Here is a 144,179-nt window from a genome sequence, read left to right on the forward strand (position 1 = left end):
TGTTTATTGATTATCTGCAGACTGCAGAGTTATGCCACTATAAGGGGCTGCGCTACTTTTTTGTTTGTTTGCATGTTTTTGTTTGTTCATTTTTTTTTCAAAGTGAGGGCCAATGGAAACAGGGACGATGATTCGCTGTTATGATTGGATTGGGGCATTTTGTCTACCAAAATCAGCTGAGGTACAAACAACAACAACAACAACAACAACAACAACAACAACAACAACAGCAACAACAACAGCAACAAGTCTTCACACTTTTTAATTCATGGCTGCCACTTCTATGCCAAAATCGGATGACAACCATTCTACCATGAGCTGCAGAATATCATCACTGAAGCTCATCGGTTGGTTCCACTGTGTGCAATGATTATGTGATTATCATTTTTCTGTCACCGACTGTAAACACAGGAAAATATTCCACTCCCCCTCTCATAGATGTACCGTGCAAGCGTCCGTCCAAGTTTAGCCATCAGAAGAGTGGCAGTTTGATTAAAAACGTGTAGCTTAAAAAAAAAGAAGAAGAAGAAAACAGAGGAGAGAAAAAATATGATATAAATGGACTGCTTAAATTTACTTTTTTTTTTCATGAATGAGAAGGACTAAATACGATACCACTGTGTGCACAGTAAAAGAATATTATTGAGGTGATGTCATCACTTTGTATACATGATAAGTTGTTGTTATTTTTTTGGAACTTATTGACAAAGATATGTTGTATGATATACCAATTACAGCTCTCAGTTTTATACACTCACGTATATTGTTACAATCATATTAAAGAACAGTGTATAAGCCTACTGACAGGAGAGATGGAAAATGTATGCCTGCGATAGGAAAAAAAAAGCAGGACAAATAAGTGAAGATGGGTATCCAAGCATTTATAGAAAAACAGTTGACATTCCAGAAAAAAAGGTCGTTACAGAATAACGCTGGTAAATGGGGAAATTCCACGATTCATGTCGAATTACATAAATGTATGGTTCACAATCTACAAGCTTGCTTTTTAGTGGACCTCTCAGTTCTCCTTTTTTTCCAACTGAAACATAGACTTAACCGCGTATACATGCATATGGGTCAGAATTTTGAACGATGTACAATTGATCCAAAACAAGGCAAAATTTAAAAAGTAGGAAATTCTCCAAATCATTCATCTTACCTGAAAGAGTATAACTCAAGCTTTAATATGAACCCAATTATACTAGGATTTTCCCAGAGGAACACGTTTTTATTCACCGCTGAAGTTTACCATGTCCAGAGCAGCGAACGTCCGTGAGGAATAGTACTGCACGTACATTTGAATACCATTTAACATAGTTTCCGAAGATCTGATTCAATTCAAAATCCTAACGAAATGGCTTAAGGGACATGTGTACGTGATTGCAGAATATTAAGCCTGTACTCTTAACCTGTACGTAATGGCAGACAACTGATGATTTAACTAAATTCGTCATTTCTGTGGAAATAATCTCATTGCTCTTCCGCTAAACACTTTCTCCACTTTACGCGCATTTTACAGAAACTCAATATTTTCACCTCTTATTTCACTATCCCATACTTTAATCCTCACTCCCAAATAATAATATACCTTTTTAAGATGTATCTCATCTGGGCAGTCTCTATAACCCAACAAACATAGCATAGTTTTCATCACGGAGGTTCGCATGTAGCTCACGGACGTTCGGAACAAACAAGATATTGAACAATGCAGCTCTCTTGAGTTGGAAACGCATTCTACTCACAACAAACAGCAATTTCATGTCGAGAACAAACTCCGCTGCAAAATCCTGAATAGATATTACCAATTCTCAATCATATAAGCTTGATTATCTTCTCATACTGAGGATTCAAAGAAAACAATTTTTCCATCTCTCGTAAATGAACGTACAAACGTACGTGTAATCTCAGTGACGTAGTCCATCCTTGAGAACGAATATATTTATCAAAATTTCGTTATCATGAAGTAAATATTCAGGTGCTATACTTGTTATATAAAGTCTACAATGCAAAATTTGCTTTTTATATAACGAACATGGTCACAGATAAAATTATGACAAATAATTGATATAGAAAAACAACAGAAATGTGCTCCGTTATAGAAATACGAAGCTTAGCTGGGGAGGACAAACGAATACGTTAGGAAGAAATCCCTCTGTGTTTGCTCCTTGTGTTACACACTGTTACCGAGGAGAATTTGTGTTATTGTATTAGTCAGAGATGATAATAGGTTCGATACTGCGAAGTTTCGTCATAACAAGACACAATAAGTCCATATAACTTGGATGGATGTTTGTGACTTCGATATTATACAATATGGTTTGTACAAACCTTTTGTAGCGCGTCATTTCGGAGGCTCGCTATTCATACAGTTTGTCAATACGAAAATTGATATAGTTCGTATAATTATGAAGCTTTTTTATTCGGTAAATGATAGGAATCTCCAAAGGTTAACCGAAAGGCTTATTAATTGGAACATGAAAAATTATGTTCGCTTATCCAAATGTGGAGAAACAAGTTAACAACTAAAATCCTCCAATTTCAAAACCTCCTAATAACCGTTTTCACCTAAACGAATATCAGGCCCATTTCACTTTTAGAAGAACGGACCTAGAAATAATGATCCTTGATATCTATTTTTCGAAGAACATTTCTAATAACAAACCTCCTGAATTAACTACAATTTTTTTCATTTTGGAATAACAAACCTTTGGACATCGGAGTAACGAATCTTTGGAAGAGCGAACGTATCAAAGTGCAACCTTAAACCTATTCTTAATCAGTACTTTTTAACATGTGTTTTCAAAGTAAGCACACAAGCACAAACAAATTGACGATCTCCCTGTCTCTTAAATGTAAAATGAAAAAAAAAAAAAATCTTGGAAAAAATTACAAATGATTATTGCTTTTCATTGATGAGTATAAAACAACACCATGTGATGATAAGCGGAGGATTTGTGTGTTTTCATCAGACAATAATTGTATACTGCATGATTTTTGTTCGCTTGTGACGGCATTTCGATGAATAAAAAACATAAACAAACAAACAAAAACTTCTCCAGAGGAATTTGGTATAACGAGAGTGCACTGGCAATTCTTTTCTCTGTGTGTTGGAGCTCGATCCCTTCTCTGTTTCTCAGTCATTTTCATTCAACTGCTTCCACGTCCTTTTGAAACTTTTCCGGTTCTTATTCAACACATGCTCATTACAGACTTCTTCCGTCATTATCCTGAATGTGATTGCGTAGCACTTTTCTGATTTGTTTTGGTTTGTTTTGTTTTGTTTTTGTTTTCTGTTTGGTCGCAGCATGTTCAGGCTATTGAGGGAATGAGAGAAAAATCGTCATGAAGAGAAAAATAAGAATGAATTTAGGCATTTAATATCATGACAATTACAGCGAACGTCCGTTATGGAGACCAAAACTGGATGTGTTCTGTTTGAGACGGCAGCTACCATACTCAAAAGATAAACATTTCGAGCACCTGTCACTAAAAAGTGGCACTGATCCTCTTTCTCCTACTATGTAATCCATTGACTTATTCAACCAACGAACATCCGTGAAAAAAACGTTTTCCGTTTGTTATTGCAGGCAAATTGAGTGCTGAACGCTAATTACTTTCGGGCATTCGGGTATGAGCGGCTCGGTGATTTGGTAATATTTTCAATTAACATTAATCTTATGTGCAGTGATATATTTGTAAAGGTCAGAAATTTCCTTTCTCGGACAGAACGTCCGTGAGCGAAACTTTCAGAACCTGTAACAGTACAGATTGTCTCCAGAACCTCATTAGAAAGAAATTTAAACGCAAAGAAATTACAGATTACGCAAAGTTCCATTTTCCTATAACTTTGTTTTAAGTGTTTAGCTGTTCTTGTATAATTAGAAGGAAAACAAGCGTAAAATTGCGAGTAAATTTTGAGCTGTTTGTTCATCATAATCATATACCGCCTTAGAAATTCTGAAACTACTGCTCTAAACTCCTTGTTTACTTTGTAAAACTTTATTTGTCGCTATTCGAGCCAAAAGTTTTAAAGAATACAGGACACTTTCGGGACAAGTTATCCCTATCGGAGGGATTGCATACGTCACGGACGTTCGCTAGAATTGTCACGGACGTTCGTTCTACTACTAGGGTCATGTTCCAGGACGGATAACTAATCGGCAGAGAGTACCTAGCCTTCCTAACTCTTTCAAAAATTTGAAAAGGTATTGTCAATGCAAATTATAAGAAATTTGACGTCCTTACAACATATGTATTGCTCAGAGGGGGATCAGGAGGTGATTTTTCAGAGAAAATATTAATTATTTGCCTGGTTTTTGGTGAATTGCATGGTCCAAAAACTGCGGACGAACCTCAGTCCGCTCCAAAAATGGCATGCAGCTCCTCGGCTAGAGAGCCCAAGGTAAAATGCACCTTCGCCATCAAAGCAAGATGGTGTCCCACTCGAAAACGTTTTAATCATCACGGACGTTCTTTTTTTTCTTGGAGGTTCGTCTAAAAATATAATTTCGGTTCCTATTTGACAAAGGATGGACAGAAACTCAAAACAAACATATTATCGTGTTGCTAGATCTTAGTTGATTACGACTCAGAACAATATCGCCAATAACGTTTCATGGGCTACGATCTTTATTAGAAAATAGCGGAAGCACGTCCGTGACGAAAACTTAGTATAATTTTGCATAAAAGAATATTACGTCCCATGTACAGCCAGCAGACGTACAATTTTTGCAGGATAATTATTATGTTCATTAGGTGGAACACCAAATTTTCGTATACGTTACAGTTGGGACAACAAAGTAGAATTTGCAGCAGCGATAGAAATAAAAGTATCACGGACGTTCGTCATGTTTAGGACTTTGATATTTTAATCGTTCTCTGTAATTTTATACGTGCTCATAAAGTTCTTATAATTTTGAGGTACATACCCATGATATGTCAGATCCAGAACATGGTCAGATATTAGATGCCACGTACCATTAAAAATGCACATCATTAGTTTGAAAAACAAAAATTATTGTGAAAATAGCGTTTTTACCGTATTTTTACGCTTTAAGTCCTTGTGAAATGAAAAATATCGGGCATAAGTCAACTAAACCATATATTTCCTGAAAGGAAATTTACCAATCTTTGAGATGACATGAAAAAATCTGGTTTCTTAGATCATCCTAGCGTGTTCTAAGGGAAAGAATGTCATAAGGTACGAAAATTGGCAATTGTACATCGTTCAAAATTCTCACCCATATATATATGTAACTTTATTATTGTATCATTTGATATAATTTCCAAGTTGTGTGTATATCTACGATTGTGATAATAACCTAAGTGTTGTGTTCTGTTGGATAAAGGAGAATGAAATAAAATGAAATGAAATGAAATGAAATGTATGATGCCAAACGAATAAAAGATTGGGCTACTCAAAAATAGATCCCATATTAGGCCTATTAAAATGTTGTACCTCTAAAAATTCCGCCATGATGGGACACTCCCTTTATACGACATGATAGTTTTCAGTGCAGAGATCCCCACTACAGGGTACTCCTAGTAGCCTACTGAATTTGAAAACACCCATAAAACTATTCCCTTCGTTCTTTTTTTTTACATCTCAATAAACCCTGTTATTCACTGTACATTCTAGCTTATTTTCTATATGTTTATCTTTGATACTGGATATTTGTGACCCTGCATCCCAAAACCAACAAAAAGTTGCCATACATGGATTTTTAGCCCTAAGGACAGATTCTGAAAGAGCATGAATCTATCAGCTTTAAAATGATGTATAACTCCACTGAAATGGACTCTCCTAACCTATCTAAATATTGAAAAGAAAACACACACGCTGGAAAAGTTCGAACCGAGAAAAGAGGCTCTGAAGTGCAGGATCTATCCAAGCGCCTCACCAAACGGCACTATAAAAACAAAACAAAACAAAAAATACACAAAAACAGGGTGGGAACCAAGGCAGCAACATCAATGAAGGGATTATCATGTCAGGCCGAAAGTATAAGATGCTCCATTAACAATGTCATTCTGTCCATGATCCATGTCCATGATGTCCAAAGCATATTTTTAGAAGACTATTTTAGTAAAGAATACCCTTCTTTGCAAATATGTTTAAACAATACTATTTGCATGGTTCTTGCCTGCTGTCTTACCCCAGGTTCACAGGTTTATTTTGTCATACGTACACTATGTACATAGATTATATAATAGCAGCGAGTCTTTCTATGTTAGTTGTTACCAGAATTGTCAATCTTGTATACCTTTAACTACCATGATGTAGAGTATCCCTCTCACTTTTCTTTCTTTTTCTCTCCTTCTCTCATCTTCCTATATATGAACAATTTGAACGCGCATAATACATTATTTTTTTTATGATGTTTATGTATACATAATGTGTGTACGTTATCCATAACTGGACGTCCCAGTCAAGCTTTTCATAGCTTATGACGATCCAGACAAAATGTGTAATATGTTTCATGTACAAACTATGTGCATATTTGTGAATAATGTATGTATAATTATGCATTTTGTGAATAAATAAAATCAAATCAAATTAACGAAAACTTACAAAGCAGTAGCGTTATACCTTCAAAAATTACTAGAGATTTAAATTAGAAGAGTGTGCAAAGGGTTATCAAGAAATGAAAAGGGCCTCTAAGACATACTTATTGATCTCACTATCTGTACTCTCCCAAAAAGGTTGTAGGAAAACTGCTAAAAATGCCCTTTAACATGGATTTTCTGCTCCCAAACTTAGAAGAAGGGTATTGCTCTTTCAGAAAAGAGTTGACGCATTTCACTTTCTTTTTTCCTTTAGTCCTCACGTAAAATCAAGGAGTGGGACTTTTGTTCGTTTTGCCATGCAAGGTCATTATTTGTTTGCCTTCACTGGATTATTTTTTTGACATTACTTGTTAGAGAGTAAAGAGATGATAACATTATTGGTAGAGATGAGCAATCAGCATATGACTTTTTTTTTTGCAAGATACTTATAATGGAATGAGCATCTTTATTCTAAGTGGAAAAAAAAACGTTTTATTTGATAAAAATTGGTCAGTGAGTGCATGGCTGAGATATCAGAAAATAAAGTAAAACGAAGAGATCCTAAAAAAAGAAGGGTCCAACTTTTTATTTAGGATCGCTTTGCTTTGGATCTTGGCCAGTTTAGAAGTGATTTTTCTCAAATTATTAAACATTTGATTCTTCCGAGAATTATGCGTTATTTTATATTTCACATAATAAAATAGTTTCTAATAATCATCTCGCAAATGTTAAAACTTGCATCCTCACCTCAACCAAACCCTTTAAGCTCACTGATTTCTTTGTAGATATTATAGGGCCGGAATATTCCCCCTTGAAAAAACAAACAAACTACGAAAAAAAAAAAAACCCAGCAATATACGATGCTAAGGGATTCCAGCGATATGTAATATTGAATAATATCTCACCTCCCCTTTGACATCTTTAACATCCTCTTAAACATCTTCGCATATTCTTGCAATATTTGTTGAATAGTTGGTGTTTTTTTTTTTGGGGGGGGGGGGCTTGCTTGTTCTTAAAGGACAAGTCCACCTTCATATACATGTGGATTGAGTGAATGCAGCAATATTAGTAGAACACATCAGTGAAAGTTTGGGGAAAATCGGACAATCCGTTCAAAAGTTATGAATTTTTAAAGTATCTGCGTAGTCACTGCTGGATGAGAAGACTACTATAGTGTATGATGTCATATGCGTACAACCATACAAAGAAAATAAAAAGAGAATTTTACAAAAACTTTACTTTTTGAATTAAGTGCACATTTCTTCGACTTGTTACTGACATATGTTAAGGGTAATATTATTCCCCCTGCCTTCTGAAAGAGAGAAGCCAAGTGTTCTTCTGTTATGCGAGAAAAGTGAGAATATGTTGAATTTTCTTTATTCTTTCTTTATATCGTTGTACTCATGTGACATCACAAGATATAGTAGTCTTCTCATCCAGCCTTGAGTGAGCAGAAACTTCAAAAAATCACAACTTTTGAACGGATTGTCCGACTTTCCTCAAACTCTCAATGATGTGCTCTACTAATATTGCTGCATTCACTCAACCCACATGTCTATGAAGGTGAACTTGTCCTTTAACCGTGATGTATGAAGAGAAATCACATGAAATTGGACTGAAGCTCCACTGAATGAATAAACTTGAGGCGTTTAAGAACAATAATAGCAGTCAATAATTATAATCAGAAACAAGCAAAAGATAAAAATAAATGGACTCGTCATGAAGTTTCTCCAGACATAAGGATAATCTCCTGTTTTTGTATCTATATTACGCAATTCTTTCTAGATCCATCTAAAACATGATACAGAGAAAGAGAGAGAGGGAGAGAGAGAGGGAGTAGGGAGGGACGGGGGGGGGGGGGGGGGGGGACAGAGGAAAAAAAAGAGTAGGGCCACTAACCCAAATGTGTAATCTTTATTATACGGATGAAATACTTTGTAGTAATATTGGGCTGGGTAGTCTGACGCAAGAAAGAGAAATAATTTTGCGTTCCTGGGTAGACTTGACGCCAGAATCACTGCAGGGAATGATGATTTCAAGTTGGTGTGATCTTATTGGGGGGGGGGGGGGGGGGGGGGGGGATCCATACAGTCTATGTATTGTTGAGATGACTGAGGATCGATGACAATGTAAAGAAAAAGCAAAAAGAGATAGCCTTCAAAACATTATAACGAGTATTTAAACACTTTACCAATAATACTAGCCATGGAGCAGAGAGCTGCTGCAGCTGCACCTGTTAGCTCGCAGGGTGCCGCCGCTGCGGCCTGCGGGCGGACCGGGAAGCGTGTTTTTTTTAGACGGCACAGATTGGGGCAACTAAAAATCTATCGGGGACCCTATTCCTAAACCTAACCCTAATCCTAATCCTAACCCTAACCATCAAACCCTAACCCTAACCCTAACCCTAACCCTAACCCTAACCCTAACCCCAACCCTAACCCTAACCATAACCCTAACCATAACCAAAAACCCTAACCCAACGTTTTTCCCATAGGAGGAGGAGAGCGCCATCTCACACATTCGCTCGATCAATCAAGCAATCTGTTCTCTGGAGTCGGTCTGTTGGCCTGCGCCTGGCCGACCGTCGTTCGGCCGTCAAAATGACTCTCAAAGATGATCCGGATGGTGATGAATACGAGGATAAAATGGAAATTGACAAGGAAGCACTTACTGCTCCCGTCAAAACAGTTCAGGTAAATGAACTGAATTATAATCGACATAAACTTGATGAGGCTGGCACGCTAACCATGTGCAGTCCCACGTACTTTATTTGGTGTCAGTCAAGACCATTGAGGTATCGTACACTCGCGCTCGCTCAATGTTTCTCGCTCAACATTTATGTTTTAGATCTATATACTCTCAGAATAGTAATAACACCGAGAGGCAGAGTTTAAGTTTATGGTAGGTAGGCCACAATCTACTTGTGTACCAACTTTCGCGGTTGATAAGTCACAACTAGTTCTGTAAATGGTAAGAAAGATGGTCTGAAAAAGAAGGAGTAACATGCTAAAACTTAGGACGGTCTTGGGAGAAGAAGCGAACCACACTGGCTCCTTATTCACAGACATGAGTAATGGTTAAAGGGACTATACAGTACTGGTTGAGGTGTGAATTCATGTTATGAACATTCCTAAGTGAGATAATGTGAAACCTTTTATGAAATATGAAAGAGCATGTAATTGTAATTTTAAGATCATGGATTCAATGTTCATTTGATGAAAATTGGTTTTCGAATGGCTGAGATACACCGTATGGCCGTATCCCCAAAAGTGATAATAATAAAAGGCAACGGGCCATGCTTTTAATTAGGATCTCTTTGTTTCACCTTGTTTTTTGATATCTCAGCCATTTCAAAACCGATTTTTGTCAAATAAACTTTGGATGCCCCTTGAATTGCGTGCTATTTGACATTTCATAGAGTGGTTTCTGAGTATCTCGCAAAACGTTAAAAGCTAAATCCTCACCTCAACCAGAACTGTACACACCATTTATCTAAATTTAATTAGCATCCCGATAACAAATATGTATGAGTTGGTTTGAGTATGGTATGACTATGAGAACCTTTGTTGGCTTCAGTCACTGTGCATACATGTATGTGTGTATACTACTACTAGTTTATTACTAGGAAAGGAATGTCATGAAAGCAGACGTCTCTGTGGAACAAATCCCTGATTAGATTGGATTATGTAGACTAGATCTAGATATCTACAGCGGTAAATTTACAAGCTGATCTTTTTTATCAATGACAGTGAAACAGACTATAGAGTGTTCTACAATGCAGCTTGGTGGATTTTTTTTTTTTTTTTTTTTTTTTTTTTGGGGGGGGGACCAGATGCATGCCCCCTCTTTATTTTTTTTGTTCAAACAAAGCAACAAAAAGGGGAAAAAATGAGGGGGGGATCGGAGCATGTGTGCACCCCCCCCTTAATATTTTATATGAAGGCGCCTCCCCTTTACGGTATTCCTGGATCCTCCCCTGCAATGTACATTATTTATATGCCGAGGTAGGTTTCTTCATTGATTTCTGAATATTGTTCAGAAAGTGAAACAGCTATAATAGATATTCTTGTAAAGGTTGATTAGTTGGAGAGGTCTATACTGCCCTACTTTGGCAAAAGGAAGCAAGTGACATACCATCCAAATTTGAGTTATTGATGTTTTCATATTTCACCTAATGTGTTCTTCTTCCAGACCAAATTTTATGCATAAACACTCATCCTGCTTAGAGATATGTAAGGTAATATATCATGATATTCCATTGACGTCAGTGCAAATAACAGACACATTTTGCTCTTTTACAAGAAATGTCACTTTTGTCACTTGCTTCCTTTTGCCAAAGTAGGGCAGTATAGTTGCTTACTTGTTGTTTAAAAGGTATCTGAACTTTTCACTCTAATCCACCTTCATAAATATTGTGCACTGGTTTCCTGTAGGACAAATGGAAGCTGCTGCCAGCATTTCTCAAGGTACGAGGACTCGTTGGACAGCACATTGACTCCTTCAACTACTTCATTAATGTGGAGGTAAACCCAGACAAGTTGGGTCTTGTAGTAGATTTCATTCATATCAGCATGCAGTTTGTAACTTCTTTTTTTTTGCAATTAACCCGTTGAGGACGGTTTGATATTGCTACAACACGCATTTCCCATAGACGCTTGCCCGAGTATGCTCGGGACTCGTCCTCAACGGGTTAAGTGTGTGGCCAGATTTCAGTGTATGCCAGATTCACCTCTGAAGAACATTGTGATTTTGAACATACCACGACCACTTTCATTATTTGTTTCAGTTTGAATATTTAGTTATAATGATGAACACTGGTGAGTCTATGAGTATTTGGATCAGTGGTCTCCTGTTGAGGTTTGTACATCCACAATATGTGAATCCAAGTGTTGCAGGCATTTCACTGTATTTTATGGTTTGTAATATTTTAAAAATCATGTGTACTGTATAATAAGGAAAGATTACAACTCGGAAATACATGTACACTGATAAAACAACCTGTTGAATATCCGTGACTCTACTTTTTGGCAGACTTTCAATGAATGGATGGTCAAAACTTTTGTCTCTCTCTCTCTCTCTCTCTCTCCTCTATCTATGTCTCTGTCTGTCAGTCTGTCTGTCTCTCTTGTGGTGGTTTATTTATGTTTACTTTTATTTTTTATTTTTTTTTTTGTCTGTAGTCTCGGATCCATGTAGGGTTTTGTTATTGATAGTAATTTTTTGCCTTTCATAGCAGTGTATACACAAAAAAAACCTGTCTCTCAGTATCATTGACCATGTAGAATAAGAACGCTGAAACACCAATACATCAAACATGTGAAATGAAGCTGTACCAGTTCTATTTCTGAGTAAATTATCTTGTATCACTTTTTCTCTTAACCCCAACAGATCAAGAAGATCATGAAAGCTAATGAGAAAATCACATGTGACTCTGACCCAACCTTCTACATGAAGTGAGTAAATAGTACAATTATGTTTTACTGGTGTGTGTCTCTTGTCTATAGATATGTACTACTATTTATTCGACTTTGTGCATGAGCAGAAAAAGTTTATTTGTACCAACAGGCAATTTGGCTTGCTAATGCACTGAGATAAGCATCTGTGATGCAGGGAATAATTTTTCAACTCAAATTTGATTAGCAATTTCAGCTGATGAACAATATTTTACATGGTATCCTGTACATTTCTATGGAAGAAAACTGCTACACACAAGATAGTTTGTGTAACAGTGGTGTAAAAGTGCATAGCAAATTGCGATGCGATACCAGGAAAATTATTCCTTGGTGATGTGATGATTATTCATGTGATCCTATCTAAATGGTGCATGCCAGCACATCCACCAGACAGCAAGCCTGGCATTTATCATTATCAAAAGATAAAGGTTGTTATTGCATTTGATATTAGCATTGAATTGGATGCCTACTTACATATGGTCTATTAAATTCAAGTTCATTCCTTGTTTGAACATGACTTCATAAATTGTTATGTCAGGCAAGCTTAGAGTATGCATTATGCTGCTTTGAAAACGATTAAAGTACCTAACCAACTGAGAAAAGAGAAAAGTCATTTGTATCAATGTGCACATGAGCTATTTTATAAACTTGTTTATTAATTGGTACAGTGTATGTGTTGGAAGTAAATGAATTTGCTTGAGACTCCAGGATGCCTGGTGAAAGGTTAAAACCTTGTAAGATAATAGGGTCATTCCATGGGGTTGGGTCTTCTCTAGATTTTCATGTTGTGTAGGGAATAAAAGTCATATTCTGAAAAATTTATCAAATAATTGTCCGTGGTTTGCAGTTATTCTTGGAGAGAAATGTGTGAAGAATTATTTGATGAAAAAAAACCCAAGCCTGTGTACAAATGTATTTTGTCTATGACTGTTTCACTAATGATGTCCCATGTTTTTTTGTGGTTTATGTTGTGACATAAATATATGCCATTTTCATGGCAATGTAAAACAGGAATATACAACCTTTCAGCATTATGCCTATCATAATTAAGAGAGGCAAGGTGACTTCTACAAAGACTATAAGGCACATAAACATTTGTAACAAAATAAGAACACCAGAGCATCTTCAAGCAACCTCATACCTATGTTACAAACGATGTCCATGGCAATTTTTGTTGTAACATAGGTATAGCATGGTTTTACATACACTTCCAACCATAATATGATTAGAAACTTTATTTCTATAATGAGATTTATATTTCAGGAGTATTCTCATCCAAAAATTAGCATCAAAATCCTCCAAATAAACGAGAAAATACGGAACATATCACTGTACTTCAGTGCGATGTCCGGCCTCTTCGTGTAACGTAGGTAAGGAAAGACGCGTCTCGCGATAAAAAGAAGAGCTACTAACTTCAGCAATCGTATTCATGTCACTGGCAGTCCTCCCCCAATGGCAGAAAAACTACTCACAGCCAATATACACCTACCTGGACAGCACAAGATCTGTTTTTATGCTGTTGTCCATGTAACGTAGGTACAGGAGTTTTAATGTTTCTGATGTCAATTGGTAAGCTTTTACGCTATTTTACAAAAATAATAACATTTGTCATATTCTGTAACTCTATTAGAGGAAAAAAACGACATCTAAACCTCTGAACTGGCCAAAAATACTGTGGACGATGATACTGTAGTCCCACATACTGAGATATTTGTTACAGGTTCATGTTCATAATTTTGATTGCCAAATTTTCTGTCCATGCCGGTCTCTGCAAAAGGAGCATATATTCCTCTCTTAGAAAACCATACAAAAGTATATCAGTGTATCTTCACTGCAATATAAAATTGTTTTACCTCCCGATTATTGTGAATTTTTGGACCCTTTTGTCATTAGGTATCTACCAAGGTAGACGTGCTAGAGTTAGTATTAATCACTATATACTAGTTGGAAAACGTAGATGTCCAGACTGCATCTGAACTAGAGAAATAGAGTTTGCCTTATTTTGCTGGTGATATTGAGGGAACTAGGAGCTGTGAAATTCTTTCTCTTTAACAGATTTACTTCGAAAATGTCAATGTTTTCCTTCCAAGATTTCACTGACCTGTTAGATGCTCTGATGAAGTTGTTAACATTTCACAAGGATTCACCATTTCCATTCCATGTTCACCCACTGTGAAGTCTCAAAGCTAAAATGCCAGTGTCCTATTCAGTTTGGGTGGGTAGTGGGTAGGAAAGGCTTCAATAAAATTATGAACCCCAATCAAAATTGGACTATTATTGCTCTACACTATCATTCAAAAAGAGGGCGACAATTTCGATGGGGGATGAATATAAAATAGGGCCTAGTATTATTTTGGGAGTCTATTAAGGACCATAACCGTAAACGTAACCCTGACCCTAGCCCTAACCTTAGCTAGGACACTGGGGGCAGCGACCTGCCCTTCCTACAGTGTAGCTTGCATCTGAAAACAAGTTTTTAGCATAGAGTATGAAAATGATATTTTCCTATGTTTTACATGCTATATTATTATTATTAATATTTACATCATTTTAAGCATAACCCATTTTTTTTTTTCAATTTTGGTGGGAGGTACACATGGAACTCTAGCTAATGGGTATGCCAAGAGGTAGAAATGTAAGCAAAATTGTTAAAATTATTTAATTCCATTCATAAACACACAGATACATCAACAGGAATATATAGTCAACCCCGACAAAAATTTTCTTTTAATTTTTTTATTCTATTTCTCTTTACACCTTTTGTTCAGTTTTTTGATGAACCTGCCATGGCTCCTCCTCTACCACCGCTACGTGTTAAACTACATGAAAGAGTGAAAAGGACACATCCACAGCACTCCACAAACAGAGAGGAAGCCGACAAAGCAACACCCAAGAAGAGCGAATGTAACAAACTAGACAAGAAGAAAACTGCACAGAGGGAAAATGGACAGAAGAAAAACAAAAATCGAGGGCTAAATGGACATTGGACAAAAGAGCAGAAATTAATTTCAAACAAAGAACATGGAAAAGACAAGAAGACTTGTCTGATTTCTCTTTATTAGTTTTCTTAGTTAGTTGACAACTAGTTGATGATGTTGTTAGTGTATATTAGGTCAAATTGTGTAAAGCTTCACTTTCTTCTTCTTCTTCTGATTAAGTCTGCCTTCTTTCATATCAGAGTTACAAAGAATTGAAGTCTGTGTAACATAGGTATTGTTCCACAGGTGTGCAGTAGATATAATTCCAAAGAACTGTTACAATAGTGTTATTTGTGGGAACATACATAAAGTCTATATGTGTAGGTTTTAACATCTCACACCACAATAAAGGAAATCAGTTGATATGTCGTAGTGTACCTATGTTACAAAGACATACTGTCCGTGTAACATAGGTAGTACACCGTGGGCGAGGTTGTTGTCTGAAAACCCCTGATTATAACAATAAAATAATGTTTTTACTTGAATACCCATACAAATCACTTGCTTCAATTGTGGTGCTTTTAAGAATATTGTCATTGTATCACTCTTGATGAAAAAGTTAAACTTTTGATTGAAATTGTTAATGGTTTGTAGAAAAAAACATGTTAATAAAAGTGGCTTGCAGTTGACATCAGAACATACAATCTTACTGATAATGATCTCATGCGCCTGTTAAATAACATGTTGATGTGCTATGGACGAAAAAAACGTGGATGTGTTCATTGTTATCATTTCAGAACACAAAATGATGAAGGATGTCAACAAATGAAGTCCGTGTAACATAGGTATTTTGCCATACCTGTTTACCCATGCTGACTGAAAGTGTGCGAAGTAATAAACAGATTTCTAGTGGAATATGTTGAAGAATGGGAGTAACAAATCAGGGGGAAAAAGGAAATTTCAATTTACCCAACTTGAATTTTCAACTTGTATGTCACAATTTCAGTCCCAACCCCATGGAATTGCCCAATAGTCAGACCTCATCGATTTGCTTTCATTTGCAGGTATCTCAACATCTACGTCGGAGCTCCGGACGTGGAGGAGAGCTTCAACATCACCAAGCCGACCTCGCCCCACGAGTGTCGGCTGCGAGACATGACCTACTCTGCCCCCATCACCGTGGACATCGAGTACACCAGGGGTCAGCAGAGGGTCATCCGAAACAACCTTCCCATTGGCCGGTAAAGTCATGTGACTACTCTCACTAATCTTCATTAATGTTTGGATGTTTGCTTGACAGACGTTATTCATGTGTAAGATACAACGTAATATGTGCGAGTATGCATGCAGGTGAAAAAGTATTAAACTGGGACTACTCTGCGTTTCTCTGTTGTGAAAATGGTGCAAAGACTTAGGCGCACCTGGTAAACTAGGGACTGCGAGCGACGGAGAGCGACACTCAGCGACGGGGACATATTGCGAGAACAATGAAGTGCGTCGCAGTATGTTTTTACTCCGTCGCTAAGCGTCGGTCAAAGCATCACGCGCCATCATTTTGATGATACCGCGACGCTTGCCGACGCTTGCTGACACTTGCCGACACCCTCAAAAGAAGCTGTTGATTATTTCTATGTTGCGTGACCTCCGCTCACGCAAGTAATAATGCCGACGTTTCGGGACATGGCGCTTGAGATGTAGCGAGATTTCTGAATGGTCACGGCCAGTGCTCAAATTGAATAGCGAGCGACGTGTCCAGACGCACCTCTCCTGATTACAAATGATGCTCGTGATAGCCCGACGATGAGCGACGTGTCCCGACGCTTTCCTTTGTCTCAACATTGGTTATGAGTTGATTTGCGTTTCGTTTGGCTATAACATGGTGAAAAGAAAACGTAATTATGGGGTGTGATCTCACTGAACGGGGAACACTTTAAATAGCGATCGAAGAGGGTTTATAAAAACACATGTAGGTCTACACTCATACGCGAATGTATGCCTTAATTAGGCAGCTCCAACATGTAAAATTTTGCATGCATGAGGTGAGATTTTTTTTTTATCTGTCAAGTGACTCAAGAACTGAATAGTGTATTACGAAGTCGTCCTATTTCTCCCGTAGGAAAAAGTCAGATGTTTGCCTTTACTTTTGGAAATGAACAGCGGCAACAATCGGCTCCGCGAGATGCTAAAATTAATGTCAGATGTTTCGTTTTAATTTTGGAGATGAATAATGGTAATATTCGAATGATACTAAAATAAACGTCGGATGTTTGTTTACACTTTTGGAAATGAATAACGGTAAAATTCAGCTCCATACGGTGCTAAAATTGATGTCAGATATTTGATTTTGCGATCGGAAATGCGTAAGGATAACATTTTGCTCCGGAAGATGCTGAAATAAATGTCGAATGTTTGCTTTGACTTTCAGAAATGACTAACAATAATATTCAACTCCGTACGATGATAAAATAAACGCCGCATGTTTGCTTTTACTTTCGAAAGTAAATATCAACATTCGGCTCCAGAAGATGCTAAAATAACTATCACACGATTGCTTTTACGTTCGGAAGCGAATAGCAGTAATATTCTGCTCCATACGATGCTAAAATAATTGTCGGATGTCTGCTTTTTAAATTTCGAAAAGAATAACAGTAACATTGATTCATTAAAATTGATGTTTGATGTTTGCTTTGACGTTCGGAAATGAATAACAATTATATTCAACTCCGTACGATGATAAAATAAATGTCTGATGTTTGCTTTTAGGTTTGATAGTAAATAGCAATAACATTCAGCACCGGAAGATGCTATAAATGCCGGATGTTTACTTTAACGTTCGAAAGTAAATTAGCGATGATAACATTCAGCTCTGGAAGATGCTAAAGACTAAAGTAAATATTGAATGATCCCTTTGACGTTTGGAAATAAATACCAATAATATTCAACTCCGTGTGATGGTAAAATAAATGCCGGATGTTTGCTTTAATGTTCGAAAGTAAATATCAATAACATTCAGCTCCGGAAGATGCTAAAATAAATGTCGAATGATCCCTTTGACGTTCGGAAGTGAATAACAATAACATTCAATTCCGTACTATGATCAAATGAATGTCGGATGTTTGCTTTTACTTTCGAAAGTAAATAGCAATGACATTCGGCTCCGGAAGATGCTGAAATAAAAGTCAGATGATTGCTTTTACGTTCGGAAGTGAATAGAAGTAACATTCTGCTCCATACGATGCTAAAATAAATGTTGGATATTTGCTTTTACATTTCGAAATGAATAACAGTAACATTCAGCTGCGTTTGATGGGAAAGTAAATGTCTGATATCTGCCTTGACGTTAAAAATGAACAACAGTAGGCCCTACTATTCGGCTCCGTACGATGCTAAAACAATATTGTCAGATGATTCATTTCACTTTCGGAAGTGGACAGCAGCAAATAACATTCGGCTCCATATGATAATGAAATAAATGTCGGATGTTTGCTTTTAAATTTGGAAATGAATACCAGTAATATTCTGCTCCGTACGATGCTAAAATAATAAGAGATTGTTGCTTTTAAATTTGGAAATGATTAACGGTGTCAATCGGCTCAGTTAGATGCTAAAATAGATAGCGGATGTTTGCTTTCACGTTCGGAAATGAATAAGGATAACATTCAGCTCCCTAAAGATGCTAAAATGAATGTCGGTAGTTTGCTTTTATATTTGAAAATGATTAACGGTAATATTCGGCTCCGTAAGGTGCTAAAATACTAGTAAATGTTGCATGATTGCTCTTACAATCGGAAATGAATAACGGTAACTTTCGGCTCTTTATAGTGCTAAAACGTTAATGTCGGATGTTTTAAATGTCTGCAAATGCTCCCACTTTCTCATTTCAAACGTAAGTTTTCACCACCTAAACAGGCATCAACTTTTAACTAACTAACAGTGTGTGGGAATATTCCGAAGGTGCTTTAGTCTGAAAACTCTTAATCCGACGCGAAAATTCATTTATATATTTATTTATGTATCTATCTATCTATCTATTTATCTATTTATTTATTCATTTATCTTTGGAGTTTAACAACGTTGAGAGTATCGACCCCCGTTTCGTTTTCGAGTCGACGATTCTTTAAAAAACGAAACTTTTTTCCCCCTTCGTCAATTTGGGATTTACGAGCCTTCGGAATGACTGTAACTATGTTTTTTTTTTCTTTTTTTTCAGTCGATTAGGGGATGGGGGGGGGGGGTAATTCAGAAAATAAATATAGAAGGGAGTGAAAATCTTGAGGCAAGAAATACAAGTAAGTGAAATTCTCAGTTTGATATCGTTAATTTTTTTGCGTGATGTTTGTATTCTGGAAAGAGTCATGTACTTATTCCGTTGGTTCGTTCTTCCGAATCTTAGCCTTCGGAATAACGAACTTTAAGTAACGAACTGTAACTTTATGTTTTGTTTTGTTTGTTTGTTTGTTTTTCAGTCGAGCAGTGGAGGGGGAAGGGTAATTCAGAAAAGAAATATATAGACGGCATCAGGGAAAATTTTGAGGCAAGAAATCAGTTTCTCAGTTTGACATTGTTAATTTCTTTGCGTGGTGGTTATTATTCCAAAAAGAGTCAGGTATGATGATACTAGGTGTACTTATATTCCGATGGTTCGTTCTTCCGTATCCGAAAAACGCAAATTCCATGTTTGTTACTATAGTAATCTGAAAATGTACTAGGGTTTGTTAATCCGAACATCTTGTGACATTCCGAAGGTTCGTTAATCTGAAAATGGGAAATACGGTTCGTTAATCTAAAAACGAATAACGTGGTCAAAAATTTGTTTTGTTTTCGGATTAACAGCATTTAGAAAACCAAACCTTCCTTCGTTTTTGAATTGACGAATCTTCAAAACAGCAACACAATTTTGTTGTTGCTTTTATTTTTTTTTTCGAATAACGAGACTTCGGAAATTGCAAACTTTCACAGTAACGAACAGTTACGATTTTTTTGTTAATCATTAAAGCGAGCAGTGGAGGATAATTCAGAAAAGAAATATAGACGGAAGGAATAATCTTTGATTGATGATGATGTTGGTCATGTTTCTGAATGTTTATAGAAAAAGGCTGAGTGATCCGAGTGATGGTGATGATAAGTTATTACTAATGCGAGTGTAAAAGACAGCTTCCGGCCCATGAATGATGGAAAAAAAAATACATACACCTCATAACAAAAAGAACCACGTGCTAGCAACCTTCGTAAAGTTAAATCTAGACGTTCATTGCCAGCAAAGGGGAAAAACACAACCGTAGCTGAAGCAAAGAGATTGTGTATGCAGTCTCTGGTATTACGAGAAACTTGACACCCCACCCTTCTCCCCTCCTTGTGGAAAATTTCCACAAAACCAGGTGCCAGACCCAAGGTGCCAGACGAAAGAATGCGCGCACTGGAATAAACCGCGTGTACATAGCCTGGAAATATCGATCGAAGAACTAGCTCATGAGTTGTCGTCGCAAAGATCATGATTCTAATTATAGCCTTTCTTTTGACCGTTAGTAGAAATATCGAACAGTTTATTATTGTGTACTTAATTGAGTATTTTAAATGTTTACTGAACTACAAATTGTATAGGAAGGGATTTATTACTCACAGAAATATACGAAAGGCCTCATATTATGCCAAGACAAATTCACTACGAGTATGTGATGCAGCCACTACCCGGTTAGACAGCAAAATCCTGACAATTTCACGCTCAAAACTACGTATTACTTTGGAAAGTTTGAAGGAACTTCACCTACGAACTGTGAAGTTATTTGGCTATCAACATTCGTTCGTTTTTGTTTTTTGTTTTGTTTTTGTTTTTTCCTCGTTTAAAAGACATGATTTCTTCGTATGGAACGTAAACTGTTTAGCGAGCATCGTTATGGCAGACTTTGTGATATCAGTCAGGGGAAAAGAAACTGGAATAGTTAAGATGTTTAGAATCCAATCAATAACATGAAAAAGCCTGAAAAATAACACATGACTATGTTTTATAGTAAACAATAACTGAATATACCTAACAAATTTTTGCATTGAAAGAAAGATATTATTCAGAGGGGTGAAGGTTCAGATGCGAGTTTCTTCACTTTGTCTCCCTCTACAAATTAATTTGTTAAGATCGCAACTGCTGATCTGTAAATCAACAAACATGTACATCGCGTACGGTACAGTAGCTTGGTACACGTAGTATACTCGACAATCTTTATAATCGTGCTGCTGGTACACAAGCTGGACGATACTACACTGTATTACTAAGGCATACTAATATGTCGGGTGTTTGTTTAGTCAATTTTTTTTTTTTTTTTTTTTTTGCGGACTAGCCAAAATTGAATCAGGGTAGTGATATGACAACAGTAAGTGAAAAAAGACAATCTGAACTTATTCGTTGCCCTATTGTGATGTGGAGCGAGTTTTACCTTGCATTTTAAACGGCGAGTTTTCTTTCTGTTAGAAATCATGTAACTGATCTCTGCAATATTAATGTACGAGTAGGCCCTATAGCTTCTTACTTAGTCTAAACACGATTTCAGTCGATTTTGCAATTAACAGTTCAAGTTTTTGCGTTTGTAAACGGCATTCACTGGTGCTTGTTTGTTTGCTTGCTTGGTACATTTCTGTCATGCGGCTGGCAGTTCGTGACTTATAATCTCCACCTCTCTTTTACGGTCAGCAATGATTTGATAAACAAATTCATAGGGTTCATCAACAAGATGGTGCACATAACGTGATACAATGCGTATTCAGCACATTGGCGTGGTGGCGTAGAAAATCAATGAACAAGCACTAATCTTTTTTTCTTTTTTTTTCGCGCATCGCACTGTGTCTTGCAAGGAAGGTGTCTCAATGACCCCTACACCACAGACTTTCAAGTACTAGTACATTGTACAGAGTAACTTTGATCAAAGACAATGGTATTAAGGCTTGCCGATTTCAAAACAGAATGTCCACGCCATGCCTCGTGCGAACAAAAGACGGATTAGGAGGCAACTCATTCACTAACTACCCAGCCCTGTCGCTGCATAGAATTGCACTGCGTCTGGTCGGGCTTACTAGCAATTCCCTCAGAAGAAGGTGACGGGCACTCTCCACAGAACTCTAAAGAAGTTCTGTGGCACTCTCCCGTTTCGATACAATTTTCACAACAATTTAAGATAATCTGTGACTGAAAAAAAAAATCAATTTTGGGAATGAACTGGATGATGACACAATTGCTCCTGCGATAATTGTTCTTGCATGTATTTTGTGCATGTGAAAAAGCGTTCGAACTTTGTTTCCAGTGTACCGTGGAAACTCGATATAGGCATAGGAGATCCTGATATAACAAAATAATACCCGATATAACAAACTAATTTCTCCGGTCCCAACGAATTCATTTTCTGTTTTGTATTGTTTATTGTCTACTGATAAAGATTTCAAAGAACAAAATATGTCTGTCTCAAAGATCTCGTCATAGCGAGTTGCCACGTGTTGACTTTGTATAATTTTCGCGTGGTGTTCGGTGCTGCGAACTTCGGCGAGTGCCTACTCATTCAATGTTTTATTTCCGCTGTTTCTCATACCTCGTTTGGTACGATTTCTTGCGTTTAATGTCACTCTATTCGTTCCCTTTGTTTCGAAGTACCGGTATGTAAAAATTCTTTCAGGTGTCTCGTTGACTGCACATGCATTTTCGTAACGGCGATTTCTCTAATTTGCTGTAGTGTATAGTATTTCGAAGGAAGTTCGATCCGAGCCTCTTCGGTGTGCTGTGTGATATTTTGTAGTGTTTGTGTTGTTGTCTGAGAGGTTGTTGGTACTTTGTGATTAGTTTGCTTAGGTGTTATCTCGAGTGATGATGGTGGTCGTGTTCCTTAATTTTGATACGAAAAGGGCCAAATGATCTGAGTGATGGTAATGCTAATTACCGATGCTGGTGTAAAAGACAGCTTGTTGAGCTACGTGTCCTCCGTCTGATTTCATTTCTCCCTCTTTCACTCTTTCACTCTTCTTCTCTTCCCATGAATGATGGAAAAATACATACATCTCACCTTCGTTAAGTTAAAACTAAATGTTCATTACCAGCAAAGGGAAAAAATAAGGGGAAAAACACGAACGGATTGTATGCGGTCGACACCCCCCCCCCCCCCCCCCCCCCGGCCCCCGTTGTGGGAAATTTCCAAAGAAGCGTGCACCAGACCCCAGGTGCTGGCCAGACGAAAGAATGCGCGCACTGGAATTCTGGTAGTAAACAACGTGTAAATAGCCTGGAAGTTATATCGATGGAAGAACTAGCTCGTGATCTCATGATTCTACGCTACACATCTCAAATGGTTCTATAGCCTATCTTTTTGGCCCATAGCAGAAATATCGAACAGTTGTCTGTGAAGTGTATTAAATCAGGCATTTCAAATGTTCACTGAACTATAAAAAGGGATTTGCTAATCACTGGATTCAAAAATATTTCTTCGTATCGAACGTAAACTGTTTACCGTATAAGCCATTAAGCACAGCTACTACGGCGCATTCGATCCATGGAACTTGCAGTATACAAACCTCAAAGAAGCCAGAAGCACATAGAGCCTTCCTTTGAACTTGAAAGTAAAACCACGTGTTTCGCACACTGGCACGTCCAAACACAGTGTGGCATTTAGCGATAATTATTGTTATGGCAGACTTTTTGATTTCAGCCATGACAGAGGAAAAGAAACTGCTGTTCGTTATTCATTATAAAGTAAAGAATGGCATAATAAAGTAAAGAAATTCGGCATTATAATATATCCTTAACTTTCCACAGCTGCGTGCAGTCACCAGCTGTCCGAAATACTTCCACAATCCCCTTTTCCGTTTCTCTGTCCAGCGTGTAGGCACTCTCTTTATCTCCTTATTTTCCTTCTTCCCTTAAATTTGTTTTTTGCTATATTCCTTTCAATCGTATCCCCCTCAGTTTAGTCATGTCATGTTGTTGTGTCTCTGTTCTTTGTTTCATTGTCTTATTTTCTGTATTATGTACATGTACACTTGTAATTACAATAAGTATTTTTGAAGATATTTTAGAGTGGTCCACAATCTACAAGCAATGGTTTTTAGTCGACCCCTCAGTTCTCATTTTTTTTAATCCTTCAAACATAACTTTGTAATTCCAGTATGTGTGCATATCTTTGTAAGTTTGTTGATTACCATTGATCGTTATACTTTGTAATGTATATATGCTTATGATTGAATTTGAGATTTACTTTGTGTTATGTTTTGTGGAATGAAAGAAAAAAATGAAAATGAAAATGAGAATGAAATTAATCAAATCAAATCAATTCAAAATTCAGAAGGTTCACTATTCTGAAGGTTCGTTATTCCGAAGGTTCGTTGATCCGAAACACGCAAATTCCCTATACCTAGAGGTTCGTTAATCCGAACATTTGTGGCGTTATTCCGGAGATTCGTTAATCCGAAAATGAAATTCGGGAATAACGAACCATCGGAATAATGAGCTATAACCTACTTAGTAGCACGTAAGGGACTATCACAATTTGCTGAAGGTCTCAAAGAACGCATTTAAGAGAAGAAAACGAATCACGTTTTACTTCCAAATCCGTAGTATTTAGAGTAACTTTACACTTCATGAAGACATTGTAAGATAATGATTAATCTTCTCTTCTTTGTTTGCCAGTACAGTAGCGCTTTCTATTCATTAAAAAACAGCAGTCGCCATTCAGAGAGGGACGCCTCGGGACTGCAGAAAGCAAAATAAAATGTGATGAATTGTTTGCTGTGACGACGGACTTCCAGTCGCTGGTAATCCAGACTGGCAGAATGCGTCCGGCATGCAGGCATTCTCTACTTCATTCCCGGTCCACGCATTCTGCCTGCACTGAGAATGCCCTATTGTTCCTCCCCTCAGCCTTGTGAATAGAGGCATTCCGTCGTATTCCGAGAATGGGGATTATAAAATCATCTGTTCAAGGCGTCCGGAATGCGTCCGAGAAAGCAGACTTGTTATATACTGAAACCATACATTCACGAAGAATGATCGCGGCCTCGTGCACCTCTATCACGATCGTCTTTGACCTTCAAAAGAACGACACGCCGCCCTGTTGCGTTGTGAGAAAGAAAAGTCGCGCCATATTATACACGTTGTATTTCAGTTTCAGTGTGAAAAAAAAAATGAGTAAAAGTGTCTCTGGAAACGAATTTCTAACACAGAGATTTTGTTTTTGTTCGATTTTTCTGTATGTTGGTTAGTTTGTTTTTTTACGACATAATACTCGTCGCCTAAAGTTGCGTTTCGTACCGTAGTTCGATACATTCGTATTTTTTTCTTGCCAGAATGAGACGCCAACCCTGTTGCTAGGAGGTACCTACCAGGTATACTGTCAGGTCTCGACACTAGCGGTGGCCCGGGGGCGGGGCCATCAAAAACGCACGTCGGGCACCAAAATTTCATATATGAACAATCGACTCCGTAAAATGCTAAAATAAATGTCGGATATTTGTTTTTATTTTCGAGAAATGAATAACGGTAATATTCGACTTTTATGGTACTAAAATTAATGTCGGGTGTTTGCTTATACTATTGGAAATGAATACAGTAAGATTTGGCTTCCAAAGGTGCTAAAATTTATGTCAGATATTTGATTTTGCTTTCGGAAATGAATAAAGATAACATTCGGCTCTGGTAGATGCTGAAATAAATGTCGCATGTTTGCTTTGACGTTCGGAAATGAATAATAAAAAAATTCAACTCCGTATACGATGAAAGTTAAATACCGGATGTTTGCTTTTACGTTCGAAAGTAAATAGCAATAACAGTCAGCTCCGGAAGATGCTAAAATGAATGTCGAATGATCCCTTTGACGTTCGGAAATTAATAACAATAATATTCAACTCCGAACGACGATGAAATAAATGTCTGATGTTTTATGTTCGAATCTGTAGCAATAACATTTACCGCCGATAGATGCTAAAATAGATGTCGGATATTTGTTTTTAATTTTGGGAAATTAATAACGGTAATATCTGACTTTGTATGATACTGAAATAAATGTCGAATGTTTTCTTATACTTTTGGAAATGAATAACGGTAAGATTCAGCTCCGTACGGTGCTAAAATTAATGTCGAGTATTTGATTTTGCGTTGGGAAATGAATAAGGATATCATTCGGCTGTGTAAGATGCTGATATAAATATCGCACGTTTGCTTTGACGTTGGGAAATGAATAATAATAACATTCAACTCCGTACGAAGGTAAAATAAATGCCGGATGTTTGCTTTTATGTTCGAAAGTAAAAAGCAATAACATTCCCTTCGGCTCCGGAAGATGCTAAAATAAATGTCGAATGTTTGCTTTAACGTTCGGAAATGAATAACGATAATATTCAACTCCGTACGATGATAAAATAAATGTCACATGTTTGCTTTTACGTTCGAAAGTAAATAGCAATAACATGCAGCTCCGGAACATGCTAGAGTACTAGTACATGTCGAATAATTTTCCTATCTGTAATTTGCCCGTTTGCTTCATGGTTGTGAGGGTAGCTCGTTAGCCACGCTGGTCTGTAATTTCATACACAGCCCTGTCGCTTTAAAAACGCTTTGTAATACATTATACATATAGGTCCTAAAGTATAAGATCAGTAACTTGTAATCATTCGTAGTGACGTAGAATGCGTTTGTATTGTAGCAACAGCACTGATTTTCATATTATTATTCATATCAGTTCAATTCTATTTGATCCAAAACCGGTTAATTTCACATGATCGGCATTTGAGGACAATTTATGGAACTGTGCAGAAGTATAGGAGACAATATGCTTAGCAGACGATTCCTCCTTTTGATTCCCCTCTCCCTGTCTCATTCCCTCTCAGCTCACTTTGATCTTTCCTCTCCCCAGCCCACCCGACAAAGAAGAAGTTCGGTACAATACAAAAACAAAAACTAAACTAAACTAAAACTAAAACAAACAAACAAAGGAACATGTGCTAGCTGAATAAATGGGAATGATACCTATGCCCCAGCCAGGCCAAGCTTGTGGAAATTTCCATGAAAGCAGAGTGGATCAATCAATAAGTTAGTGTTGCCTGCCAGCAAAGGAATGCGCGTATGCATTCCTTCACACCCCACCCGTGTTGTAAACCACGTGTAGATATCAATTAGACAGTCTGGCCTGGGAGTGGGAGTGAGCCAGGGACATGTCTCTAGCACTAGTCTTGAGTAAAAGCCCCTTTTGAGTTCCTGTAAACGTCATATGATACTGTTTTGTCTTTCTTTTCGCCTAAAAAAAAGCATATAGCGAACAGACCTCACCTCCCTGATATCACAAAAAATGTTCACGTAGCCATGCAAAAGGATTGATTTATCCCTTCTAGGCGAAAACTGAATTAAATGTCCTTTGATAGAAAATTCGAAATCTAGCATGCCTGGATAAAGACTACCTTGGTACGCTACCGGTACCTTCGCAATGTACCAGGCCAGCTAGAGCCACATGTTCGATCGTTGAGAGTTAGCGAAGGAAGCAAAACGGTGAGCTAGTAGCGGCATACGTACATGTGTACGTATACAAAATGCACCTCATTGGTGAAAGCGTGGGGCTGATCGAATGCATTCTAGAAGACAAAGGCTGTGAACTCTGGCAAATTAATCCTGTTGGTAGTGTTACCGTTAGGTTTTAACAGACAATAGAGAGATTAGACAAAGTCACCCTCATTGTTGATGCATTCTCAGTTTCATTCCGGAATGCCCGGCTTAATTCTAGGCCCTAGTGTTACGCTGAGCATTCCCAGGCGACGGCCGGAATGGGTATAGAATGCGCGCATTCTCGAGTGCATGCCACTGAGATAAGAGGTATTCCGAACGCATTCTGGAATACCAACGAGTGGATATCGATGTCCGTCGATCGTGCCTTTAAAAGTTGTTGGGACCAGGGCTCGCTGGCCCTGTGAGAGATTTGACTTGCAACTGCAAATAAGTAATACAGTTTTGCCTGAAACTTTGCGTTGAATTAGAAACAAACGCAAATTGGCATTGGATTAGTCAAGGTTGCGTTCGATATTTTCCCTACGAAATCGAGCGTCCGCTTAGCAATGAACTTGCTTGCAATAAAATGCAAATTTGCGTACGGCTCGTCGAGGGCGGGAACTTGCATTTGTTGATGCTTAACCTCTCACAACTACTGAAATTTCCCAAGCTCAGTGCTTTCAGATTATGTGCCGTATACCACACGCTATGCGTATCGGGGATTTTCGGATCGATATCGGGAGTTGTAGCGAACGAGTAGCGCGAAACGGTAAATTCGCGATTTTTGTAAGCATCGGGCAGCAATTCTACCTTCATACTTAATGCCGAATTTGGTTCGAAACTGCACTGCTGAGGAGCTGAATCATGTCAGAATTCATTTCTGTAACCTAGAAAATCAGTAAGTGTAATTTTCAGGTCAAAACAGTGCGTGGCCCCAAACCCTCCTATTGCCGATGGCTTCCCCGCTTTGTCTGCTAGTAATATGTAGCACTTTCTATTCCATTTGATTAGTGAAGGTTGCGTTCGATATTTGCCTACGGAATCACGCTTGCTTTTAGCAATGAACTTCCTTGCGTTTAAATGAAAATTTACGTACGGTGCGGGGACTTGCATTTGCCCTCACAAGTCACAGCTGTGCTTCATAAAATTTCATCTCAAGCCCAGGGCGCAGATTGTGTGCCCAAGTATACTCGGACGTAACCCCGGGACGCTCCGCATACACAGTTACACACTGTGGGAGCGTCCTGAGTCAATAGAGTGCTATATCGGTAAGCTTGAAAAACATACACAGTCTGTCACAGATTTTCGCACCTCCGTAGGTTTCGAATATCACGAGGAAAAAACGTACTTTTATAGTATACATAAGATTCTTATCTAATTAATACCCTTCGTTCACCTTGTTCTTGTTCACATTGGTCCAATGATCTTGAAAAAACGTTTTTTTCACGGCCATATACGGGTCCGTAGTCCTAGCTCCCCATCCCATTCACCATTTTCGAAATCAGTATGCAGTACACTGCGCACGTAAACATTCATGTGCTGGCGGAGTCGAAATGCGTTTAGCCTTCTGACAAGGCGTGCGCGCGCGCACCCACCCAGAAAGCAACGCAATATACAGCGAGAGGGTTTGCCAACAGTATGATAAGGCCTTGCCACAAAGCTACACGACTTGATGGCCAGCGCATGCGCACAAATCTCAAATCCATTTACTGTATAAGATGTAGTTCTCCCGAGTTCCTCTCGACCGAGTCGCATTTAACTCATCAAACCGAGCAGAAAGGGACTATTACCAGAACCAAAAGTTGAACGCAGTCAGTCTTCAACATTACATCTTCACCTGTAAGTCTTCATATTGCGGAATTTTTGCGATTTCATATTGATTTTTAGGCGCTATACTTCGCCTGTCATGATCATGTCTGCTACAATGCGCAGCCCCAACACTGCGTGTTGGGGCTGGTCGCAGTTAACTCGGACGCTGCACTACGTACACGCACGCGTCGGGGATTCGGATCATGAGTAGCGAGCGAGTAGCGCGAATTAAACGGTAAACTCGCGATTTTTTTTAAGCATCAAGCAATAGTATATTTATGGCATTTCTTAATTGCCGACTTTGGTTCGCAGTTGCATTGCTGAGGAGTTGAATCATGTCACAATTCATTTCTGTGACCTAAAATACATTTGCACATGTATCAGTAAGTGTAATTTTCATGTCAAAACAGTGCGTGGCCCCAAATCCTGGATTGCCGATGGCTTCTCCGCCTAGCACTAGTAGTAGCACTGTTGTAGTAACGGTAGTACTTACCGGCACTACTGGTGAGTTGCAACTGTAACTTGTCTTGTAGCTCAGTCAGTATGTCTTTCAATCAGGTTCCAGGTCACAACTGAGGGATGCGCGTACAGGCAATCCCTTTTATACCTCCCCTGTAGACAGGGGGGTTAGGGTGAAACCGCTAGGGGGCGCTACTACTACATTCCCCCCCGTTTTATAAAACAAGGGGCATAATAAGAAAAAAAAATTCAACCCCGACCAAAACAAAAACCCAACTATAACCCCCAAATCCCGCACAACCGGGGATCTCGCAGAGCCCCACCCATGGGAATGCACAATCTGACCAGCCCTCGGGGGTCTGCCGAGGGCAGTTCAGCGGGCCACCGCCTAGGTCACTCATGTACTGAGTGGAGGTGCAAGGGACCGTTGATGTTGGGAGGGAGTAAAGACCCTATAGCCCCAACTAGCATTAAAAACAACACCTTAAAATAAGAGAAACACTCCTCTCATGGGATGACCCGAGTCCCAAAATATAAGACTGTTCCTATTACAAGGAACACCAATATACAAATAAAAACCGCTAAAAAAAACATTCTTAAAACAAATACGTGCATAGAATGCAACAGAAGCTTACTAGTTGGCGAACCATAACAAATATGTTGTTTTGGCCACCAAAACCAAAAATGCCTTTAATTTTGTTTTCAAACAGATACCTAACCAAATCTTTTTTTCCCTACAAAATCCTATACAAACTATACTTTATACTTGCGTGGGGGTCTGATCCTCCCATTAGGTTATAAAACTAATATCTAGTGGTGGCAGCCACCACTCTCTTTACAGGTATTGGGCTGTATCAGCTCCAAACAGGCATGGGTGTACTTCTTACACCCAAGAAAGGTGATGGGATCTTCCTCATCGCCTTTTAAAACATACTCCTCCCTAGTGTCCTAACCACCAGGGAAGCTACTCGCCCAGCATACTGGGGAGTTATGCAGGGTAAACCCCTACCTGGAAGGTGTGATAAATCCACCTTCCACAATCACAGGAGAAAGCATAGAGGTGGTTTGTTACACCTCTGTTAACACCTTACAGGGGGTGGCCCTGATACAGTGTATCTATGCCTATCCCATCCCTTTCACCTTACTGCATAAGTAGCGTGGGATACCGCCAAGCATATCCTGGATAAACTTAATCCCAAGATCTTTCTCTGGCTGGTGTATCACACCAGTAATCCTCTTCAAGATGTTTGGAGGGATGATTGCGCGTTTCAACAAGCACACGCAAGAAGCTCGTCCATATAGTGACTGTTCACCATGCATCATTGGGATGCGAACATTCCCAATTTCTAGCCGTGAATGTTGTAGGTGCAGTATAATTCTATACTTACGGAGGAGATCTAACCCCAACAGCATTTCACCTTCGATAGGGGCCACACAAACCTCCGTCAAGAACTCACAACCCCCTAGCTTGATCCGAATGGGGTCTACAATCATACCTGGCATCCTCAAATCACGGCCATCTGCGGAAATAAACACATCCCTGATCTTTTGTGGACAAGGTTGTAACTTTTCATACACCTTTTGGGATATGATTGATATTTCCGCCGCAGTGTCCACCACTGCCTTTAGAGAATGGTTACCTACCTTTATAGGTACTGCAAACAAGGGAGTTGATCTCACCTTGCATACAGCCACCTCATCTAGGGGTGTTTGAGGGTCCAACTCCCTCAAGGGACTCACCCCAAAGGATTTATCTCCATCTCTTGACTGACCTGTATTTCCTTTCTGACTAGAGGGTGCATCGCCTACCTGGTTTACTCCCTCTCTGTCTGGTGACAATATAGGAAATACTGGGATAAATTCAGGCTGGCTACTGCCATCCTCATCTCCAGCACTGTACTGGATATCACTGGAAGGTTGGCCCTCAGTTGTGCAGGTCGGAGCAGGGCCTAATCCTCCGACCCCGAGGAGTTTGACTCCTCGGTTTTCCTGAGTGGCACCTTCTTGTTGTTAGGTCTGGACATATTTGGGCAGTTCCTTTCAACATGCCCTTCCTTTCCACAGTGGACGCAAAGGGGTTGCTGTCCTGGAGAGTTTGGAGCTCCCCCAGGATTACGGGGGTTCTGTCTCTCCATTTGTTGATTCAACTGTTTTCCTAAGGAGGACAAGTTGTCTAGCTTCCTTCCCATGGATCCCAATACGTTTTCCATGGATGCTAGGCGATCCAACCTCTTACTCAGTCGCTCAACAGAGCCTTCTAAATTTGATAATCGGCGCTCCATTGTGGGCAAAGGTTGGCCATTTCGTGTACCTCCTTGACCTAAATGGAAGGGGGCATTTTCCACCCTACAGTCCTGGGCTTCTCCCTCATCTTCTGGGTTGAGGGCCATGGTCTTGACTTGGCGTGGCCTGCCATACACTGCTATACGGGAGTGTTGATACCACCGTAAGGCTTCCACTGCGTCGTCTACATTCAGGGGGTGTCGGTCAAGGGCATACCACCCTGCCTCCTTGTCAGTACACCCCTGGCATAGACGGAGTACCAGCTGTTGCTGCACCGCTCTCTCTGGGACTTCTGGAAATGCGCGACTAGCAAGTTCGTTCAAACGATCCGCCCATTCGCAAAGAGATTCCTCCGCGCTTTGACTGGCAGTGCTGAACTCTAATTGCGCGGCCTCCGCTGGCTCCTGACGATCGAACCGTTTTGCAAAGCGGTACACGACTTCACAATATTTGAGCTCCGGCTCGCGACTAATCAGGAACTCAAAGAAATTGCTAGCCTTGCCCAATAGGCACCAGCATAATTGATCCAAACGCTGGGCCGGGCTCCAGTTTCTCGCATTTGCGAAAGCCTCAAATTTGCGGCAAAACGCCCTCCAATTACCTGTTCCATCGAAGGTAACAGTCTTTGGGAGGTATTCGTAACCCCAGTGGTGTGGTGGGTCCATCCCAGGCCTATCATTGGAGAAGTCATGGGAATCACTTCTCCTGGCAGAGCTAGGAGGGTACCCCTCCTGCCTACCCCACTGGGTTTCATTGTAATCCCATTGCGATGCCCTGCCACCCATACGTGTGTATGAATGCTCTTTGGGTAGGGAGTGAATATTCTCCCTATCTCGGGAGTACTCCCTATCCTTCCAACTCCTCCCTCTGGGAGCTCCACGTCGCTGAAACCTTTTCTGTCCGATTGCTACACCCTCAAATTCTTGGGAGTCGGAGGCAGAGGTGTCATGATCGAAAGCACCTCCATATGACTTCCCACATAGGGTGTCTTGTCGGGATCTATCTTGCTGCACTGAGCAGTGACGCAACTGCCCTGCATGGGAAGATGGGGTCTTCCCCGTTTGATCCTCCCTGGGGGGAGGATATACATCATGGGGGTACGGGGAAGTCCCCCGAGATTGGACTCCTCCCCTTGATGTCTCAATGGGATCAGCAGTCGCAGTGTCTGAAGGTAAAGACTCTTCAGGCTCTAACTGCGGACAGAACACAAATTTCGGGATGAGATCCTCGATCCCTGGAATGTCAGAGGACTCCAACAAGTCCTGAGTGACATTTCCATGCTCATTCCGGAGCTTCAAAATGTCATTGACTTGGATTAACGACAATCCAAGACGTACAAACTCACTACGGGACAAATAATTAATGGGCATCGCCATGACTAGCACTCATACAAACAACCTATTCCCTCAACGAATTGTTTAAAAAAGGTACCAATAACTAAACTAAATCAACATGTACTAATGAAGAAAAGACCTTAAACATATACTCACAGGTATTAACCAATGATATACCAATTACCACAATCTGTAATTATCATAATCAGCGACACATCATTTCACACACAGACTATAACTCACTTTAGTTTTTACTACTCAAACACTCCCAAAATACTACTCAAAACAAACACCAGATACAATTGTAAACATATGTGGCTACTAATTATGAACCTAAAATGGGAAATTACAATTCGTTTCTATTGCCTGATGTCGCTTAAAAAATAATCACAGCTGTTCAGGTCTCACTCCTCCCTTATCACAAAAATAGGGAGGTCACAGTGACAACTCAACTTGGGTAAGACTCAGACCGAGTCTAGGACCCACAAATATAAAACCAGAATAGAATATGACAATGCTAAAGAAATAAATCTGTGCTTGCAAGAAAACAAATATCAAGATGAAAACACAATCTCTTTACGCTAGATAGTTACCGTACAAACACAAAACAGAAACAAAACAATCAGTCACAATTAACTTTACCACCAGTACCAATGAAAGGAACAACACGCAATCAATGTATCATGCGACACACCCGACGCACACCAGCAATACAGCACACGTCATAAGCAGTAAAAACTAGGCCCAAGTCAAATGTGGTTACGGATACAGAACTATTTTCGTATCTGCAAAACAATCCAAAATGACAGTAACAGCATGAAGGTTTATACACTACAGATACTCAAAACAAGTAGTAATAATCTATAGTTCAAACAAACAAATCAAAAGTTAACGAAATAATGTATCAGATACAGTGTACTCACCGGAATGATGTCCTTCAGCACCGCAAAATGATGCAGAATGAATGAGCCAAATTGTAGCACCAGTCAGGCAAAGGACAGTCACACAAACAATTAAAAATTATTGTATAAACGGTTGCAATTCCGCACAGCAAAAGGGAAAATGCAATCCAGTCCTCCTGAGTAAGGGAGAAAATAATGACAGGCCCTCCTCACCAAGAGGAGTGAATGATGCCCACCAACTTCCTCCCTCCTTCCCAATCGAAAAGAAGGACGTAGCACTCCCTCACGTAGGGGGGGGGGGGGATACCTCCCACAAAAGGTGGGGAAATGCACAGACTTCCGCTGCCACTAACTAATCGCGGGGCAAAGTACTCCCGCGAAAATAGAAAAACACGAACGTTCCACGAGTAAAGCAGCTTACAGAGAGGAGAGCACTGGAAAGGGCAAAATAGAGGTAGCAAGGAAAGTCAGAATGACAGTAGAAAATGAAAATGTCGACGCAACAAAGAAAGAAAGAATGAGCGCGACAATAGAAAACGCGATCGAGAAAGAAAGGTGATCACGCTTCGAATCTCGCAGGTTGCGAAAAGTAGGAGAGAGCGCGACAGAGAAAACAGAAGAACACAAATAGCCGCGCTATACGAATACACACTGAAAGGGGAACGCGATGCCGGAGAGGTCCAGCACAACAGGCGCGCAGCTCACCGCAGGGAAATACCCTCCCTCCTTACACACGATGGACGTGGAGAACTGTGCACGCCAGAGCCTGAACACACTGGAAGCTTTGACAGAACGGCTAGCGAGTGCAGTGAATACACACCGCACACACGAGCTATCCGGCAACGCTATCGCGCGAAATATCAGGCAAGTTAAAACTCGCCTGAACTGGGACACACAGGTATACACAGGGATACAACACGCAACGAATACAGTGATATCACGCAACGAATGGGGCAAGGGAGGTCCACCTACCCAAGCCACCGAGACACACGTGTGGAACGAAACACGTGAAACAAATATGACAAATGTAGATCTAGCACGCAGACGACCACCACGCAAATACACGTAACGCGTATACAGGGCTAGACCGAGATCTAGACCTGGACCACGTTTAAAAAGAAAAACGCACCACGCAAACAATGACAATCGCACTCACAAGCTGAAATCACGCCGAAGAATAATTTCAGCAAACACCATCGACAATCAAACTAACAAACGAAAGACGCTTGCAACTAGAACAATCAGAAAAGATGATATTTCAATGAATTTGGAGCTCCCTGAATACAGGTGGGCCTGGTCTAGTGCAAGATGTTACAAATCACGCACTGTCACTCAAACAATCAACACACTCCTCCTCCCCAACAAGCAAAATTACCAATGAAAACGATTACACCAAGACAATTAGACAAAACAAGCACAAGACAAATTACACTACAGGAACAATCGACAAACGTGGACACCGCCAAGCTCCCTCGCGCTGCCAAGAGCTCTCGCCTCGGCTCCGTCGCATGTGCTCCACCCTTCGCGTATCGGTGCGGTATAGGAGTGCAACGCCTGTTGGCGAAAATAATAGCGGCAGCGGAGTCAGCTTAAATTGCGGCTCTATGTCCACGAAAACAATGGCACAGGAAGTAGGACAATTGTCCGTGACGCCACTGTTGTAGTAACGGTAGTACTTACCGGCACTACTGGTGAGTTGCAACTGTAACTTGTCTTGTAGCTCAGTCAGTATGTCTTTCAATCAGGTTCCAGGTCACAACTGAGGGATGCGCGTACAGGCAATCCCTTTTATACCTCCCCTGTAGACAGGGGGGTTAGGGTGAAACCGCTAGGGGGCGCTACTACTACAGCACTTTAGCTTTCTATTCATTACGAAACAATAGTCGCCATTCAACGAGGGACGCTTCGAGACGCATCGGGACGCATCGGGAGGGTAGAGGGAAGGAGCTTATTTTGCGGACGCAGCGAGACGGCCACCAGGTAAGCTCCTTTTCGTACATGCAACGGTCCGTTTGTGAGGGCTCGTCTTTTACAAGTATACTTGGGAGTTAGCCGACGCTTTGCGACGCTCGGCGGCGCCCGCCGACACGCAGTCTAAACTAGTGATTGTACGCCGTCGCTAACCGTCGCTGGGTGTCCTTTGACGTCGGAAATTGTAAGAAATTTGCAGAAGCGTCGCACCGCGTCGCTCGCCGTCCCTAGTTTACCAGGTGCGCCTTATTTTGTTGTCCAGACCCATGTAGGGGTCTTTCCAGTGTTAGACTAGCTAGAAGACTCGGCTGGGAATTGGCATGAGTACGCTGGAGGGGGAAACAAACTTTATGTGTCTGTTTGCATCTGTGTTGTGAGCTTTTCAGTTGATAAGAAATACAAATGATTATGAAGTCTAATCACAAACATATTGTTAATATTATTTGTCCTTGATATCCTTATTTTCATTATGATTATTATTACAATCATCATCATCATTATTATCACTACTGCTGAAGTAAAATTAGACAAATTTTCAATGTTATCATTATTATCATTTACTTGTTAGTATTACTATTAATATCATTAACATTATCATTATCATTATCAATCATCATCATCATCATCATCATCATAACTTTTATACAAATAATAGTGACAGTGATATTATTTTTAGGATGTAACTTTTCTCCCTATGTGTACTCACATGCCAGTTGTATTTTAACTGTTTGATGATAAGGAGATGTGTTTTCCCATTACACCTTACAGAATGCCCATCATGCTGCGAAGCTCCAACTGCATCTTGACTGGCAAGTCTCCCGCGGAGCTGGCCAAGCTGAACGAGTGCCCGCTGGACCCTGGCGGCTACTTCATTGTCCGAGGGACGGAGAAGGTCATCCTCATCCAGGAACAGCTTTCCAAGAATCGGATGATCGTTGAGGTGGACCGGAAAGGGGTAGTCTCCTGCAATGTGACAAGGTACCAGTTCCTTTCTTTCTGCCTTGGAAAGTGTGTGGGGGTTTTACACAGGAGTGAAAATGATTGTTGGTCTGTTGGTCACTTATCTGTAAAAGTGGAAATTTTCGTGGTGTTGAAATTTTCGCGCATTTCGCGCAACCAAACACTAGCGTGAAAATAAAAGCCCGCAAATATTTTTGCTCACCATTTGTTCCTGTGCGTGACGTCTTGATTCCGCGGAATTAAAAACACGCGAAACTCTTCTGACCCGGCCAAGCGCGAAAAATTAGTCACACGAAAATATCCACTTTTACAGTAATCACCTGGTTGTTTGGTCTGTGCATGACAATTAGTATGATACACATACTTCCACAGGATTTAATATTGAAGAAACTTTGCACATACTCATGACCTTAATATGCAAATATACATTGTAGGTTGCATTTCTTTTGTTTACAATTGATTCAGGAAGACATTGTTATGGCAACGATGAGTGTGGCTTGAAAAACATTGAGACCATGCTATGGAAATGTTATTTCTTTTTCTCTTATTCTATTGTTATTGTTTTTTTCCTAGCTGTACCAACATGGAATTTGGCATAATTCTATTCAATAAGATACTGTGGCCTTCAGAATCTTATGTGAATATGTCATTGATTTGTCCTATGGTACTGCTCTGATACACATGATGATACAGAAAATGACAAAGTTTATACATTGGGTGTTGAGATTGTTGCATTGCCAATTTAACTGCACTTTTTGTATAGTGATTTTTAGTGAATTATAAATGTCCATGGCTAAATCCACTTGAATGAAATATATGTAATTATGTTTTTGAACTGAAACAAGCCGTTGCCAAAATCAATTTGCTTACAGAATCAAAACATTGTTGTACAAAGAAGCTGAAAAAAGGACAAAAAAAAAATGTGTATATTGACTATGTTATGGTTTCTTAGTTTTGAAGTCCCTGTAAAATGAATCATAATGCATGTGAGCCCATGGCAGTTTACAAACTGTTGAGGAAGCATGATTTAAAGTGTTGCAAAAACCTCCAGTAGATGTTGGCAACCAAAATAGATATGATATATTTTTGTATTTTGTAATAGTTCCACTCATGAGAGGAAGAGTCGCAGCGTGGTTCTTGTGAAGAAGGGCAAGCACTACTTGAAGCACAACACATTTACAGAGGTGAGATAAAAACTATCCAAATTACATGTATCTCTCTCTCTGCATCTCTCACCCTCTCTCTTGAATGTCTGTAATTTTGTTTTTGTTTTTGTTGGAGTTTTTTTTGTTTTTCTTTCTCTATATCTGTATCTCTTTCTCTCTCACAGATGTTTGTTACTTTCATGAATCTTTAGCTCTCTGTGAAATTTGTTTCATAAACATGAACATTCTGGTGAAGAGTAAATATCGTCCGTTTCTCTTCATTTTTATGCCTCTGCCTGATGGGTGTCAGAGGCGTTATGCTTTCAGGTTTTCCGTCCGTTTGTACGTACGTACGTCCGTCCCCATTTGTGCAAGCAATGAGTAATACTGAGTGGATTTTTGCTTTGTTTATTTTTTTTCCTGTGGTGTGTGTGTATTATGATATTCCCATCTTCCCCATTTGTGTACCCAATAACACAAGTAATATTGAATGGATTTTTTTCCCTTTGGTGTGTGTGTTTTAGGATATTCCCATAGTGGCGGTCTTTAAGGCCATGGGGATGGAGAGTGACCAGGAAGTCGTCCAGACCATCGGGACAGAGGAGTCCACTATGATCCACTTTGCCTCAGACCTGGAGGAGTGTCACCGACTGCAGGTCTACACACAGCTACAGGTGGGTGGGTCCGCAGGTTTTGGGTTCAATACCACGGGAGGTGAAGGTGCACCGTGGTGAAAAGAGGGTCAAGTGATGTCCCATTTTTGCTGTCATGCTTGGATGAGTTCTAGTCCAGAAGGGAACTCATCAGTCAGTCTTGAGACCAGGTTTTGTTCTGATTCTTATATGGTTGACTCGGAAATGCACCACTTTTTAAACCTACACGTACATATACATATATTATGTGAAACAGTGTAATAACAGGATTTTATTCACAATTAAGGTCTTTACGTCTTATTGTTGTGTTTTTTATTCTTCTTTTTGAGGCAGGGCAGTGTCAAACAATGCTTTAAACAGGATATTGCCACATTGTGGGCTGAAATATTTTACTTTTACACACCACTGTGTGAGACAGTGTCTTAACCCGTTGATGACTAGTCATGAGTATACTTGGGCAGGTGTCTTTGGGAAGTGCGTGTTGTAGCCAAATCATCCCAGCCTCAACAGGTCAACAAGACTATAATGTCAGAATATTTTCTGTAATACTGTATCATTTGAATGATCACCCATCATGGGAAAACAGTGTCAACAACAGAATCTTGTTACAGTATTGGCCCTTTGCTATTAGTACACCCGTAAATGTATCCATCGACAGTTTGAAACAAACATTGTTTTGTAAAGGGTCACTATGTCACACAGTGCAAGCTCCTATTTTCAGAATGAGGAATCACAGTGTGAAATCAGTGTCTCTAACCTTGTTGCTTGACAGGCCCTGCGGTTCATAGGGAGCAAGGTCCGGCAACGGAGGATGTGGGGAACTGGCGGTCCGAAGAAGTCCAAGGTGGATGAGGCCCGCGAGCTCCTGGCCACCACCATCCTGGCCCATGTACCGGTCAGTTCTAATCTTTCTGCAATAACAGCCTTTGTGCAAGTGCCCTCATGATGCAATACTGAAAGTCATGCAGAAATACTCATTGCTACTTACATGTATTTGACAGTAAATTGTACTGTTTTCTTTTGTTGTTGTTTCTAAAAAATGCTACCAGTTTCATGAAAAGTATGTCTTTTTCATTCCCATATTGTACTGCTACAAATATACGCCTATATTGCAAGAAATGTGTAAAGTGCTGTTTCCCCCCCCCCCCCCCCCCCCCCCACGAAATTACACATTTTTAGTCCTGAGAGAATACTGCAGTGCTATTTTATACATGGTTGTCATTTATGGTCATGAGCGAGGAGGGCCCAATGCAAGTGTCTCAGCATAAGGACTTTTTGAAATCTGATAATGTGATGATGTTATGAGTTGGTAGATTGTCTGCCCCATACACCCCTCCCACTCAATGGGTCAATACTGAACAACTCAGTCGGTTGCCTTGAGCAATGGAATAGCTAGGATTGTCACACCAGCAGGCCTGCCAGTGCAAAATGTATCATACATGTGTCTCTTTGGTTGTGATTTTGTGCCCCGCAATCCTGACATTGTTTTTGTTTTTTTCTACAAATATTTGCCCCAGAATGCTTTGGACTTTGTGGTTATGATATTACTCTAGTATTTGAATTCCATTTTCTCATATTCTTGTATTTCCTTTACTCCACTTCACTGTTTGTTGCAGACTTCTTTTTGTTTTGTTTGCTATGATTTGTTTTCTGTTTACATTTTCTGCTCCTGCTTGATGATAATGCATCTGTTTCCATGACAACAACAGGTGGTCCAGTTCAACTTCCGTCCCAAGTGTCTCTACCTGGCCCTCATGGTCCGCCGTGTGATTGAGGCCCAGGGTGATGCGGTCAAGGTGGATGACAGGGATTACTATGGCAACAAGAGACTGGAGCTGGCAGGGCAGGTGAGTCCCACTTCTCCCGGATGCACTTCAAAGTTTAAAACTGTTACTGTGCCACTATGTAAGCTCCCTTTCGCTACATTATTCTGACACGGCAACACATGCATGATTTTGAAAAAAAAATAAAAATACTATGTGTTTCTATCGTGTAAATTCTTACAGAAGGAATTTTGCACTAGAAATGCATTACAGGAAAAGTGTAGAGAAATTTGCAGGCTTTGCTGTAATCAAGATATTCAACAAAGCTGTGCCTATGACCCATTTAATATACACAGTGTGTGCTCCCTGTCTGACAAGATAACTTTCTCTCTCTCTCTCTCTCTCTTGCAGCTGATTGCCTTACTCTTTGAGGACCTGTTCAAAAAGTTCAATGCCGAGCTGAAGAAGTACGCCGACCAGAACATTCCGCGGCCGAGGGCGGCTCAGTTCGACATCGTCAAATACATTCGCCAGGACCAGATCACGAACGGACTCGTGACGGCCATTTCTACAGTGAGCCCTCCCAGCAGTAAACATCTACATCCATATTGATGTGCCCCATTCTGTATTGTAAAAGATCAGTGGGGTTGAGGACGGTTTGATTTTGCTTCAACACACATTTCCCACAAATGCTTGCCCGAGTATACTCGGGACTCATCCTCAACGGGTTTAATGATAACTTTACTCCTTGATCCACTGTATTTGACCCACTACAACAAAAGGATCTGAAAGTCAGGGAGGATGAATTTCTGAAAACAACATGACATTATTCCCTTACTCTTCCACTTTAGTTTTATATAAATACGACTCATAAAAATATGACTTTATTACATAAAAGTGATCTAGCGCATGTCGAGTGGTTTAGGAAATCAGCGTTTTGAGAAAACCACCTTCAAAGTTGTCCTTCTGACGCTATCGTGATCAAGGGGAGGCAAGACAGTTTTCACCTCTTGACAATAGAAGGTACAAAATGTATGTTCCTATCAACCTCCGGGATGTTCATTCAAGCATGCATAACGCCAGCGATTAACGTACGGCCAATCACTAAACAAGGATGCCACGCACTGACCAATAAGATCACTCCCTCGTTACTAGGGGCAGAGTCTACCTGCAGCACTAAATCCAAATCTTCAGACACGTTTCTGTTCCGTTGAAAGTCGGGAAATTATGGCCTAGAAAATGCTAATTTCTTGCCTTTCCTTTGGTCATATAGCTTCGGAATTTCAGCAGACGATAGATGATACACTAGCCGACAAAATTATGCCAAAAGCAGAAATCCGACTGTTTTGAGCAGTTTTGATGATCTGACTTTAAACTTGATTTTCTGGGCTCAGCCGTCAGCGATGTTAGGATCCTTGTGATGTAGTGGGTCAAATATATGAGCTGATCACCATGACATGCCGTATTTGTGGATTTCAAAAGTACCCCGAAAAGTAGCGAATTTAATATACGAGGCAAATCTCTCATTTGAAGAAGCTACACCCCTGTAGACAATGCCAGTGTATATCTTGGCAATCAAGGACTTAAAAACCAAAGATATAAAACACCTGTTAATTGACCCTGGCCTAATCTAAGCATCAGTCACTGCCATTGGGGGGGGGGCACCCACAAGAGGAGGAGATTGTTTTCGTTTTGGCATGGGTTAATGTTGCCCCATGGTGCGTGTGTGTGTTGACAAACTTCTACAATGCTCTCCTTCTTATTCCTGTATTTTCGTTATTTATGGGTCAAATTTTTTCGTTCGAAATTCAAAACGGATGACTATAGAATTTCTCAATAGAATATAAAATCTAAAACTTTAGAAAGAATAGAAAAAATTGAGTGCACTTTGAATGGTCTGCCACAGGCAGATATCCTTATTATGCTCTTATGTAATATGACAGCTGTTGCAGTCATTAAACCCTGGCTTGGCCTCCAGGTTTGCCACGCCTGAGTAGAAAGTTATTTTGCAGTGGGCAAATACATCTACTCCTACTTCTCAAACGAGGAATCGTTAGGGGGGTATAGCACCCCATCAGCTTCGTTTGGCGATGGGGTCTCGCCTCAAACGGGGGTTTGACGGCATGATCTGACATGGAAACAACTTTTGACCTCTTAACTAGCATATTGTCATTGCTTTTCTTCCCTTTGAAATCCACAGTCAAATGACTTGATGATTTTGGTGTAAGAAGATGAGGCCTGTATGTGCTCTCCAAGATGCACCTCCCATAACATGTGGTTGAATGTGTGCATCCCTTCTGTTTGTTTGTTTGTTTGTTTGTTTATATGATGGTGAATTGTTTTCAGTGTCTGATGGCTGAAGTTGTGGACTGATGTTTTGAGGTGTATCTTCCATTCGTTTCCAGGGCAACTGGTCGGTGAAGCGTTTCAAGATGGAGCGAGCCGGTGTGACCCAGGTCCTCTCCCGTCTCTCCTACATCTCGGCTCTTGGGATGATGACCAGAATCTCTAGTCAGGTGAGGGAAATAGCATGTCTGCCGCCCTCTATTGTCCACAGGCAGATATGATTATATATTTTTTTTCTTTTTTTTTTTTTTGTTTAAATGTAAGTGCGCTTCATTCATCACCCATTGTTTGTTGTACAGTTTGTGATGTTCATTGTTTGCCACTTACTCTTTATCAATCATCACATTGCATTAGCTACATGTACAATGTATAGGTTTACAAGCATTTTAAATGTTGTTGAACCTTAACAATGTTATAGGTTTAATAGCAGAGGTGCCCATGAGTATGGTGTGGAAGTATCGTATTACTGACTGACATGCTCTTGGGAGCATAGACAGTGCAGAATGAGAACCTCTCTTGGAGTTCCACCCATAGTCAGATGAGCAATTATTTTGTTCTGTTCTGTCTTACACTGCTTGGAGTGAGTGTTTATTTGCTAGTTTGTGTTTGTTTTGTTTTGTTTTGTTTTTTATACTCTTGCTAACTCTCTCTCTCTCTCTCTGTTTTCCCTTGTAGTTTGAGAAGACCAGGAAAGTGAGTGGTCCGCGTTCCCTGCAGCCGTCACAGTGGGGCATGCTGTGTCCTTCAGATACCCCAGAAGGAGAGGTGAGAAAGGAGTACCAGTCTGTATACTAGTACTGTAAAAGTGGTTTCTTTCGCGTACAGAAACTTTCGCGGTTTCCATCGGTGCCGACTTTTTCGTGTGTGTTTAAATTCGTGGTCGGTAATGATAGCATTGTAACAAGCCACGAGTTCAAAACATTTTCGCGTGATGTTAAATTCGCGGTTCAACCTCAAAGCGCGAAAAGCGCGAAAATAAAACCACCGCGAAAGAAACCACTTTTATATGTGACCGTGCACCTCAAAACGAACATAAAGTTGCACACACTGATTTTGCGCGAGGACTGAAAATAAGTGAAATGGGTCAACCTAGCCGAACTTGACTTTTTCATATTTTCTGAAAGAGCGGGTCTTCTTTTACTTTATGCTAAAATTTGGTATCATAAAACGGGCAGGAAAGTGTGTTTTTTTAGCAGTTTATCTCGAACATTTTTGGTAGAATAGTGTGATTAGGTGTGTCTTTAGAATCCCTTTTTCATTTCTGAAAAACCTTGTCCACACTCTTCACTTTCAACTCTAATAGCTTTTAAAAAGATAGTGCTACTGCTTTGAAAGTTGGCATTAATTATGGACAGAGTGTGTTAATGAGGCATGCTTAATTTCAGTTTAATCTGATAATCTCTTCATTGTTGTTACTCTGGTGGTTTACTTCCTGTTTTTTGTCCCATTCATTGCAAAGCCAGCAAGGTTTGGTAAAGATTAAGTGCTTGAATAGACACTGTACTTCAGAGCCTCTTTTCTCAGTTCACACTTTTCCTGAGTTCGTGCTTTCTTTCCAATATTTAGATAGGTTAGGAGAGTCCATTTGATTTGAGTTATACATCATTTTAAAGCTTAAATTCTGCTCTTTCAGAATTTGGTCTTAACTAAAAATTCATGTCTGGCGACTTTTCGTTTGTTTTGAGGTGCAGGGTCACATATACAGTATGTTGTACACGTGGGGGGAATTGTATGTGTGTACATGTGGCTGTCTATCTGTGAGGACCTGCAAGTGTATTTGTACATATGTGTGTGTGTCTGTTACAATACAGTTATGCAAAACATTTGAGTGTTATCATAAAGTATTCTATTGGAGACATTTTTTTTTTCCAGTTCCTTAAAAAGAGGAAAAAGAGAAGACAGGAAAATATAAATAAAAGAAAATATTTTTGATGCAATATCGAAGTGGATAAATATGCTTTATAGTTTTCGAAATCCATGATCCTAGTCTAAAATGTGATTTATTTTGAGTGTCACCTTGTCCATGTCCACAGGGGTGCGGTCTGATTAAGAACTTGGCCCTCATGACTCACATCACCACCGACATGGAGGAGGCCCCAATTGTCCGGCTGGCATTCAACCTCGGCGTCGAGCCCGTCAACCTCCTCTCGGGCGAGGAGCTGAGCATGCCGGACGTCTACGTCGTCTTCCTCAACGGTCAGTCCGGTCTGGATTATGACTAACCCTTTATGATTTGATGTGTTTGTTGAATGTCCACATTGGCTTGAGTGGTGGACACTGATGTTTGGACAATTGATTTGTCTATGGATAGACATAACATAATCTACTATGTTCGCCATATATTTGAATAGCAAATCTAAATTTTTGCTGATCGGGACTTCCTGATGATTTTGTGAGTGGTTAAATTCGCAATCATGAAGGACAGTGTGTACTGAATGGAAAATGTATGTGTGTGCATCACATATATGTCCGGATCAGAGTCAATATTTTTGTGTGTCTTTAATTTGTGAAAAGCACCTGACTGTGAAAAAAGAAAAACCTTGCAAAATATTCTACAGTGTGACCATGGCCTTCCTGTTTGAATAGATTAAGGGACATTAGGCCCATTCTTACAGCCATCAATGGTCTCAATTATCTTCATTTCAATTTGAATGGTGGCACAGAAACCGAGTTGCTTTTTTCATCTGTGTGAACACAGTAATTATGTACAAACTGTATTCAAAGTAGTTCGATTTTAATTGCTATATGCTCGCAACTGAAAAGTGTGGCGTGTCTGCAAAAATCGCAGTTTTTTTCTGGGTATGTAATGCGGCCGTGGGACCTGAACGCGGAACATCACAATTGATAGTCTGTGGTCTTATTCTTTGGGTCAGAAGGGCTCCTCGTATGATTTCTCCCAGGGAATGTTGTAGCGGCAAGAGAGAGCAGGGGTTTATTTCATGAAAGTGTTATGACATACTTTTTACTCATAAGACAGTCTTCTGAGAGACTTCAGGGAATTAATTTTACTTTTGTAGGTCTTTGTAGGTACATATGAGCAGCTTTGGCCATTTTGAGATTAATGTAAATTACAGTGTATAAACTGTCATGTGATGACTTCATGAAATGAGTCCCCTGGTGGCTTTTATGGACAAGTGGCCTCTCAAACCAAATTTGACAGGATTTGAGTTTGAAAGAAATCCTAAAATAGATGTATAATACCATGAACCAATACCAAATTTAGTTTTAAATGCTTACTGCAAGTCTCTCTTGGCATTTTAGGAAACATCTTGGGCGTCATCAGGGAGCACGAGCGACTCATGAGGACGTTTCGTCTGGTGAGGAGGGCGGGCTACATCAGTGAGTTTGTCTCCATCTGTCCGAACCACGCCCAGCGGTGTGTCTATATCGCCTCGGATGGTGGACGGATTTGTAGGTGAGCCAACTGTCTCGGAAAGAATGATCATCTTTTGCTATGATTTCAATCAATTGCCTTCCTCTGTACACCTGTGTTTTTTAAATCGAATAGAATCCATAAAACTTCCCAAATCACTACCAAAATTCAATCATCTGTTCCTCTTGTCATCCTCAACCTTTCCTCTAAGTGTTTCATCCAAATCCATTCACAATTTTTTGTTGAGTTATTTTTTATATTTTGTTGTCGTTGAGTTATACAAGCCAACAAACCAACGCCAAGGGAAGACAACAGAAGGCATGAAACATGCCCCCTCCCCACATCACAATGACCAAACTTCCATTTCCTCCTCAGGCCGTACATCATCGTCGAGAAAGGTCAACCGAGGGTGACCGACAAACACATGAAGGAGCTGTCCAAGGGATTCCGCAGCTTTGAGGACTTCTTGCGGGAGGGTCTGGTGGAGTACCTCGACGTTAACGAGGAAAACGACTGTCAGGTCGCCCTCTATGAGAGTCTTATTACCAGGTGAGTGGCGCCCTCTGGGGTTTCGTTTTGATATTTTGTCATGGTTGGTTTGTAATTTTTGGGAGGTCACTTTGGATCTTGGCTGCCAAGCAATTCAGTGCTAATTTTGTTTGCATGCACAAGTCATCCCTTGAAATAGCAGCTTTTCAGACTGTGCCTAAAAACACCCTGTTTCGATCAGGCTTTACTTTGTTGCTTTCTGTAAAAAGTGGGTAATATGTTTGTGGGTAATTCCATGAAGTTAGGGCAGTGTCCATGTAGCATCGTGATATTTAAAAGATACATTTCAGCATAACTCAATATTGATTGTGCTATACATTTATTGTTTGTAGGCTTTACATTTGCATTGAGGCCACACATTTTCATAGAAATTTTGTGCCATTCAGACTCAATTTTGATGAACTTATTAAACAATATGTAACAGTGTCCTGTAGCATCGTGACGTGTCCATGTAGCATCGTGATATTTAAAAATTTGGTCCTAAGAGACAAATTATGGCAATTAGCTTGACCAAAATATAATTTAAAAAAAAAAGAAAATTACACAATGTGTCACTGTGCTACACGGTGTCCTTTTTGTGTGACATTTGGTGGACACCGCGTAGCATAGTGACACATTGTGTAATTTTCTTGTAAAAGTAAAACTGTGGAAAGGAGAGTTAAGATATTTAGCTATCTGACTAATCTAGTAATTATGCATATTATATCAAATTTTGGTCAAGCTAATTGCATTAATTTGTCTTTTAGGACCAGATTCTAACTACCACGATGCTACATGGACACGTCACGATGCTACAGGACACAGTTACATATTGTTTCAATAACTTTATCAAAATTGAGTCTGAATGGCACAAAACTTCCAGGAAAATGTGTGGCCTCAATGCAAATGTAAAGCCTATAAACAATATATGTATAGCATAATTAGTACTGAGTTATGCTAAAATGTCACACTTTGTGCCCCAACTTCACGGAATTACCCATGTGTGAGTAATTTTTCATGCTTGGCTTCGTAAATGTTAAGATGAGCCTTGTGTGTGTTTAATTCCAAAGAGTCAAAACAGCAACTGCTGGAACAGCAACTGCTGGAACATGTGGCAAGCATAAATATTCGCATGCTTTTATTCACATTTAGTTTCTGCTTGCGTAGCAGAAAATTCAGCATCATGAAAATGTCCACTTTTATAGTAATCCTGTGTGGGAATTTCTGTCTGTTATGAATGACATGTGAGAGTGGTAAACTGATCTCTCCTTTATTTGGCTGTCTTCCTTCACTGTTGCAGTGAAACAACTCACCTGGAGATAGAGCCGTTCACCATTCTGGGTGTGTGTGCAGGCCTCATCCCATACCCACACCACAACCAGTCCCCTAGGAATACATACCAGTGTGCCATGGGCAAACAGGCTATGGGTGAGTGGAGTAAAAAACAAAGGCTCATTCACACACATCGAAAAGTGTGAGTTGAATCATGATTCAAATTGCGACCTTATACTGTAATTGCGACTATCGGTGGCAATGTGAGTGGGCCTGTTATGTGGCTTGATAGATTTCTGTGTTGCATTGTCCTTCGTGCTAGGTCAAATAAGATTCATTTCTTAAGCTTTGAATAGTATGATGGCCTGTCCAAAGGTAAACTCTACCTTCACAGGCAGCAACCCACATTTTGGGGGAAGAAAACTAGTAAAATACATGTCAAGCCATGGATTTAGAATGTGTTGGAATGTTTTGAATTATACGTCTACAAAATCCACTGTAAGTGAAGGATGCAGTCTGTACACCCTGTCACATGTGTGCATGTGTGGATATTAGTGTAGAAATGAACTGAATATTTTTCTCTTTTTTTTGTGTGAAATGAAATGTTTGAATTTTATTCCTTCATATATGTAGCATGTGGTATATAATATCATGTGTATGTGCATTACAATGTGAGTATGAATATGTGATTGTATGTAGGCCATAGAAAAGCAGGTATTTTGATACATGTATTGACATCCAATGTACACATGTACATATACTTGTATGTATGGATTTGTTTATGTATGTTCAAACTGTGTAGTATGCATGTTTGCATACATATTTCTATCTTCTTATATCTATGGATATTTTATTATATTTGATATATGAATATTTTATTGTATTTGATGTACATTCCTTCATTGAGAAATATGAAAATAAATTGAATTGAATTGAATTGAATATGTACATTTATGTCCCTTATGAATTTTCTCTTTGCAGGCACCATAGCATACAACCAAAGAAATCGCATTGACACCTTGATGTATCTCTTGGTCTATCCAATGGCTCCACTCGTCAAGTCAAAGGTTTGTGACCTTCAAATGATTATTTTCTTCACATATTCTTTGTTTGTTTGTTTGTTTGTTTTTGTGTGTGTGTTTGTGTGTGTTTGACAGATTTTTCATATATGACCAATCTTCCATGTTTGCAATATTTTGTTGTGCTGTGACAGCAAAACAAAAATCAAAACAAAAGAAAAGAAAACCCTAAGCAAACCAACACAAAAAAAATTAGTATTAGTTAAGATTAATTAAGTATTTCATTTGTACATTATGCTCTTTTGTCCTTCCCCCCTTTTGGAACCAAATCATTTTTCAGACCATCGACCTGATCAACTTTGATAAGATCCCGGCGGGCCAGAATGCTGTGGTGGCGGTGATGAGTTACAGCGGCTATGACATAGAGGACGCCCTCATCCTCAACAAGGCGTCAGTGGACCGAGGTACAGCTGAAGTGTGTTTGTTACTTCCTATTAGCTCTTTATGTGCCACGTTAACACGTCTGACTCAGTCAACGGCGTGCCAACTTCGCATATTCTGCTCAAATGCGCAAACTTTTCCAAACCGATCGATAATTCGCCAAATGCCGCAGTACAATGAAAGTGGTTCTCACTTTTCTGTTCCTCTATAAACATATGACTTGCATTTTATGTGGTGATTAACCATCAAGCAGTGGTCCCTACTGGATTTGCTTGTGTATTCTTAGTTTTTGTTACTGTTTCGTGTGCAAAAGTCATGCCTTTTCAGTAATGTAGCTGCTGGTCATTTGAAAGAGAAACAATCATAGATTTGCAGTACAATTTACCTCATAGCAAAGAATAACATTTTCTCTACACATTTGCTCACTTTACACCCATATTAGCAGAAATCTATAGACGTTAGGAATATTTCAAAAAGAGAATGCTTTCCCAAAGCATGACTACATTGGTGTCTCAGAATAATGTGGCACAGAGGAGGTTTCCACCATGGCACATAAAGAGTTAACACCTCTATTTGAATGATGATGCTATGCATTCGCTTGTGCAGTATATCTCAGAATCCCTCTGAACTTGGGCATACGTTAATTTTCACAACATTATACATGGCCTGTCTCCTCACCAATTCACATAAAGTGAGTGATAAAATGTAGCTGATTTTTGGTATTATCTTGATTAGTTTCCACATTTTGATGATTGACAGGCTTTGGACGTTGTCTCGTGTACCGCAACACCAAGTGCACCCTGAAGCGCTACGCTAATCAGTCATTTGACCGTCTGATGGGACCCAAGCTGGACGCACTGACCAGGAAGCCAATCTGGAGACACCAGATCCTGGACGCTGATGGAGTCTGTGCACCAGGTTAGTAAAGCAGTTTGTCTGTTAAAAGACCCAGCAACTTAGGGAGAGAAGGGTGACTTGATTGACATACAGTTTGACCTCGATTATCCGGCCATGTCGGGACTGGCGCTCATCCGGATAAGTGAATTGGCCAGATATGGGAGACACAATGTTAATGTAATAGCTGCCGTCCCAGTGCACTGGCAGCTGGGCAGGAAGCGTACCCGCAATGGTGGTGTAATCTATGCTAGCCTGCGCAAAATTGTAGTCCCGATAGATCATGACTGATTACTTTTACGATGATAATGTGGTGTGAATTTTTGTTAGTTCTGTCGGGAATATTGTAGGTAAATCGTTTGAGTTTTGTAGAAATTTTAATTGAGTTTAAATTCGCTGTCTTATCTCAATTTTTGAATGGAAGAAAAAAAAGTCCTTCACTGCGTGAACGCGTCCAGATAATAGAGATTTCCGGATAAATGGAGGCCAGATAATCGAGGTCAAACTGTAATGTTTATGGGCAGCCCATCGGGGCAGATTTGAAAATCACAAATATTGTAGCTCAGGAGGGTGTTTCATAAAGCTGTTTGTAATGTTACGTACAACTTACGGACAACTGGTGATCAGTTCTTGTGCTGAGTTAGGGAAATTCTGATAAGTATAGCATATCAGAACTGATCACCAGTTCTAAGTCTTTCGTATTTTACTTTACGAACAGCTTTTTGAAACAGGGTCGAGGCCTGCTAAAATGTGACCCTGCATGACAAAAGCAACACAATTTGCCAAACATGGATTTTTAGTTAAGGACAGATTCTGAAAGAGCAGGCTATAAGCTTTAAAATGATGTATAACTCAATGCAAATGGACTCCCCTAACCTACCTAAATACTGGAAAGAAAGCACACATTCTGGGAAAATGTGAACTGAGAAAAGAGGCTCTGGAATACAGTGTCATATATTCAAGCACTAAATCTTTACCAAGCTGCCCTAGCTGTGTGATGAAAGGGACAAAACACAGGATGTAAACCACCAGAGCAGCAACAATGAAGGGATTACCAGATTAAACTGAAATTGAGCATGCTCTATTAACATATTCTCTCCATGATTAACGTCAACTTTCAAAGCAGTGGCATTATCCTTTCAATAGTTATTAGACTTGAAAGTGAACAGTGTGCAAATGATTTTAAGAAATGGAAAGGGGTCTCAAAGACATACCTGATCATTCTACTCTCCCTCCAAAAAGGGTTGTAGAATAACTGCTGAAAACACTTTCCCATTCATGTTATGATGCCAAACTAAAGAATAACATAGAAGAAGGATAGCTCTTTCAGAAAATGTAAAAAACTCAAGATTGATTCAGTTGACCCATTTCACTTTTTTTGAGTCCTCACATATTAAATCAAGGGGTGCGACTTTTTGTTCATTTTGTGATGCACAGTCACAAATATACACTGTGTAATTGTTCATCAGAGAATTTGTGCATTGAAGCATACACTCAACAGTTACGTTCGACTCCAGTTGAGATTTTTGGGGTACTTGCATAGAGATCAGAGATAAAGCTTTACACAATTCAGTCCTGGGTTTTGCGAATGTATCCAAGACTGGCCATGTACAGTGTACAAAATTTGTAATTGCCCATTAGGAGATTTGTGCATTGAAGCATACACTCTACAGTTTTGTGCGACTCCATTCATGATTTTGGGGGTACTTGCTTAGAAATCAGAGATAAAGCTGTATACACAATTCAGCCCTGGGTTTCCCGAATGTATCGGAGCCTGGCCATCTATCCCATTGTGTTGTATTTCTATGCATAGGGATCATTATGGGGCCCTTTCCTGGGTATTGCTTTGGATGAAATCAGAGAAATCATATTAAATAGTTCTTTGATACCTTCGCCAAGGGAGGAGGTTATGTTTTCATTACCGTTGGTTTGTTTGTTCGTTCGTTCATTCGTTTGTCTGTGCGCAAAATAACTCAAAAAGTAGTGAACGGATTGGGATGAAACTTGCAGGAAAGGTTGAGAATGACACAAGTAAACAAACGATTAACTTTTGGTAATGATCCGAGAATTTTTGGGGAATTTATGAAGGATTTTTGATGTTTTGGCAGGTAGAGTCAATGAACTTGGGAGTTCAGGCTGCGCGTATTTGAGGTTTGCCTGCGCGCACTAAAGTGCGTGCTCTAGTTTCTGCTGGGGTGAGGCGTGCCGTGCAGCTGAAGGCTTATGACGTAACAAAGGCTTCTATATTTGGAAATCTGGCGACTTTTAGCACCCGATGTTGTGTGTACGTATGATATCTCTATGGAAGAAACAAGATCAGTGTAGTGGTGGAAATAAGCTTCATGCTTGGCGGAGGTCTGCGCTCTCAGAGTGCTTTTCTAGTTTATTAATGCAAGGAAATTTTTAAATTTCTACTCCACTGTAAAAGTTCTTTGATAAGACCACAAGTTGGAAAACAACCCAAGACCAAATAAATGTACAAATTGTTACACTATTTTTGTCCTTGTTTCTTTCTAATGGATGATATTGTTTTTCAGGAGAGAGAGTGACCAACAAGCAGGTCCTGCTGAACAAGTCGATGCCAGTGGTCAACATGAACCCCCTCCAGACTAGCCCCACCAATGAGAGCCAGGCCCAGGACTACAGAGAAGTCCCAATCACGTGAGTGAAAGGGGGTAAAGGTCACTGCCTTCAAAGGGGACAATCTGGTTCATGTTCACACTGATTGATACATTGTATTGCCAAAAAAGGGAGGATTACTCAGTAATTCACCCAAAAGAAACTGTGAAACTTCGTTTGATGGTGGAGCAGGATGAATCATGCAGTAATTCTGAAATTAGTAACTGTCACATGCTTTCACACACACACACACACACACACACACACACACACATACACAAACACTGAGAAACAAATTCACTGGTGATTGTGATCTGTGCTTTGCTGGGTGAGATACCACACCATGCTATTGCATTAAATGTGTGAAAATTTCCACTTTTTTCTGCACTTCACCAAAATAATCTTAGGCCTCATATTGTCACAAAGCTAATACAAAGGTTGACATCCCTGCCTTCCCTTCCCCTCTGCTTCATTCTAGGTACAAGGGAGCAGCAGACTCCTACATTGAGAAGGTCTTGGTGACATCCAACCCTGAGGAGGCCTTCCTTTTCAAGGTCCTCCTCAGGCAGACCCGCCGGCCGGAGATCGGCGACAAGTTCAGCAGTCGGCACGGACAGAAGGGGTGAGCCGGATCCGTCCCACCCTGTTTCTCTCTTGGGGCGACCAGAAACCTTTTGTTTCTTCTAACAAACATGCAAACAAACAAACAAACAAAAATATTTAGAAAACTTCTGATTTTCAAAGGGTTTTGTCCCAAGATTCTTCCCATGTAAAGGGATGGTACCGTTTCGGGTGAGATGGGGCTTCAGGTTTCAATTTTTTTTTTTTTTTTTTTTTTTTTGGGGGGGGGGGGGTTATTCAGTGATGATTGTTCGAGATATCTATGAGAATTCTCTAATGAAATGTGAAAAGCTTTATGATTTTAAGAGGAATTTAAGGTCTATTTGGTGAAAGTAAATTTTGAAATGAATGAAATATCCAAAACAAAGTAATCCTAATAAAAGGTGGGACCTGTCTTTTTTTTTATCGCTTTATATTACTTTGTTTTTGTATATCTCAGCCATTTCAAAAACAATTTTCATCAAATATATAAATTGTGAATTCTATTTGTAGATTTACGTGCTCTTTAACATAAAATGGTTTCTAAGTATCGCGCAAAAAATTTAGAGCGGAATCATCACCTCAACCAATATTATACCATCCCTTTAAAGAGCAAGGAGCATTTGTTCCTCTACTTGATCTCAAGCACTACCTGTGATGCAACCCCCCCCCCCCCCCCCCCAAACCTGTCTGGATTTCCCCCTCCCCCACACACAAATAAAGGCATTCTCCTGCCCCTAAAAAATTCATTCTAACTGTAGAATATCTGTAGAGAATCAAAATATGATTCTGACCATCTCAATAATGTGAGCTGAGACAACTGCTGTTGCAAGGAGAGAGAAAGGCTGTCACTAATATGCAAATCCAGGTTGATTTGCAAAAGTCAGTGCAAGATATGCCCTGTATACAGTAGGAATGTACATGTCCACTCTACTACTGTACAATGTATAAGCTATTTATTTTTGCGAGGGTTTGGTTATTGTGTATTTTGCAAATCACTGTTGTATCACAAATTCCAGAAAAAAAAAAAACACACACACAAATATCTGAAACTGACAGACATTTGTGCACTTATAGCCTCGTCAAAATCACAATTATAACAACATTTCATGAAAATGTGTGTGACCTCCTCATTCACGAAAATATCTGTCCGCAAAAAATACTAGCTTATACAGTATGTGATAAATTGCACATGATGTTATTAGGGAACTTCACTCTTTTTCACTGAGCACCTTTCTCCCTTGATTTTCCAGGGTCTGCGGGCTGATAGTACAACAGGAGGATATGCCCTTTGATGAGAGGGGAGTTTGCCCGGACATTGTGAGTTTGTGCTGGTCTTAAACTTCTCATGAGTCCGCTTACTGTCTTTGTTAATGCACATAAGGCACAGGACCCATTGATGAAGCCTCGTTTCTTCCATAATACATGCAGAAGGAAACTAGTTCAATTTTTTTGTAAGGTGTATATTGATCTACACTCTGTATGGTTTCATGGACTATTAAACAATGTGTTATTTTCTACTGCTTTAAAGGACAAGTTCACCTTCATAGACATGTGGGTTGAGTAAATGCAGCAATATTAGTAGAACACATCAGTGAGAGTTTGAGCAAAATCAGACAATCCGTTAAAAAGTTATGAATTTTTGAAGTTTCTTCTCAGTCACGGCTGGATGAAAAGACTACTATAGCTTGTGATGTCACATGAGTACAACGATATAAAGAAAGAATAAAGAAAATTCAACATATTTCCATTTTTCTCCCATAACAAAAGAACACTTGACTTCTCTCTTTCAGAAGGCAGGGGGAATAATATTACCCTTAACATATGTCAGTAGCAAGTCGAAGAACTGTGCACTTTATTCAAAAAGTAAACTTTTGTGAAATTCTCTTTTTATTTTCCTTATATAGTTGTACGCATGTGACATCATACACTGTAGTAGTCTTCTCTTCCAGCAGTGACTGTGCAGATACTTAAAATATTCGTCACTTTTGAACGGATTGTCCAATTTTCCTCAAACTTTTACTGATGTGTTCTACTAATATTGCTGCATTCTCTCAATCCTTATGTATATGAAGGTGGACTTGTCCTTTAAGCCAAGCCTGTCAATTACCTGTAAGAGTACTTACAGCAAATCATCCAGTAGTAGCAGTAGTAGTCTTCTCTTCCAGCAGTGACTGCGCAGATACTTAAAATATTCATCACTTTTGAACGGATTGTCCAATTTTCCTCAAACTTTTACTGATGTGTTCTACTAATATTGCTGCATTCTCTCAATCCTTATGTATATGAAGGTGGACTTGTCCTTTAAGCCGAGCCTGTCAATTACCTGTAAGAGTACTTACAGCAAATCATCCAAGTTCTTTAATGCTCATCTCCAACCTATTCCAAATTGAATCAAAGGAAATATGCATTGATAAAGTGACATTCAAAAATACTTGCATTGAATGTGCGATACACAATTTCAAATATTAATTGGAAATACATGTAGCATACCAGCTAGGCAATCAGAATCAACTGATCTTTGACTCTTCATAATAAATAGACTGTCAGAAGGAGTGAACTCAACTTAATACATGCAGTCAGTTTGTTGAAAGTAGTAAATAGCAATTGATTACTGTATTTGCCAAATGTATCATGAGGTTTTTATTTTCACAAATTTCACCAGTTGGTTGCTATCCATGAATTTAAAAACATGCAATATGAATTTCGAGGGGCGCGCATACATTTTTCTTTTCAATGTTGTACTCACCAATCACGAATTTAATAGCTACACGTAGCGAAATTGTCGGGAACCTTCGATTCACGAAAAATTAGACTCGCTGATTATATACCATATGCAGTACATGGCAGACTGCAGAACTGTGTTTGCTTTTTTGCTGTCCCATTGCTGAATAGATTTTTTTTTTAAGCATAAAGAACAGATGAATTTAAACTTGAAAGATGTGATTTGATGTTTGAAGAGTTTTATTGCAAAATGAGCTATGAAAGCATCTTTTTTTAAAACATTTCAAAGTATTAAAGTCCATCAGCAGATCCAAAAGTAAAATTAAACCTTTCCATTGATACCTCACTTGTGAAATAATAAGTAATGTTCTAAAAGTTATGATTAAAGATATTTTCTTATTCTTTTCTTCTTTTTTAAGCAGCTTTAATCATAAATATCAGAGCAAGAATGGAGTTAGCTCACTTTGCGATAAAACTCTTCATCTCATTGTTACTCCCATTAGATTGATGTTGCAATTTTATTCTTATTTTTCTTTCTCTTTCTTTTTATTTTGTCCCTCAGATTATGAACCCCCACGGTTTCCCCTCTCGCATGACAGTGGGCAAGCTTATCGAGTTCCTTGCAGGCAAGGCGGGTGTGCTCGACGGGAAATTCCATTATGGCACAGGTATGTCAGCATGTGAGGGAGACTTCAGAAACTGGCTTATATGAAATGAGTAGGAAGTACAGAAATAAGCCCGGAAAGGGATAAACCTCTTGCAGGCTGTTTATAAGGAAAAATACAACTCCTCCTCATGAAAACCACACTTGTTATCCGCAGCTTATACTTTAATGCCACACTCTTCTAATTTCTGGGGGTGGAAATCAAAAGTAGCAATATTAAACAATCACACCCTGCTTTTGACCATTCTAAGAGATCCAACAGAAGTGTATCGCCACTTTTAGTTTCCACTGCTCAAGAAATTACAAGAGAGTGATGCACTACATACGTACAGCCTATTCTAAGTCCTTCAGTGCAAACACATGATGTTTATGAGCATTCTAAGAGAGCTAAGAGAGCTACCACTTTTATATACTTTGTTTTGTTTGGTAACTTGCATTTGTTGGTTGACTCTCACTTTCATTTTGTTGCCTCTTCTTGGTACACCAGGTTAGGGCTTGCTGCTTGCACCCCCACCCTATGCTGTTGCTATTTCACTCTTTTCCTTTCTTTATCGCTCTGTTGTTCCTTATCTTGTTTGATGTTGCCTCCCTATTCATCCTTTCGCCTGCCAAGGTTGGCCCCATGGTCCTCAGGATCTTCTCTGACCCTCCTCTGCCTTTTGTCTGTCCACCCTCTTGCTCTAATCCCCTTCCCCTTACTTGTTGGGCTCCTTGCCCATGACCTCCACCCTTCCTTTTTGTTTTCTTTATTCTGTGTCCTTAGCCCTCCCTTGTCTGTTCTCGTTGTGTGTATACACTGTATGTGATTACTTTCCCTGCCTGTTTGTCATTTTGCCTCTAACAAAGATTCTGCTAGGATTAAAAGCTCATGCCCCATGTGATTCCATTTTACTCCATTGGCTCATCACTTTTGGATATACTAAAGCAGTTTTTAGCAGCTTTTTTTTTTTGCAACATTTTGTTTTAGATATCTCAGCCATTTCACAACCAGTTTTCGTCAAATAAACTTCGAATTCCTCTTAGAATGATAATACTCTGTCATATTTCATAAGAGGTTTCTCATTTCCTTTAAAAACCTTCATAAAAAAAATGTTGTAATCCTGAAGCCCCATCTCAATCAAAACTGTACTATCCCTTCAAAATAAAGGATATGTAGGTACTGCATTGGCCAGAAACTAAGTCCTGTACAGTTGTCTACCTGTCTTCAATATTGCCCCCCCCCCCCCCCACCAAGAAATGAATTTTGCACTCATAGTGACTTGCCCATTGTATCCGTACCAACGAATATTGACACTTTTAAAGGGGATGGCTAGTAGCTGATCAGTGGGACTCGGTGGGAATGCTGGAGGATGATTGTTCCAATTCTTGTGGGATTCATTCCATAAAGAGTACATTATATATCTATTATTGTGTGAAAATGTTTGCTTCAGAACTGTCTCATATTCAAGTAATGTGCAGTTTAAAGTGAAAACTAAGTTTCGGTGAGCGCTTGAGAACCCGTCTAGCACCATTTCATTTTTTCTTGCAATATATCGAAAGAGTTCACTAAGAAACTTACCTGGCTGACGCGGTTTGCCGGAATGATGAGTCGGTTTGGAGTATTTTGAGAAAAATAATAATAGTAGGAAAACCGACTTTTATTCCAGAAGGCTCCAGACTAACTCGGTCTCGGGAAAAATCCGACCCTACTTCAGACAATTCACACGCAGTTCGTGATCGCCACATTCTACTGGCCACTGCATTATATCAAATGAGGCCTAACTGAATGGACAGGAAAGTGCGTGCTAGTTTTTAACGTATTACGTAAATCCTGTACAAAACAAAACAAAAATGACAGCGCGCGGTCCTCAGTTGCTGAGACGCGCGGTCTTTGGAGTTTTTGTTGTTGTTTATCAGCGCCTTTGATTGTTTTAGAGGTGCTTGATAGGCGCACACACTTTTGCATGCGCGCAAAAGAGGTTTTTGATGCGCGCGTTGTAACAACTCGGACCATTACTGCGAGTAGCCAGAACACGAAGCGCTAGTTTATACAGGGCGCTCCCATAGGACAACACTGTACACAGAGGGACAACCATTACAACTCATCCCGCCGTCATCAAAGCGAAGCCGAGTTATCCTCGAGTCCGAGTTTAGCCTGACCCCGTTTGGGTAAGTAGGGTTGACTGAACCTTTTTGGTTAATATTTCGCATTTTCGTCGTTACCCTTCGAATATCTTGTTATAACATCGTTATCCTGCACATTTCCTAAGCATACGTTCAAATTTGGGAGCGAAATTTGACAACTTTTGCAGTCGTACCAGAACTTTGTTTGGGCTTTAACCCTATAAAGCCCATTAACAAGCTATTTTGACCCCTTCCAGGCCCAAAGGGGGGGGGGGGGGGGGGGGGGGGGGTGTTTGGGCACATTGTCCCCCCCCCCCCCCTCCCCATATAACTTCTTTATTATATGATGTATGACCGTCATATTTGGTACATGACTAGAGCAACTCATACTCTGCATGACCCAGTATTTGAAATTTCTCAAGAATATCCACTGAGGGCGCTATTCACCAAAACATAAAGAAATACATAGAAAATACGCTAAAATCAGGTTTTTTCTTTTTATTTCTTTATCCCCAGTATATATGTTTTTTTTTTTTTATATCAATCATTTTCATATTTACCACAGAGGAAAAGCAAGTCAACCTTCACTGTTTGTTATGGTTGAACTGTCTCAAGGTCAACATGTGGGGGCGCTATTCATTGCAATATAAAGAAATATATGAAACCTATGATGTATTGCTTGGAATGGGTACATATATTGGTATCATATGTCATATTTCCAAAATATTGAAATTTTGAGTTTGTAGGTTGATAATATGATAAACAAATGATATTTTTGGCAAAGCATGTGTGAAGATTATACAAAATAAAAAGGAAGTCTTTGGAAAATGCTGTATTTTCGATTATTTCTATCATATCTATTGTTTGATGCCTATATTATATAAAAGATAAAGGAAATAATAAGAAGACCATTTCAGGGTAATTCACAACCATAATCACTTCATATTTTTGTCCTCCGGCAAATTACAGCCAAGGAAACCGCCATTTCATCCATTATTATATTGTTAAATGAAATTGGAACAGAAAATCATGCAAAATCTGATGAACATGGTTGTCAGTTTACGGTTGCCATGGCAACCAGCAGTATCGGACATAGCTAAATTATATATCAAAATGTTTGCAATAAGAGTTCAGGAAAAGTCACCAAATTTCGTTGAAATCGGGTAAAGGATGTAGGAGTGGCAAATGAAAATATGGTAGGGGGGGCACAATGTGCCCCCCCCCCCCCTTGGGCTTTATAGGGTTAATGGTTCCAGGTTAGCAGGCCCGTTAACGACTGCCCCGACACTGTCTGTTCAAGCATGCTAACCGGAAACATTGAATTGCACATTACTTGAATATGAGACCATTTGGAAGCAAATGATTTTCACATAACAATATATATATAATGTGCTCTTGAATGAATCCCACAAGGATTGGAACAATCATCCCCCAACATTCCCACTGATTCCCACTGATCACTTACTAGCCATCCCCTTTAACACTGTATGCACAAGGGATAAGTTGTGAAGTGGAAGCTGTTGAAAGTTTTGTGAGTGTTTTGCTGCTTCTGAATAGGAGTGTGGGATTGAGCCTCAATTTTTTGTATTCCTCTCATTTCCAGCATTTGGAGGGGACAAGGTGGTTGACATCTGCGAGGATCTGCGACGACACGGCTTTAACTACCTTGGCAAAGACCTCTTGACTTCGGGCATCACAGGGTAAGATGAAATTCCAGTTCCATGTCATGGTCAAACTACCATTAAGGGAATTCCTTACCTGTTTAAAGTTACCCTGATAAGAAAGAGTAAAATTTTATGTTAACCTATTGAGGCTTATTTTGCTACAACACTCATTTACCATAGATACTTGCCTGAGTATACTCTGGACTCGTTTCCACCGGGTTAAAGAGCACCATTGAAATTGAATAAAACTTGTATAAATGTAAACATAAATTATGAAAAAGTGAGATTTCAGTACAAAACTAGTGTACAATTGTAACCTACTATAGTACCTACTAACCCTGCCTACATTGTATAGCGACCACCGTCTATAGTGGCCACCTGCCGTATGCAGTTTACTAAACACAATTCCCCCCAAGTGAAAAGCCATGTCAATGACCCTGTCTATTATAGCAATGGCCACTTGTCTACAACAGACATTTTTTTTCCTTTCCATTGGGATGGCTGCTATACAGGTTTGACTGTAATTTGAATTTGAGGGGACTTGCGTCAAGCTCATATTAAACTTGTACTAGCTTACTGCTGAATTGTACACAAGAAGCAAAATGTGGTGGCTATGTCACCCCTTTGAAAGCTCCATATAATTTCAGTGCGATCAGCTTCCACTGACCACCATATAAACTCCATTGTTGGGTTTTAATATGTATTTATCAGCTCCTATTCTCTCTGTTCGAGTTTCTACAGCTGCACCAAATGGTCCCTATGTTTCTATAGGCAACTGCTGGCCCTTTTGTCTTTACAGCATGTAATAACTCTTTTTCCTTTGTTCCAAGAAAATCGTCAACTAGGAGTTTAGGAAACCACAAGCAAAGACACTTTATGCAGTCATAAAATACTATTAAAGTGAATTGTTTGCATTCATATCTGACCACCCAGCTCAAAACCTACAGTTTCAGTTGAGATGAGGTTTCAGGGTTCCCAATGCGCTTCGATGATGAGCTTTTTTTTTTTTTTTTGATAATTAGAAACCTCTTATGACGTATGAAAGAGCATAATACTACAACGTAATTGTATGGAAGAGGAATTAAAGTATATTCAATAAAACATGGGTTTGAAATGGCTGAGATATCCAAAACAAAGTGATCTTGGTAAAAGTTGGGACCCCTCTTTTATGAGGATTGCTCTGTTTTACTTTGTTTTTGGATATCTCAGTCATTTCAAAACTGATTTTCATCAAATATACTTTGAATTGTATGCTTTTTGACATTTCATGAGGTGGTTTCTTTAATGTTTCTTGCTGAAAAGCGGAATCCCAACCTCAACTTATACTATACTAGCTCTTCAGCATAGGCCAAAATATATTTCCACTTTTCAACACAGTTTTAGAATACAAGAGTTACAAACTCTGAGCATTGAAATAAAATGCGACCCTGCATCACAAAACCAACAAAAAGTCACCAGACATGGATTTTTAGTTAAGGGCAGATTCTGAAAGAGCAGACTATGATTTACACTGATGTATAACTCAATGCAAGTGGACTCTCCTAAAACATACATGTATCTAGATATTGGAAAGAAAGTACACACTCTGGAAATGTGTGAACTGAGAAAAGAGGCTCTGAAGCCCAGGGTCTATTCAAGAGCTTGATCTTTACATCTAAGCCAGGCTAGCTGTGCAATAAGTGGGACACAAAATAAAATGCAAACTGTGGAATCAACAACAATGAAGGAATTATCAGATTAGGCTGATGAAGCATGCTCTATTAACATATTCTGTCCATGATTAATGCCAACTCTCAAAGCACTATCATTATCCTTCCAAAAGTTATTAGAGTCGAAAATGAGGAGTGTGCAGCATGTTTTCAAGAAATTAAAAGGGGCCTTTGAGATAATTACAATTAATTCTCACAACTTTACAAACAGGGTTAGAGAAAAACTGCTGAAAACACAATTTCTCATTCATCTTGTGATTCCAAACTTAGAAGTAATGTAGAAATAGGGTATCCCTTTCGGAAAATATGAAAAACACAAGATTGACTTGGCTGACCAATCCTAATATTTCAATTTTTGTTTTCTTTTAAGCTGCCAAATTGTGACAGTTTGGAAGAAAAGAAAAGAATACTCTCCCTGATAAGACAAACTTACAGATATTGAGTCTATCAACCCAGATGACATATTTTGTCCATTTACAGAGAATCCTAATCTGCTGCTTTTTGTTTTGTGGGTTTTGAGCTGGGCAGTCACATAATATGAAAATAGAAGGAACGGGTTTGGAGTCTTTTTTCTAACCCATTGAGGACGAGTCCCGAGTATACCCGGGCAGGGGTCTTTCAGAAATGCTTGTTGTAGCAAAATCAGCCCGGCCTCAATGGGTTAAAATGCAGATACAATGACGATGATGAAATGAAATTAGATGTCAACCTGTCTGTAACAGTCACCTGTGTATAAAGACTATCATATTATTTTCTCCTTGAGTGGCCATTATATGCAGGTTTGTGCATGTACTCTCTTTTTGGTGTTATTTTTTTTTCTTGTTTTCCCCACATTTCCTTATGTCAGTAGACACTCTATTTGTCTTTTATATGTAATTATATGACCATGCATTAAAAAAAAAACACGCATGACTCCATGTAAGGAGTGATACAGAGAGGCAAAATTCATCAACCTTGTCAATTTGTAGTTATTTTCTGAAAGAGCAATATATACTTTAATTGTTTAAATTCAAAGTGTGGGATCATAAAAACGAAGGAGAAATTATCTTTTTCACATTTTTTTCTTGAACACCTTTTTGTCTTTGATCTGGGGGGCGTTTCATCAACGAGTTCGTCGGAGTTTTCACCTACAAATTTGCTATCAGCCAATCAGACCAAGGATTTCATTAGCTTTTAACAGTTGTCAGTGTAAATCCTTGCGCCTGATTGGCTGATAGCAAATTTGTCGGTGAAAACCTCCGACGAACTCGTTGATGAAATGCCCCACTGAAGTAGACTTGGATGGATTTGTACAGACTCTGTTGTATTTAGCAAGAGAAACACTCCACAGCTCTTTCACTTTCAGTTTCTAGAGTACACTGTACCCCTTGAAAGAATTGATTCTGATGCATCGAGGGTTGGTGTTAAGCATGCATGAAATGTATTCAGAGTGCAAGATTTCAGTCTAATCTAATAATCCCTTCGTAGTTGTTGCTGTAAATCCCTTTTACATCCCGCTTTTTGGTCTTATTCATTGGACAGGCCACTACTGGGTAAAACTGAGCACCTGAATAGACCCTGATTCCAAAGCCTCAGATGAGGTACATGTACTTTCCTTTTATAGATGGATGAATAGAAACGGTCCATTTGTATTGAATTTGTGTGTCATTTTAATACAGCTTAGAGCCTGCTCTTTCAGAATCTGCCCTACAGTTAAATCCTTGCCAAGCATCTTTTTGGTGATTTTGTCATTCAAGTCCTGTAAATATGTCCTGTACATGTCCTGTATAAACTACCCCTACACTTGTAACTCTTACTGTTACTACCAACTGTACATGTACAATGTACCAGCATTGCCACTTTGGATAGTTTTGACGATAATTCATGTACAAAGGAATATGAGTTTTGTGTCTTCTGCCCCATTCACTCTTCTGGCTACATCTTTATTTTACTATTATGATATCATTCTTTCTATCTGTCTGTCTGTCCATCTGTCTGTCTGTCTGTCTGTCTGTCTGTCTGTCTCTCTCTCTCTCTCTCACTCTCTCTCTCTCTCTCTCACTCTCTCTCTCTCCTTGTCTCTCCTCATTCCTGTCTGCATACATGTTTCTCAATTGCGTCCATTGCTTAAACATTCCAGTTAACTTAATATACAAATTGAAATTCGATTGATTTTATTTTCTATCTCTATATCTTTCTCTCTCATGCTCTCCATTTACACTTCCCACTATCTACATTGTATCACTGTATCTATCAATTCTTATCATCTACCCATCCATCAATCTTTCTTTCAATCTGTTTGAGATTATTTCATTATCTTTTCATGTGTTTAAAGGCATAATTTACCATTTGCAGATGAAACAAAAACCAAACATTAGTGCTTTAAAATGTGAGTTAGGGATAGAAACAACCATTGTAAAAATTTGAATCCGTATAATCGATGTTAAGTATTGTTAAGTATGCAAAATGTGAACAATAGTTATAATAAGAATGCTTCCAGACTAAACCGTATACAGTTATGGTTTATTGAGAAAAATCCTGATATCTCCTCATATTTTAGTCTTTATTGCAAAAATTTTATATGGTAGGATGTTTTGTGATACAACAGACCTACAAATATGCATCAAATGTGATATCTTGAATATTTTTGAAATCACTGCTCCCAAAGGTAAACTGGACCTTTAAATAGTCTAGTAAATATATTCTACAGTGTATGTCCATCCATCTATCCATATATTAATCATCTATCATTCTATGTAATCCTATCTTTCTAGCCTTATCTACTTTTGTATCTATCTATCTATCTATCTATCTATCTATATATCCATCTATCCATCCATCTATCTATCTATCCATCAATCTATCTATCAATCAATCTATCTATTAATCTATCTATCTATCTATCTAGAGATCAATCTATCTATCTCTCTGTCTATCCATCTATCCATTTCTTTGAATCTCTCCCATTGTGAATACGTAAGACTACTGATTCCCAATCCAGTCCAGTCCCCATGTCTCGGGACAAGATGTTTTTACCCAGCATATTCTTCTTGTCCAAGGTTAACCCGTTCCTTAATACGGGAACCTGGTTTACCAGGTTCCTGTGGGAGCAACTGATATACGGGAACCTGGTTTACCAGGTTCCCAAAATGAAGACAAGGGTGCCTGCTTCAGTGGCCTAAATTCATGTTTCTTTGTGTTAAAATGCTCAGAAAAGTGGGTTTGATAAAAAGATGAGAGTTTATTCTATTAGGATTTGTTCTCCTGCTGTTTAGAATAAAGGGGTTTTACAGTATTATATACCTTTTCCTGATTTAGTTTTTTGCTTGTTCTGCTGTAAACTTGTACGAACATGTACATAATGATCAAGGCTGAGATCAGTTTGAAATGCGGGTTCGCTGACCCCAGTCACCTCGTTCAGGTACACTTGTACCTGGCTTTGTGTAGAACAAAAGATTCTGAGAGCTCATCAGCGCACGCTCTATTCATACCTCGCACACGATCGATATTTCCATTGTTCACGGGCACATGTAGTTGACCGTAGGAAGGGGGACACAATGAACCGCTTGCCTGCCTTCACACAGCTGGATTACCAACCTGTGTGCCTCTCTGTCGACAGGCGAAAAGAATCTCGTTTGGGGGCATTAAAGGCACTCAGAGAATTGCGGAAGGAACGGGTTAATTAATGGGTATCCAGCGATGCTAGGGTAGTATAATGGCAGGGCTCTCAGCTGGAGCAGTATCCACACTGAAGAGGCTACCCTGAATAAAGGAGACTAGATTCACTATTATTATTATGATGATGATGAAGATAGTGACGATGATGATCATCATTATTACCTCCGCCAAGGAAGGAGGAGTTTATTACAAGTGATCATCGATGTTGGTTTGTCTGTTTGCAGTATAATTCAAAAAGATGTGTACGGATTAAGATGAAACTTACATAAAAGGTAGATATTAGCATAAGGAACACTATATTCAAGTTTGGTAGTGATTCGGGAATTTTTATGGATTTTTATAAGGATTAAAAAAAAATCTTTTGGCATACTTATTATAACATCAAGGAACTTGAGGTTCAAGCTGCATGTACTGGAGGGTTTACATACGCGAGCTAAAGCGCGTGCTCTGCTCGGATAATTGTAAGGCGCCGTGTAATGACGCAAAAAAAAAGCTTCTATTTTGGGAAGTTGCATGCCTGTCAGGGTGGACATGAGTTGCTGGCCTGGTGGATGTCTGTGCTTTCTGAGTGTTTTTCTAGTTATCATTATAATTTTCACTTATTTTAATATTATAGTTGATTGGTTATTTTTTCCACCACATTCCTTGCTGTGTTCAAACTTGCAGAGAGCCACTTACAGCCTACATCTACTTTGGACCGGTGTACTACCAGAAGCTGAAGCACATGGTACTGGACAAGATGCATGCCAGGGCCAAGGGACCACGGGCTGTGTTGACACGGCAGCCCACTGAGGGTCGGTCCAGGTTAGTACAGTAGTCCTCGAGTAATCGGTTATTGGTTTAATAAACGGGTACTCCATTTAAATGGGTAGCAATGTCAAAATCAGTTCCAATGCACATTAAAATTACCTAATAATTGGGTTGCCTCTCCGCATAAATGGGTAAATAATTTTCTCTTTATATAACTTCTACCCACATTTTATCGCAGATGTTAAGAAATTATTAATGTCAAATTTCTGCGGCTAATCACGCTCTGCTTAATTTGCAAAGAAGACCAATCATTTGGGGAGTGATTAAACAAGAAATCACATGTAGGCCTACCAATACCCGATTATGCGGAGAGTACTGTTGTTCATGTTTCCCCTTTCCTCCCAAAACTCTCTTTTCCCTTGCATATGTGTGTATGTTTGTCTGTGTGTTTGTCTGTGTTTGAATAAATCTTTGTGGTTGATGTAGTGTAATGATAAAAACCAAGAGGTTGGACTTGCCCAAACTCCCTGCCACTTGGAAAAAGCAATATTAGTAGCGATAATAAAGCATCCTGACATAGACCAAACAGAGGGGTAAAGGGAATGCTGAAAAAAAAAAAGCCTTTGCTTTGTCTGAAGACTCTAATTGTTCAACTCCAGTTGGAATGACTCAAGTGATACCTGTAATCATAATAGTATCTGCTCCTTCATTATTCCAGACCATTCTAAGAACTTTGAAATGAAGATGAGACCTGCCAAGGTTTACGATGATGACAGGTGTCATAAGTATGTTCTGAAAATCTTGGCAAAGGGCTGGAGCTACAAATGAAATTGTTCAACTCTAGTTGGAATGACTCAAGGGATACCTGTAATCATACTAGTATCTGCTCCTACATTATTCTAGACCATTCTGAGAAGTAAATGAAGATGAGACTCGCGTAAGTTTGGCATGGTGAAAGGCCTCACATAAACATGATATATTTGTGGCACAAAATTGCCGGGTATTGGACCTGACGGCTTTTTTCATGGCTTGAAATTTTTGGGGATTGCCACTTGCGTTCAATGCATATAGTGTAGATAAGAAATTTCGCATGCATTATAATTTCGCAAATCGTGGCGCTCGTGAAATTCGCAAAATTAAAATGCATGCGAACATTCCTCATTTTACAGTATACGTGTATGTTTTTAAAATCTTGCGTGTAGCTGTTAATCTGTACCTACCATGTCACTGTTAATTTGTCTGTTTGTCTTCTCCGTGGACAGGGACGGAGGCCTGCGTCTTGGAGAGATGGAGAGAGATTGTCTAATTGGCTACGGAGCCAGCATGCTGCTCCTTGAGCGCCTCATGATATCCAGCGACCAGTTCCAGGTGGACGTCTGCGGGGACTGCGGTCTGATTGGCCACTCCGGATGGTGAGTGCAATCATGGGCAAGAGTGGGCTAAGTTTTGAGGAGCCCCTCCCTCCATAAAACAAATAGATAAGCAAACAAGACCAGACCAAAAAACAACATTTCATGATTTCTACGATATGTTGGCAAGAGGTTTTAAAAGCCTTGTTGGTTCGGGAATAATTATCACATTTGGAAAAAAAAAAAAATGCAGGGACTGTGGTCTAATTTGTCCCTCCAGATGTTGTGCGTTATCAGGCAAGAGTTGCGGTGAGACAGCAGGAGCCCCCTCCCTGGAACAACTGAATAAGCAAACAACAAAATGAAACAAAAACAAACAAAATGTATTAATTTCTACATACCCTGGCAAAAGGTTTTATAAGCCTTGTTGATTTTGCAATAGTCATCACATTCTGAAAACGTGTCTGGACTATGGTCTGATTAGGCCCTCCGGTTGGTAGGTGTAATCACTAGGCAGGAGGGGGCTGAGTCTGCATGAGATGACCTCTCCCCCCATGAAATAAACTAGTAAACAAACAAAACCAAACAACAACAACAACAACAACAACAACAACAACAACAACAACAACAACAACAACAACAACAACAACAACAAAGACAATTCATGATTTCTACATACCCTGGCAAAAGATTTTAGAAGCCTTGTTGGTTCCGGAATAATTATCCAATTTTGAAAAACAAAATGAGGGGACTGCAATGTGATTTGTCACTCTGAATGGTAGGTTCAATCATGAGACAGAAGGGGGCTGAGTCTGCATGAGACTGCCCCACCCCCATAAAACAAACAACCAGATAAACAAATAAACAGACTATCAAACAAAACAAAAATCAATCATGTTTACATACCTGTATCCTGGCAAGAGGTTTTAATAGGTTCATTGATTTGGGTACGATTATCACATGTTTACCTGGTAGAAACCTGTAACACCAAGATTAGGATGTTACATGTACATCTAGAGTCGTGGCTAATAGGTCTTTAATACAGCTTTGCTGGTACCCAGTCTATGTATCTTTAGCCTCTTTCACATACAGTACTGCATGATGATGGCTGTGGAAACATTAGAGCCAGAAGGCTACATATCATAGAAAATACCATTCTTATAGCAGGTCCAGATATACTTGAAATTCTATGTGCTTCTACATTAGAGTTACCTACTCGTGTTTACATGGTATTTAGCATGTCGCTTTCTTGCTTGAGTGCACATCATAGCTTCCTTGGTAGTATACGAACTGAATTCATTTATTTAAAAGTCAACTCAACTCAGTCTCTCTCTCTCTCTCTCTCTGTGTCCATATATATACCATTATATATATATATATATATATATATATGCAACAAATCTTGCACCAGAGTCATATGTGTAACCCCATTATTAACAGCTTTTATCAAAAGCTATTATCAGCTTTCGGGCTGATTGCTTGTCGTCAGAAATCTATAATGACAATATACAACAACAATATTTAGCCCAAATCAAACTTACTCAACTAACTGTAATTATATAAATTCTGTAGGCCTAAATTCCACAATGTGCTTAACCATAACGATATGTTTAAAAACCTGTCTATATACAATAATACAAAATATTTTGACAAATATCAGATAACATAGTTTAACCAAATTCAATTAAAAGTGGAACTTACTCTGTTGCAGCTGAGTGTGACTGTATATGTTGTCTGTGTGAGGATTATGACCGGGTGTATGTGTGTGGGGGATGGGGGATTGTTCTGTGGTTGGACTCGTTCCCATTACTGTATATGCCGAATATATGGCGACGTTTTTAATTTCGTGAATTTCGGGTGTCGGGTGCTATTCGCGAAATTAAAGACACGCGAAAATATTGACTGTTATCCCGATGTGAATGTGATGTATGTGTGTACACTTCTACCTTCAGTACAGGACTCCACAATTGCGAATTTACCCACTCGTGAAATCATCGGGAATTCCCAATTCGCGAAAATTTAGACTCGCAAAATATATGGCGTATACAGTAGTATATTATAACTACAAATATTCAACCTTTTAAACATCCAATAATATTAAAGAAAAAACAAACAAACAAAGAAAGCTAAACAAAACATGACAAAACTTCAATATTTTGATATTTAACATTTTTTATTTTTTTTTTATTTTTTACAATTTCTACAAATTAAACTCATTTCCTGTTCTACGTATACCTGGTATACATACACATGCTTATATTTACATACATGCCTACATTATGTAGACCAGCACTTACTGTTCCGAATAACACAGATATATATTCACATTTGTACATTACATATGTATCTGCATACATCTACTTCAACAAAGACTCAGAGATCTCAATTATCGTACCAAAATATATGCACTGCATTTATTAATTGTTTAAAGTAATGAAATAAGAATGAAAATTAAATACAAAATACAAAAATAGCTTGCATGTATGATGTATAAAGATATATTATAATTCTATATTCATTCCATACAAACCTTTAATTCACCTAATACCATATTCATATTCTGTATACACATACATACAACAACATCTTCTTCAACATATATATCAAACAATCCCAACCATTTAACCCGTTCCTTACGGGAACCTGGTTTACCAGGTTCCCGTGGGAGCAACTGATATACGGGAACCTGGTTTACCAGGTTCCCAAAGTGAAGACAAGGGTGCCTGCTTTAGTGGCCTAAATTCATGTTTCTTTTTGTTAAAATGCTCACAAAAGTGGGTTTGATAAAAAGATCAGAGTTTATTCTATCAGGATTTGTTCTCCTGCTGTTTAAAAAAAGTGGGTTTTACAGTATTATGTACCTTTTCCTGATTTAGTTTTTTTGCTTGTTCTGCTGTAAACTCGTACGAACATGTACATAATGATCAAGGCTGAGATCAGTTAGAAATGCGGGTTCGCTGACCCCAGTCACCTCATTCAGGTACCTGGTTTTGTGTAGAACAAAAGATTCTGAGAGCTCATCAGCGCACGCTCTATTCATACCTCGCACCCGATCGATATTTCCATTGTTCACGGGCACATGTAGTTGACCTTGGAAAGGGGGACACAATGAACCGCTTGACTGACTTCACACAGCTGGATTACCAACCTGTGTGCCTCTCTGTCGACGGGCGAAATGAATCTCGTTTGGGGGCATTAAAGGCACTCAGAGAATCGCGGAAGGAACAGGTTTATATACAATGAATGTACATGTACTTTAACAATTGTTCAAATTTCTAAATACCGCACATAATGTATTTTCTTTGCCTACTCTTTCAATCTCTTCTGTGTCATAAACACTCTTTCTCTATCTCCCTATATATCTCTCTTCCTCTGGCTTGTCTATATAACTGTCTTTCTCTCTCTTTCTGTTGAATGTTTCAGGTGCCACTTCTGCCGGTCCTCTCAGAACATCTCCTCACTCCGCATCCCGTACGCCTGCAAGCTTCTCTTCCAAGAGCTGCAGTCGATGAACATTGTGCCAAGACTGCGGCTGAAGAAGTACACGGAGTGAGTGAGCGAGAGAGCGACCCCAGAGCTGGGGATGGGATGGAGGGAGCGAGAGTGGAAGAGAATGGAAAGGATCAGAAAAGAAAGCTGCAATGTGCCAAAGGAGATGATGATATATTGGAGATGTTACCACCTGATAGTTATCGTAAACCAGAGCAAGAAGGAAGTATGTGTCCTAAAATCGGAGCAAGAGGGAAGTCCCTGTCAGCAAGAACTTAGCGCAAGAAGGAAGGAAATGCCAGAAGGGAAATGTGTGGGAAAATGCAGACGCAGGGAAGACACCTGCTTGTGTTGATCAACATAAGTATGACCACCTGTGAGTTATCATGGAGCTGGTTGTTAAAACGAAAGGGACCAGTGTAAGAAAGTAGCAAGTGCCATTTTAAAAATGAATGGGAAATGTACTTGTAGGCAATGTCGGGGACTTGGTAAACTGTGTGTGTCAGTAGCATGATACATTACCATCATGGATGGGGCAAGTTAAAAGGATGCTGGGTGCATAACAGTATGTGAATCCAAGAAAAGCTTATGAGGTACCATAAATCCACAGAGAGCTTTAACGCTCCGAACCTGGCATAATGATATGCTTTGGCATAATTTGCTTCGGTTCTGTTCTGTTTGTAGTGCTCCTACGTGGCCCAAGTCCATTTGAACAATTTGGTGCACTAGTTATCGTTGCAATAGTTCAACAACTATAAGAAGAGCAGCCGAGTGGCTTTTACGCTTGTTTCACAACTTAGTGAGTGCATTGAATGCCACCAATGTATGAAATATCCTTGAGCATCATGTGTTTTATACAAACCCTCCCATCAAGTCTCTGGAAGCACTGAATTGTGGATCCAGTGGGTGAAAGAAAAAAATGCTGGAAAAAATTGTGACAACTTCGCAATGCATGGATCCACACACAAATAGGGATACAGTGATGCATGGATATGCCGATGCATGGCTCAAATATTTCATACACATGATGTACATACAGGACAACGGTGGGAAAGTTAATGAATGCAGACCCCAAATCGGTCAAATACTTTTATTTGGCAATTGGCCCATTAAATTTCAGATAAAGAACCTTAAACCCAGTTAATAATATTCCGTATACTTTTGACATGCCTCAATAACTTTCATTAAATATCACTTCATACTAATTCAACAAAGCTACGCTTTAGCCTTACATTCTTTTACATTTATAAAAGTGTATATCAAATAGATCATGCACCTTTTAAATAATGGAACTTGGGTATAAAACTCATCACTCTGTTGCAAAGTATGCAATATATTTTGATTGGTCTAAAACAATCTTGGGCGCAATATGATGAAGTATGCCATGAAAAACCTCTGATTGAAATGGAATAGTCTTGAATGATTTGAATATGACAGTATTCTAGTAGAATCATTTTCATGTTAGTTCTGTTGCCTCTGATGGTCCTCCAGTTCTTGCCATTGGTATAATGTGGACAAATCAACAACTTGGTGGATCAATCAGAAACCAATAAATACTACCACTCTGAGTTGGTCAGGATGAGGCTGTCTTATTGCTTGCTTGTTTGTGAAGGTGCTCATTCAGGAGTACCAATGCAGAGATTAACCCATTCCATACAGGAATCTGGTGGCCTGTGTATTAACCCTAACCAGGCCAGGCTTTTTGGCCTGTTCTGTGACCTGGGGAGGGTTGATTCAACCCCACCCCACCCCAAGATCCCGGCCGTTGATCGTGCAATCGCCCAGAAAATTGGCACAATTGTTGCGTAATCTACCAAACTATAAAAGAAAAAAATTGTTATGCCGAAATTAATTGATTTTAGCCATTGAAAGTGAAAATAATCATATCTTTTTGAATAAGAGAAAACTCTTTATGCATAGACTTTGTGCACAAAATCACGTTCTTGAGCCATTTTTCGTCTGACAAGCATGTATAAAAGATTGTGCAGTGCGTAATGGTATGTCCGATTTTTGCGAAAAATGGTGTCATAAGATGTATGGGACTTGAAAGTAAAAAGTCAGTGAGCGGGGCGGTAAAAAAAAGTTCCCGTGGCAGAATGGTCACAGAAAATGTCGAGGGGGTTGATTCACCCCCCCCCCCCCCTGCCCTTTTAGGGTAAAGCTATGGGGAATCCGGAATTCAGTATGGAACGGGTTAATACTCGACCTTGCAGTGCATGTGTGTCTGTATATGTGCAAAATAGAGGGAGAGAGAAAGAGGAAGAAATGGCAAGAGAGAGAGAGAGAGAGAGGGGGGGGGGAATAAAGTTTGTACATGTACAAGATGTGCATATATGTATATGTGTGTAGGAAATGCCTGAATTCATGGGGGTGGTAAAATTGAAACTGTGGTTTTAACTATGGACAATTTGTAAGGAGCGCCAAGTGTCGCATGGCCTAAGTATTTCGTTACGAAATCAGTCAACAAACTGATCATTTCATAAATGAAATAAACATTTGGCTAATGAAATTGTCATTTCAGTCATTTCGTCAACAAAATGACTGATTTTGTAACGAAATAGGGCATGCGACACTGGCACTCCATACAAATTGTCCATGGTTTAAACGATGGTTTCAATTGTACCACCTTCGTGAATTCAGGCCAAAGTGTGATAGACATAGAGAACAGTTAAAACATGCCTATGTGTGTTTCTGTGTGTGACATTATAGAGAGTGGGAGGGAGCAAGGGTTGGAGGGAGGGTGTGTGCGTGCCTCTGGCTGTTACGTATCCCGTCCGTGTGAATTTGTTTCATGTCCAGCAGGTTTTTATAGAGACGTGTGTAAGACGTGATCATCCAAAAGTCTTATGCTTACCTTTAAAATAGATGCTGAATCATACATTCACAAAGGAATTTCCTACAGTTGTTAAGATATACAATATATCTTGACACAATGGCTTCTAATAATCCTATCTCTCCATCTTTCTTATACCCCTCAAAACCAATTTACCTAACTTGAATAACTAATCATTAAGTATCTATTATTGATGATGTATTTTGTGATATCAAACTCGTACCTCTTTCTGGAATGATTGTCTTAACCCTGATTAGGCCGGGCTTTTTTGGCTATGCTAAAACTGGAGGGGGCAGTTTACTCCCCCACCCCCGTCCCGAGATCTCGGCCATCAGTTGTGTTATCACGACGAAATTTGGCAAGGTTGACACCCTCATCGTAATCTACACGATTCGCTATAACCGTGTTCTTTAAAAACGAATTTGGTACCATCGATTTAATGATATATATTTTTTTTTACGTGAAGTTTTACTTCTTGAAAGCTGTGTTTGTTCGTTGCATTACGAATGTGCATTGCATAAACAAGAACTCAGCGTATTTTATGTGACGAATCATGGAGATGCCATACATTTAATTTGTACTTTTACTCATGTTCTATTTTGTGAATCTTACTTTCTTCATTTCGATTGTTTTTGTTTCGTTTTGATTTGTTTTGCTTTGTTTCTACACAAACTTGTTTATTCATTTCCTACCCAGCAATCCTGTGAAATCAACTTGCCATTATGATAATTACTATAATATCCTTTTTAGTATCTTCAGAACATTGTTTTAGAGGCTTTTTGTTTCATTACTTCTCTTATCTTTTTTTTTCGATTCTCTTATAGAAGAAGCAATATATTATCTTGCGCCCTCACTTCAATTCCTCGTTTTTCTCATTAAAATCTCCTCTCAAAGCCTCGGTTTTTGATTGTTAGCTCATGAAACCCGGAAGTGGGCCCCACTTTCGGAAAACGCTCCGCCGACCCTGTGTAGGGCACCTACCTACTTGCAGTGACTATGTAGGGAATTTTGGGGCCATAGGGTCAAGGTTAATGCTCACAATTTCACTTTTCCCTCATATTTATGCAATGCCTGCAGGATTCTGCTTGAAAATTAATGTTTACAAGTATCACACAATAGAGATTCTCTGGGAATTATTTGTTTTGTTTTGTCTGGTTTTTGTTTTTGCCTTAAAGGTCAAAGGTAAAGTGCAAGTGCTAAATTTCAATTTCTTCCAAATCTAGAAAGTGGCTCAAGGTATCGCCATGAAACTAACTAGTATTTATGCATGTTCTTTTTGATAGCGATTCTCTTGAGAATTGGAGGGTCATTGGGTCAAAGTTCAAGGTTAAGGGCCATGTTAAAATGCTAACAATTTAGGCCCTACTATATTTAGCTCTTTATGTAGGCCTACCATGGTTGAAACCCCTGTGCCTCTGCCACATTATTCTGAGACACCAATGTAGTCGTGCTTTATAAGAAAACGTTCTGTTTTTCTAATCTATGTAGCACCTATATACACGTATTTGTGTTAAGCTGGACATATAGTCAGCAAAATCGTAGAGAAAATGGCAAGCTTTGCTTTGATGTAAATTGTATGACAAATCTTTGACTGTTTTTCTTTCAAATGACCAGTAGCTACATTACCGTAAAGGCATGAATTTACACGCAACTCCAGACGGGAAAGCCGCTTGATAGTCAATCGCCACATAATATGCAAGCTATTAATATGCGAGAGGAACGAAGACGCGAGAATTGATTTCATTGTTCCGCGGCATTTGGCGATTTATCGATCGGTTTGGGCGGGTTTGTCCGTTTTCTTTACGGAATTCCTAGGTCCACACTCCTGCCAGTCGTGTATTATTTGCTGTATCATGTTAATTGTAAGATGTAAGAGGACTTCAGATTGAACGCTCGAAATGTGATAACACATACGAAAGGCCTCGAAATACAGTTTATTTTCTTCACCAGAATATTACATGGCTGTATCTTACAGCTATATACTAGGTGTTTCAAAAAACATTTCCCACTTTTGATCATAAATATTTCGAAAACTATTCATTTGATAAAACTGTCATTGATATGAATAATAGCTGGATAGTGTACAATTTGGTTGAAGGTGATTTGCATGTGAAAGCATAAATCAGTTTCATTAAATCTAAGATTGATTTTGAGGCAAGGTTTCAGATTTTGGTCAAATTTTAACCCTCTGTACAAAAATTGAACTTGGCACAGGAACCAATGATGTGTATGTGAGTGTGTGCTGACAATGGCCCTGAACAATGGACATGCCTGAACCACCTGTTGACTAGGCTTCAGTCTGGCGCTCCCTGGCACATGAATGCTTAATCAATAATTCATGTGGCTTGCCCATGGCACTGCTAGTCTGAATTCATGCACGATAAAGTGCTTGCAAACACCACATTTCATTCCAGCTGGCATTCTGGCATTTTCAAATTTTGCCTGACATATCACTAAATTTGGGATATAAATAAGCATAAATGATCTGCAGTTCCTCATTTTAATACAACTGTCTACAAATTAAATAGTCTGACAAATTTTTCGCTTTTTCAATAAAAGGAGATCATTTTTGGTAAAGAGTTCAGTAGCATTTATCATTGGGGCGATTTGTTTCAGAGTGGATTTATTTGAGGCTCCATATACACAAGTGTATGTATACTCTAATTAGTTTTCTTTACTTCCTGTCACCACGTTTACTATAGAACAGAAGGTATTCATTGTAATTTTGTTTTTCAGAAGTAGGGAGAGCACTGACACGACTGAACGACAGTATCGACAGGCGTTTGACTTTACACAGATACTGCCAGAGGCTGAATAAAGACTAGCTGTGATAGTGGAATTTCTCATGAATGAATACTGAAGCATTCAAACCCTGGTCATTGTTCAGGACCATTGTTAGAGTGTTAACCACACACTCCCATACACACCCATTGCCCCCTGTGCAAAGTGAAATTTTGTACAGAGGGTTGAAAATAGAGCAAAGTCTGGAACCTAACTGTGAAATTAATCATGGATTTCATGAAACTTATTTATGCTTTCATATTTAAACTACCTTCAACCAAATTGTACACTATTCAGCTATCACTCATATCAATGACAGTGTTATCTGATATATAGTTTTTGAATTATTAAGAATCAAAAGTGGGAAATGTTTTTTGAAACACCTAGTACTTGTCTGAAGAAATAGTAATCTACAGAGGTCTCTAAAAATTCTGTCAGCCACAATAATATTGTAGACTCATTCACCCATAACCAAAATTCTGGCCAAGAAAAAAAAAAAAATCCTCAACATATTAATGATACCAGTTTTCAACTACCATTTTTACAAGGAATAGGTGATACTGAGTAATTATTCAAATAAAATTGCATTTCATTATTAAAAGTGGCGCCGAATCGTAGAATTTATCATTCCAATATAAAAATTTGCCTGTTGAAAAGCTTGGCATCTCTCAAGGTTCCTGCCTTGGTGAAATATATAGTAGGCAAACACCTTATCCAAGAGATTAAGCACTGGGAAAGAGTTAAACTTCTGACTTATACAAATTGGGAGCTTTAGATTTGTGACGCGGACGTTTAGACGACGATTGCGTTGGCTGTACAGTTCTATCTTCATGTCTCGTGTTGCAAATTAGCTTTAAGTGCCGCCAAGACGCAACCCACAAAAAGTGAAAATGGCGCCCCCATTTGATCAGTGTATCAAGTTAAATCTCTGCGTGGTGAATTGAGCGCACGTAAATATGGCCCAGAACGCGCAGTGAAAAATCTTTGACGACGCAAGATCGATTTTGATAAGCGATTTTGCGCATGCGCAGAACAGGCTTTTACTTCTTCCTTTTTTTTTACTCTGAACGTTTGAGTCGTAGAGATCTAAAGTTCCCTAGTAATGTCTCAAGGGAGAAAGGTGTATCTATTGTCTACGTCACTCCAACAGAAACACGTTACGAACGATGAATGAGGTTTCCTGCCTAATAAAAAGACCTACTTTGAAAGGTAGTCTTGGATCTTTATCAGTGGTGTTTAGTAAGTGGATTATTTGAATAAGTTCACATACTACTAGGTGTTTCAAAACACATTTCCCACTTCTGATCATTAATAATTCTGAAACTGTTCATCCGATAAAACTATCATTGATATGAGTAATAGTTGAATAGTGTACAATTTTGTTGCAGGTAAATCAAATGTGAAAGCATAAATCAGTTTCATTAAATCTAAGATTGATTTTGAAGTAAGGTTTCAGATTTTGGTCAAATTTTAACCCTCTGTACAAAAATGAACTTTACACAGAAACCAATGATGTGTATGTGAGTGTGTGCTGACAATGGCCCTGAACAATGGACATGCCTGAACCACCTGTTGACTAGGCGTCAGTCTGGCGCTCCCTGGCACATGAATGCTTAATCAATAATTCATGTTGATTGCCCTGGGCACTGCTAGTCTGAATTCATGCACGGTAAAGGGTAAAATGCATGCACATGTAAAAAGTAAGCATAATGTTTCCATGTGCTTGCAAACACCACATTTCATTCCAGCTGGCAATCATTTTCAAATTTTGCTTCACATATCACTAAATGTGGGATGTAATTAAGCATAAATGATTTAAAGTTCCTCATTTTTATACAACTGTCTACTAATTAAATAGTCTGACAAATTTTCGCTTTTTCGATAAAAAGATATCATTTTTGGTAAAGAGTTCAGCAGCATTTATCATTTAGGCGATTTGTTTCACAGTAGATTTGCTTAAGGCTCCATATACACAAGTGTATACTCCAATTGATTTTCTTTGCTTCCTGTCACCATGTTTACGATAGAACAGAAGGTATTCATTGTAATTTCGTTTTTCAGAAGTAGGGGGAGCACTGTCGCGACTCAAAGACAGTATCGGCAGGTGTTTGACTTTACGAAGATACTGCCAGAGCTGAATAAAGACTAGCTGTGACAGTGGAATTTCTCACGAATAAATAATGAAGCATTCAAACCCTGGCCATTGTTCAGGACTATTGTCAGGGTGTAAGCACACACTCCCATACACACCCATTGACCCCTGTGCAAAGTGAAATTTTGTACAGAGGGTTGAAAATAGAGCAAAATCTGGAACCTAACTGTGAAATTAATCATGGATTTCATGAAACTGATTTATGCTTTCATATTTAAACCACCTTCAACAAAATTGTACAGTATTCAGCTATCACTCATATCAATGACAGTGTTATCTGATATATAGTTTATGAATTATTAAGAATCAAAAGTGGGAAATGTTTTTTGAAACACCTAGTACCAGACATGTTGATAATTATCACTAGCTATGGAGGAACAAGTGGGTTAGAGTATCTGTTAACTGTCATGTATTTTGCTAGCTTCTCCCAGAAGTAGCACTGCCCGTCAGGGTCTCGCGGCCACATGAGGTACTCGCGATTATCACTGAGGAAGAGACGGACTAAAAATGGCAGGTTGGAGTCCGGTATTTCTTCCAGAAACACAAGCACAATCTTTTCCATCTGGACCTCATTAACATGGTCCAGGGCGATTCGGAACTTGAGAAGGAACATGTGGTTCTTGAGAGCTTTGGCGCTGATGAGAAAGACCACCTTGAAGCTGTTTTCCACAAGGAGGCTGACGGAGTCCAGGTAGTACATCCCTAGCCTTAGGGCCTCATCTCCAATGGCAAGTCGGCTGAATTGAGGCAGATTCTCTTCTAGACCACGTTGGAAGATCTCCTCCGTCCATGCCTCGTCCTCATCGTAGGTGACAACGCATATGTCATACTGGAAATCTTCCCGTTGCTGTCTTGGGACGATTTCCCGGTAACCTATGAAGTGGATCTTGCACAGAAAGATTCTGTACCTGATCTTCCAGCGATTCCAGTAAATCAGTACCAGACCGAGTGTAGTACACACAGCGCTCGCTACCAATGAAAAGTAGAGTACATACTGCGGACCACACTCTCTAACTGGATCAAAATCAATCAAAAGCTTTCCTGCAGCGGATTTAAATGAGCCTTCGTATGAACATCTGGTTCCTACACTATATTCAAGTTCGATAGACCTCTTAGCGACCCACTTAGGTAACCATTCAAGAGAACAGTTACAAACCCATGGATTTTGTCCCAAATCAAGTACTGAGAGAGTTTGTAGTATAGGCTCAAATGTTGTGAATTGTAGCGTGAGAAGCTTATTGAATGAAAGGTCTAATCGGGTTAGATTCACTTTTCGAAACAGGTCGCCATTCAAGAATTGTAGATCATTGGTGGCTAATGATAAATCTCGCAGTTGAGTTGTGTCTTGTAGGAAATTGTGGGGAATGTAAATTATGTCATTATTTCTCAGACTGAGAATTTGTAGAGTGGAAAGCCCTTCAAGTAGCGAAGCTTTCAAAGGCAACATGCTTCCATCTAGGTATAACTCTCTCAAATTGGTTAGGTTTTGAAAAAAACCATCGGGTACAAATAACATGTTGGTATAACTAAGGTTCAATATACGTAAATGACGCAGCCCTCCAAAGGAGGATATACCTTGGTTGACATCCCATAGATCAAGAATGTCTATCTTAGTCCCCTTAAAGCTTATTGCTTGGAGAAGAGGCGTGTTTCTTTGAAATATTCCGGGGGAAACCATAGCGGGGGGAATTCCCTTTGTATCCTGGAAGTCTAAGACTTTCAGCGAGTACACGTTTATCTGAAGTACACCTGTGATCGAGCAGTCAGCTAAACGCAGATTGTTTAGCGAATTTAGATCCGCAAGCGAAACGCGCGTTAGAGGGTCCAAATTGTTATGAGATAAATCTAATTCTTCCAGATACTTCAGACCGCTGAATGCGTGCGTCCCTACTCGCTCAAAGTTATTGAATGAGAGAAGAATTGTGGTGAGATTCGTATGCCACACGCGGTTGTCCAAATTTATGACAGAAATATTGTTGTGACGCAGGTCCAGCACTCGCAGCGAAGACATACCAGAAAAATAACTAGGTTCAAGCACTTCAAGTCCGTTGAAATCAAGGGCCAGTTCAGAGACGTCCGTCAAATTTTCGAACCCTCTTGGCATAAGCTGGTGAAGTTCATTCCAACCGATGTCTACCAGACGAAGCTGTTTTCCCTTTTCTGCACCGAATAATCCAGGTCGTAAGGAAGTGAGACCTATATTTCTGATATATAAGGATGTTATTGATGTCGACGACCTTACACCCTCGAAGAGGTGATGAAGCTCTTTCTCTGATAGCAGTATCCCGCTCACGTCGAGGCTTCGGACTTTGAGGGACGAAATGGTGGCTGGACTAACGAGTCGAATTGGGTTGTGGGCCAGATCAAGGGAATCAGCGGTGCAGCCCATCACAAACGACTGTTCCGAAAGCTCCGCCAACTTGTTCCATGAAAGCGACACGGAGAGAAATGTCACGTTGTGACAATCAGTCCAGCTAACGTTCTGCAAAACGTTCCTACGTAAGCCCAATGTCGATGTTGTCGCCATTGCCCTGAAGATATCATCTGAGACGTATGCAAGGTTACTGCCATTTAGCTGAACGTTTGTAAGAGCAGTGCTTGCAAACATGTCCCCACGTAGCGCCGGGAGGCGTTTGTTGTTGGATAGATCTAGACTCTGCAGAAATGACAGCATCAAGAATGTTCCGCTTTCTATGAACGAAATGTTGTTTGACTCAATGGCCAGAACTTTTAGATGATTGTAGGCGAAGAATGACGTGTTGTACAAGGCGTTGATATTGTTCAAGCTCAAGTCGAGAATCTCAGTGTTACCGGGAAGATCCCGTGGCACTGCAGAAAGTCCCATGTTGTAGCAGTACACGCCGCGCTTTGCCCTGTCAAACAGACAGGCGTGATTTTCTGATGAGACCGTCTGCATTGTAGACAGCGGGATGAAGACGTGTATTGAAATGAAAAGAACGAGAAGAGCGCTGTCCTTAAAATACATGTTTAATGCTGTTGTCGCCATGCTCTGTAAAAAAGAAAGAAAGAAAAGAACAAATAAAGATGTTACTATATATACGGAAACTGAATAACCTATTTCATCATGGAGGCAAGGCATAATTTATGCATATAACTCCTAGATAGGTCTTTGTCATTTGATTGGTTGTTTGATATTGATCATTTGTCCCATTTCACTGTTACGCGATCATTCATGAAATGTGGCTCCACATCTATACCCTGCAGTCTTGGATCCATACGATTTGCTCCATTTGCACGCACGCCGAGAGCCCGGGACACTACGCATGTAAAACGCTTGCCAGTTGTGCAGTGTGTATGTTATAGACCAATTCGGTTTGGGTACTGTTTTGTTTTGTTTTTTGTTTTTTTTTTTCATGGTAATATTTCTAACCTGGGGCAAGTATGCTTCACAAACAATAATATATGCAGTGACAAAGCAATGCACTTGGGTCTTTTCACAATCTATTGAAAGTGCTTTTATCTCGCACATTCTCACTGTTTCTAAATTCATAAAATATCAAATGACAAGGATCCATTTTAAAGACGTTCATCAGTTAAAGTGAAGTCCATGTCATTTTCTTCAAACTTTCCATACCGTAACTTTGACCCATCCGAAGCTCAAATATGTAAATAAAACCATATGTTCATGTGCTTGTTTTTCTTCTACGGGACTTTGAAGAATACCAGTCTGACTAATCTGCCGTCCTGTACCAAATTAATAGCGTTTTAGGATCAAGACCATGATTGGCAACAAAATCTGCAATGACAAACTTTAATCCCCATAATTTTTCAAAATCCACGTTATTTTCTCCAAATTTTCAAGAATTGCAGAAAAAAAGTACCCAAAACGAGGAAAAGGTTTTAAAATTAGTGTTTACACTCTCATTCTTGAGTGAGCAGCGCCCCCACGCGGCAGAAAACACCGAAATATCTGAAATCCTTCTCATCGACGTTTTCTGTTAGGGGTGAGCAAGAGGACAAGGTTCATAAAACTTATGGTGTACATTCAAAACCCATGTCATTTTCACAAAACTTGACCAAATTGTAGAAAAAGACTTACTAATTCAAGAAAAACAATAACAAATGAGGGTTCATGTGCTCGTTTTTTTTTGCTAGCAGCGCCCTCATGCGACATAATTATATCATCGTAAGTTCCCAAAGTCTGATAAGGAACCTATGCTGTAATGCCCTGACAAGGTGGGTTCATAAAACTAATGCTGTACATTCAAAACTCATGTCATTTTCACCAAACTTGGCAAATTATAGAAGAAGGCTTAGTAATTCCAGAAAAATAATTAAAAGTGGATGGTTCATGTGCTCGTTTTTGTCCTAGCAGCGCCCCCATGCGACATATATCATCGTAAGTCCCCAAAATCTGGTCAGGAACCTGTGCAGGGATGCTCTGACAAGATGGGTTCATAAGACTTATGCTGTTCATTCAAAACCCATGTCATTTTCACCAAACTTGACCAAATTGTAGAGGAAGCCTTACTTATCAAAGAAAAATAATTGAAAGTGGGGGTTCATGTGCTCGTTTTTGTGCTAGCAGTGCCCCCATGCGATATATTTCATCGTAAGTCCCCAAAATCTGGTCAGGAACCTATGCAGGTATACCCTGACAAGGTGGGTTCATAAAACTTATGCTGTTCATTCAAAACCCATGTCATTTTTACGAGACTTGGCGAAATTATAGAAGAAGGCTTACTTATTCCAGAAAAACAATGAAAGGTGGGTGTTAATGTCGTAGTTTGTGTGCTGGCAGCATTCCCAGATGATAGAAATCTGGTTGTAAACCTATCGTGGGTGGCCTGATTAGTGTATGGGGTTCGTGAATATCATGCTGTACATACAAAACCCATGTCATTTTTACGAAACTTCTAGAAATGTAGAAGAAGCTTTACTTAATGCAGAACAATTGTAAAAATGGGGGTTCATGTGCTCGTTTTAGTGCTAGCAGAGCCTCCTTGCGACAGAAATCATCGTTTAAGACCCCCAAATCTGGTCAAGAACCAATGCAGGGATATACCCTGCTAGGATGCATGAATCTCATGCAGTTCACTCGAAACCCCATTTTCTTTTTCTTTTTTTTCAAAAAAAAAAAAAACAACAACAAACAAACAAAAAACGTGTCACAATTGAATATGGTGAAAAATATACAGAAAGGAAGGTCCATGTGCGATTTTGTTATTATTTCCCTTACACGGCCATGATGATATTATGTGGATGCAAGCGTGGAAAACTCAATATTGACATGCACGCTTGTTTGTTTGTTTTACCCACTTGCTGTAACCATGTGCAGAAAGTGATAATGGAGGAAGAAGAATAACTATAAGGAAATGGGAGTTTTGGCATAAGTCTGACGGTCCTCCAAAGGAAAAACAATTCTTAATACAATAATGACGTTGATTGTATTGCATGTGTTGGTTGTTACAGTGGTTGGTAAAGTTCGTGTTGTAAGCTATGGAGATGTGCCTTGCCGCCCCCCCCCCCCCCCAAAAAAAAAGGCGAAAAAAATGATTCTTTGATTCTCCTTTTGCTACACCAGATTTGGTAATAAAAAAAAACATATATGAATGGTGAAATTGATAAATACTTGTTTGATAATACTTTCTTGACCTTGTATTTTGTAACCAAAAAAAAATATATATATATTTTGTATTAGTAATGACAAGTTTAGATCTAATCAGATGTTAACAGAGATACTCAGATTGTTTTAGCTGCTAGACTTAAAGATGAAATGTGTGTCATATGCTTGTTTTGTTATTGTTATTGTTGTTTTTAACACCTAGTCCAATAGACTAGTGAGGAGACCCCGACTAGGGCCTATAGGCCCTTGGTACTTTAGCACTATACTTTACCATGTTGATGAACAGACAATGAACTGCATGTCACAAAACAGATCTATGGATTGAAAATGGAAACAGCTCTGTTCCACTTCCAAGCTTCCCGATTCCGTCGATCAGTGTTGTGCTACCATGACCATGTATATGCGGCTCGGACCGCTGAACTTGCGTAGTACGTACAGATTGTAACGCGTAAAGTCGGCATGCAAGCCGAGCGAAGCCGCCCAGCGCGGCCGCGGTGGGGAGCTGTCGGTTATCCGTACGTACCACACTCTAGCTCGATCTACAGGCAGCTGCTCAGCTCAGCTAGCTCAGCTCATCACTCGTGCGTGCGCTTCTACGCTCTTTGTTACGTCACTGAAACCTGCGCAGCTAGGATACGCACAAACTCAACTGAGGAACGTCCATAAGGTGTTATATAAAACAAGCAATAAATGTTTTCCATTCATGCAATGGACGGAGTTTTTCGTTTGGTGAAAGATGAAATTTTTATGAAAGATTTGAAAGATAAAAGATATAAAAGATGAAATCTTTCACTTCATGAAAAAATCTGTCCATTTCACCCACAAACATTCATTAGTTTATACATGTATATATGTATGATTATACATTTTATATTATATGCCTACATATATACACTTGATTGGGATATCAGTAGACAATTGCAAGATTTCGGTTCAGGTGGTGTGCATAGTCCTAACCTAACGCAAAATATAAACAAGGCAAAAAGTAAAATATTTGCCGTTAGCTATCACAGTGTTTGTTATGTTGTGCTTTTTGATGTCGCATATGTACTTGTGAGCTGAACGATTTTCCCGAATTGCCACTGGTGTGTATACTGCATAATGTAAAAAGGTACTTTCGCGAATCTAACAGTCAATCAGTCAACGTATCGATCGACCGATCGATCAATCAATCAGTTAATCAATCAATCAATCAATCAATCAATCAATCAATCAATCAATCAATCAATCAATCAATCCATCCATCATTTATTGACAAATCCATTAACTCTCTATACGGAGAAAACCTAAGTGTTCGCGGAGAAAATGAAGACGTGTACTTCTTGGAAGGGTGTCCTGCCTTGGGCAAACATTAAAAAGATAGATGAATAATCAAAAACAGGTCTGAAATCCATCGAGATTAAAAATTCCTAGACACATTGCAACAGAAACCCATCCAGTATTTCTGTTACTTTCTAATGATATCTTTTGGTTTCAGCTAGTACTCTAATGGTTACTCTTTGTTATAGTGTTGGAAACACAACAATTATATGCCATATAGGCCTATTTGAACAATGTAATTGCAACCTTCAGATTTTAATATGTCTAACAACAACAACAAGAAGAGCAAGAACAGTAACAACAAAAAACAAACGAAAGAACAAACAAACAAACAAACAAATTTACAGGTACTGCGTCAGCTTAGTACCAACAGAACCAACCAGACAGAATGCTTTTGAAACCAACTCATATCCAACAGATCCCCAAAAAGCAAATCCATGAGATACCCATGGAAAACCAAGAGGAAAGTCTAAATGGTATTGATGGTTCTGTTCGTGTCTGCTTGATTTCCAATAGAACCCATAAACATGATAAATGCTACGTACAAAAGCACAGCTGTTCAAATGTGTAAGTCTACCCTTATTAAAGCTCATAGCTCCCCTATAAATCAGTTTTATCAATTTCAGGATTAATTTTTAAGTTAGGGTTCAGATTTTGCTTTACATTCAACCCTCTATGCAAAACTTCGCACAAGGGTCAATTGGTGAGTATGGTAGTGTGTGGTTAACATCCAGGCAACGGTCCCGAACAACAACCAGGGTATAAATGCTTTATCACTTATTCATGAGGAATTTCGCTGTCACAGCTAGCCTCTATTCGTCGTAAATGTACTGTATGCATGTACATGGAAACATGCATGTGCTTCCTTTTTTCATGTACATGCATTTTACACTTCACCATGAATTCAGACTAGCAGTGCTCAGGGCAATCCACCATGAATTATCTATAAAGCATTCATGTGCCTTTGAGCAAGAGTCCAGAAGCCTATCAGCAGAGCTCTGAAAAGGTGGTATTCGTGGTATTCATGTCTATTGTTCATGGTCATTGTAAGGACACGCTCAGTATACACATCATTGGTTACTGTGTAAAGTTTGAATTTTCATAGTACAAAGCCTTTTTATAATTTTAAGTTTAAAATTCATAAGGATTTGATGGAACTAATTTATGCTTTCATATGTGACCGTGCACCTCAAAACGAACATAAAGTCGCACACACTGATTTTGCGTGAGGACTGAAAATAAGTGAAATGGGTCAACCTAGCCGAACTTGACTTTTTCATATTTTCTGAAAGAGCGGGTCTTCTTTTACATTATGCAAAGATTTGGTATCATAAAACGGGCAGGAAAGTGTGTTTTTTTAGCACTTTATCTCGAACATTTTTGGTAGAATAGTGTGATTAGGTGTGTCTTTAGAATCCCTTTTTCATTTCTGAAAAACCTTGTCCACACTCTTCACTTTCAACTCTAATAACTTTTGCAAGGATAGTGCTACTGCTTTGAAAGTTGGCATTAATTATGGACAGAATGTGTTGATGAGGCATGCTTAATTTCAGTTTGATTTGATAATCCCTTCATTGTTGTTACTCTGGTGGTTTACTTCCTTTTTTTGTCCCGTTCATCGCACAGCCAGCACGGTTTGGTAAAGATTAAGCGCTTTCAAGAATATAGACACTGTACTTCAGAGCCTTTTTTCTCAGTTCACACTTTTCCTGAGTTTGTGCTTTCTTTCCAATATTTAGATAGGTTAGGAGAGTCCATTTGATTTGAGTTATACATCATTTTAAAGCTTAAAATCTGCTCTTTCAGAATATGGTCTTAACTAAAATTCATGTATGGCGACTTTTGTTTGTTTTGAGGTGCAGGGTCCACATATTGAAATCACCTCCAACTTAATTGTCCACTAATCAACTAATAGACATATCATTGACGGTGTTATCAAATAATTCTAGTTTTAGAACTACATGTGTAAACTGTATTAAGGATCAAAAGTGGGAACCTTTTTTTTTACACGTAGTATAAACTAAAACCCATTCACTTATCCAGGGGTCCAATGCAGCTGTCCCGTTGGTCCTATTATTTTGGATTCATATTGGAACCCATGAAACCAAACAGGTTCTACACACAGTAGGGTTTCGGTTGTTTCTGTTTGATGTTGGGTTTTTACATAGATTCCTATCAAAATCGACCATGAAATAATATTTATGACTGACAATCTAAGATTTGAAAATGAAGAATGTATAATAGACAGAAACACTGAACAGTACTTTTACTGGAAGTAATCGTTAAAAATGTTAGAAACTGCACCTTACATTATTATATTCGTGTTTACAATTCCCCATGTGTTTTTAAAAAGACGTAGATTCATATTGTAATAATTAAAGTATAATCTAGTCAAACCATGTCTCAAGGTTGCGCTTACGGACGGTAGTGCTTCATGGGTGATGCTCGTTATTTCGAAGGTTCGATCATCGGAGAAAGAAATAAAGTTCGGCAGTCTGAAAATACAAGGACGGCGTGTACTAACGAACCTGCGGAATTAGGCGTCTTATTTCGCGTTCAATTACTAAATCTTTGCAATAAAGAATGTCATTTCATTTCTGATATACAAACCTGATGAATAAACGAAATGTGTACAACCGTGTATAATGACAGGGCATGGAGACGCCTGGTTACTATATAGTTGTTTTCATAATCTTTGTAAAACATTGCTAACTCTGAACAATAAATCATTGAAACCAATTTGAACATGTTCACAGATTTCGAGAACAGGTAATACACCGGCCATTAATATGGGTGAGAGCTTAGGAAATTTGAAAAGGAGGGAAAACGGAAAAGACGAGGTCTTTAGCCTTCAAATGGCCTGATTGAGCACTGTCACTATTCGAGTAGCAAGACAGTTAGTAAAAAACAATAATAGAAGCACTGTTCAAATAGCAAAGAGCAGATAGACAACCAAGCACTAGCAATGATACTTCTCTATACCCACTAATGGTAAAAAAAGAGAAGTTGGTTTTAACATAACCAATCATGTCACACTACCTAACAGCCGAAGAGAATTACGGGCATGCCTCTACTATAATATCTTTGTAACGAGAAAGCACAAAAATGATTGTAAACTGTCAGCAGACACGCAAGAATTTCGTTTCATAGCATTACTGAGTTCTGCACGAAAACAGCAATTGTTAAAAGATCACAGAATATATATTTATAGAGGATGAAGAGTTTGTTTGCAAAAACCGATAAGTCCATATTTGCCAAATGGAGATATTTGCGATTAAAGGTCAAGAAAAATAAAGAGAATAATAAGAAAATGTTTGCTTCTTTTGACCATAACTTCAAAAATATACCTTTATATGTAGTGACCAATATATCATTTAAAAGGTATTATTTGTGACCGTGCACCTCAAAACGAACATTAAGTCGCACACACTGATTTTGCGTGAGGACTGAAAATAAGTGAAATGGGTCAACCTAGCGGAACTTGACTTTTTCATATTTTCTGAAAAAGCGGGTCTTCTTTTACATTGTGCTAAAATTTGGTATCATAAAACGGGCAGGAAAGTGTGTTTTTTTAGCAGTTTATCTCGAACATTTTTGGTAGAATAGTGTGATTAGGTGTGTCTTTAGAATCCTTTTTTATTTCTGAAAAACCTTGTCCATACTCTTCACTTTCAACTCTAATAACTTTTGAAATGACAGTGCTACTGCTTTGAAAGTTGGCATTGATTATGGACAGAATGTGTTAAAGAGGCATGTTCAATTTCAGTTTAATCTGATAATCCCTTCATTGTTTTTACTCTGGTGGTTTACTTCCTGTTTTTTGTCCCATTCATCGCACAGCCAGCACGGTTTGGTAAAGATTAAGCGCTTGAATAGACACTGTACTTCAGAGCCTCTTTTCTCAGTTCACACTTTTCCTGAGTTTGTGCTTTCTTTCCAATATTTAGATAGGTTAGGAGAGTCCATTTGATTTGAGTTATACATCATTTTAAAGCTTATAGTCTGCTCTTTCAGAATATGGTCTTAACTAAAAATTCATGTCTGGCGACTTTTTGTTTGTTTTGAGGTGCAGGGTCACATTTTGTACTTTATGACAGAGGCCTTACTTCAAAATCTTCAAAAATGGACTTATCGGTTTTTGCAAACAAACTCTTCATATATATATATATATATATATATATATATGTGTGTGTGTGTGTGTGTGTGTGACCGTGCACCTCAAAACGAACATAAAGTCGCACACACTGATTTTGCGTGAGGACTGAAGATAAGTGAAATGGGTTAACCTAGCCGAACTTGACTTTTTCATATTTTCTGAAAGAGCGGGTCTTCTTTTACATTATACTAAAATTTGGTATCATAAAACAGGCAGGAAAGTGTGTTTTTTAGCAGTTTATCTCGAACATTTTTGGTAGAATAGTGTGATTATGTGTGTCTTTAGAATCCCTTTTTCATTTCTGAAAAACCTTGTCCACACTCTTCACTTTCAACTCTAATAACTTTTGAAAGGATAGTGCTACTGCTTTAAAAATTGGCATTAATTATGGTCACATAATATGATATACATGTATGTATATACACGTCTTATATCCTTGATGTTTACACCTTGGAGCCATACAATAACTTCACACCGAAACTTTACGACACGGTCAATAATATAAACATGCCTACCCAAAGCCCTAAATAACCTTCCTGCCATGATAAAAATGATACAAACAAAAAGAAAACAAAACCTAGTAACCTAGTGGGGAAAAAAATAAGTACAGCTTGAAAAGGAAACAAAATAAGAATAAGCTATTGAATGAACAATATGGTCGCAATAAATTTTTATTGAATAGAAGAGAAAGGCTGGTTAAAGCTAAAAACAAACATACAAACAAACAAACAAAAACAAATACGGGAAAACTCGGCTAATTATTGCCGAGGTTTGCCCTAAAAGTAGGTGATTTTGATTCACCACGTAGTCGGTATGGTGAACAAACAAACAAACAAACTAACACACTCATAATACCCACATCATTCTTCTCAAGCATGTCAGGGGACAGTCTCCTGAGAAACACGGATACTGAAAAAAGGAAGTACCCTCGCAGAAAACTTTGCTACCGTTTTCCAAACGAGAAATATGTCAAATGAATGCCACAAAAAAAAAAAAAAAAATCCTATAGACAGTCTTACATCAATGTTAGATTTCAAATTGTTGGCCGATTGTAGAACACGAAAACGACAAAGATTTTGAGTCCTTGCGAACTAGATACTACTATTAACAAATCGAAAGACTCTACTCTCGGACATAATGGAATAACTCTGCCAATTACCTCTAGACTCTCTTCCTCAACAAAAACGGGATTAAACCCATTCAATACTGAATTCTGAAATTCCCCGTGACTTAATGCACAGGCCACCAGGTTCCCGCATCAAAAGGGCTAAAACAGCTAAGAAAGTAGGATTTGAAGAAAGTGCGAAATGCTTTGGACAACGTAGCCTATCAATCTGTTACTCTGTTCCAACAAAGAACAAAGGTAGGGAAAATAGCCGAATCGTATAACAGACCATAATTATCATACAATAGCTCTGACATTTTTTTTTTTGGTTTTTTTTTTTTTAACGACCAAACCTCTTCAACTTTTTTGGTCATCACTTACCTAAAAAAATCCGACACTTTCGCAAGCCTGCAAATACGCCTAGAATCAGACTTGATGAAAATAGATACTTTCTTCAGCGCGTTTTTAACAATTTTGTCAGAAACTTGGGAAGTGAACAGAAAGCAGGTGACAAGAGATGTATTCCTTATACACCAGGTCTTCAATTTTTCATTCTTTTTTTTTTTTTTTGGGGGGGGGGGTGCCTCCATACCCAAACATAATTTCCTCCCTAGTTGAAAATGTTTGCTGATAATTATAGATTTTGGTTCACTCAGGCGTCACAGACACATTTCAGTGATATGATCTGAAAAGTTGTATCGCGAAATGCATTGTCTTACGCGCCACTTTTAAGCATTTCGAAGTAAGTCCACCATCGGATAGAGCAAAATTTAACTCACTTTTAACATAGGAAGGAATATTCTAGCAGTCACGATTACAAATGTCCTATATTTCTTATTATTTTCTTTGTTTTCAGGAGCTTTAATCACAAATATCTCAACTTAACAAGAATTGATCTAGCTCGTTTTGCGATAAAACTCTTCATTTACAGGTGTGGATCTTACAACGCTCAGCTGATATGACTAGGCCTAAAGGTTCTCAAATGTGAAGCCATATTATGCACTTACTTGATTCTAGAGCGAGGAAACAGAACACGGAAGTTGTCCAATGTTAGTAGCAGAACGAAGTCGTATCTTCTATCCACCACAGGAAGTCGAAGACTGTTTATATAAAACATTATAGTACCACCATTTGCATCTTAATGTTGTACAAGCTGCGGAAAAAGAAAATGATCGCAGACATCAATTTTCAAGATGGGACGAACATCAAGCACAGCGATTGAACCTCTTCCCTTATAACAATCCGGATTACAAGTTGTAGAATCAGTGTTAAGAAATGAACGCGCTGCTTTAGCACACAACTAAATGCAGAGAGCACTCGTTTCAGTTTCCTTCATTCCATATCCCATCATTGTGTGGCGTATATTGTTATTTCACGGGGGACTGCACTCTATACAATGCATATTGAGACGTTTTAGGGATTTTTTTTTTCAATCATTCGTGCTACTGAGATACTATTGTGCATAAGGTGATAAAAACCTTTACCTTCGGTGTGTTCTGCAGAGTAAATTCATGATATCTATATGATAGGACTGACGGAAGCACTGTTTTGTTCGTCGGTGCAGCATGCTGAACTAACAGTTTTCCAAAATGATAGTATGCACTTGCTGATTTTATTGCCTGAAAAAAAACTTGATAGATTCCAGAGAGCTTTATGTAAATGAAAATGGAGTGGCTGATAAGAATAATGATGGAGGATTTTTGTCTTTTGAATCATGATGATAAGTAGGCCTAGCCGGTGTGTAGTGCATTATTATTATCGTTGATGGTTTTAAAGCTTAATCCTTCACAGTGCATTTTCGATTTTTTTTTCATTCCATTAGTGATCTATCAATTGTGTTGACTTACGAAAACAGAGGTAAAATACACAAGCTTTAGTTTCACAGGCCAGAATATGTGATGCTATTTCATTGTTTTGGTCCGTGTCTTCCGTTTGTATGTAATAACTATTCATCAGCATCGTTTCTCTGTGTGCACGTCATGAGTCCGACATCCACTTGTAGGAGTCCTACAGTCCACGAGTGATATGTCAACAGCCCACATGCCATACTGTAACAGCCCAGGGGCTAGACATTATGAGGTCCACCACGTCATCAACACTAAGACCCATGAATCTGCCTCGGCAAAACAGGCCCATGAAACCGAAATAACACCACAGGGCTTGAATACGCAATGACGATCTCGAGGGCCTTCTTTTGCCCATAAATGTCGGACTCGTTATGGTGGGCCTTGATTATCTGCCTAGCGTCAAGATCATAGGTCTTATTGTGTCCCCACAAAGAGTTCGAAGGCTACTATGCATTTGGCCTCTTTAGGGTAGGATTAGGTGCAAAAGATCGCCAAACGAACGTGAGGGTTCGGAAGCGTCGTCAATTGTTCGCGAATGTCGTTTTTACTTCGGCGATAATTTCAAAAAATTTGAATTTTTTTGCGAACCTTTTCCGCACACTTGGTCGTGATTTGCTCGTGAATTGTTCTCGAAAGTGTCTTTAAAGCCTCGTCATATGCGCAAGACCTTCGCAAGACACGCGCGATGTTCGCAAAATGTTCGTGAAACCCCAAACAGACTCCGAAACTTTGGAGAATGTCTCGAGTATGTTACGCGAAATCTGCGAAGTTTTCCCGATCATTTTACGACGTAATCGCAAATTGTTCGCGTACCTTTTGAGTCATTCTCGCGCACGTTTGGGGGATGTATGACCTATACGTTTTCTACAAATAAAAATTGTAGCATACACCTAAACATCAAACAATTATTAACAACTACAGTAACAAAAGAAATTAAAGACTAGCAAGAGAAAGAAATGTTTGATATTTTAAAAAAATCGCAGAATGCGCTTAAAATTAATCTAAAGTATGTAAAATTTTATTTGAAGTATAGAGATTATGTGTTGGAGGAACTGCAAAAAAAAAGATCAAATGCTTTACTAGTGGAGATACGTCCTAGGAAAAAAAAATGTAGGCAAGCACACGATAGAGAAATGAGAAAAAAGAAAGGAGAAATAGAGGAAAGAAAAAATGCAACTCAAGACAGCTTCCACCTTGGGTACATTTTCTCCCATAATTATTGAAAATTTGCGTTGTTCGCATTTCCGTCGCGTGTTCTTCGTGTACGTAACATGTTGTACTTTAGCAATGATACACACGATATTCGCACATACGTCGTGGAAACTTCGCACAAATTGCGCAAGAATAGTTTTCGGCTTCATTGTCGGAAAACATTCGGAGAAAAACTTTTCCGAATGTTGGATTTTTGTCATTCGCGTCCTTCGCAAATCGTTCGCGTGCTCCGTGAAATCCCACCCTTACGCCCCTTTCGCCTCGTCAGTCGTCAGGGAGTTTTCGCTTCACGACGGGAAGATTGAGAAAACGCGGTTCCAAACAATCAGCTGTAACAGTCCCCGTACTCGGACTCTCGTCCCCAAAGCAGTTTCGCTTTCATGGCTTTCCTCTTTATTAGCACGGAGGCGTGGAGACCAACTATATATCGCTGATCGGCTGGCTGGCTGGCTGGCTTACTCCAGCCAAGCATCGGGACCGAACGCTATTTTGGTCGACTACCGTACTCGTTTTTCCCAAGACGGGACGTTTCTTGGATTTGATTATGCGCAGAAGCAGATTTTGCACACGGTCAAGCTCAACTCCTGGCCGCGTCATGCTTGCGAAAATTTCTTGTGAGCGCTCTACCGGCTGTGTTCTTCTTGGATCACCTTCATATCCGGCATGAAGTTGTATCATAATGTCTAAAAAAAGAAACCTACTGTTTTTTGGTGATGACGCCCTCGCTTGTTCCGCCTTTACACACACACACACACACACACACACACAAGTAAAAAAAAAAAATGTGCATTTTCTTTATTTGCTTGAGTGGGCCATACTGGCCATGTTTCTCAACCTATCTTATCCCCCCCCCCCCCCCCCCCTCAAATTTGATAGGGGAATGTATCACAGTCAAGTATAGTCACCCATACCTACACCTTTTACAGGGTCAAAGATCACCATCAGGTTACCACTATTAAAAGACTATCTGATATTTTTTTTTTTTTTGCTCAAGTACATTTGTATGTCTACTTCATATTCAACTTGTTGTATACTAAAGCTTCTCTCCTTCATTTTTTTTCTTCGAAAATTCAAGTGCATGTTTTTTTTTTTCATTTTTATGTTTAACAATCCAAGAAACAAGATTCAGCGTCAAATTCCTTCAACCACACTAGTTCAATATTTTTCTTCCTCATTCTTTCTCTGTGTAATTCCTTATCAAAACACAAGCTATCAATAATTTTCCAATACGACTTCCAATAATTTGGGTTCCGTTTCCACCACATATCAATCCAATTCATTTCCTTTAAAAACATCTCTATTTCTTTACTAACATTCGTTCTCAAATTAGTGTTAACACTTACATAATCTAAATCTGTATTCATTATTACTACATTAAAACCTCCCCATTAAATTCACAAATAAAACCACCAAAAATACACAATTTGTAAACGCACCCAAACACACACACACACACACAAACACAAGCATATGTCTATTTGAGATAGTACATGCAGTCGCAGCTGCGTTGAGTTATGCATATTCAAGAAAGAATCCGAGCTTTCCCTGATTCTATAATGAATATTCATGAGTTAATCTCTCCTTGTGTTACTTTTAAACAGTCAGTCCGCAGCGTGTGCGATAATGAGGTACGAACGACAATTTTATTCAGAATCACGTTTACGCAGTTTGTGCCCTTGACTGACGAGATTTCGCGATACTTTGCGAGAGTTTTTGCAGAGGTCGCAACAACAGCTTTCATAGCTTTCGCAGTGCATTGTTTGACCCAGGATGGTTAGTTAAGTTATAGAGCTGATTATGCTCATTAATTTGATACCTAATTTCCCTATTTTTGATGTCAATATAGTAGTCCATTTTAGCATCAAAGTAAACGATTATTTTGCCAATGTTCAAGAAGCTTTTAGATCATAGTTTGATGTTTTGCTCGTTCCTGACTGGTATTGAAAATAGATCTCCGTAATTTCTTCGACTTCACAATCGTGAAACTTGAGCGAGTATGATCAATTAAAAAACGTAGAGGGGCACCATTTTTAAGGTTGTGAATTTTCCTGTTGAAAACAAGGCAAATTATGTTTTCTTACTGGAAGTGGGGTAGTGAATGAACACGCGTGGAATGTGTTGTTGATACCCAGACAATGGTCGTGGACAATGGCCAGGATTGGAATGTTTCATGAGGAATTCCACTATCGCAGCTAGTCTTTGTTCATTCTGAAATGTGGTGTGTGCAAGCACATGGAAACATGTGCTTACTTCTTTCATGTGCATGCATTTCACCCTGTGTCAAGAATTCAGACTAGCAGTGCTCGGGGCAATCCGCATGAATAATTGATTAAGCATTCATGTGCCTTGCAGCAGAGCTCGGGACAGGTGGCAGCCAGGTCCATTGTTCAGGGTCATTGTAAGTGCACACTCACATACACATCATTGGTTCCTGTGTAAAGTTCAAGTTTTGTATAGAGAGTGAAAATTCGATCACAATCTGGAACCTAACATTTAAAACTCACAGCATTGAGTCAGCAGCCAATGGATACTACGCAATGCGACACGCCGTGTCTTGCGACAGATTTCGACCAATCACAGACCCGGAATTCCGGTGCGAATGCGAGGATAATCTTTTTAAACTCGACGCTAGACATGTCTCTGAATTTTGCTAGTTCCTGACCCGTATTGAAATGAAGATGGGAAAACGTGCCTTTTATTGTGATACTATATACTTTAGCGGACATAGTCTTTACCATATTTTAGAGGGGCATGAAAGATTTCAGGTTAGTTTTTTGGTGTCAAACGTGAAGGAATATTTTTGAATACAATACCGAAAGTATACTTTGAGAGGGATTTAGATATTCTTTATTCTTCTTTTCCGTTTATTTTGATCATGAGCATATTTGCTTATGTTTTCTCTTTCAGTCGATACTAAAAGTGTCGAAAACTGACGAGAAATACTCGTTCTACACGGATTTATTCATGACCATGTATCTGCTCATTACGTATGCAAGCATAGCTCAGCCGTGCATACGACTTGAATAAATACGTGCGTTTTCGCTCGCACTGCGGACTGACTGTAAATGATATATAAATCTGGTCAGGATATGCTGGTACATTCATTTACTTTTAAACTGGATGCCAAGCTGTGCCAGTAATCAACGTCTACCTGGTTGACTGCGCGTGTCTCTCTTGGAACCTCATCATTACTTTTAATTTTCAAGGAGTGGCGCGTTATAACCAGTAAGTATTAAATTTTATTGGTCGATTTTATTTGAATTTGAAGTGAACTTAGTCTGGTATTCCCAGAGCCGACAACGCAAGGCCATCTTTGAGTGAATGAGTAATGATAGTCAGTTCTTAATGTTGAATACGTGTAATACTCATGTAGAATGCCTTTTTAGACTCTAAAAGAGTATAATGGGCCAATACAGTTATTATTGTCAAACTGAATCTCAGTTTGCCTAGACGCAAAAAAGAGAAAAAACATTCTTGTCATTAAAGGGGCATTCGAGACGATTTTCATAATTTCACATCATGAACTCAGTAGCACATAAATCGACAGCTCCATGGATAGATTTGTGGAATATATTGTGATCCCTGAACAGAGAAATCAATACTCTGAAAAATCTTAAACAAATTACACTGAACAGTGTTGATGACGTAGGAGTCTCACATATTTCGTAGCAGTGTAATTCCATTGCAATACCGCTTGCACAACAAGTCCACCTGTGTAAAATTCATGCATGATTTCTTCTTTTGTTCTGCTTCCTTTAGCCCCAACCAATGCATTCTTATGGTTAGGCTTCCGCGACAACATCCTTGTTCATTGTGATTTGTTATATATTTTGAAAACATTCTTAGGTTCCCCCATCCTAATAACTTTAAATCCTGAAACTCTGTGCTCAGTAAAACTAATTTACAGTTGTTCAAATGTAAAAGTCTGAAAATCAGCCGGAGGTCTCCTTTAATGTATAGTGGTTGAAACAGATTTATTATCATACCTTTCTTTTTTTAGAACGTAAGGCTATAATGTGCTTTTAGATGTGGATAAAAATGAATGACCAATAATTGTATTATTTAGGGAGATCATTCCAGACATTAGGAGGATGGAAGAAGTTATTATTATTATTACTATCATTATTATCATTATTATCATTAACATTACGATTGCTATTTTAGAACTAAACTGTAATTGCCACTGGCAAATGAATAAGACTGCTTAGCCGGGTAGGATTAACGTTAAATTCATGTTTCTTCTTAACAAAGTTAAATATGCACTGAGGAGATGAGCAAAAACATACCTATATGTCATGCAAAAAAAAAACAACAAACAAACATTACCGTTAATATTTTGTTAGAATAATACAGAAAATTCATTTGTATTCATTTGCAAAAACATACCTACGTCATGCAAAAAAAACAACAACATTACCGTAAATACTTTGTTAAAATAATTCAGATAATTCATTTGTATTCATTTGCAAAAACACACCTACGTCATGCAAAAAAAAAAAACAACATTACCGTAGATACTTTGTTAAAATAATACAGATGATTCATTTGTATTTTTCTTTCATTTCCATTTGAGGTCGCTTTTCGAAATATAAACCATAAAATTTTGTTGCAGTCAATTCGTTGCAAATTAACATTATCAAACAAACATCATTTTTTCTCAATGACAAATGATATGAGATGATAATGAAAATCTCAATGTACGTGAATTCACTATTTTAGATATAGATCTTGAAAAGGGTAATTTCTGAAGCCTTGTATATTTCCCTTTTTCAATATAGGAATAACTTTGGCTATTTTCAAGTACTTTCAAGAATGCATTGCAATAAGGACATATTATTCAAAATGCATGTAAAGGGAGCAATAATTTCATTAACAGTGTGCTTTTTAAAGATGTAACGTCTAAATTATTAGTCGTTCACTTCTTCTTCCACAGCTGGAACAAAATACATATCGATGAGGAATTGCTTTGATTTAAAAAAAGAACAAAAATGTTCAGTAGCTTGCGGCATGTTACTGGCAAGAGCTGGGCCTATCTTCACAAAGGTACACACACACACACACACACACATATGTATATGATATACATATATATTGAAGATTTCTGATATTTGGTTTGGCCCCTGCGATTTTAGTCAATCATTTCATTTCCTTTGAATTTATCACATTATATATTATTTCCAAGTATTTCTAGCGTCACATTTATAAGTTTAAAGCTGTTTTGCAAAATGATTCTTTGTAGCCGTTTGTATCGCATTGGTATAGGAATATTGCAATGACGTATATACAGTATTTCTGCTTTAATTCAAAATTCGATTTCACTGAAGCAAAGAAGCAGGGGCCGACAAACCATACAAGAGTGAAAAGTTATATCATTTAAAAGAAAGGAATGTCATATTATTTGCAGACATCACAAACACATTTCGTCCGAACAATTGTATAAGATACTCTTCATATTAGACACTCTGAATACCGAACTGTCAAATGTATCATTGTGGTTCAAGTGCAACAAGTTTTGTCTGAACGTTGATGAGGCATGTTTAATGCACTTTCAGAACCCGCAATCTCGTGCCAGTCAAAAATTGAATATTTCTATTGATAGTGGACCTTTTATTGGAAATAATTTCTAACGAAGTTTTTAGGCGTTATTCATAATTCAAGTACTTTATACAGAACAAAAGTGGTATATAACAGCAGCATCAGGAGTATAGTAATAGGTACAGCAATTGAAACGGAAGAGGATGAACTTTATAAGAATTTACCTGAACATACTTAATTGCACATAAAGAAAATGAACAGTTATGTGGGGTTTTCTGAATACTTGTTCGTTATCGAGCTATATAGCATACAGATCCATCAACCTGACATGATACAAACAATGAAATTAAATCAGTATAACTCGCTTTCAAAATTTCAGTATAGACTAGCAGATGCGTGTTTGTATTTACCCGGGTATTAAATACTTGAATATATGCGTGACATTATCGTGAGGTTATAAGGTTATTGTCGTCTTTATTGTTCAGATAATTTGGCAACAATCCATAAATACTTAAGTAAAACAAAACCACTTTTATGACATAAGATCCTATTTTGAAGCGACTTGTACTGATTTCATTTCAGTGATCGTGTTATGTCGGGTTGATGGGTCTGTATAATCCTTATTACATCGATAATGAACAAGAAGTCGGAAAAAATGCTTTTGCGAGGGCTACTCTTTCTTTTCATTACAGGCAATGAAGTGTGCTTCAAAATAAATTCTTAGTTCATCATCTTCCGTTTTTCTCGTTTACCCTATCGCTAACCCGATGCTACTGTGTGTTGTAGACTACATTTGTTCTACATGACCTTGACAAAATGTACGTTTTAATAGCCCGAAAACGTCCACATATGGGTCCTTTCTGAATTCAATGTTTATTGTATTGGTTTACTATACTTAAATCGCTGTTGATTCGCTTCCAGGAAAAAGACGTATACATCTAAAGGTGACCTAATTGACTGCCGGTAAAGCGGAACAACTCTTCATGACGAACCTAGACAGACTAGTGTGTATTTTATATACACTGTACGTAGAAGCAGAATATTGACAAGTAGGCCTACCAGCATTTTTCATGTTCGTGGATACTCCCAAAATCAATCTCTACCAGAGCAAAAGGTTATTGTTTCTGAAGCTAAATGAAAGGCTAACGAAGAAAAGGAGCAAAATTATGCCAGAATTGAGATGACCGTTACTCCATGTTCATAGCAAATAAAAAGAACACATTTTTATACCCTATGCTCTGTGGGAGTCATGGTAAAAAGTAACTTGTTTCACTGTATATATGGACGGGATGCCAATCGTATCAATAGACGCAACGACGAATAGCTTTTCACCAACAAGATCCATACCCCACCAATTGCATCAAGAACCTAGCAGTCAACTTCATCTTTGTGTAATTTCTCTGTCGAAAGTACATGCACGTGTGATTGCAAATAATTTTCCCTGGTTAAATCTTACAATCACAGTTTGTACCTATGCAGGAATCTACTACTTGAAAATATGACCTTTATAAAAAAAAATATGTCAATATGATATAATATTATATATATATATATATATATATATATATATATATATATGTATCCTTAAACAACATCTTCGTTCAACAGACTTACAATGAATATTTGTATATATAAACAAGATATATACAAAAATGTGTTCCGTTTTACATTTACCATTTGGATACATCGACCCCAAATCTCCATAAGACAGATAAAATTAGCATGACATAAAGATCACCAAGTTATCATAGCAATTAGGCGTAATCAAGTTAAACAAAAAACAAGAAACAGAAAACTCGTAGTGAAATAAAGTGTAATGGCACGCAAATCATAACAAACACAAAAACCATACGTCTACGAATCATTTAAATCGGTTAGTCAAGAGTAAACCCATTTCGCAATCTGTCAACCATTCCTCTACCCTCATCTATTGTTTTCGATGACACACTATTACGTAATACCAACCTTCCCATCAATCTAGAGCATGATGTGAATCTTGCAGGTCAGCGGGTACCTGCTCTTCCTTCTGGGGGAAACCTAGTCTATAGTTTAATACACATCCTTTGCCAACTGTAATCGGCGGCAACGAAACCACTTTAAACTATACCAGTTTTTGACGTTGATGGCGTCAATATCCTGAATAGCGAAATGATACGAGCAGAGGATCTGGATGCCAAACTAGGAGAAACCGTCCCTATTAAATATTCAATTCATAGTGATAAACGCCATTAAAAACCAAAACAACAAAAACAACAACAACATCATCATTCAATGGCAGTTTAGGGAATAGAGACAGAATAATATGACATCGATGTTCCTCATAGGGAAATACATTTGGTGTAAGCGCAACCTCTCCAGATGCCAATATTGACTTTGGAAAATCGGAAAGGGGAATTTTAGGCTAGCTGCAAGTTATTTTGAGAAGAGAGTGCAAAATGCTATACAAGCATAGGGGAGTGAAAATTTACTCTAACTTGGATTAAGTTTGGAACAAGTGAAGCAGGACACCATGTTTCGAACTTGTTCTCATTCTTCTCGTGTATTTTGTCGACTCACTGTAGGAATTCTCCAATATGATGCTTCTTCTGGCTTCGGTGCTGCTGCTGTGTAGCAGACTCTCTAGCGGTGAGTCATCCCATCCCATCCAGTACTAACCAAATACTAATCTAATTGTTTCTGTAGAGTGGAATTTTCAGGAATTTTTGGCATCTGTTACAGAGATCTGGGGAATAAGACAAGACAAACTCTGTCTGATATTGATATTATGTTTTCCCTTTCAATTTCGAAAAAAAAAAATCATTCGTCATTCGTTTTCATAATAAGTTCATTGAAATTCGCACGTTTGAAGCGATGCACCAGGGAGGTGTCTCACCTCCCTGGATGCACTGACTTTGGTCAAACGATTTCACTTTTGATGCTTTCAGATCCGTTTTTAGGCATCCATATCAGCTTTTTATTCATTTCATTTTATTTCATTTCTTTATTTTGTTTCTGCATGGCACAATTTACTGTTCAACTATGATTACTTTCGAAAATTTTACATATTTGTTTTCATTAAGGTCATCATAGATTTTTACGTTTATTATATTATGTTCTTATATTTTCATTTGACATTTCTATCAAAATTGGGATAATCATACTGATCTTCAATTTACCTACTTATTTGCATCATGTTGGTGTGATCCACATGTTTTTTTTTTAAACATTCAATTTGCTGACTTGAAATATACAATTTAATGAAAATTTTGCATAATACAGGTTTAATTCAAATGATACTTTCATGTAATTGTTTGCCCATATGGGAATTTGAATGCTCGTAAAGAGATGTGACAGGTTGGAGATGAAGTTGAATTACCATCCCAAATATATATGGTCATTCGATGAATTGGAATGCGCAAAAGCGATACCGGTTGCAAACATAGACAATTTGAACGAAGAAACACGGTTCTGAATGACGGTATTTACCTGAATGAATTGAACAAAAATCAATGCTTCTTGCATTTAATTGAATGACAAAATAATGAAATTGAGGGGAAATAACAACAGAAAATGTCAATACATTTTCAAACAAACAGACAAATGACATTCATACACTCAGCCAAAAAAAAAAATGATTAAAATCCAACATATTTTCACACTTACTTATCTTTTATAGAAATCAAAATGACAAATCTAATTGAAACTTCTATAGCTCTTACAAATTGCAAACTTAAAAACAAATAAAAACCAAAAACAAACAATATATAATTCCATTTCAATGAACATAATAAAGTAATTTGCAATGAATTAGCTTAAAAAGAAATGAGATCTATGAGGTCTTTGGATAGACGCGTGCGTATTCCTGTGAATGCTTTAACGGGCTGAACGCCATCTATAAACATTTTTAGGTAAGCCTATGGTCAGGTAAAGCCGTAACATAACATAACATAACATAACATAACCATAACAAGACATGTTCTTGAAGTGCTGACAAAAATTTAACTTATTTTCTTAATATTTTAACCGCAAATATCTCAGCTTAAAAAAGTATGGAGTTAGATCATTTTGCGATATTGTAATAATCAGTTATGTTGCTGTTGTATTTTTTTTTTTTAAGTTTCAGGAGACTGCAATATTTTGTGAAATCGATGCAGGACAACGATATAAAGAGAATAATAAACTCAATTCAACATATTTGTATAATTCTAGCAAAATGGAAGAGAACTTGACTTGCCACTACATAACGAGAGAAAAAGAATATTCCCCGTAGAAGATGTATCACACACAAAGCAATGTGAATGTGTACTTTTTATTTACTCAAAGTGATATTTTGTGGATTATTTGTATTTCATAGGCAATTTATATATAATCGTCGGCCTTATGCCAAAAGGGCCTTAAAGAACTTCCCGTGTTATGCGAAAAGGGCACCAATAGTGTATAAAGTCTATATCGTTTGGCATAACAGTGGAAGTGGTTTGAGGCCCTTTTGGCATAAGACCAACGTTATACTATTGATAAATATACATAATATATGGGTTGATATATGTACGTAATTGTATGTGGGGAGACAGACAGAGAAAAAAAGAACAAACATAAAAGAGTTTGAACAGAATCGTACACACAAACGCAATCACATGTTGTACAAGTCCACCTACAGACACATATAAACTAACGCCAATAAAGATCATGCAAGGTCATAATCCTTTTGCTCAGTGAGTATAACCCTACAGTAGTAGTAGTAGTAGTAGTAGTAATAGTAATAATAATAATAATGATAATAATAATAATAATAATGATAATGATAATAATAATGATAGTAATTATAATAATGATAATAATAATAGGGTCTTATGTACCACGGGTAGCCTCTTCAGTGTTACCACTGCTCTAACAGAGGGCCCCGCCGTTATTATTACCCTAGCATTGCCAGGTACACATTGATACTCCTGGGTCGAAAGGGACATAGTGGGTAAAAACATCTTGTCCAAGTACGTAAGCACTGGGCGGGATTCGAATTCGGGTCTTCCGATCGGCTGTCGGGAGTCTTACCCACTATGCCAAAGGCGCCCCCACATTATATCGTCAAAAGAAAAGATGAGTTTCAAAGAAACAAGATTTCACATGGCGTTTAATGTATTTCTCTCGCTTTATATAAACAGAATTTATATATATATATTTTTTTTTTCGTTTAAATGTCTAGTTGACGCCATCACGTGTAATATGTGTCTGGAGTTGACGTCAACATCGCCCATTCTGCAAGCCTTGTTGTCTGGAGGCGCTGATGCTTTGGGAGTTACTGACCTACCGGTGACACTGTCCTGCCAGACACCTATTGTGATGCCTTGCCCGGACACATGTGTGGCCCAGCAGTTCATATTTCCATTGACCAGTGATACCTGTACGTAAACCCTACGATACACTTCTTCGTATACCTTTGAAACTCGTCCTCCCATCAAGACAAGTTATGCGTTTTCATTTCTGTAATTGGATTGCTTCGCCGACTAATGTGCACCACGACCGATCTTAGGACTGCATGATGGTATCGTAAAATGCCAGCCAGCAATTATTGCAAAATATCGTGCATGACCACGTGACAGCGGAGCCCGGCCATAACAGAACAAGGTTGTTTAATGAGTGCATTGGTGACATCTTTTCAGTTCTTTTTCCATGCAGGATCTGGGGTGTTTCCCCTCCCCCCTCCCGACCCTCAATAGGGGCCCAATTTAGGGTCCACTTTTCACATTTTCAGCCTCTCCTTGAAAACCCTCTGACAGATTTTACCAACTCAGGTAGTGAACATCCCCGGGGTTTAGGCATTATCTAATCCGATCCCTGGGATGGTGCCATTTTCTTTAAGAGTATCATGCACAGCACTCCTTCCCCCGGCTCAAAAGCCCCCAAATTCAAGAATCCCCAGATGATCTTGTCTTCAACGAGAAATTGAGCTATATGAGTGACATTGCCAGTCGTATTTTCAATTCTTTTTTTCCTTGTTTTGCGGCGGGTGAACGGGGAGAGGCCTCATGGCCTGTTGGAGGTGGAGACCAAGTAGGCGCCTAATTTCAGCAAATTTGACATAATGATGAACAGAATAATGTATATAACTACTAGGCTGATACATGATTGTATACATGAACACCGCAACCCATCTGGTGGTGCACGAGGGGGGGGGGGGGGGGTCGCAGAATCCTTAAATTCTTTAGAGATTTTTCAAAAAATCACCTCCTTTCAAACCAGGAGTCGTCTGAAAATAATTTTACAATAGAATGCATTGTACATTTCAGTGCTTGTCCTTTCAAGTTTGTTGATGCGTGATCCAGGTATTGCAAAGTAAGTTTTGTGATCTTCTTTTGAAAACGCATGGAGAAATTTTCTACAAATTTCGCAGATGTTATTGCCACATTCATTTTCTATGAACGTGTGGAAGTTGAACTGGCGATACTGCAGTAGGCGCGAGGCCGACGGGTCTCTTTTCATTTGTTTTGTTTTTATATTTTTACGAATGCTTCCCTCACCTAATCAATGTCAGTTCATCTTTTCGTTTTTGTTTGTTCATAAACGACATTTCCGGCAACAGAAATGGACGTTTGTCGAAAAACACTGACTGTATCAGTACGAAACGAAATATATTTTGTTGTTATTGTTGTTGGTGTTGATGTTGATTTTTAGCTAGCAACAGAAACCTAAAGCCTATCGACAGAATGTGAAGCGTTTCGTTTCGATTATTATCACTTGTTATCAGTCCCGTTCAGTTCTAAATCGTTATTGTAATCTTATCAGTTAAGAATTGAAGACCTGAATATAAGAAAAGACTCATCTTGTGTATAAATGATAAATGCTAATTACCCCCGGAAGTGCCTGAAATGAATGAGTTAAATCTTATATGAATGTGAGAATGAAGGACTTGGATCATTTTTACATTCATATTATAGCGCCCTCTCCCAGCCTTCTCTCATCTCTATGTCAGAATATCATGTATAATTATGATTCAAAGAACGACCAAGTCCATCACACAAAATGGCCTCTAGTTGTAATTTGTATACAATGTTGCCTCCCTTCACAGTTGAATAGAATATTTTTGGACAAATAAAAGAGATATGAAGGTTTTTTTTAAGTTTTTAAAGTTTTTTTTTTATATTCAGATACGCAATTGATTCATGATCTTGTGCAATTGATTCATGATCTTGTTTCAATTACATTGGTAGGCGCAGTTAAGTATACTAGAAACTGCACTAGGGCCTATAAGTATTTACAATATTATTATTGTTATTATTGATATCACCATTACGATCATTTTTATTATCATCATGTAAGGAATGCACCAAACGTTTTGAAGACTGTGTTTCTCTTTTTTTGTGTGACACATACACACGTGAGCGCGCACACACATGCACACAGAACTTATATAATAAGTAACATTGATGTGTATATAATATGAATAATTATAATAATAATTATTATGATTTTTGTGTTTATGAGTATTTTATCTTATTCATTTTTTAAACATTTTTTTGGTCATTATCAGTTCAGCCTTCATCTTGATTATCGGCATTGGCATAACTGATATTGTAATCGTACTTCGCTTTGATCCTATATCTTTTCTCTCTTTTCAGAGAGAAAAACAAACAAAAACATAGAATGAACTTTACTCACCATTAGAAATAGGAAAATATTGAAAAGAGGCATTAAAAGATGGTAAGGGTGTAGGCCTACTACCATAATGCTCTCTTCCTTTCTCTTTCCCTCCCTTTCTCCCTCTCTCTCTCTCTCTCTCTCTCTCCCTCCCTTTGATGCCCATCTTCCAACCCTTGAAACATACGCAGATGGTGACGGTACGGTGACCTTAACGCAGCTAAATTGTAGCGACCCGAGTACTGACGGACTGCCGTTTGGACCAGACAACTGTCTAAGCCCGGATATATTTGCCATAATCGCGGGTCCAGCTGCTCAGTCAATAGAAGACACCTTCTCACCCGATGTCACAGTTACCGATATCACAGGCTCCTATTGCGTGTGCGATACGGACAACTGCAACGTTGCTCCGGCTTCAGCTGTCAGTAACCCTACCATGCCTACTACGGAGACTCCTGCGATGGGCAACTCCGCCGAACCGGAGGCAGGCTATGGTGCCGACAAGCACACTACGATGGAGATAACGACAGCTGGCGCAGAACACATCTTGGCGAGTGTAACGTTGCTGATTGGCTCTTTGCTTGGCGCCATTGTGTTCCGAGCCATGTGACTGGACAATCGTGTCAATCATCAAACTACAGGGGACTCCCGGTATTACAAATGAAGAGTTTGTTCGCAAAATCCAATAAGTCTATTTTTGAAGATTTTGAAGTACGGTCTCTATCATAAAGTACAAAATAATACCGTTAAGATTATATATTGGTCACTACATACATGTATAAAGGTACATTTCGAAGTTATGGTCAAAAGAAGCAACTTTTTTTTTATTATTCTCTTTATTTTTCTTGACCTTTAATCGCAAATATCTCCATTTGGCAAATATGGAATTATCGGGGCTTTTTGCGAACAAACTCTTCAAATCCTTCCCCTATGTTAAAACTGTGTTATAGCCTATCAGTATCCGTACAAACAGAAAATAAAGATGATAATTATGGGACTCGAATTTTTACTTCGTTGTCAAGACTTTCGCTTCAACTGTGGTCGTTATAACGGAAGTGAAATATGAAACACTTAGTAGTTTGCTCTCTTAAATGCATCCATTAGGCGAAGAAGGGGGAACATGATTAAGTCATCAAATCATGCAGTTCGTAATAACCAATCAATGCAAGTTTAGAGTAGGTGGGTAATATGTAAATTTCATGATCACATCCCAGCATGTAATTGTGGTATTTTGTAAATGAGTCCATAGATTTTACTTCCCTGTTGTTTTTGGATGTGTGTTTTTTTTTTCCTGGTTGGAGGCTCTCAAGAGAGATGTTATCCTTTCCAAATCCCTGGAAACCATTTCTGTTTAACACTTATAGTCATGCAAAAATCATCGAAGGCATTTGATTATGTGAAATGTGACTTCTTGACTATGATAACAAAGGAATAGGAAGACTTAACGGCCTTCACATGTAACTGAAATCATTACAGTCACACCTGGAGAAACATTTTTAATTATACCAATCTGTACTGTTTCTGCATTATATTTTTCTTCACATCAGTCTGTGTATAATCTTCCTGTTAGATCGAGTACACATGTGATTCCTATTTCCTCCATATTGACAGATTTCAGACGATATTACTTATAAGAGTGTTACTCACACATACGTTCGTTTGTCTACTGGTAGAAAAATTAAACGCCAAATACAAGGACTAGTTTGAAAATAACAAATTGCAAGAGACAAAAAAAAAAGTGCCACGATGAGCAGCATAGGCGTTTTGTTTCTTGGTCTTTTAAAGAGTTACCGAAGTATGAACAACAACCTATCATTGAGTGTGACGAGTCTTAAGAGTACCAATAAACACGAACACCTTTCATGGAAATGTGCCATACTGATAATTCTTCAGTTTCAATTTCTAATTTTCAAGTTTTAATTTTTCGGATTTTTTATTCGTCGTTATTTCTTGTTTGCCAGATATCCTTGAAAACAAACAAACAAGCAACATTTAATTATTAATTACGACCAATCATTGTTACCACTTCATCACATAAATAAGGTATGCAAACATTACTACGTCATTTACCATGACAACCCATTTACTGAAGAATTATCTACAAAGATTTTTTTTCTCTCAAGTAGCATTTACAATGATAAAACAACAAATCTGCACAGATGCACTTGCACCCTACCTCTTCATTGCACTGATGCATTTTGTAGCTACCCTTTTTGGTTACACAGTTTGATATGATTTGTAAAGAAATATAAGCCATATGCTTTTCTTGCAGCCGTTAATAAGCTTCAGCTTAAGATGACGGTTTTGTATTTATTAACTCGATTGAATATTTAATAATTTTCCAATTGTTTTTGTATAATTATCATTCACCTAGAGAATATTTCATTATTGGTACATTGTGACTGTATTTCCATGCATGTTGTGTTGGATATAATAGTTTTATGTTATTGGGCTGGAAAACTATTTATGTCGTATATAAAAATACTTTGTGAAAAATGCAGAAATAAATCAAATCAGATCAAACCTCACCATGCCATTTAGCCTTCAATGTAGAAAATCTGTAAGTATTCCATTAAATTTCAAAAATACGCTTTTCTCTCGATACGACATTTTTGTAATGTGTGTAAGCATGATACCAGGGTCCTCCTCCCCAAGCAATAAAAAGGGAAATCTAGCACTTTAATATCTTTTCCACTTTTTATCAGGAGACGTGTCTCATTATAAACATGAAAATGTTGTTATTCCTCGCTGGCTGTGTTCATTACATTTATTACAGCGACACACATGTCATATTTCACATTGATATTTCTTTGTACATTCTGTTGAAAAGAACAAGTGAATCACTGAATCATTAAATCATTTAATTATTGAATCATGAAATACAACCATTTTGCCGGTGGTTGCGCTCTTCATCCGCTGCTGGCATGACAAGAACACTAGTCACACACTACATCATCGGAAATTATTTCCCCAAAATAGATAGGGAGACAGTTGGTCTTCATTCTTTCAGGATAGGGATAAAATTTATGATGAAAATGTTAGGTTGCTTGGTTTGTGTATGAGCGTGTGTGTGTTCTTAAGCACTTTTTTTTCTGCTGTTGTTGTTCTTGAGAGGCTCATATCTTTCTTTCCCATACAAAGGAATTCTGTACTTCATTTTATACATCTTCAAAGGATTAGATTGTTCTTTGACAATGTCTACAAGCTTTATATTGTGCACTGAAAAGAGCGCCGACTTTTTATGATAGCCTTCTGCAAAATATGTTCAGTCCAGCGCTCCGAAAAAAGCCTAATTGTTCTTCATAATAGCCGGTCGTGCAAATCTGTTGGTTCACTGTTTTCTCGTCTTCATAGTTTGCAGAGATATTTTAAAGGGTATTTGATTCCTCTTTTTTTTGTTATTGTTGATCATCTTCCTTATTACAGCAAGGATTTAATCTAAAAGCTGTTTGTAAACGATAAAGTAGAATTTCGTAACATTTTACCAAAAATGCTCATAAACAGAAAAAATAATAGTGCGGTTCAGAAATGACAAACTTTAATTCAGAAGAAAAATACAAAGAATTATAACGGAATAAAAGTATCAGTAATTAATATAGCAGCTATTAAAAAACGCAGAAACGCTTGACTGAAACGTACGACTATTGTAATCCTCTCCATATTTGGTGTTTTCAGCTTGTTATACTGAATTGCGATAGAAAACTGGTTGTTTTATTTATTAAAGGAGCTATGTACAACCCTAGTGCAAATGATGCATGTCGACTTGAATGTATTGATTCATGAAGATGTGATAATGGACCTACTGCACACAAGGACTAAGAGCGAAGATCTTTCTTTCATGCCGTCATCACTGCGGCCATGTATATGTAATATATATATATATATATATATATATATATATATAATGTGAGAGATAGTTCCCTGGGTCCCGAACGTGCGCGGTGCCGCATTGTTGGTTGTATATAATTGAAAGAAATTGGACTGAGGCGGGACGTTGCTCTCGATCTTAGTCTCCCTTTTATTTGTCAAGCTTTCGGACCGTCATTGAATTATAAGACAATATGATTATTATATGCAGCATTATGATATAAGAATTTATTTATATGTGGATGTATAACATATACGCAATACAAATAGACATATGAATATGATATATATTGTTACGACCAAAATCACTCCGAGAATGATCGCACAAAAGAAACAATCAACTAATGTTCAGGCGGTTTATTAACAGTGATATTGTGGGTACAGACTGGTAATCGGTTTCACATCAGTACAATAATGATCACGAGAAACAAATATAAGTCAGTAATGAAATCACTTACGTACACATTACACGCAATATCCCTGGAAATGTCCAAATACGATGCTTGATGCACAAATGAATGATCCGCGATGCACCGATGAATGATTCCTTCGACGTAAATCCAGAGGCACAGGTTACAATAGTCCGCGTTATAATTCCAGGGTATATGTCAACAATAGATCCACGGTATAATGTTCACAGCGAAATGTGCAGAATCCAACGACCACGTCCAGTCGATGCGTTGAATGATGATTCGCTTTATATTGTCCAGCGAGGAATCCAGCCCGTCACAGCTTTGCCGTAGCAATGTCCATTGACATTAAAATATGGAGTCTATCTCCAGTGTAGGCAAATTAATTCTCTGCAGGCAAAATGTCTCCCAGGCCTTATCTCCACAAATATAACAGGTCAGCAGGTAACACAGGACTGACTATAACAAGTCGCTTCAGAGCCAGAAGTGACGTAACTTTCAGAGCAGAGGTGTTGGGTACTCTGCCTACTGCAGAATTTCTCTAGCTTATATACTATCTATTCACCCCTTCTAGCACATTCTGTAACTCTCTCCAACCTGGGGCCACACATTCTAGCTAGTCCAAGTTCCAGGAATCCTGGATGATTCACTGCCTATCTATGTACAAAACATCATTGCCAAGAATAACTACCAATCACACTGGGCTACAGGGACAGTGCCTCACTCAGCCAAATATGTTAGCACTTCCCAGAACTTTCTGGAATGGGTGAAATCATTCTAGATTGAGTGAGCTATAATGTATTTCCTGTTACATGCATGTACTGTATAGCTACATTGTATACCACCTAGAAAATTCTCCACTTATCTGGTCAGCCTGTATGTACTATATCTATACCACATAGAATGTTCTCCATTAATCTGGTCCACCTGTGTACATACACATTAAACAACCATGCATGCAGTACATCATACATGTACATAACTACTAGTGTGTACATTTGTGACACCATCCCCCATGGGAAAAAGAAAGCCTTGCCGTAGCAAGGGTTTCTTTTACCTTCACAATTTCTCATTATTATTTACAATGAATGTGAGGTAAAATCCAAGTCAAGCCCCAATAATCACATACTATCACATGCCTTTTGGATAGCTGTATTAATTCCATGTTCTCTTTTCATGGATACCATTTACAATGATATTGCTTGGATTCTCGGAGCTTATACAATCATATCAAACTGTTTTGCACACATTAATGAATATGCTAAACACATACACTGGAAATGATGTTTATGCGGTGAAAACTTTTCACCCTTGAATTCTACTGTGCTATTCACTACCTATGTCACACCAACTGACTTTCTGTCATAGCACTCTTTCAACATATTGACATGACACATCCTTTGATCTTTGCATCTGTCTGGCGTACTGATCACATAGTTCACATCGTTGAGTTTCTGTTTGACACTGTATGGGCCACTGAACTTGGCTTTCAGTGGTTCACCTTGTATGGGCAGCAGTACAAGAACTTTGTCACCTGGGTTGAAAGTTCGGGCTTTGGCATTTTTGTCTGCCTTTCTCTTCATAGAGTCTTGTGATACTTTCAAGTGTTCCCTAGCTACCTCACAAGCCTTTGAAAGTCTTTCACGAAACTTTGACACGTAGTCAAGTAGGTGGACCTCATCATCCTCCGTCATGAATTTCTCTTTGATGAGCTTCAGTGGGCCCCTGACTTCATGACCGTACACCAACTCAAATGGGCTGAAACCCGTCGACTCATTTGGGGAGTCCCTTGTTGCAAACAGCAGGAAAGGGATGCCTTTATCCCAATCCTCGGGATACTCCTCACAGAATGCCCTAATCATTGTCTTTAGGGTCTGGTGGTAGCGCTCCAACGCACCTTGGGATTGGGGATGATAAGCTGACGACTTCAGCTGCTTCACACCCAAACGATACATCACCTCTTGAAATATGCCTGACATGAAATTTGACCCTTGGTCAGACTGCACTTCTTTGGGCAACCCATACCTAGTGAAAAACTGCACTAGAGCATCTACCACAGTCTTAGCAGTGATATTTCGCAATGGGATAGCCTCTGGAAACCGTGTAGACATATCCATGATTGTCAAGAGGTACTTGTGACCCGACCTAGTCCTAGGCAAAGGTCCAACACAGTCAACTAGAACCCGACTAAATGGTTCTTCAAACGCAGGAATCGGAATCAATGGTGCCGGCTTCACTGAATGCTGTGGTTTACCAGCCACCTGACATGTGTGACAAGTCTTGCAAAACTCAGCCACATCCACATTCAACCCCGGCCAATAAAAATGCCTCATGATCCGATCCTTTGTCTTTCTGACGCCTAAATGGCCGCCAACAGGTAACTCGTGAGCAATCCTCAAGATCTCACCGCGGTAACAGGGAGGGACAACAACTTGACGGACCACCGTCCAATCCTCATCAGCTGGCCTATGGGGAGGTCTCCACTTCCTCATCAAAATGCCATCTTTGACATAATAGCACTCAGGGACCTTTTCAGCCTCAGCCTCAGAACACGCCGTCTGAGACAAGCCTTTCAACTCAGAGTCTGCCTGCTGTGCTTCAACCAAGGAAGACTTGCTAAACAGCCCATCACTGTTAGCCTCGGAGCCTAATACAGCAACCCCATCATTCAAATCCTTGAAAAAGGTTTCTGCCAACCAAACACCGGAATTCTCCTCCACATCAACAGAATCCGCATCATCTTGAACAGCTCTACGAGCCTGAGACCTAGTCACAACACAATCTGGGAAAATCCCAAGAAACTCCTCCTGCAACTGCTCAGTTTCAGCAACCACCACTGGTTTATCCGAAACAACTGGAGACGCAACCACCTTGTCCCCAGCCAAGTCATTCCCCAACAAAAAGTCAATGCCTGCCATGGGCAACTCAGGAACAACTCCAACAGTGACAGGACCAGAAACTAGGTCACACTTCAAATCCACTCTATACAGTGGCACTGACATATAACTGCCATCAACAGTCTGAATCAAGACTTTTGCATTCACTGCACTATCTGGTGGAAAAGTCATACCACCATCCACCATCAATGACTGAGAGGCCCCCGTATCCCGCAGGATGACTACTGGCTTACCTGCCTCACCAGAAGTACATGGGGTCACCTCACCATCAAACAAAAAGCTACGATAGCTCTCATCCACCTGCTTCATCCTATCTTTGAATTTGGGAGATTGACTTTCAATGGCCTGTGTTTCACTGAACGGGACACTGTTTTCGGGTAGGACACTTTTTGACATGACAAATCCCAAGTCCTTCTTTGTTTTGTTTTGCAACTTCCAACACTGTGACTTTACATGCCCTGTCTTGTTACAGTGAAAACATTTGATGACATTTGCACTTGTACTGGACCCTTTGTCAGATTGAGGCTTTGGTGCCGATGAAGTGTCAGAACTCGTGCCTTTTTCAGGACCAGCATTCTTTGGATTGCTCAACTGGTTTTTGTCTCTCTTGTTGCCAGAGAAATTCCTGAAAGGTGGTCTGTTGTCATTTCTGTGGGTCAGCTCATACTCATCAGCCATCAAGGCTGCTTTATGGAAACTTGTCACTTTGTGATCATCCAAATGTGACCTCACACTGAAAGCAACACTCTTTTTGAATTCTTCCAAGAGAACAACCTCACGTAGGTTATCAAAATCCTGATCCACTTTCAGGGATCTGTACCACCTATCAAACATCATTTCTTTTTCACGAGCAAACTCAACATGTGTCTGGCCTGGTTTGCGGTACGAATTTCTGAACTTATGTCTGTACGCCTCTGGCACCAACTCATATGCATTCAACACTACTTTCTTGACTGTAGCATAGTCACGTGATTGCTCTTTTGAGAGAGATGAGTACACATCGGCTGCTTTGCCCACAAACACACTTTGAAGGAGCATGGGCCAAAATTCCTGTGGCCAGTTCAAACTGTCGGCCACCTTCTCAAATGACACAAAATATGCATCGACTCTGTTTTCTTCAAACTTTGGCACCAATCGAATATTCTTGGCAGTCAATTCCATCTCACGTAATTTCAATTGTTGCTCCACTTCAAGTTTCTTCATTTCCATTCTTTCCTTCATTTCCATTTCTCTTTGTTGTCTATCCATCTCTCTTTCCATTTCTAATCTCATCTTTTCTTTCTCTAGTTCCAATCTAGCAAGCTCAAGCCGTGTTTGATCTGAAATTTTAGCTTGATCTGGAATGTTGATTTCTTCTTTGAGCTCCATGTGACCAGCTACTAAGTCAAGAATCTCTGCCTTTCTTGCACCTTGTGGAACATCTACATTCAAATGCTGTGCAATAGCAGTCAAATCACATTTGCGTAACCTTTGCAAATCTTTGAGGGACAAATCTGTCCTCTGAACAAATGCCTGAACATCCATTGTACTGATTGACATTGTGACAATGTATTACACACAATATACAATTAAACAACCAAGTCAACCGGTATTTTGTCTGTACCAATATTCTGGATTCCGGAACGTTCCAAATTCTAAGTTTTGGCTTAAATTCACTTCCCGGACAAGCCCCCAATTTTGTTACGACCAAAATCACTCCGAGAATGATCGCACAAAAGAAACAATCAACTAATGTTCAGGCGGTTTATTAACAGTGATATTGTGGGTACAGACTGGTAATCGGTTTCACATCAGTACAATAATGATCACGAGAAACAAATATAAGTCAGTAATGAAATCACTTACGTACACATTACACGCAATATCCCTGGAAATGTCCAAATACGATGCTTGATGCACAAATGAATGATCCGCGATGCACCGATGAATGATTCCTTCGACGTAAATCCAGAGGCACAGGTTACAATAGTCCGCGTTATAATTCCAGGGTATATGTCAACAATAGATCCACGGTATAATGTTCACAGCGAAATGTGCAGAATCCAACGACCACGTCCAGTCGATGCGTTGAATGATGATTCGCTTTATATTGTCCAGCGAGGAATCCAGCCCGTCACAGCTTTGCCGTAGCAATGTCCATTGACATTAAAATATGGAGTCTATCTCCAGTGTAGGCAAATTAATTCTCTGCAGGCAAAATGTCTCCCAGGCCTTATCTCCACAAATATAACAGGTCAGCAGGTAACACAGGACTGACTATAACAAGTCGCTTCAGAGCCAGAAGTGACGTAACTTTCAGAGCAGAGGTGTTGGGTACTCTGCCTACTGCAGAATTTCTCTAGCTTATATACTATCTATTCACCCCTTCTAGCACATTCTGTAACTCTCTCCAACCTGGGGCCACCCATTCTAGCTAGTCCAAGTTCCAGGAATCCTGGATGATTCACTGCCTATCTATGTACAAAACATCATTGCCAAGAATAACTACCAATCACACTGGGCTACAGGGACAGTGCCTCACTCAGCCAAATATGTTAGCACTTCCCAGAACTTTCTGGAATGGGTGAAATCATTCTAGATTGAGTGAGCTATAATGTATTTCCTATTACATGCATGTACTGTATAGCTACATTGTATACCACCTAGAAAATTCTCCACTTATCTGGTCAGCCTGTATGTACTATATCTATACCACATAGAATGTTCTCCATTAATCTGGTCCACCTGTGTACATACACATTAAACAACCATGCATGCAGTACATCATACATGTACATAACTACTAGTGTGTACATTTGTGACAATATGTATAATGATTCTGTTTGTGATTATCATGCTAAGAATTATAAGACAATATGATTATTATATGGCAGCATTATGATATAAGAATTTATTTATATATTTTTTGGATATAGTGATGTTTCTGATGATGATTTGAGGTTAGATTGGATATTTGTATTGAATTGAATGATTGATTTGTGTACATAAAGGAAATGATTGAGAAGATTGGCAATATGTTAAATTGCATTATATATTATATGACACATCAGGTTATTCATATAATAATCGTTCTGTTGGTAGGTCCTGACGAAGGCTCAATGACGGGCCGTAAGCGTGACAAATAAAAGGGAGACTAAGATCGAGAGCAACGTCCCGCCTCAGTCCAATTTCTTTCAATTATATATATATATATATATACGTGCACATAGGGGATTATAGGACCTATGCTAGATTTATGTGCATTAACTTAAACAACTCTTAAGTTCTATTCAATTACAGCATTTTTTTTAAGGATGATACTGTACAATAAAAGAAAGAGAGAAGCGAAACGACGATAGAATTGTGATTGAATTTCGTCAAAATCGTCTATTGAAAAAGAATTATTGTTGAGTCGGCTTAATTGGACACAGGTGAAAAATCTTGTCTTTCAGAGTTTTGAAACTCCTTAAACCTCAACTTTATGTGGGGAAGTACCACGTTTGTACGTGTTTATAATCTATATTTCGATTTTCGGACCAAAATGAGACCAGTAAGAAATGCAGACTGATTATGATCTGGTCCTCTGATGACTGACTACAACGGCAAACGATAAACACGTTCACATGCAGGCAGACAAACAAATACACACACACACGCGCGCGCGCACACACACAAACACATACACACATACACACAAAACTCTACAAACTTGCACAAGAGAATATAGCAAAATGATCTCTTGGAATTGTAGGAACTGGAAGCCGGTTTAATCATGCTGTGTTTAAGTATTGCGCTTCCCATCAAAACACCATTTGAACAATTCTACACGTCACTGAAAGCGAAAGTGTATATTTCATACTACGCAGTCGTGGACATTTTATAGGAAAACTAGGTATTCAGTTTGCGGATCTGTATTTTTAGCAATTTTTTCAGCAAATATTGGACCATCCTAAAAAAAAAATGATGAATTTTTGAAGCTTTCACACGTCTTGTTAATAAGACACAATACTTCGTGACTTGAGCCACTTATGAAAAACGATACCTGACAAGTACAAAAAGAATCCCACAAAACCTTCATTTTTTTGAGGGGGGGGGGGAGGGACGGGGGAAGTATATATTTCCTTGAATATCGTTAAACTGGTAATTAAGAATCATATCATTATCCCGGTTTTCTAAAAGGAGGTATGTTAAATGTTCTTTGGTTATGCCAGAAGAGTGAAAATAAATACTGCATTTTCGCCCTATATTCTTTGTATCGTTTCCCTTATTATACATGACCTAACAAGATGTTGTCTTGTAAGTCAGAGACGGCACACCTAAACATTAAAGAAATCATGACTTTTCAACGAATTTCTGAATTTTCTCAAAGCTTCATCGATATGACAACCAACATCATTCATTGAGTGTATATTTGTATTTCATTTCCTTTTTGACAACTCGATGAAGGGAAGAATAGATTAAACATTTTTATTTGTAAAGCCGAATGTCAAAATGTTCTTGATGTTGATGGGCTGTTAAAGGCAGCGGCTGTTTTACAACGTTCATAGCTGGTGCACTATTTCATTTGTAAAGATGTGAGAATTTAGTCGGATCACTCTGAATTATATTGACATCATATAGCATCATGCAAGGTTCGTGCATGTCTGTTGCCTCTTAAAACCTCGAAAGTTGGTTTCTTTGATAGTAAGATGGTATATTTTAGACGTACAGGGGAAACTCGGTATAACGAACACTGCTATAACGAGATATCGGTTATAACGAGGAAATTTTCTCGGTCCCAAATTTCCTTCCACACAAGTCTCTGTAAAATGCTACTCTTATAGCGAGATCGGCTATAACGAAATAACTGCTATAACGAGATAAATTTTGTGACTTCCAAACAAAGAAAAACATAGTAAATCAAACCTGCTATAGCGAGGTAAAGCAAAATGCCTTCGGTAAAGCTTTACTTCGCCTGTACTATCATCTTCCGAGATTGTAAAGCTTGATGCGCCAAAAACTGTCTTGTACACACATAATCATTTTCTTCAGTGCACTCCAGCAAGCACTGCATGTTGTACGTGTGAAGTGTGTGTGTGCACGCACACTGATACATGCAGAAAATGTGGTGGGACGGCCATACATCATCAAGACGTTTAGCTGGCGTGAGGCAATCTGATGCTGTGATTGGCCTACTTAGGGAATTCCCCGTCTTCACACACACGCAGTCATAATGTACATACAGAATGTGTCACATACACACACAGCATTGTGCAGACCATATTCAAGCTTTCCACACAACACACACCCATACGATAACCACATACCAATCCACAGACGATCTTGATTCAATCGCAAGCTATATAGATTTACAAATTCAAACATCTACAATTAATAAGAAACACATTCTTGATATTGGATTTCCTTGGCGAAAAACATCTTCTTACCCATAAAGGTGAGTAATTCCCTCACACACAATATCAAGTTATCAGTATTGATTGAAATATGATGGGTAGTCCCACATGTGCAAATTAATGTCTTTATTTTATGCCTTCTTTCATGCCTACTGATATAACGAGATATCGGCTATAACGAGGAAAATGACTCGGTCCCGACCATCTCGTTATATCGAGTTTCCACTGTATATCATCCCAATCATTCCTATAAAAAAGGGAAACTTTTCTTTGGTGGAGGGGGATACAATATTATAGATTTTCTACAAATATTTTGGGAAAGTTTTCAGGAAGATTGTGCACAACGTTTGAAAAAAATCTTCATTCACTTTCCCATGAAAACACTCATTGAACAATACACGTCACTGAAAGCAAAAGTGTACATTTTATACTGCGCAGTTGTGGACATTTTATAGGAAAACGTAGTATTCAGTTAAAGGATCTGTATTTTTAACAAACCGGACTTGTGACTTTATTTCCATGGTATTACTATTATTTTTCTTCATTCTGTATGTCTCTCTCTCTCTCTCTCTCTCTATCTCTCTCTCTCTGTCTCTCTCTCTGTCTCTCTCTCTCTGTCTCTCTTTCTTTCTTTCCATTTCTCAGAGGTCTACGTGCATACGCTGCATATCTTATTTCTTTTTAAATGTGAAAGCGTATCTTTTTACATTGTACAGGCTTGAGCATTATGATATATGAACACTAAGTTGTTTGTGTATTGATCTTTAGTTTTGAAAATCAGGCTTATGACATCTCTTCCATGATCATTATTTTGTCCTATGGTCAGAGGGCGACCTAAGCTTCATATTTATTTTTCTTTCTAATGACAACAAAATTAAGGGGAAAATCCTTCTACTGCTATGTTCATTACTCAGAATGCAGAAATCTTGTAAAATATCACAGTGAAAATTATGGGGAAAGATCCCTACCACTAGTAACTCGTATGCAATACAAAACTCGCAGTCCTGATGGTATTTCGACATTAGTTATGGTGAACGATTTGATTGATATGAAAAAGCTTCAAATCTACTGTTAACATCCATTAAGAGAACTTCTATCAGGTTATAGTTCTTTTTCTGTCTGTCCCCATAGTCATTATGAATGAATTTGTAACAAGATGATTTTATCTTCTTAGGAACAAGATTAATGAGCAGTTACTTGTTTTTGTGACAAAAAAAAAAATCATCTTGACTGTTAAGGAGAGTATATGTCATAATGGAATAGAAGAATCCCTTCTCCACCCTAACAAAAAAAAAAATGTTTAAAAGAAATAAACTTTAAGGGGAATAAAACGTTGTATTTGTATTTCATATCCCTTGACAATTCGGTGAAGGGTAGAATAGATTAAACATTTTGATTTGTAAAGCCGAATGTCGAAATGTTCTTGAAATTGATGGGCTTTTGAAAGTAACGGCTGTTTTACGACGTTGATAACTGGTGCACTATTAAAGATGTGAGAGTTTAGGCCCAACGTGCTGTATCATATTAACATCATAAAAATTATAGCATCATGAAAGGTTCGTGCATCCCTGTAGTTTCCTTTTAATAGTAAGATGGTATATAACCCCAATCATTCCTAGAAGAAGAGAAATGGAAACTTTTCTCTGCTGAAGGGGAACACAATATTATACATTTCCAACAAATTTATTGGGAAAATGTACAGACAGATTGGTAAAAACAATGTTTGGATAAAAACAAACAAACAACACATTCTTCATTCGCGTAAAATTTCGTGACGATTCCTAAGGGATTCATGACCATCTCTGGCCTTGGAACGTTATCTTTTTGTTTGAATTATAACAGCGATGGGTTTATTCTCATCACAACCAACAGCAAGAGAACGATAAACTTTTTATTTGATAGTTACATTAAACACGAGCTCAAAAAAAGGATGCATTCCGTTTGCTTGTGGGCAGCGTTAACTTTACTCTCTTTTTTAATATTAAATGATATCTTATTGTTATTTCTTATCTTCTCTTTTTCAAAGGATGCCATACTTTTTTAGGAGGAATATTTCATCAACAGAAAAAAAAAATGTAACCATATATCCCTTTTTCTTCTCAAGTCGATCCACCCCCCCCCCCCAGCAACAAAAAGATACTGCTCATCTCCCAAGGGGCCTACATACGATATATTGAAAATAATACACCAGTGGTTCCATGAGATTTGCTTCTATATGAGATATCTGCACGATGAGCCAAGCATAAATTCTACTCACAAACATAAACCTAACCATGATCATAATTTTCATTCAAACTTAACCCAAAACACTATCGAAACCTTAATCGTACTCTCTAAAAAAAATCGAGTGAAAATTTTCACTCTAAAAAGAGTGAATACAAAAGAGTGAATTTCGAGTGAAATTGGAGTGAATTTTGAGTGAAAATGCTCATTTTCACTCATTTTGGAGTGACGTCAGGGATCACTCCAAAATCTTCGAGTGATCCCTGACGTCACTCCAAAATGAGTGAAAATGAGCATTTTCACTCAAAATTCACTCCAATATCACTCGAAATTCACTCTTTTGTATTCACTCTTTTTAGAGTGAAAATTTTCACTCGATTTTTTTTAGAGAGTAACCATAGGTCCTTGGAGAAGATAAAATCAGCGGAATTGCTGCAGGAGCAAATGTCCTGTCACAGCACCAACACATGCCTTCGGATCCTCTGTCCATTAACACTGGACATCATTGTTATAATGGCCCCATTCTACTGGCAATCGGATTCTCATCTGAAACGGAAAAAAAAAAACCAAATACCACAATTTTGGCTTTCCGACGAGTTCCAATGAAATCTGAGTGGACAAGTAGAATTCGGTGGAACTGTTATAGCAAATCCAACGAAAATCTGTCGTTGATCATTGGAACCTTTGAAACCTTAACCTTCGAAAGCTGCAGTTGTAGAAACTGAAAGCCGGTTTAAATACTGCGCTTCCCATCAAAACACCCATTAAACAATTCTACACGTCACTGAAAGCGAAAGTGCACATTTTATACTGCACAGTCGTGGACATTTTATAGAAAAACTTGATATTCAGTTTGCGTTGAACCGGGCTTGTGACTGCATTTTCATTGTATTTTTTTCTTCATTTTGTCCGTCTCTCTCTCTCTCTCTCTCTCTCTCTCTCTCTTTCTCTTTTTATTTCTTAGAGGTCTACGTGCATGTACGCTGCATATGTCAATTCTTTTAAATGTGAAAGTTTGTTTTGTTTTGTTTTTCTTACATTGCTCAGTCTCGGACATTATGGTATTACTTTACTCTTTACACATGACGGCTCTTCCGTAATCATCATTTTGTCCTTTTAGTCAGAGGTCGACCTAAACTTCATATTTCATTTTCTTCTCAATGACAAGAAAAATAAAGATTATGGGGAAATTCCCTCTACTGCTCTGTTCATTTCTCAGAATGAAGAAACCTTGTGAATATCACAGGGAAAATTGTGGGGAAAGATCCCTACCAGTTGTAGTAAGTCGTATGCAATTAATACAAAACTAGCAGTCCTTGAGGGTATTTCGCCATTAGTTATGGTGAACGATTTGCAAAAAAACAAAAAAAAAAAAAAAAACACCTCCTAATGCACTTTTGGGATCCATTAAGAAAACTCGCGTCAGGTTCTTGTTCTTTTTATGTCTGTTCCCATTGTAACACTGTACGGATTTGTTTTTAATAAGAGGATTTTTTTTTTTTGTAATGAGCAAGATTAATGAGCAATTACTTGTATTTGTAGCACAATTTTTTTTTTTGTCCTGACCGTTGAAGAAAGTATATGTCATTATAGAATAGAAGAATGCCTGTACTCCCCCCCCCAAAAAAAAAAAAAAAATTTAAAATAAAAAGCGTTTGGAAAAGTGATAAAGGTAAGGGGGAATAAAAAGCAAACACTCAATTGGATTGAATTAATGAAGAAATATTACAAAAAGACATGACAGAAAGGTTGAGAACTATTAAATCATGGATGAATTCTTGAAGCTTTCACAGGTCTTGTTGATAAAACACGATTCCTGAAAAGTACAAAGAGAATCGAATAAAACCTTAATTTATTTTTGAATGTATTTCCTTAAATATCGTTAAAGCTGGTAATGAAGGATCATATGATAACCTCGGTTTTCTATAAAGAAGTATGTTAAAAAGTCATCATTTGATAGAGAACGAAACGGTGCATTCGGGAAATTAACCATTGTAAATGATGGACATATTATCCATGAGAGTTTGTGTTGCCAGACAAGAGGCAATGACAGGAACGAGTGTATAATGCGAGAAAATAATCAACCGACAGGATGAGGTAAGACATTGGAGAGGTCGCAGAACATGGATTCCGTCGAAATCTTGAGGAACAGAGGATCCCTGCGAAGAAGTCGAACAGGGAAGAAAAGAGAGCAGTATAGGGTAGACGAGACATTTAAGTAACAACAAAGAAAAACATGGAACACACACAAAATGTAACTGAGGACAAATCGGGTGTCTCCGAGGGCTTCCGAGACCACAGCAATGGAATATGAACAATACAGAAATCCAAGCGGACATTAGGAACCGCATTCTAATGATTTTTTACTGTCTCCCGAAATGTAGCCCCTCCTTGTAGGCACCGGCTACTCCAATTTGCCTCCGTTCTCATTCCGAGACAATCCGTGAAGACAGCGGTACGTCCGTATTGAAAAAAAAAAAATGAAGACACAATTTCATACAGTCCATGACATTTTCACGGATCCCCCCCCCCCCCCATCAATTCAACCATCAACCTCTCATTATGGTACCCACTGTCGAACAGTAGTCGCCTGAGAAGTTTTAGCGGCCGTCACACATCCCCTTGCTGTTTATTTTCTGCTTTGTTTATGCTATGACGTTGCTGCAAGGTGAGAGTTTCCAACATAGAGATTTGCTTTTATGATATCGAAAAGCAGAGCGTATGTAGGCTGCTGCAGAGTTTCTGCTTTGCTTGTTATACTGAGCTCTGGAGGCATGATAAAGTATCAAAAGCAAAAGCAAAAATACTCTGTCAACATTTTGGGGATATAAGTGTAAGTACCGCAGAGGGACACAGTTGCATCCGTACTCTTCCTTGATGTCCGTGTAAGCCCCTTATCGTATCCCCAGTGGTCCGCGTTCATTCCTTGTCTGTCCGTGTTGGCACCGTACTTGCCCGTGTAGACTCCCAGTTGAGATCGTATTCACACCGGCATTTAGAGGAATATCGATATTTTGCACCCCGGAGCACCACTGATGACGATCCGTGATCATCCGTGAAGTGATCCGTGAAAGTGTAAAAGGGGCGTAAGCGGACTGGACTGAGTCTCTGCAGGTCAAGAAAAGTCTCAATGACTTAAGGGACTAGACTAATTCAAATCCGCGGATCAACTCTCCCTTTCTTTGATATTTGATTAAATTAAAAACGAAAACATACATAACAACATTTCGGATACAACGAATCCATTTTTTAAAATCATCATATATATATGAAGAGTTTGTTTGCAAACACGGATAAGTCCATTTTTGAAGATTTTCAGTAACGGTCTCTATCATAAAGTACAAAATAATACCTTTTAAACGATAATTCGGTCACTACATATAAAGGTATATTTTTGAAGTAATGGCCAAAAGAAGCACAAATTTTCTTATTATTCTCTATATTTTTCTTGACCTTTAATAGCAGATATCTCCATTTGGCAAATATGGACTTATCGGTTTTTGCGAACAAAGTCTTCATATCTTCATGCATTTTAATTGTTTTGCTTTATCGAAATCTAGATTTAAGTATAAATTAGGACTTTTTTATAATGACAGTCGCCTGTACTCATAAACATATTTCATACCAGTAAAATTCAGGTGAAAAAGATTAATTGTACAACGTGTGGGTAAAAGGCATCTTTAATATTACAAGCTTCGTTTTTCAAGGGTCTCCGTGTCTTTGTTCTATCTCCTGCTCTAATAACCATTTCATTCCAGTTTAGGCTTGCTTTTCAAGTTTGTTATATTTGCAGAAGACAGAAAGATGAATAAACCGGAAACTGGAAACTTGAAACTTATGTGCATAATCCGCGCTTGTTGAGTAAAAAAAAGATCTTTTATGAGTGCAATAGACAGAATATTTCATGAGGTGAAAGAGGAAATGATCCATTCAACGAGTTGCAGCCGAGTTGAATGATCCAAAGACTTCCTCTTTCACCGAATGAAATATTATGTTTGTTGCACGAATGAAACAATTTAATATTTGTTTTTTATAACGCCTAAGATAGATCTTTGTTATTTAATGTTTTATTAATTGAGAAACAACAGAGAATCTGAGATCGAGAGAGTGCTCACTGAGTGTTTTAAAACGCTAGCGCGCTGTCGTAAAATATACACGCACTGCAGACCAAAGCGTTTTACACACGTAGTGTGCGCCGTTCCCGGCGTGCGTGCAATGGAGCAAATCGTATGGATCCAAAACTGAATACGACATAGTAAAATGGGCCGAATGATCAATGTAAAACAACCAATCACATGACAAGAAACTCTTCAGGCGTTATATAATACCATCCATCCTTGCGTCGGTGCAGACTTGACAGCTAATAAAACAGTACAACTTCACTTTTGAACTGCATGATAAGTTGTGCCTGGCAATCCATTCACCACCCGACTGCTTGTGTCTCCCTCGGAACCTGGTTCATAGAAATCATTTTCAAGGAGTGGCGCTTATAAACGGTAAGCGATGAATTACTTGACATACATAACTTGATGTTGAATTGAATGTTTTGTCAAATTTCACAAGGGACGCATTATAGACGATAAGCTTTGAATTTATACTTGACATTACAATGACATCAGATAAGTCGAAAATACAAGGCCATCTGTGAGTAAATGACAGAAATCAAAGCATTAGGTCCATTACGAACGAAAGTGTAAAATATGAAGGAATCAAATAAAACTAAGCCTCTAAGTACTAGAAAGTTCCTAATACAGTATCGAGTTATATGTTTCATGTGTATAAGAGTACACAAATTAGCCATGTAAATAATGATATAAAATCTTTGCTTATATTTATAATAAAAAACAAAGATTTTAATTCAGTTTCTAAAATTATCTCAATTATCTTTCACCTGATAAAGAATTCAAGTATTCCTTCCAAGCAATTTAAATAGATAATCAGTATGGGGTTTCCATGATAGGTCATTATCATTATAAGAAGAGTTTGTTCGCAAAAACCGATAAGTCCATATTTGCAAAATGGATATATTTGTGATTAATAGTCAAGAAAAATAAAGAGAATAATAAAAAAAAATGTTTCTTTTGACCATAACTTCAGAAATGTACCTTAATATGTAGTTACCAAAATATCATTTATAAGGTATTATTTTGTACTTTATGACAGAGACCGTACTTCAGATTCTTCAAAAAATTGACTATCCGTTTTTGCGAACAAACTCTTCATATAAACCTCCTCATTAGATACAAATAATATGCTGCAAATTAACAATATCAATTATGAAATGACCAGTAACGAGATTTTCATTTTCCGATGACAGTTATCAAACACTATGTAATGATTTCATTTTTCTTTTGATATTCAGAGATTAATCCTGAACAAATTCCTATTCATCATTGTTACGGGTCCGACCACTTCTCGAACACATTAGAACGAAACTTGTATATAAAATACAGTACAACCATCTCCAGATATGAACGCCGTTTATTGTAGGAAAACGATCACCATCCCGTTGGTCACACGTCCGCATCCATCTTGCTTCAGAGTATGGAATGCCACATAACACCCACATAACACCTCCCTCCTAAAGAGAGAGATCCGTAACAATTATATTGTAGAGAAGGATCTCGTGTCTAAACTACATAACAACCTACACGAACTACAGTGTACATGTATAATAAAAAGCATGACATCAAATCTTCTGGCACTTACATCTCCTTGTTACAGTCTGTTTGTTTCTAGCTCTAGACTGTGTATATATGCAACTTGTAAGACATATGTGATGTAAACTTGACCGTGTACAGTATCATGCATATAGTTTGAACACATAAAATATATTGAACCTGCCTGTAATCAACTCCTTCTCAATCCTGTACATGCATACAGTCACAAAAATTCTGAAAGGATAAATGCTATGCAATTTACAACAGTGGCACAACAACACGTGTGCCTATAAAGAGGCACAAACAATCGAAAGCTTTTAGCAGCACTGCTGTCTAACAAATTATGTACATGTAGCATATTCTGTGTCTACAGTCTTGCATGTGACTTCACATGATCAGATAGTCTTCACACTGTACAGCGGTACTGATAGCTGGATAATATTCCCGAAATTGAAACCATAAATTTGAGTAAAAGTTTGAGTTGTCTCTTTAACCCTTGACAACAGTAACATTCTGGAGCTCGTCAAAGCATAATCTGCACTCAATAGAATACAATAGGTATACAATGTACATGCACTTGGTATTATTTTTTGATAAAGCAGATTAACACAACCGTTTCAACTCTCATCTTTATCACTGTTTGTATAACAGAATGTACTCAACGTGCGTTTTGTGAAACTATCCATACATCATTTGTACACTGTATCTTTGTTTCTTTTCGTTTTGTTTTGTTTTTTCCAACAAAAAGAATGTTACAGGAGCTAGGTAGCTCAACAACCAAAATACTGTTTTGATTACATTTGTATTACCTGCTCACAAAATGCTTGCTTCACAATACACATACTAAAGCTGTAATCAAGAAGCTTAACCTCTCAAAAATTACTTTTGCAAAGTGCTTCACTATGTACATACATGTATGTATATAACATCGTGCTGGCTTGGTTCCGACCACCCTGGTTCTATTAACCAGTAAACAAATTAACACACAGAATACTCCAATCTTAACATGTGTGCATTTACACTGTAAGTCATATTAAAGCACAAACGTTTTCCATACGGCTAAACCTTATATTCTGTGAACCACTATCACAAAGTTATAGCATAAACATGCATACAGCATGCATGAAAGCTTGACCACAATCATTATTTTGAAAACTGTATAACCAAACACTAAGGAATGCGCTTCTTTCTTTTCTTTTCTGTTTTTGTTTGTTAAAGATAAAGATCCCATTGCATTATCAAATGCTTTTGTCCTTTTTGTGTTTGTATAAATCATGTTTTATACAATGTGCCAAGGCTTTGAACAGAACAATTTTCCATAGTGATGGTACAGAACATGAATTTGATCACTCACATCTGTCACGTGAAACAATAAAACAACAAAATAAATGTGTTAAATTCCACACAAGGTATCTACATGCGATTCAGTTAAAGACCACATTTCAAAGTTCCTCATAGAGTTCAATCAGTTTTTCGTGCATTTACTGTTCTCATGAAAACTTGAATGGCTCCTTTAGAGTTCAAACTCGTTCATGAACTTCAAAGTTGTAATTTTAACGCGAAATTAGCATGTGTTCATGGTGTCACATTTCACACAAAGATTTTCCTTTGTCACCAAAGCGTTCATTTATTGATGTCGCTCCTCGGGTCATATTTCACACAAAGATATGCCTTTGCCAGCAAAGCGTTCTTTCATCGCTTTCAACATTCAAAATATAAGTCATCTACAAAGTTCACACGCGAGATAAGGCATCTACAACAAGGTTGTCTTTTCCTGGCACATGACGAATGTCCAAATTGTACTCCTGGAGTAGCAAGCTCCAACGCGTCAGTCTCTGATTCTTATTTCTCATCTTGTGCAGGAAAGTCAGAGGGTTATGGTCTGTGAACACAGTTATTTGGGCACCACTCACATACACATCAAAGTGTTGCAGTGCCAGGACCAACGCAAGTGTTTCTTTCTCGACAGTCGAGTAGTTGCGTTGCGTTCGCGAGAACTTCTTGGAGAAATAGGATACCGGTTTATTGAGTCCATCGGTATCCCGCTGAGTCAGCACAGCACCTGCACCAATGTCGCTGGCATCCACCATCAAGGTGAATGGCTGGTTGAAGTCTGGCGCCCTCAGTACCGGACTGGTAGACAGAAGAGCTTTCGCCTGGTTGAAAGCGTCCTCACAGTCGCTGGACCAGATGAACTTCACCTCTTTGCGCAGTAGGTTCGTCAGGGGGGCGACAACATCAGAAAAATTCTGACAGAACCGCCGGTAGTATCCAGCCATCCCTAGAAACCGCATCAGCTCCCTTCGGTTGGTCGGAGTAGGGAAGTTTACCACTGCTTCCACTTTCGCCGAAATTGGTCGAACTTGACCATGACCAACGACGTGACCAAGAAACTGCACTTCACCATACCCAAACTCACTTTTCACCAGATTAACTGTGAGACTTGCTGCTGACAACCGATTGAACCACTATCTCACCGTTTTCACATGGTCATCCCAAGAATCGCTGTAAATCACCACATCATCGAGGTACACCTCACAGCCATCCAATCCACGAATCAACTCATTCATCATTCGTTGGAATGTAGCCGGGGCATTCTTCATGCCGAACGGCATCACGGCATACTGAAAAAGGCCCTGTGGAGTTACAAATGCAGAAATCTCCTTTGCTCTCTGTGTTAAAGGTATCTGCCAATAACCTTTCAGCAGGTCAAACTTGCTTACATACTTCGCTTTGCCTATTCTATCGATGCAGTCATCGATGCGCGGGATCGGATATGAGTCGGTTTTTGTGCAAGAGTTTATCTTTCTGTAATCTGTGCAGAAACGGTATGTTTGGTCTTGTTTTGGTACCAGAATACATGGGGACGACCATGCACTATTACTTGGCTCTATGATGCCATTGCGCAGCATGTATTCTATCTCATTGTCCATGTGTTTCATTTTTGTGGGATTTGTTCGATATGGTGGTTGTTTGATTGGATCAGTGTCTCCAACATCAACATCATGTTTCACCACATCAGTTCGAGAGGGAACGTCAGAAAACAACTGAGGATATTCATCCAATACTCCTATCACATCATCCCTCTGAGTCTCACTCAAATGATTCAGTTTGTCATCTATGTGAACAAGAACATTTGAATTCTTCAACTTCACACATGGATCTTGTTTTTCGATTTCACAGATTTCTTCTGCCTCCTCACACTGCGAGTCACATGATTCCACAACACTCAACACGGATTGTGCTGCAACCCCATTCTCCCTCCGAACATATGCTTTCAGCATGTTCACATGGCAAATGCGTTTCTTTTTGTGTCTATCTGGAGTTTGCACCACATAGTCTACCTCTCCTACTTTCTCAGCAATGGTATACGGCCCAGAGAATCTAGCCTGCAGAGAATGACCAACGACTGGTAGCAAGACTAGCACTTCATCACCTGCCTTGAAATGTCTTTCTTTGGACTTTCTGTCATACCATGTCTTCATTCTATCCTGAGAATCCAACAAATTGTGTCTTGCAAAATTCCATGCCTTGTGTAGTCTTTCTCTGAAAGTGCACACATATTCCAACACATTTGTTTGTGTGTCATCAGACACCAGTCTCTCCTTCAACAACTTCAATGGCCCACGCACTGCATGACCATAGACTAGCTCAAATGAACTAAATCCAAGTGATTCCTGTACTGAATCTCTCACAGCAAACAATAACATGGGAACTCCTTCATCCCACTGCTTCTCTGTTTCCATGCAATATGTCTTCAACATATTCTTCAATGTTTGGTGGAATCTCTCTAGTGCTCCCTGGGACTCTGGATGGTATGCACTAGAAGTCACATGCTTTATGCCTAGTTCTTGCAGTACCTGTTTGAACACCTTAGACATAAAGTTCGATCCCTGATCTGACTGTACTATTTTTGGCAGTCCTACAGTGGTGAAAAATTTCACCAATGCTTGTGTTACACTACGCGCAGTAATGTTTCTCAGTGGAATTGCTTCTACGTATCTTGTCGCAGCGCACATGATTGTCAAAAAGTATTCATGCCCTGTTTTAGTCCGTGGCAAAGGACCTACACAATCCACTATGATCCTTGAAAAAGGTTCGTCGAAAGCTGGCATTGGCTTCAATGGAGCTGATGGGATTTTCTGGTTTGGTTTGCCTACAACCTGACATGCATGACAGCTTCTACAAAATTTTGCAACGTCACTCTGCACTCCCGGCCAAAAGAAATGGGAAAGAATTTTCTCCTGAGTTTTGTGAACTCCCAAATGGCCTGAAAGTGGGGCTTCATGAGCAAGACTGATAATGTCCCGTCTATACACCGCAGGAACGACAATCTGATGGACTTCTTTCCATACTTCATCCGCCTGAACATCTGGTGGCCTCCACTTTCTCATCAGACACCTGATTTCCTGTAGTAGCACACAGGCATAGTCAGTGCCTCCTCCTCAGATACAGCTCTCTCACTCAATGAAATCAACTGAGGATCTTTCTGTTGTTCCTCCAACAACCTGGTCTTATTCAAAGTCACTGGTTCAGATTTAACATCCGCACTAAGATTATGCACAGCCTCATTCATACTAGAAACAGGCTCATCATCAACCAAGCGACAAAAGAATGAGTCTCCTAGATCAATGTCTAACTCAGCAGTCTTCTCCTCAGACTCCGCATTCCTTGCCATAGAACGCGTTACAGCACATGCTGGGAACACATGAGGAAATTCCTCAACCAAGCGATTTGTTTCATCACTTGCACACGGACGTTCAGTCACGACTGGGGAAGACACAACTCTCTCACCAGCAAGATCATTGCCCAAGATGACTGAAACATCTTTCACAGGAAGAGACGGTCGAACACCCACTTCCACTTTACCAGAAACGAGGTCTGATTTCAAGTCTACTTCATGAAGAGGAGCATTCACATATCCACCTTCAACACCATGGAGCAGAACACTTGCACCAACTGAAGACTCATCACAGAAAGACAGCACGCTTTCTAAAATCAAGGACTGAGACGCTCCAGTATCTCTGAGCACTTTCACTTTCCTTGCCTCATCACTACCTGGTAAAGATACATATCCAACCGATACAAATGGTTCATACTGTTTTTGTACTTTTTCCATGTCAGCAGGTTGAATTTTCTCTTTTAGTGATTGTGTCACATTTTTCACAAGTGCATTTGGGTGAGCACCTGAGTCATGTTTCTTTTGTTGGAGCAGTGGACATTTTGGTTTGATGTGCCCTGGTTTCTTACAGTTGTAACACACAATAGGCCTTTTTGTGCTAGTATCGCCCTGTTGTGATTGTTTGACATGTGCACTGTCATCTTTTTTTTGCTTTTTGCTTGCTTTTGTGCGTGAGTGCATAATCATCAGCAATTCTTGCCGCTTCCTCCAATGTATCTACGCGCTGTTCTTCGAGATGCACGCGCACCTCCTGGCGCACACTGCACTTGAACTCTTCCAGTAAGATAATTTCACGCAACTGAGCATAACTCTCCGCCTGAACAGACAAACACCACCTGTCAAACAACTGCTCTTTCTCTTTAGCAAACTCAGAGTGTGTCTGTGAGTCCTGTTTGCGTGTACTACGGAACCATTGGCGATACGCTTCGGGCACGAGTTCATACGCCTTCAGCACTACCTTCTTCACCTTATCATAATCACCAACATCACTCAACGACATAGCTAAGTAAGCGTCCCTCGCTTTACCAACTAGCTTACACTGTACCAAGGAAGACCACTTCTCCCTAGGCCAACCCATGCTTTGGGCTACCTTCTCATAGTGTGGGAAATACTTCTCCACTCCATCCTCTTCGAAAGAAGGAACCATCCTTGCAAATTTTGCAACATCGAAATACCTCTCATTCTCATAGTGGTCACTTCGATTAACATTCATAGCAGCTATCCTCTCCCTCTCAAGGTCTATCCTAGCTTTTTCTAACTCCAGCTCTTTAATCCTCACCTCATTGTCTGACACTCTACATTCTCCGGCCTGAGAATCTTGACCAGGGGACTTACATGTAGATCGAGGAGTTACAGAGATTTCCTTAGCTGCCTCAGGAGGAAAGACTTCCTCCTCCACCAGAAATTCTACAATGTCACGCAAAATCTCTGATTTGCGCATATAGCGCTTTACACCTGGCACTTCGTAGTGACATGCAACCTGAACTAGTTCATCCTTCTTGCACAGGAGTAATTTCTCTATTGCTGGATCTCCTATAAATTCTCTCAGCGAAAATTCATCACCTTCCATAATTACAACAAACTCACTCACTGCAGACACTAAACTGTAAGGTAAGAACCTATTCAGAGCACTTAATCATGTTAATACTCTACCACTAACAGTTTAGACTCTAATTACCACATATGCCACTACCAGTCCAATCCCTGCACACGTTTGATGCAGAAAACCACGGGTACGAATCAAATTCTACCCGCTAACCCGCAGATTTATTGATACTCAACAAACCGCGCACCCCGTGTAATAGTATTCACGTTCATTCGCGTACAGTATCTACAATACCTATGCAATACATATACGCAGCGTATGCAGCACTGCATGCATACATGCTCTACCGATAATACACGGTAAACGAAGCCGTCGCGCTTTACTTGCACGACCATGACCAAACGGTGTGACATTTCCTTACCAAACCAATTTTCCTGGTTTCTTTGTTCATATCTGTTCCCGGACAAGCCCCCAACTGTTACGGGTCCGACCACCTCTCGAACACATTAGAACGAAACTTGTATATAAAATACAACCATCTCCAGATATGAACGCCGTTTATTGTAGGAAAACGATCACCATCCCGTTGGTCACACGTCCGCATCCATCTTGCTTCAGAGTATGGAATGCCACATAACACCCACATAACAATCATTAAAATCCCCCCCCCCAAAAAAAAGAGCATTTTAGAAGTAGGGGATTAAAATGCGAGAAAGATATTTTAGAGTCAACTGCCAAAATATTAGTTAATAATAAATCAGATCAGACGTGTTTAATAACGACACCCAAGACGATATATTTCAAGGACTAGATTCATGACCATTAATAATAACACGTTGTCTTCTGTACAATTAGAAAGATAGCTGTTGAACTAATCCATGGTCTTTGCACGGATTCCATAAAGGGAAAGTTTGTATAACAAAATATCGGAGTTTATTGTTTCAATGGCCTTAGAAAGGTCCAAGAAAATGGCAACGATTCAGGATTTACTATCGAACTGTGATTTTTAAGTGTTTTTATTGAAAAAGGGAATCTTAGTTCACGTGAACTACTATTTTTCAAGTATTTTAGATATAGATGTTGAAAGGAACATTGGACGATGATTACTTTAATAACTCTCCTTTCCTTTTCTTTTTGAATACACGAATAAATATATAAATATAACCTTTAGCAATAATTTTGTTTTCACCTGATACAAAGCCTTGTAATATTAAAAGGACATATTCAAAATGTATGTTAAAGGAGCAATAACTTCAAGGACGGTTTGCTCTAAATATAAATGTGACCCGCGACAACGGTTTCAGGCAAAAGTCGCAAGAGCAAATTCCCTCCTAGGCGGGGTACAAAGATTTTGACCATTATTTTTGTCGATTTAGGTTTTTTGCAGAAATCGAATCTTTGATATGTTTTCTACATCTACACTAAATTTCATAGCATAAGACTAAGTTTTTCCTATCGAAAATGGAATTTTAAACACCCTATGTTGGATCGCACTCGTCAGTTTCGAGCTTCTTTCGAACTCCGCGCCAATATCCCCAGCGTTGCTACGGCGCGGGGTCTCGCATGCGATTGGCTGGTGCGTCGCATACATTTACATAATTCGGCTTTCGAGACACGAGTTGCAGCGTTTGGGGAATGCTTTGTCCTCGCGTGCACGATTACATGCTCCATTGTTCTTGCTATAGTGGTTTATATACGCTCGCTCTGTAGTGCGTGCTCTTCTATCCAAACTATTCTATCGCAATGTTCTACAACGGAAGTGAAACAAAAATCATGTAGCATGACATAACCGTGTGAAAAGAAAACTAGATATTCTCAAACTTGTCTACTTGTACAAGTAGTAGAAATTATGACAGCATGAAGGTACTGGAGTAGATGAGAGGAAAGGAGCGGTCACATGTGACTAATTATATTCAAATACTACACGTCAAGATCGCACCAAACTAACGAGTCGAGTTTGTTTGTTTGTTTGTTTTGATTTAATTAGCACCACCGAACAAAGCAACATATGCGTGTCTTGTAAAAACAACACAAACAGGAAGCGTGACCCTTGCCAGCGCAAGCAATTTTCTGCCTTCAAAAGGGTTGCCAATGATATAGACAAATCAACCACAATGAAAACGCGATTTGTAAATGTGTGGATTCGCCACCGCTCCTGTTACATGCACACGGTCATGGCGTGTGGATGCCATTGCGTAATGCGTGCACCACACACATGTACGCCGTACGTGCAATTATCGTATTCGCCATCTTGAAAGACGCACTGTAAACAAACCCGAGCGAAACGCATTGTTTTTCGGCTCCATGCGCTGAGCTCCGAGGAAGGTGCCCGGGAAATTTGACTCTCTCAGTGAGCCAATCAGAAGGCGATGTGGTTGCTAGAGGCGGAGCTTAACATCGATTGGCACCATCGTACGGATGGGTGATTCTCCCCTCGCATCGACGCTCGGACATAGTCTTTGAGAAAGAGGTGAATCTTCAAAGCCTGTTTTCTCGCAATTTTGTCAGGCTAACAACTTAAAAAGTGCATTTTATTTCTCTTGCTATGCCCACTTATGGTGCCGAAGAATACAAGTGTTTTATATCAATGCAAAGCTTAGGAAATGGGCAATGTGATTCAGTGAAAAAATGAATTTTCAAAATTCCCGACTTTTGCCTGAAACCGTTGTCGCCGGTCACAAATATATCATCAAATCCACAGGGGTTTTTTTTATAGGTAATTATTCAATATGTCCTTAATTTCTTCTTCCACAACTATGAAAAAAAAAAATATAATTGAAGGATTTCTTTCATTCAAAACATGACCACAATATTCTTTAGATTGTCGAATGACACAGGGAAGGTCTAAGACGGCGTACATATAAATATATCGATGAGAATTTTGAACGATGTACAATTGCCAATTTTCGCAGCTTATGTCATTATTTCCCTCAGAACACGCCAAGATGATCTAAGAAACCAAAATTATAAGAACTTTATGAACACGTATAAAATTACAGAGAACAATTGAAACATCAAAGCCCTAAACAGACGAACGTCCATGATGCATTTATTTCCATCGCTGCTGCAAATTCTACTTTGTTGTCCCAACTGTAATGTATACGAAAATTTGGTGTTCCACCTAATGAACATATCCTGCAAATATTGTACGTCTGCTGGCTGTACATGGGACGTGACATTCTTTTATGCAAAATTATACTCAGTTTTCGTCACGGACGTGCTTCCGCTATTTACTGATAAAGATCGTAGCCCATTAAACGTTATTGGCGATATTGCTCTGAGTCCAAATCAACTAATATCTAGCCACACGATAATATGTTTGTTTTTAGTTTCTGTCTATCCCATGTCAAATGAGAACCGAAATTACATTTTTAGACGAACCTCCGCAAAAAAAAAAAGCGTCCGTGATGATTAAAACGTTATCGAGTGGGACACCACCCTGCTTTGATGGCGAAGGTACATTTTACCTTTGGCTCTTTAGCCGAGGAGCTGCATGTCATGTTTGGGGCGGACTGAGGCTCGTCCGCAAATTTTTGGACCATGCAATTCACCGAAAACCAAGCAAATAATGAATATTTTCTCTGAAAATTCACCTCCTAATCCCCCTCTGAGAAATACATATGTTGTAAGGATATCATTTTTTTTTTTTTTTTTGCATTGGCAATACCTTTTCAAATTTTTGAAAGAGTTAGGAAGGCTAGGTACTCTCTGCCTATTAGTTACCCGTCCTGGAACATGACCCTAGTCGTAGAACGAACGTCCGTGACAATTCCAGCGAACATTCGTGACGTATGCAATCCGACCGATAGGGATAATTTGTCCCGAAAGTGTACTGTATTCTATAAAACTTTTAGCTTGAATAGACACAAGTAAAGTTCTACAAAGTAAACAATGAGTTTAGAGCAGTAGTTTCAGAATTTTTAAGGCGGTATGTGATCATGATGAACAAACAGTTGAAAATTTACTCAAAATCTTACGCTTGTTTTCCCTCTAATTATACAAAAACAGCATAACACTGAAAAACAAGTTATAGGAGAATGGAATCTTGCGTAATCTGTAATTTCTGTGCATTTAAATTTCTTTCTAATGACGTTTTGGAGACAATCTGCACTGTTACTGGTTCTGAAAGTTTCGCTCCCGGTCGTTCGGTCCGAGAAAGGAAATTTCTGATAATTACAAATGTATCACTGTACATTAAGTTAATGTTACTTGAAAACATTACCAAATCACTAAGTCGCTTATACCTAAAAGTGAATAGCGTTCAGCACTAAATTTACCTGTAATAACAAAAGGAAAAAGTTTTGGTCACGGATGTTCGTTGGTAGAATAAGTCCATGGATTACATAGTAGGAGAAAGAGGTGGAATAGTGCCACATTTTAGTGACAGATGCTCCAAGTGTTTATCTTTTGAGTATGGTAGCTGCCATCTCAAACAGAACACATCCAGTTTTGGTCTCCATCACGGACGTTCGCTGTAATTGTCATGATATTAAATGCCTTAATACATTCTTATTTATCTCTTCACGACGATTTTTCTCTCATTCCTAAAGTAGCCTGAACATGCTGCGACCAAACAGAAAAAACAAAACAAAACAAAAACAAATCAGAAAAGTGCTACGCAGTCACATTCAGGATATATTGTAACAAAAAGAATGAAATGACGGAAGAAGAAACGGAGTGGTTTCAAAAGGACGTGGAAGCAGTTGAATGAAAATGAGAAGAAACAGAGAAGGGATCGAGCTCCAACACACAGAGAAAAGAATTGCCAGTGCCCTCCCGTTATACCGAATTCCTCTGAAGAAGTTCTTTTTTTTTAATTCATCGAAATGCCGTCACAAGTGAACTGAAATAATGCAGTATACAATTATTGTCTGATGAAAACACGCAAATCCTCCGCTTATCATGACATGGTGTTTTTTTATACTCACCAATGAAAAGCAGTATCAATTTGTAATTTTGTTCCAGATTTTTTTTTTTTTTTTACATTTAAGAGACAGGGAGATCGTCAAGCTGTTTGTGCTTTTGTGCTTACTTTGAAAACACATGTTAAAAAAGTAATGATTTAGAATAGGTTTAAGGTTGCACTTTGATATGTTCGCTCTTCCAAAGATTCGTTACTTCGAATGTCCAAAGGTTTGTTATTCCGAAAATGAAAAAAAAAAATGTTCGTAGTTAATTCAGTAGGTTTCTTATTAAAGATGTTCTTATTCCGAAAGTTTGTTAAACCGGAAATCAAATATTAAGGTTCACTATTTTTAGGTCCGTTCTTCTAAAAACGGAGTGGGCCTGATATTCGTTTAGGTAAAAACAATTATCATGAGATTTTGAAATCTGGAGGATTTGGTGGTTAATTTGTTTCTCCACATTTGGATAAACGAACCTGATTTTTCATGTTCCAATTGATTAACGTTTCGATTAAACTTTGGTGATTCCTATCAATTAGCGTATAAAAAAGCTTCATGATTATACGAACTCTATCAATTTTCGGATTGACAAATTGTGAATAACGAGCCTCCGAAATGACGCGCCACAAAATGTTTGTTATAACAAACCATATTGTATGATATCGAAGTCACAAACATCCATCCAAGTTATATGGACTTATTGTGTCTTGTTATGATGAAACGTCGCAGTATCGAACCTAATATCATTTCTGACGATTATATAAACACAAATTCTCCTCGGTAGCAGTGTGTAACACAAGGAGCAAACGCAGAGGGATATCTTCCTAACGTATTCGTTTGCCCTTCCCAGCTAAACTTCGAATCTCTGTAACGGAGCACATTTCTTTTGTTTTTCTATGTCAATTCTTTGTCATATTTAGCTGTGACCTTGTTCGTTATAAGCAAATTTTTGCATTGTAGACTTTAGATAACAAATTTAGGACTTGAATCTTTTCTTCGTGATAACGAAATTTTGATGAATATATTCGTTCTCAAGACTGGACTACGTCACTGAGATTACACGTACGTTTGTGCGTTCATTTACGAGAGTTGGAAAAATTGTTTTCTTTGATTCCTCAGCCTGAGAAGATAAACAAGCTTTTATAATTGAGAATTGGTAATATCTATTCAGGATTTTGCAGAGGAGTTTGTTCTCGACATGAAATTGCTGTTTGCTGTGAGTAGACTGCGTTTCCAACTCAAGAGAGCTGCATTGTTCACTATCTTGTTTGTTCCGAACGTCCGTGAGCTATATGCGAACCTCCGTGATGAAAACTATGCTATGTTTGTTGGGCTATAGAGACTGCCTAGATCAGATACATCTTTAAAAGGTATGTTATTATTTGGGAGTAAGGATTAAAGTATGGGATAGTGAAATAAGAGATCAACATATTGAGTTTCTGTAAAATGGGCGTAAAGTGGAGAAAGTGTTTAGCGGAAGAGCAATATTTCAACACAAATGACGAATTTGGTTAAATCCTCAGTTGTCTACAATTACGTACAGGTTAAGAGTACAAGCTTAATATTCTGCCAACACATACACATGTCCCTTAGATATTTCGTTACGATTTTGATCTGAATCAGATCGTTGCAAAGTGTGTATGTTAAATGGTATTCAAATGTATATGCAGTACTATTATTCACGGACGTTCGCTGCTCTTAACATGGCAAACTTCCGCAGTGAATAAAAACTTGTTCCTCTGGGAAAATTCTAGTATAATTGGGTTCATATTAAAGCTTGAGTTATAGTCTTTCAGGTAAGATAAATGATTTGGAGAATTTCATACTTTTTAAATTTTGCGTTGTTTTGGCTCAATTGTACATCTGGATAAGCGTTCGTTTTATCACAATCAATGGGAATTACCTTTACTTGATAAGATTTTCGCCTGCTGGCTCTGCAGGCTTCTTTCAAAATTCTGACCCATGTATATATATATTTATATATACACTCAGCAAAAAAGTAAGTTCCCCCCTAACATTTTTGGATATATCTCAAAAAAGTATTTTACGGATTTTCACAATTCAAACGGGAATGAATAGGCAATTTCATTACTCATAACATGAATGACATATCATTGCCACCAGATATCATTATTGGTGTAAAAAAACGCATTTTATGTCAAACTACATGGGAAAAAAGTTGCACTTCAGGCTATATGAAGCATATTGTATACATTTCCTATGTAAGTTAGCTAATGACCTTTTTAAACTGTGCAATTCTCAGGAATTTCTTCAGGTACAATGTGCTTCACTATGAAACAGATGTTATGCATACCTTTTAAACAATAGCCTTTTCAATATGAAAATGTAGGTAGAAGCCATGTGATTTGTAATTCCATTCTGGGTTGATCACATTAATGTGATCCACATTAATATAATCCACGGAATCAGTTTTTTTCATAATTACCCCACTCAACAATCTAATGAGTTTCATTTGCCCCTCCTGAGAACTTTATTAGCTCAGAGTACATTTATATACACCGGTCCTAGATTTTGGAATTCATTAAGCTGTGAAATAAAAAATTTCCCTTCTTTGCATTCTTTTAAGCGCAAGTTGAAATCATTTCTTTTAAATCCTCTTTGATATATTTCGCTATTAGTTATATCTCATCAACCTCAGGGTTCATCATCCATCCACCAATCTTTCGATTACTGACTTCATTATTACGTAATGGATTACATGGATTATTATGCAATAGCCATTAAATCCCTGCACAGCTGCGTGCAGTACCAGCCCTCTGAAGCACATTCTCAATCACCCCCTGTTCCATTTCCCTAGTTCAGCGTGTAGGCATTCTCTTATTCTCTTTCTCTTTTTTTTTCTTTTCCTTTCTCTCTCCCCATTCTTTCCGTCTTTTTGTCAAGTCGTGTCATGTCTTTTGTATTTCTCCTGTCTTGTTGTGTTCTGTCGTAAATTATATCTGTGATAAGTATTTGTAAATAAGTAATTCATAAGTTTGTTCATTTTTTGAGTGGTTCACAACATACACGCTTGCTTTTTAGTGGACCTCTCAGTTCTTTTTTTTTTCTCAACTGAAGCATAACTTTGTACTTTTTTGCCAGTATGCATTCTTTTGTTTATTTGTGTCATTTATCTTTCACAAAGTCGAATGTTTATGTTTATGATGTAATTCCAAATATATTATGCGTTATGTTTTGTTGGAAAAAGAAGAATGAAAAATGAATGAATTGAATTGAATTGAATGTGCCTATGGCCATTTTGCATCATGCGCTCAAGTTGTAGATGAGTTTGTTGAGGGAAATGGCATCGAACGTATGGAGTGGCCTGCAAGATAGCCTGACTGTAATCCAGAAGAGAATCTTTGGGATGTCCTAAGCTTAAAGCGAGCAAAACCAAAACTAAAAACAAATGAAAGTCGGCATCGAATTTATAGCCCTTCAACCTTTCGTTATACTGTTCGCATATCTAACTTTAATAGGTCCTATGCCATCTTGTTTGTCCTAGTTCATGGTTTTACCACTGCTTGTGTGACCCCATGTCCGGCTACGATCAGCATATTTTGAGTGAGTCCTAGGACACTCCTAGGAATATAATGGAGTCATTTCGCAGAGATACTAAGGAATGTCCCAGGACAAGCCGATTCGCGCAATTTTTCCACTTTTGGAGTGGAAAAAAATGCCGAATTGGAAAAAAAAAAATCATCCGCAACCCTTCTTCAGTCATTTCTTATTCCAAAAAGCTTCGTCTCACATAAATCCTCCCCCAGCACCGCCCTAATCATTGATGTAATGACTGTAAATGTGCACTAAGTGGAACAGTCTCGTGTTTGGGGGAGGGATTGGTCAATCATTCGAGTGAAAAGCCCCCTTCGTGGTTACAAAAAAAAAATCATCGTCAGAACAAATGCAATCGAGGTGACCGATATAGGCTAACTGCCAGCGTTCGCCAGCGTTCGCCAGCTTTCGCGTTGTTCTCCCAGACACACCTTCCTAATCGCGTGCGTTCGCGTCGTTTTCCCTGCATATAGCACATGAAAAGATACTGTTCCACCATGCGGAGCTACTAGTTGAATGGTTTAATATCGTTCTGTCTCAAATTAACAATACGTTTACACTTTAAAGGAGGGAAGTAGTTTTTTTTTTCATTTTTTAAAGCAAACTCAGTTGTACTGAACTGCAATAATTTCGAAGCAGATAACCATTTCCGGACAAATAACGACAGCAGCTATATCAACAAAATAAGACAAGGACCCTCTACTTTCACGTATAGGAAAAGAGAACATCAGAGTCAATTTTCACTGCCTTGTGTTGCTTGTGCCAAACAATAACAGTATAAGGTATACATGTAACTGTAGTTTAACAGTGGTAAAAGGGAAAAATGGCTAACACGAGTACTGCGTGTATGTACATAGGCCTGTAACGTGTGTGTGTGTGTGTGTGTGTATATAGTCGTGTGTATGTGTTTGTGTGCATGCGTGTGTGTGTAATTACATAATGTGTGAATGTATATCATAATGTTTTTTCCGTGTGTACAACCCAATTGTATTAAAAAATCATAATTTCATAACTTCCCCTTTAATGAAT

At 38.7% G+C, this 144,179-nt stretch overlaps 2 protein-coding genes across 2 annotated transcripts; one reads left to right on the forward strand and one right to left on the reverse strand.

Moving 5' to 3' along the window:
- Window positions 1-9,090: 9,090 nt before the first annotated feature.
- Window positions 9,091-73,404, forward strand: LOC139721787 (DNA-directed RNA polymerase III subunit RPC2-like). The gene is made up of 27 exons (XM_071633111.1): window positions 9,091-9,239; window positions 10,980-11,069; window positions 11,935-11,999; window positions 15,982-16,158; window positions 36,943-37,152; window positions 38,237-38,318; window positions 38,804-38,953; window positions 39,705-39,827; window positions 40,642-40,779; window positions 41,107-41,268; window positions 43,101-43,211; window positions 43,717-43,806; window positions 45,075-45,237; window positions 46,303-46,456; window positions 46,790-46,963; window positions 48,243-48,370; window positions 49,196-49,281; window positions 49,574-49,697; window positions 50,434-50,592; window positions 53,106-53,229; window positions 53,666-53,809; window positions 55,041-55,107; window positions 57,074-57,179; window positions 60,882-60,978; window positions 66,975-67,112; window positions 68,321-68,470; window positions 71,831-73,404. The coding sequence occupies exons 1-27, from the start codon at window positions 9,147-9,149 to the stop codon at window positions 71,958-71,960; spliced, it is 3,435 nt and encodes a 1,144-aa protein (XP_071489212.1). The 5' UTR covers window positions 9,091-9,146; the 3' UTR covers window positions 71,961-73,404.
- A 6,625-nt stretch (window positions 73,405-80,029) lies between these two features.
- LOC139721766 (CD180 antigen-like) lies at window positions 80,030-82,579 on the reverse strand. Its single transcript, XM_071633089.1, has 2 exons — window positions 81,676-82,579; window positions 80,030-80,535 (listed from the first exon to the last, which is right to left on the reverse strand). The coding sequence occupies exons 1-2, from the start codon at window positions 82,577-82,579 to the stop codon at window positions 80,030-80,032; spliced, it is 1,410 nt and encodes a 469-aa protein (XP_071489190.1).
- Window positions 82,580-144,179: the final 61,600 nt, after the last annotated feature.

The sequence above is a fragment of the Diadema antillarum genome, unplaced genomic scaffold, assembly GCF_040938485.1.
Source record: "Diadema antillarum isolate AM-2024a unplaced genomic scaffold, OU_Dant_1.0 scf00000150, whole genome shotgun sequence".
NCBI classification, from domain to species: Eukaryota; Metazoa; Echinodermata; class Echinoidea; order Diadematoida; family Diadematidae; genus Diadema; species Diadema antillarum.

What these genes read in the sequence shown, in the direction of transcription:
- LOC139721787 (XM_071633111.1), top strand. Translation starts at nt 9,147, where the DNA reads ATGACTCTCAAAGATGATCCGGATGGTGATGAATACGAGGATAAAATG. An exon ending in CTCCACTCGTCAAGTCAAAG is followed by an intron (nt 49,282 to 49,573) that starts GTTTGTGACCTT and finishes ATCATTTTTCAG; the next exon opens with ACCATCGACCTGATCAACTT. An exon ending in GGGGAGTTTGCCCGGACATT is followed by an intron (nt 55,108 to 57,073) that starts GTGAGTTTGTGC and finishes TTTGTCCCTCAG; the next exon opens with ATTATGAACCCCCACGGTTT.
- LOC139721766 (XM_071633089.1), bottom strand. Translation starts at nt 82,579, where the DNA reads ATGCAGACGGTCTCATCAGAAAATCACGCCTGTCTGTTTGACAGGGCA. An exon ending in TGAACCTAGTTATTTTTCTG is followed by an intron (nt 80,536 to 81,675) that starts GTATGTCTTCGC and finishes TCCACTTCATAG; the next exon opens with GTTACCGGGAAATCGTCCCA.